We start from the raw sequence: 101,247 nt of genomic DNA on the forward strand, positions 1-101,247 counted from the left end.
CCACATGGTCCTCACTTTGTCTATGCAGAGGCCCCAAGCTTGCACTTTGTCCATGTGTCCTAGCCCTGCCTGTGATTTTGTGTGTGTGCGTGTGTATGTGTTTCTTGGTGCTGTGGCCTATGTGTCTCTGTGCCTGTGTGGCTGTGCTTTGGAGTCTGCTCCATCCATGTGTGTGTGTGGAGGTCTGTCTGTCCATCCCTCTGTTGGTGCTGTGCCTTCTGCTATCCAAGGAAGAGGGAGGACTCTCTGCAGCTCCATCAATAAACTTATGTCTAACTGCATCGGCCCCATGTGACTCCTTTGGAGGGGGGTCATTTGGGATTTGGGAACAAGCACACTCCCTCAGAGTGACCTCTCACAGCCTCTGGTCACTTCTCAGCCCTGCAGCCCTTTTCCCTCCCTCCCCTTATATAGAACCTGAGACCCCCACCTTTTTCCCTCCACCTCTTCTGTTCATTCTACAGCATCTGGGCTCAGGGAAAGGCCTCTGGTATCCAGTTTGGAAGGAAAGTGGCCAAGAAATTGTGTGGCACAATTCACACTTAGAGGAGCCAGCAGGCCAGGACTCTGCCTTGATGGTTGCAGGGAAGCTGGGTTCCCTTGGGGAAAGGAGTTGAACCACAGAGCCTATGTGGTTCTGGTACTCACACCATTCAAGATGCCCTAAGTCCAGTTGCTGCCAGCCATGCAAACTTCATGTCAAAAGCTTCTTTTGCAACTTGATCCCCTCTTGTCCTAAAAACCATAGATTTGGTCTAGCAAACCAGTCTCATAAGAAATGGTTTATTTTATTTTATTTTGAGTTAGGATTTTACTATGTGGCCCTTCAACAAGGTCTCAAATTCACTAATAACCCTGTATCTCCGTGCCTCTGCTGGTGAGTGCTGAGATTATAGGTATGAGCTGCCACACCTGGCTTGTTTCAATTGTTTAGTTATGTCTATTTATTGGGGGTCTCAACATGTTACCCAGGCTTGCGTGGAACTTCTTTTTTTTTTTTTTGCCAGTCCTGGGATTGAGCTCAGGGCCTGAGCACTATCCTTGGACTTTCTCAAGGCTAGAGCTCTACCACTTGAGCCTCAGCACCACTTCCAGCTTTTTTTTCTATGTATGTGGTACCAAGGAATCGAACCCGGGTCTTCATGCATGCTAGGCAAGCACTTTAACCACTAGGCCAAACTCCTGGCCCCGGAACTTGCTTCTTAAGTGGACCACCATCCCATATCTCTGCTAAAAGCAAATTCTGCTTTGATTTTAGGCAGTTGTTTGGATCAGCAGGAGTTTACTGGTTCTCCCTCCCTGATGTAATTCCAGCCCAAGGCTAGATTGGCATTTTCCTCAGCCTGTGTATATTTCTGTGAGGCTTTTTCCTCAATAATGGAAATGCCTTTACTATAAAATTATTTTTAATTATTACAAAAACAAAACATGCACCAGGCTCAGTGGCTCACGCCTGTAATCCTAGCTACTCAGAAGGCTGAGATCTGAGGATCACGGTTCAAAGTCAGCCCGGGCAAGAAATACCCTGAAACTCTTATCTCCAATTAACCACTAGAAAATGGGAAGTGGGGCTGTGACTCCAGAGGTAGAGTAGTAGCCTTGAGCTATAGAGCTAAGGGACAAGACCCAGGCCCAGAGACGAAGCTCCAAAACCGCCCCCCCCCCAAAAAAAATCTTAAGGTTCCAACAAAGGAAAAATGTACATGGAAGTGTTTTCTGACCTGGGCATGATGACACAGATCTGCAATCCTAGCATTTAGGAGACTGAAGCAGGAAGACCAGAACTTCCCAAATAATCTGGGCTACAAAGGCAAAAAGGGACAGAATAATGTAAGGAGGAAGGAAGGATGGAAGAAAAGGAGGAAGGAAAAGGAAAGCATTTCCCCATTTACTCCAGAGGTGCATATACCAAAATATGCGGCAACCAAAATGGTATGGTTTTATAGACTGGAATAATATAATCTGCTTTTATGACTATCATGCATCCTGGACACATCTTTCATGGTAATACACATGGATTTCATGGCATACAAACAAAAAAAGGAGGCTTTTGGACTCATTGAAAATTAGCTCCCTTACTGGTGTCCAGCTGGGAGCCAGGCCAGGCCGGGCCCTTGGTGGATGGTGCCATGGCTGTGAGTGGAGGGTTGAGGGGTCCACCCACCCACTCAGGCAGGCAGGCAGAGGCTTCCCCAGCTGCTCTCCATGCTTTGCTAGCTCCTGACACATTCTCATTTTACGTCTCATTGATTACGGGCCCCAAGCGACAGGATGGGGGAGGGGAAGGAAGGGGAGGGGAAATGGAGGAGAAGAAAAGAGGGTAGAGAAGAGGAAGACAAAATGGTCACCCTTTGAGCAGCTTTAAGCTGCTGCTGTCCTTAAAGCCTAATGCAGGGAAGGGAACTGAATGCTAAGAGCAGATACCCATGCATCTACTGTCCCACACTCAATAAGGTGAAGAAGGTGCTAAGGCTCACATAGAGGTGCTAAGGACACATAGAGGTCACTCAGGTGGGGATGAGGCAAAAGCTGTCTCCATCCCATACCCATTGAAAGCACTCGCCAAGGTAAATTTCTGCAACCTTTCTCAGTGCCCCAGCCCCCTGCTGCTCTGGTCCTCCAGTCCCAGGTTGCTGGGACTCTTCTCTTCTGATGCAGCCTTTGATGATTTCAGGCTCCCTGTGGTAAGGCAGGAATTACATGATACTGTTCACGCCAATGTGCCTTGTACATGGAAGGCATGTATACAAATATTAGCTTTAGGTGTTGGTGGCTTACTATTCGAGAGACTGAAATCTGAGGTTCCAAGTTTGAAACAAACTGGGGCAGAAATGTCCATTAAGACTCTTACCTCCAATTAACCACCATGAGGCAGAAGTGGAATATGATTCAAACGGTAAAGCCTCTAGTCTTGACTGAAAAAGCTCAGGGACAATGCCCTGGCCCTGAGTTCAAGTCCTAGGACTGGCATAAATCAACAACAACAGCAAAAGAAAAACCCAATATTAGCTTTCGGGTCAAGTCCCAGAATTCAGAGAGAGCTTTCAGGGGAACGAGATGGCTTAGCACCCTGTCTCAGCAGGGACAGAAAATCAAAAAAATCAATGTTTATGGAGCTTACACTTTTGTCCAAGGTGCTGGGAGGCACACAGCAATATTTTCACCTTACAGATGGAGAAACTGGGGCTTTACTACCATTGTCATGCCAGAGTTGAAATTTCAACTGACAGATTGTCCTTGGTCCTATTTCCTTGCCACTCTGCCTTGCACCCTTTTAGACATGCTCTGTTAGGGTGGAGGAAGGATGGGAGGACCAGGAGCATTCTCCTTCATTCACTGCTATGTCCTCACCCTCCCACAGGAGCCCAGGATATCCTTATCTCCCCAAAGCTGCCCACGCTCCTCCCATTATCCCCAACAATCCCATCCATTTGCTTATCTGGAAGTCCCTTCCCTGGTGTGCACTTCCTGAGAGATAAAATGCACAGTGAAGAGAGGCTGGAGGGAGAAAAGCTGGAGAGGGTCCATCGATCAGAGCCCTGGCAGATCCTTATACAGATGAGTGGCTGGGGAACCTGGGATCCAGGGAGGGTCATGGGAAGGTAGCAGGAACATGATTGAGGTAGAGGAGGAAAGAGCTGGGGAAGTCTTCAAAAGAGAGACAGACTGGAGATCAGGGAACCAGATGGAGCAGGCAGATTGGGAGTGTGCAGAACCTGTGCAGCGGAGACTGGACCGGGGACTGGACCGGGGCATGTAGCAGAGACGCTGTCCTCGCTGGGCTGCTCAGCAGCAGGAACCGGGCGCTGCTGCAGTGGATCTGAGAGGCAGGGGCTCCAGCCTCGGGGCCGGTGGGCTCTGGAGGAAGCCTTGAGTGGGTTAATAAGGCCATCCACACCACCTCCCCGCCCCTTCTGGGGCTTCAGTAAGACAAGTTTATAGGGGGCACTGTGGCTGCCCCAAGCCAGGCTGTCGGGAGAACAGCGCCCCTCGGAGGCCAGCGCTCTGGGCAGCAGAGGCAACTGGAATCAGGAGAGAATCTCAGATCTGGAGTCACTGAGGTACTAGCAGGTTTTCGTTAGTGGTGGTGATGTTTGAGACGCAGAGTGGAACTCGTATCTGACACTCTTGCTCATTGGCTGGCACGCTACCAATTGAGCCATACCTCCAACCCCTTGAGAGACTATTTTTTTTTTAAGCTTTGGCAGTTTTGATTTATTGAGATTTGATTTTTTGTTTGTTTGTTTAGTTTTGTGCCAGTACTGGAGCATCCACTCAGGGCCTTTAACTTTTTCACTCGGGCTACTACTTGAGCCACAGCTCCACTTCTGGCATTTTGATCATTAATTGGAGATAAGAGTCTTACAGACTTTCCTGCCCAAGCTGGCTTTTAATTGTTTTTTTTTTTATTGTAATTAGTAAAAGGGTTACATGATATTTGCCAGATAGAAGGTGCATTAATTCACATACATTGATACCCTTTCACATGTCTTGGTACCCGTTTCCCTCCCCCCCCACACCCCCCGACTATTTTGTTTTGATACTGATATTGGGGCTTGAAGTCAGGGTCTTGCACTTACTTGCTCAGCTGAAGGCCAGCTTCTCCTCCTAGCTCTGAGCCCCCTAAGCAAATACTTATGGAGGGCTGTGAGTAAAGAAATGAAGGGGTGAAAGGATGGTGACAGATGGACATGGAATCAAAGGCCCATCCCCAGGTGTCAGATCAGGAGAAAACCATCATGTCCTATTTGCCCTCAGCTCTCACCAAGGGGCCAGGAAGCCAGTTTCTTACATGCTGTCCTCCTTTCCCCTCTGCCCTCTGCCACACACATGCATTTGGTGCTTCTGTGGACTCTGCCTCCCCCAGACTCACCATGGATTTGCAAGGCCTCGCTTCCCCTTGAGCCCTGCTTGGTGACTTTACTAATATTCTGTGGATTTATCACAGCTTTTGCCAGGCAATTTCAGGATTCAGTCCCAGTACCTCTTTTGTCTTTGTCTCTTGGTATATTACCTCAGCTTCTAAACCAGGCCGTCAGTAACTCCAGACCTACTGCGCATGCCCACCACCAAGTGCTGCTGTGATGATGCCATGGTGTCTGCTTCCACTATAGGATATGATTCTGCCTTCTCCCTCACCCCTCACACTGAGATGCAGGGCCTCTCCTGAGGACCTTCTTGTGTTGTCAATCCTTTCTGTGATTCAGACTTTAGACCCTTGTTTATTTCTCCTTGTTCCCATTCTCTTGTGAACTGATACACATACAAATATATGAAAACAGCTGGGTGCCAGCGGCTCACACCCATATCCTTAGCTACTTAAGAGGCTGAGATCTGAGGACTGAGGTTCAAAGCCAGCCTAGCCAGGAAAGTCAATGAGACTCTTATCTCCAATTAATCATCAGAAAACTAGAAGTGGCACTGTGACTCAAAGTGGTAGAGCACTAGCCTTGAGTCAAAGAGTTTAGGGACAGCACCCAGGCTCAGAGTTCAAGCCTCGACTAACCTCTTCCCTCCCCAAATTAAAAAATATATATACATGCATGTGTGTATATGTGTATACATATATCTATATCTATATGAAAACTTTTCATGACCTTTATGTTGATGCACCATTCTAGGTATAGGGATACACTGGTGAATAGATTCCTGCTTTCCTAGCACAAATATTATCACACATAAAACCCATCTATTTCTTCCTTTATTTCCAGCTTTAATGCACTACATAACATGTGCAGGTAGCTGGCCGGCAGTCAGTGCCTCACCCAAGTAATCCATCTCCTGGCTTCCACATAAACATTCACTCTGGACTGTCTTCATCAGTTGTGGCCCTGACTTTGAGAATGTGTCTCCCTAGTGTTTACTTGTTGAAACTTAATGAGGTATGAAGAGAGGGAGGCCTTCATGACTGGGTCCTAGAGCTTCTATAGTTGAAACTATGCAAGTACGCTTCATGTATTTTTGCCATACGCTGCCATCTGCTATTGTGGGACTCTGCTGGCAAGAAGCTTTCAACAGACTGGAGCTTGAAAAAAACCTTTCTAAAGTCACCCAGCACCCAGTATTTTGTTACAGTAAGGAAAAATGGACCAAGACGATGTCCTGCTTTTCAAGGCCCCACCCATCATGTTCTTTCCTGGATGTACTTTATGACATCCACTGTTCTCTTAACCCAGACGCTCCCCACCCACGCATCCCATTCACAGCTTCCTCCCTGGCCTCCCGCCTAGTGCAATGGCTCCTTTCTCCACCCCATTCCTTCTCTGAGGGCTCCTTCCATCTTGGCCTCACCCTCTGCTTGCCCCAGCTCCTGTTTACCCTGGGAATTCTTGATTCTCCCCTTCCACTTTCAGCCTGCAGGCACACCAACTTGCCCATAGCCTGTTGCAGTTGGGGAATAGGATGAAGGCTGGCTGACATTTGAGGGGAGTTTCTCCTTCACAAGGGTAGAAAGCAGCTGCGGGAAATGACCTTGCAGTGATTAGACGAAGTTAGATTCTTTCAGGACTATGAGGTGGGGATGGTTAAAAGGTTCGCGCAGTATCAAATGGGATGTTTGCAATACTCATCGCAGTGCCTGACACCTCGCTGGAGTCAGCTGGTTTTGAAATAGAAACAAAACAAACCAATCTTGGTTTATGCCACCCGAGGCCAGGAAACCCATTCCTATAGCGAATGACAATCACTTGGACAGTATTTGCTTCTCAATGGGTATGAAAAAGGCTCCAACCAGAGTTTTATTAAAGAGGCATTTCTCCTCTTTACTAATGGCTTCTTTCATCTCATTTCCCAATGTGATAAGACCTAACTTTGAGTTGTGGGCAACGTGTACTCAATGTAGAGCTGTTACAATTAGGAAAGTCAAAGAAAGGAGCAGAGCAGAACACCTCCCACTACTTAGCAACTGACAGAATGAGCCTGCTGCTGGCAGCAGACACCGCTCCCACCCAGTGCCTCGAGACTCCGCTCCAAGTTCTGCTGGGTTCCGTGTGTCAGGTCCCCCACAATCTCAATGGTATGGAGCCAGGAGCTGGTGGCTCACACCTACAGGCCTAGCTACTCGGAAGGGTGAGATCCAGAGGACTGAAGCACAAAGCTCAGGCAGCAAAGCCTGTGAGGAACATCCTTCCAAGATAAACCAACAAAAAGCCTGGATAGAGGTATGATTCAGGTGAAAGAGCACCAGCCAAATAAACTTGAGACCTGAATTCAACAACAACAAAGAGTACTTGGGAAAATAGTTTTACTTGTGCATTACTTTAGCTGGGAGACTCGTGTTCAGAAAGAGAATTTATAATATCCAAACCCGTATGGTTTTCTCTATCACTCATTACTCAGAAAGCTTTATGGGGCGGGGGGGGGGGGGGAGGCATAGTACATGAGATTCTACATCCTCATGCCGGCATCTTAGCCCACCTCTGAAAACCACATGGGATACTCCAGTCTTTTCCAGCTGCTTAGATTCCTGTGGCTTCTTTCCCAATCATTTTGGTTGTCCATAAGAGCAGAAATAATCTTTCCTTCCTCCCCTACCACCACACACCGGTCCTAGGACTTAAACTCAGGGCCTGGGTGGTATTCTTGAGCTTTTTGGCTCAAGGCTATATCACTCTCACTTGAGCCACAGCTCCATTTCTGGCTTTTTGTTAGTTAATTGGAGATAGAAGTCTCAGGTTTTTTTTTTTTTTTTTTTTTGCCAGTCCTGGGACTTGAACTCAGGGACTGAGCACTGTCCCTTGAGCTTTCTCAAGGCTAGTGCTCTACCACTTGAGCCACAGCACCACTTCCAGCTTTTTCTGAGTGTAGTACTGAGGAATTGAAGCTAGGGCTTCCTGCATGCTAGGCAAACACTCTACTACTAGACCACGCTCCCAGCCAGAAGTTTGTTTTTGTGTGCGTGTGTCAGTCATGGGGCTCGAACTCAGGGCTTAGGTGCTGTCCCTGACCTTTTGCATTCCAGTTCTGGTTTTAAGGTGGTTAATTGGAGAGAAGTCTCATACTTTTCTTTCTGCCTGGGCTGGCTTTGAACTGCAATCCTCAGATCTCAGCCTCCTGAGTAGCTAGGATTATAGCTGTGAACCACCAGTGCCCAGCTTAACATTTTCTTTTTAAATAGAAAGGTGGGTTTGAGGTCAAGCAGGCTGTAGCTAATGGTTTAAGTCTCTGAACCTCTCTGCACGTCTAAAATTGGCTGGAGGTTACTTGAGATTAAATGAGACTATACCAGTGGGTGTTGGTGGGTCATGCCTGTAATCCTAGCTACTCTGGAGGCTGAGATCTGAAGACAGCGTTCAAAAAAACTTGGACAGGAAACTCCATTAAACTTATCTCCAACAAACTACTCAAAAAAGCCAGAAATGGTGCTGTGGTTAAAGTGGTGGAGCACTTACCTTGAGCAAAAGCTCAGGGACAGCACTCAGACTGAGGTCAAGCCCCCCCCCCCCAAAAAAAAATACACAAATCTTTACCTATACCGGGTTTTGTTTTTTTTTGGTGGGTCATGAGGCTTAAACTCTGGGCCTGGGTACGGTCTCTGAGCTCTTCAGCTCAAGGCTACCATTACCCCTTGAGCTTCAGCCCCACATTTTCTAGTGGTTAATTGGAGATAAGAGTCTCATGTTCTTCAATGCCTGGCTTTGAATAGTGATCCTCAGAACTCAGTCTCCTGAGTAGCTAGGATTATAGGCATGAGCCACTGTGCCCCACTCATTTTGTGTATGTGTGTGTGTGTGTGTGCGCGCGCGTGCATATCGTGGGGCTTGAACTCTGCCTGGGCGCTGTCCCTGAGCTCTTCAGTTCAAAGCTGGCACCCTACCCCTGGGCCTGGGTGTTGTCTCTGAGCTCTTCAGCTCAAGGCTACCATCCTACCCTTGAGCCAAACCCCACACCCCGTTTTCTAGAGGTTAATTGGAGATAAGAATCTCAGGTTCTTTAGTGACCAGGCTGGCTTTGAACCTTGATCCTCAGATCTCAGCCTCCTGAATAGTTAGGATTACAGGCATGAGCCACCGAGCCCGGCCTCAGTTCTTTTCTTCCCATCTCTGTAATATGCTCTCTCCCCTAAACTAGCTTTTTCCTGAATGGTGATGGGAAGTTTGGATCATTGCTATTAATTTATGGCACATTAATCTACAGAAATTTCTAGATGCTTTGTAACTCAAGGCTAAAACTAGAGGGAAAGCCCAGTGCAATTGTGCACACCTACAATTCCAGATTTGTGAAGGTGGATTGTGAATCTTGACTATATAGTGAGACTACTTCAAAAATCAAGGGTAAGAATTAACTTATTTTCCTATACTCCTATACTGCAGGTGGCGTTTGTACTGAATGGAGGATCTTTGCTGGTGCTATTGGCTTGTGCCTACAATCCTTGCTACTTAGGAGGCTGGCTGGAGGATTTCATCTTGAGGCCAATAAGAGACGTCAGTTCCAAAATACTCAGCATAAAGCAGGTTGGAGGCACAGCGGAAGTGGTAGAGTGGCAGCTGAGCAAGCCAAGTGAGTTTGAGGCCTCGGAGTTCAAGCTTTGGATACTAACAGTAAAAGAGAGCTGACTGTGACGGTTCTGAAGCCCGTGGATTGGAAGAGAGCTCCCTCAAGATGCAGGAGCTTTACCCCAGCATCTACCTTGGGGTCTCTGTCCAGGAACAGTAGGAGGAGCAACCTGCAACTGCAGGGATGAAAGCACGGAAAGGCAAGGCCTGGAGGAACCTCAGCCAGAGCCCTCAGCCTTCCTTTCCCCAGGCTGTTTTGCTCGTCCGTGGGAAGAAGGCAGTCCTGCGAGTCAGGACTCGGAGTACAACTTAACCAAGGGTGACCCGAGTAACCAGCAGTTCCCAGGAGAGTTCTGGTTGACTCGGAGCGCAACAGAAGAGGGTGTGCCAACCCCCGGGGGAGGCAAAGCAAGAGCCAGGCCTGTGGGGCTCCCTGGTCTGCTTCTGCTATGCCCGAAGGACTTATGAGGAATCAGGAACTGAGGCTGTTTGGCTATTTATTAGTCAGTAAAAAAAACAAGTAACTGTACAGATCTGAGGTGCAAGAACTAAGAAGGGGGAGGCTGTTCCCCCATGCCAGAGTGCTCCAGTTCAGAGCCTGGAGCGTGGTCCTTGTGTGTGCCTATGTCCCGGGAGCTTTGTGGACGCACGGAGTGTCTGCTAAGTGAGCTGCCCCCGTGGGGGGCACTGGGATTCTTTGCCCAACAGCTGGGCCTGAAGAGGCTGAGGAAGCCAGGCCTAGAAACGGCCTAGCACGGTGGCTAACAGAGCCATGCGGATGTACATGCCGTTCTCAGCCTGGCGGAAGTAGGCTGCTCGAGGGTCGGAGTCCACCTCCACGCTGCAGGAGAAGCAGACACGTTAGCCTGCAGTTTGCCTCCTCCACCCCTCACCAGACCTTCACGTTTCCACCACCAGTGTGACCCTGAGCTAGGGCTCTGCCTCCAGAAAGCCATTTTGGAGAGTGAGAGGAGAGCAGCCTGTCCTGGGGCGGGGCCCCTCCCACCGGCAGCAGGGCGGTCCTCCAGGGGAGGGCGTTACCTTATCTCGTTGACTCGGGGCATTGGGTGCATCACCACCATCTTTTTCTTGGCCCGGGTCATGATGTGGGGTGTGAGGATGAACTGACCGAAACACTGCAAGGCAGATGGGGTCCCCATCAGTGCTCCAGAGGAGGGGTGGCTGAGGACGTGCTCTCATCTCCCCTTTATGCCCACAGATTGCAATTATGGAAGCTGAGGAGCCTGGGGCGTGACAGCTTGGCCCCTGTGTGTGTCCCCTTCCCGCCCTCTTCTGTGGCTGCCCTACAGTGGCAAAATGGTTCTCTTCCCCCAGCCAGGCACTCACAGCCTCGTATTCCTGGGCAGAACCGAACCGTTCCTTCTGAATTCGAGTCATGTAGAGCACGTCGGTGTCGGGCAGCGCCTCCTCGATGCTCTCAAACTCCTCCTGCAGGACAGCCAGGCGTGGTCAGGGTGGCCTCCGCCCGAGCCACGCCCCTGCCAGACCAGGGCCTCTATGTCTCACCTGCTTGGTGCCACGGGAGGCCACAAAAGCCCACACACTCGGCGGCATGCGTAGGCTGGGAGGCGCCACATAGCGCAGGCTGACACGGTACTGAGTGAGCAGGCAGGCCAGGGAGTGCACAGTGCGTCCATGCTTCAGGTCCCCCACCATAGTGATCTGCAGCAAGAACCCGGTCACGAGAGGGACTCTGACAGTACCTCTCCTACCACCCCGAAGTCTAGGGCTCCAGGCAGGAAAGGCAGCCCTCTTGCCCCTCCCCAGCAGGCCGCTCACCGTCATGCCATTCACGGTGCCCAGCTCTTCCCGGATGGTGAAGATGTCCAGCAGGGCCTGCGTGGGGTGCTCACCAACGCCATCCCCGGCGTTGATCACTGGCCTCCGGCAGTGCTTGGCTGCCAACTGTGACAGCAGGAGGACAGATGGAAGATGTGACCCCTGCAGCCCCCTCCCTCGACTCCTGGGTCCCCTCATCCATCTGGCCCAAGTGAAGATGGTGTATGTGTGTGTGTGTCAGTACTAGGGCTTAACCTCAGCATTCCATTCTGCTTCTTCACTCAGGGAATGTGCTCTACCATGAGCCACACTCCACTTGAGTCTTGGGGATTTTTCCATCCAGGCTGACTTACAACCACGATCCTTAGATCTCAGTGTCCTAAGTAGCTAGGATTACCAACTAAGACTTAAGGTCACAGCACAGGCAGAAGAGACCCTGTGTGCCTGCATCCAGGCTCATCAATCCCATGTCGATCCACAGGCTGTCCTCACCTCCACGGCTCCAGGCTGGGGGTGCCGGAGCACGACGACATCAGCATAACAGCTCATGGTCTGCACTGAGTCGGTCAGGGATTCGCCCTTCTGGACGGAGGATGTGGCTTCAGAGAAGCTAAGCACGGCACCCCCGAGCCGGGCCATGGCTGCTGCAAAGGAGCTGCTGGTCCGAGTGCTCACTTCGTAGAACATGGAGGCCATGACCTTGCCCTGGGGAAAGGAAAGGTGGAATGTTGAGCTTGTTTGCTCTGGGGAGCATACAGGATATCTTCATTTCCCCACTTACAACAAGGGCTGCTAAGAGGGCTCTTCTCCATTCGAACTTGCCATGACCTGTCAGAGCCTTAACATTAAAGAGTCTCATGGATCCTTAGATCCCAGTCTCCTGAGTAGCTAGGATTACAGGCACGAACCACTGGACCTGGCTATTTAACATTTCATTTCTACCAGCAGTGTGACCTTGAACTGAAGGCTTTGCCTCTAAAAGCAGAGGAGAAAACCCCCTAGCACTGTCTACCCTTGCTCAAACTACATGATGCTGGGAGTAGGCTGAATCTAGTGCCCAGGCGCCAGATCTAGAGGGCAGGGCCTTTCAGAGAAGAGGGCTGAGTTATAGATAGTATCGCATCTGGACACACCCGTGGGACCCAATGGCACTCTGACCACTGCACAGCCCTGCCGCCAGCGGGGCCCCAGCCCTGACCTTGAGGATGTCTAGGCTCCGCTCTTTCTGCACCATCATCCGCAGGGTGTGTGCCACGTTGAACAGATGAGACATCTAAGAAAGACCCCAAGTCAGCAGGGAAGGCACGGAAGTTCTGGTCCCAGTGCTCAGAATCCTCAGCACTCTGGGGGAAGAAAATCCCCTTCTTTCCCCCCAGATACCTTACCTGATCCTTAGTAAACTGTTTCACAGACAGGATGTGTTGGCCCACTAATGAGTGCAACAGAGGTGAGGTCTGGGGGTGCAGTAGGCCAGAGGCCGCCAGGTTCTGTGGTGATGCTTGTCTGGGTACTGGTGGTGGGGGGTGGCAGGTGCTGTCAGGGGTTCCCATTAACTCTGAAGTGAGCATGGGTAGAAATGACGGGTCAGAGACTCCCCCACCCAAGCCACACTGCAGAAGACCCCTTGGTGAGCGTGGGTCAGGACGAGCTCACCTATCTCCGCTGCCTTCCGAGAGGCCTTCTCCTTTGGCTCTTCAGCTGTAAATAGGGTGGGCAGCAAGTCAGACGTTTGCTGAGGGGGTAAAGAACCCTTCTGCGTCACAGTGCTTGTTAACTATGTCACACCAGTCGCTACAGCAGGTTAGGGGGAGGGTGGGAGGAGAGCAGCGGCGCTGGGGAGGGACACAGGACCCCCCACAGGCTGGACGGTAGCAGCAGCATGCCCTCCCGGTGGCTTCCCAACTATCACAGGGATCCGAGGCAGAGGAACAGCCAGGCTCACGCAAACCAGCAACCGGGATTTACCCCTCGCTCGGCTGCCCCATGAGATCCCAACTCCTGGGCGGAGGAACATAGCTGCCCACGACAAAAGGAATGCCTGTGAGAAGACACTGTGGGCGGTGTACTTCCCATGTGACTCACTGGGGCAAAAAGTACGGTACAGTGGATTAAGAGAGGACAAAGGGATGGACAGGAGGACAAGGTAAGTGGGCTGGAGTGCTGGGAGAGCAACCCTTCCAACCCAGCTGAGGGACCTGACTTCCTGAGCCACACAAAGCCATCCTACCTGGCAGCCCAGGGTCAGATGCGCGGTGGATTCTGGGTGGCAGGTGGAAACGGCTATCAGAAAGACCTGGAATGCCCCGGCGTGACCTCTCAGGTGTCTGCAGAGGCGACAACATTTTGAAAAGTGACTTACCCAATACTCTACCACACATTCATTTCCTCAGGAAGAGTCGTGGTCCTTGTAACATGGAGACCCTCCCCGTCACCTCCTCTCCGCTCTGTCCTCTCAACATGCTGGCAGCAGGCGGAGACACACAGGCCTCTGTGTGTGCTGACCTTCTAACTAACAGGCCCCTGACAAAACCTGGGCAGGATGAACACTGAGTTGAGGCTGCCTCTTCAACTAAGAGTTAACTCTGTTCTGCAGTCGGTGCACAGCTTTCCACCCCTTGAACCACCAATAGAAACGATGGAGCTGTAAGTTGTGCCTTAGGGCATACTGCCCAGGCCCGCCTCACCAGGCCTAGCTCAGAGGTGTGTGGGCCCAGCCATGTAGTTACCGTGGTTATCTCGCTGGTGGCAGGGACGGAGGGTGGGGGCTGGGGAACAGCACCCTGAGGCCATTTCCGTACATCTTGTCCATAGCCTGGGGGTACCAGCACCTGCAGAGAGAAGGTGGAGTCAGGGCCAAGAGAGGAAAGACAGCACTCTAACTGGGCTCCTAGAGCAAGACAAAACCATGTTTCCTGGTGTACAGGATGGGGGGATGAGACTGTGGTTGTCATTGGGGAAAAAAAAAAAGGAAAATGCAAAGTCACCGCTGAGACTAGGGACTGGGGGGGGGCGGCGGCACACGTACCTGCCCATCGATATAGGCGACCTCCCCTCGTAAGACCACGCGGCGGACTGTGCCCTTCACCTTCTGCCCCTCGAATGGTGTCCAGTGGGCCTTGGAGAAGGGCATGTGGCTGGGGATTGTCCACTCATGCTCCAGATCCACCTGGCCAAAGGATTGTGAGGGGTGTGAAGGACAGGTCACATACAAACAGCCCCACTGCTCCCAACTCCTGGCCTCTGTGCCCACACCTCCACATAGGTGTCCTCCTGGGAAGGCAGGTGGAAAATCCTCCGAGGAGCGTGGTGCAGTCGCTGCAGCAGGTCATCCAGGCTGAGGCGGCCCTCACTCACGGCCGTCAGCAACAGTGGCAGCATGGTCTCCAGCCCTGGGAAGCCGGGAGGAGGCTGGGCCCCACATTTTTCTTCCAAGGTGTGGGGAGCTGGGAGAAAGACAGCCATTACTCTGGGGGTGCGACTAGTCACTTCCACCCCTAGGTGCCGGAACGAAGGGGTCATATACTCCAGAACTCCCATCAGGAACCTCTTCATTCTCACTAGCAAGCCCAATCTCATTTTCTCTGGGAGCTGGACACCAGCAAGCGGGGCAGCTGCCTTCTCTGCACACCCCAGCTCACTTGCAGTCACCTATCTGAGAGGAAGTGCTGAATAAAGGCTGAGCTTCTACACAGTTCCAGATTCTATCCTTCTGGAGTCCAGAGCCTCGGCCCAGCTGCCCCATTTTCATTCTGGGACTTCCCCCTAGCTCGAGCCTGGTGGGGCAGAGCCCTCTCACCATGGTCTGTGGCAAAGCAGTCAATGACATCCATGTTCTCCCACAAGGCTTCCACATCCTGGCGAGAGCCAAGCTTAGGTCGGACGTCCCCCTTCCCAGGCCCGAGGCGCTCCAGGTCCTCCTGGCTCAGGAACAGGTGGTGAGGGGCCACCTCACAGGTCACAGGCAGCCCTTGTGCCTTTGCAGCTTTAATGAGCAGGATCTGGGGAGGGCAGGGAGATCCAGGAGGCTGCTCTATATGCCCTGTCCCCATGGCCAGCACCCCTTCATGGGGCATTAGGGGCCAAATGTGCGAAGGGTGCTGGCCTGAACCCCTTCTCTCACCCTCTCTTGCCCCAAGAGACTCTCATGACCTTTGTCATTACTGGGGGAGTGACAGAGTCTGGTGTGTTCTCACCTCCTCTTTCCGAGCCACGTGACATATGTGTACCGAGCGCTGGGTCAGCTGAGCCACCATGAGGATGGCAGCAACAGTCTGTTTCTCGGCATGGACCACGATGGGGAGGTGGGGTGGCCATGTCTCAAAGTGCTAGGGCAGAGAGAACTGATGAGAGTGTGCAGAGCCTTTGATTCCTAGAGTCCCCAGAATCCTTGGTGTTGCAGACCCCTCATGCCAGGAGACAGCCATCTGGTAACCTTCTTCCTCAGGTATACTCCCTACCTCCATCCACTGGGCCACACTATCCAGTTGTAGCTCTGAGAAGGTCTCGTTGAGGTAGAGTTTCAGCCCTGCTGCAGATCCGGCCACAGCATTCAGGGTGCCTGCATTTTCAGATGAGGCCCCGAGGAAGAGGGCATAGTCACAGCGTGCACCAGCCTCTGCCAGCTGGGGAGAATACACATGAAGTAAGGTTTATTGGCAATTCATATCCATTCATACGCTGGTGCTGGCCTCACACCAAAGGCCTGGGCCCAAAGCAAGGGCAGAAGGAAAAGGACTGTGGGAAGCAGGGGCGCAAAGACTCACCTTCTGGGCAAGGGCCAGAGAAGGGGCATCGATGATGGGGGGCCGGGTATTAGGCATGGCACAAACCATGGTGACCCCGCCAGCCAGAGCAGCAGCAGTGCCTGAGGCAAAGTCCTCCTTGTGTGTTCCACCTGGTTCCCGAAGGTGCACATGAACGTCAATCAGTCCTGGAAAAACATGGGGACAGCAAGAATTGAGGAGATTCAGAAACAGGAAGAACACAGGAGTAATGGAAGCCCCATAGCCAAGGAACCACAGACTGAGGAACGAAGATGCCAGAGCATGATGGCTCTGGGGCCTTCCCCGTATGATCCAGGGCAGTCAGCCACAAGCCACACTGCTATGTGAGCGGCTCTCAGTGGCCCACGCAATGCACTTACCGGGTAGTCGCACAAGCTTCTGGGAAGTCATACAGTCTACATGCACCTTCAACGGAGGGGCTGGTCCGATCTGGCCCAGAGCCTTTAAAAGTGGGGAATACAGTAAGCATTAATTTCCAGGGAGACGATGCTGGGAGTTTCAGGAAGAGGCTAGGCTCTTCCCCCTCCATGCCCATCTGTCCCACTGTGGCCAAAGCTCGAATGTTAGCATGGCTGTTTTACAATGACCTCCCTCTCCCTCTCTCCCTCTCTCTCTCTTTCACCATAACAGCCATGGCTCCCTACCAGTACCCAGGTTTTTGGTACCTCCACAAAGAGTTTGGTACACTTGATGTCGATGATGAGTGGCACAGAGAAGTCAGCAGCCAGGCGCCGGGTACGATAGCCCTTGGTGACAAAAGAAGAGAGACGCCGGCCCCCGGCCCCACGCATGGACAGGTTAATCACTAGCTCAAAGTGGTTCTCAGCTAGTTGCTCCAAGATGCTTCGCTGTGGTGGGCACTCGCCATCCACGCCTTCTTCAAAGTGCCAGTCCACAGCTGTTACCTACAGCACAGAGCCAAGGTCAGGGCCAACTTGAGTCTGGCAGGGCTCAGGAAAGCCAGCCTCAACAGAGAAGAGCTTCCAGGAGTTCATGACAAGACTGAGAACAAAATGAGATGGAGACCAGGGGCTGCTTCCATTGCGACTGGCAAGGTTATACTTCGTAACAGGAAAGGTGTGTTCACAGGAAAGTTGTGGAGGAAGACAGATGACTGAGGGCCACCAAGCACAGTGAGCTCACGCGTGTGCACATGCAGACAAGATTTGGGGAGGGGAAAATATCAGAACGTGAACAGCACAGGACAGTGGGGACTTGGGAGTGCTCCTGCATATTCTAGTGCATGTGTACACAGAGCACACATTATTAACACAGCATCACAGAAGGGAGGGGGAGGCCTGAGGAGAGCAGACAATTGGCCATAGGAGCTGCACCTTGACTCCATGCTCAGTGTAGAAGTCGGCTGTGCCCAGACTGGCGTAGAGGCTGTAGCCCAGGCTCTCCAGCAGCCGCACAGTGGGGAGAAGCTCGCTTTTGTTCTGAAATCGAGCAGAAGTATGAAGAGGGTACGCGTCGCCCCCTTCCACGCCCAGGTCCAGCCCTGGCGGCCAAGGGCTTGCGGCCCCTCACCTCCCTGAGCGCCCCTCCCCCAGCCTGGTACCTTATAACTGCCAATGGTCAGCAGGATGTTCTTCTTGGGGATCTTAAAGCCAGTACTTAGCATGGCTTTGAGGTAGGCCTCACAACGGCTCTCCCCAAAGCCAGCCACCTCCCCAGTACTGGTCATCTCCACACCCAGCACCACATCAGCACCCGCCAAGCGGGAAAAGGAAAACTGAGGCACCTGAGGGAAGGAGAAGAGTGAGGTGACCTGGGTCACTGTTATCCTGCACCTCTCTCGGAAGCGGCATTTCCTGTCTTTAAATTCTTTGGTAGGGACCGGGAGTTTGGCCTAGTGGTTAAAGTGCTTGCCTAGCATGCATGAAGACCTGGGTTTGATTCTTCGGTACCACATACATAGAAAAAAGCCGGAAGTGGTGCTGAGGCTCAAGTGGTAGAGCTCTAGCTTTGAGAAAGTCCAAGGACAGTGCTCAGGGCCTGAGCTCAAGCCCAGGACTGGGAAAAAAAAAAATTCTTTGGTCACACAGGTTTAACACGGACTGTACTAAAACAAAGCTATTTGGGGACTGATTTCTCTTGCCTCTTAGTTCTAAGTTTCTAAAGAATAAAGACCACCTCTATACCACCATTAGCAATGCCTTGCTCCGGCGGGTGGATCTACCGACTGGGCTTCTTCTCTCCATTTGTCTGCTATAAGCCCACGGGTTCTCGTTCTCCTTACCTTTACCCCAACGACTCCTGAGCCAGTCATGAGCCCCACAGGTTCCACCTTCTCCCCCATGATCACCCGAGTGGCCAAGGCCACTAGGTCAACACCTAGTGTCTTGGAGACGAAGGGGAAGGAGCGGGACACACGCACGTTGCATTCAATCACTTTCAGCTGGTCATCCTGGGGCAGAGAAGTACCGGGTCAGCCCTCGGGCAGCACCCTGGGCCTGCTCACGCTGCCCTGTGGACCTGGGTTGGCCGCTGTGCCCAGAACCATTTCTATGAGTAATCAACCTGGGTGATCAGCCCGGACAACACTGAGGGCTCCACCCCATTCCTCCCAGGGGTGCTGCCTGCGTGGCTGAGCACAGGAGACCACAGGGCTTCCGTGTTTGCTTTTTTACCTTGGCTATAAGCTGTAGGTTGAAGGGTCCCATGACCTGGAGCTCCTGGCCGACAGCATGCACAATGGCTTTGATCCGCTCCAGAGTTTTGGGGGTAATGTCTTGTGGTGGAGTCACCAAGGTGGCATCTCCCGAATGCACACCTGCGTTCTCCACATGCTCAGAGATGGCAATGGCTGCCACCACACCATCACATGCCACGGCGTCCACATCAATCTCCTATGGGAGGGGGAGAGGGGACACATGCAACGTGACGCAGGGTAAGAGCCCTTTTCTCCTCCCACCGCCCTTCACCTAGGAATCTTCTTTTACACAATAGCACAACACAATCCACCTTTCCCAGCCGAATGGTGCTGAGATTGTGTGGGGACTGGGAGGAGAATGTCCTCCGCGTGTGTGGGGGGCCTCTCACCTTGGCCTCCTGGATGAACTTGGAGATGACCACAGGGTGTTCCTTGGAGACAGCTGCTGCGCTACTCAGGAAGCGCTCCAGGTCTCCATCCGTGTAGGCCACATTCATAGCAGCACCACTGAGCACATAGGAGGGACGCACCACACAGGGGTAGCCCACAGTCTTGCAGAACTGGCGGGCAGACTAAGGGAGGCAGGGAGCTTATTAGCAGGACTGGTCACACTTACTCACAACACCATCCAGCCTCCCTGGTGGTCCCAGGCTACCTCCAGGTCACTGAGCTCCCTCCACTGAGGCTGGCTGATGCCAATGGTGTCCAGGAGCCGGGAGAACTTGAACCGATTCTCCGCGGAGTCAATAGCTTCCGGGGAAGTGCCCAGCACCCGGCACTGCTGCCGGTGCAAGGCCATGGCCATGTTGTTGGGCAGCTGCCCGCCCATGGACAGGATGACGCCTTCAGGGTTCTCGAGCTCGTAGATGTCCATCACCACCTTCAGTGCAGGGAAGGAATAAATAGTGGCAACAAAAGGGGCCAGGGAGCTGAGCCTTCTTCCTGTGCACTGCTTCCCTCATCCCCACCAAGTGTCAAAGAATCTTGGATTACTGGCAGGTTACCCAGGTACTGGCAGCCCTATCTTTCTCACCTCAAAAGAAATCTCATCAAAGTAGAGTCGGTCACACATGTCATAGTCAGTGCTGACGGTCTCCGGGTTATAGTTCACCATGATCGTCTTATACCCCATCTGCCATGGAGGGGAATGCAGTAGCAATTAGAAGGAAGAACACGAAGAAAGGAAGCTCAAGTCCCCCTGCAGAGTGCGGCCACCTCAGCTTCCCATGGAATAGCTGTACAGCTCATCTGCCTTGGGGGAATGCAGGCAAAGTGCTGGGGAGGAGACTCGGATACTATGTGGGGCCCAAGAAAGGCCCAGACGCAAATGGACAGAGCCAAAAGGATAGGCACTTGCCAGAGCTGAACAGAACAGCAGAGAAACTGGTGGTGAAACTGGGAAAGATGGACTCGCAGACCTTTCGCAGCTGCTGGATGCAGCCTACAGCACACCAATCGAACTCAACGCTGGAGCCAATACGGTAGACACCAGAGCCAAGAACCAGGACATGCGGTGTTTGGAAGGTGAGGTCATGTGTGGTGCCCCTGTACGTCAGGTACAGGTAATTTGTCTGGGCGGGCCACTCAGCTGCAACTGTGTCAATCTGCTTCACTGCCGGGCAGATTCCCAGTTCCTGCCGTAGCTTGCGAACAGCCAGCTCTGTGCTGAAGGAGAAGAAAGGTAAGAAATACAGGCTCTCGGAATAGGGTGAGGAAAGTAGAGGGTGAGATCTCAGGAGTTAAGAAAGGAAAATATCTTGGGGATGAAACCTATAACTTTCCCACTAATGGCCTTTCTGGCACAAAGGCTCCCAGCCCCACACTTCTTGGCCCGAGGCCCTCACCACCATTTCTGACCTCAGAACTGCAAGGGCAATCTGCTTGTCTGAGAAGCCAAGGCACTTGGCCTGGTACAGCAGGTCAGGGGGCAGAGGCTGTCCTCGGTGTTGTTCCAGCAGCTGGGCGTGAGCCACGATGCATTTCATTCGGTGCAGGAACCAGCAGTCGATTCGGGTGAGCTCATAAAGGCGCTCAATCGAGTAACCAGCGCGTAGAGCGGCAGCTACCACAAAGATCCTTTTATCTGTTGGTGTCTCCAACTCCTAAAAGGGAAAGTGCAGATGAAAGCAGGGCTGTGGGGTGTTAGGAGAGGTCCCGCCGTGAAAAAAAACAGTCCCAGCCAGCAGGTGTCATCCAGGTACTCAGAGGCTGAGGTGGCTCACTTGAGGCTACAGTTTGGGAAATATTCCCATCCCAAATGTAGATGACAGATAAGACGACATGCAGATAGAATTCCAAACTACTGTTATATGAGCACCTCTAGAAGTGTTAAGAGTGTGACTCGGTGGCATTGTGTCAAGTAAGTAAAACTGTATACAAGGCCAGGAGTTTGGCGTAGCAGTGGAGTGCTTGCCTAGCATGCACAAAGCCCTATGTTTGATTTCTTGGTTGCCACATACACAGAAAAAGCCAGAAGTGGTGCTGTGGCTCAAGTGGTAGAGCATTAGCCTTGAGAAAGCTCAAGGACAGTATCCAGGCCCTGAATTCAAGACCACAGGACTGGGCGGGGGGAGGGAGGGAGAGAAAAGAAAAACTATACTGTGGCTCAAATTCTAACTACCAACCTGGATACTAACCCCAACTACCTCTAACTGGCTGTGGATTATCAACAGTGTCTACAATCTACTACTTGTTTTCCTCATCTGTAAAAAGTCTAAGCAGGGTATGTTAGCTCACGTCTGTAATCCTAGCTACTCAGGAGGCTGAGATCTGAGGACCACGGTTCAAAGCCAGCACAGGCACTAAAGTCCATGAGACTCTTATCTCCAATTAACCACTAGAATACTAGAAGTTGCACTGTGGCTCAAGGGGTAGGGTGGTAGCCTTAGCCTTGAGCTGAAGAGCTCAGGGACAGCACCCAGGCCTAGAATTCAAGCCCCATGAACAACAAAAATAAATAAATTAAAAAAAAAAACAACAAGTCTAATCTGGAAGGTGGCTCATGCCTGTTTTCTTAGCTACTCAGGAGGTCTCAGATCTGAGACTCTTTATCTCCATTAACAGATGGAAAGTAGAGTTGTGACTCAAGCGGTAAAGCAAAAAAAGCAAAAGGAAGCTCAAGGACGATACCTACTTAGGCTATGAGTTCAAGTCTCAGGATCCACCCATAGCCCCACCCTGCCAAAAGAAAAATAGTCTAATGGTAAATGAAATGACACCTCAAAATGCTTAGTAAAGTAAGAACTTAAGGTTATATGGCTCAAATGACAGAGCACTTGCCTAGCATTTTTTTGGGGTTTGTGTGTGTGTGTGGGGGGGGGTTATGGGGCTTGAACTTGGCCTGGGCGCTGTCCCTTAGCTCTTCAGCTCAAGGCTACCGCCCTTGAGCCAAGCCTCATTTACTTTTCTAGAGGTTAAGTGGGGATAAGAATCTCAGGTTCCTTTGTGCCCGAGCTGGCTTTGAACCTTGATCCTCAGATCGGTAGGTAGGATTACAGGCATGAATCATGGCATTGCCTAGCAATTTTTTAAGTGATATAAAGCCCAATAAAGAAAGAAACAAAAAATCTTAGTGAAATGATAACAATGCAAATATCCAATGATGACTGCTGCCAGTTTGTCAACAAGCTCATTGTCTAGGGCAGAGCAGCAGAGTTCGGTGTTAAGGGTGCTACTGGGAGGGGTGCTGCTAGGAAAGGGGGTTGCTTACCACATCGCTAACTGGCTTCACTGTGTGATCAAAGCCTACACAGTTCTCATCCACCATGCGCAGGGCCTTCTGGAAGGCCTCCTCAAATGAACGCCCGATGCCCATGACTTCACCTGGAGGAACAGGATGGAAGGGTGGAGGGTGAGGGCCTGCCTGCCCAGTCACATGTTTATGCAAGCTTCTAGGAAGCTAAGCATCAATGCAAGCCCCATGGCAATCGACTCATGGCATTTCATATCTACCCATAGTTCTTTTCCCACTTTCACAAGAGTATGCTGAGTGAATATGAAAAATTAGTATGTCTAGCCAGGCGTGGTGGCTCATGCCTGTAATCCTAGTTGCTCAGGAGGGCTAAGATCTGAGGATCATGGTTCAAAGCCAGCCCGGGCAATAAAGAACAAAGAACCCAAAACTTTTTTTTTTTTTGCCAGTCCTGGGCTTAAGCTCAGGGCCTGAGCACTGTCCTTGGATTTTTCTCAAGGCTAGCTTGAGCCTCAGCACCACTTCTGGCTTTTTCTAAGTAAGTGGTACCAAGGAATTGAACCCGGGTCTTCATGCATGCTAGGCAAGCACTCTACCACTAGGCCAAACTCCCAGCCAGAACCTGAAACTTTTATCTCCAATTAACCATTAGAAAATGGGAAGTGGGGCTGAGGGCTCAAGGGGTTGGACGGTAGCCTTGAGTTTAAGAGCTCAGGGACAGCACCCAAGCCCAGAGTTCAAGCCCCATGACTCAAAAAAAGAAAAATTAGTATGTCTAAACTGGATGTGTGGATACTGGATACTGAGACTTGTTAAGTTTATCACAGAGGCTCTAAATACTGATGGCTATCCAGTTACTTGGCTTGCTTTATTCAGACCATGATGATACCATCTGGAATCTGTTTTACCTTTTTTTTTTGGCCCAGTCTCAGGACTTGAACTCAGGGTCTGAGCACTGTCCTTGGGCTTTCTCGAGGCTAGAGCTCTACCACTTGAGTCACAACACAACTTACGGCTTTTTCTATGTATGTGGTACCGAGGAATTGAACCCAGGTCTTCGTGCATGTTAGGCAAGCACTCTACCACTAGGCCAAACTCCCGGCCCTCATCTTTTACATGGCTGAAAACTTAGGGTAAGAAGATAATCCTAGCTACTTAGGAAGCTGCAATCTAAGGATCTAAGGATCACGGTTCAAAGCCAACCCAGGCACTAAAAAAGTCCATGAGACCTTATCTCCAATTAATCACCAGAAAACCAGAAAGTGGTGCTGTGGTTCAAGGGGTTAGGGGTAGGGATTGGGTGGTAGCCTTGAACTGAAGAACTCAGGGACACCACCCAGGCCCAGAGTTCAAGTCTAACAATAAATATATAAATAAGATAATCCTACTATCTTCGAATTCATCCAGAACCAAATACTTTTTTTTGGTGTTGGTGCTGGACTTGAGCTCTTTTCTACTTAAGGATAGTGCTCTACCTCTTGAGCTACAGCACCACTTCTGGCTTTCTGGTGGTTAACTGAAGGTAAGAGTTTCAGACATTTTTTTGCTCCAAGCTGGCTTTGAACCATGATCCTCAGATTTCAACCTTCTAAGTAGCTAGGATTCTAGGCATGGGCAACTAGTACATGGCACAGCTACATTTTTTGTTGTTGTTGCTGTTTTGTCGGTCATGGGGTGGCTTAGACTTGGCCTGGGCACTTTCCCTGAGCTCTTCAGCTCAAGGTTATAGCCCTGCCCCTTGAGCCTCAGTGCCACTTCCAGTTTTCTAGTGGTTAATTAGAGATACTAGTCTCAGGGACTTTAGTGCCCAGGCTGGCTTTGAACCTTGATCCTCAGATCTCAGCCTCCTGAGTAGCTAGGATTACAGGTATGAGCCACCATGCACAGCCACAACTACTGTTTGTTTGTTTGTTTTTTGCCAGTCATGGGCTTGAGCTCAGGGCCTGAGCACTGTCCTTAGGCTTTCTCAAAGCTAGAGCTTTACCACTTGAGCCACAGCACCACTTTTGGCTTTTTCTATATATGTGGAACAGAGGAATCAAACCCAGTCTTGATGCATGCTAGGCAAGCACTCTACCACTAGGTTCCTGGCCCGCACAACTACATTTTAAACAATTTAATCCAATTAGGAATGACAAAGATTATAGGTGATTATTTCTAAACCTTTCCAGGGTTGAGTGTCAGTGACTCAAGCCTGTGATCTTAGCTATTCAAGAGGCTGAGACCTGAAGCATTGTGCAGTTCAAAGCCTGCCAGGGCAAAAAAATCTGTGAGATTCCATCTCAACTAACCACAATAAAAAAAATGCCAAACTATAGGGTTGGCTCAGTATAGTGCTAGCCATGAGCAAGAAAACCTAGACCCTAAGACTAGCACAGAAAAACAAGAAAAACAACCACCCAGAAATCCTTTTTGCTAGGGTTCACTTTTTTTTTAGATAGAGTGTCAAACTAGCTCAAGCTGACTTCAAATTTATGATCAACCTGTCTCAATCTCTTCAGGGCTGAGGTTACAGGTGTGGCCAACATGCCCAGCTCATATATTTTATGCAAGTGAAGTAAATTTTAAAATGCTATCAAAGAATATCATGTTCTAAGAATATTGGAATAGATGTAAAACATCTAAATGCCTCAGCAAGGGAACAATCTTTTGATTGACCTATTTTCAATCCACTTCTTTTAGCCATAATTTAATTATGGCTTCATTCCCATGTTTATTATAATTTTCATATAACAGAAATCCATCTCCAGAAGGAACAACTTGGCAGCCTTGAGGATTTCTAAAAATTCAGAAATAATAACTGAGCTCAAACTTATTTGTTCAAAGACCACTACTGTTCTAAATGGAGATTAAGAACACCACAAAAACTGCTCTCATCTACTAGGATGGTAGCACTTTATGGAGAACATTTACATACTCAAGTTGATAGGAATGTTTCAGGAGTCATTCTAAATCTAGTAAGGGACACCACGAAGAAGAATGTCAACTCAAGTCCAACCTGTACCACCACTGCGTGTGTAGCAGGGAACTGTTACACCCTCTGTGACCACTGACAAAGTTCTCATTAAAATAGACACTCCTGACATCTGATCTTAATGTTACATTTTAAAAAAAAAATGTTTCGGGCCAGGAGTTTGGCCCAGTGGTAGAGTGTTTGCCTAGCATGCACGAAGACCTGGGTTCAATTCCTTGGTATCACATACATAGAAAACCCCAAAGTGGTGCTGTGGCTCAAGTGGTAGAACGCTAGCCTTGAAGAAAAAGCCCAAGGACACTGCTAAGGTCCTGAGTTCAAGCCCCAGGACAGCAAAACAAAACAAACAAATGAACAAAAACATTTCATTTCGGGGCCGGGAGTTTGGCCTAGTGGTTAAAGTGCTTGCCTACCATGCACGAAGACCCAGGTTCGATTCCATGGTACCACATACATAGAAAAAAGCCGGAAGTGGTGCTGAGGCTCAAGTGGTAGAGCTCTAGCCTTGAGAAAGTCCAAAGACAGTGCTCAGGCCCTGAGCTCAAGCCCAGGACTGGCAAAAAAAAAAAAAAAAGCATTTCATTTAGTGATGGAGGCATTTTGTACCAGAGGAGTAGCTAGGCTAAGGAATGGCTGTCACCATGATGACATGGATTTAGAGGGGTTCAGAGGAAAACAACAGCAATGATTCCCCCGAAACTTAAATGGATATTTAGAAAGTGAATCAATGTTACTGATATTGAACACCTCATGATGAGGCTGCGGGTGGCTCATCAAACTGGTCTCAGAGATTATATAATGACCAAAGAGCATACCGCTAGGAACCAGGTCCAGTGTTCAGTTCCTGCCTTAGTCCATTACTTGTTTGTGAGCCTCAGTCAAGTCACTTCCTCCTGGGGGCCCCTTAGTTTACTCATGTTTTTGTTAAATAAGAGATGAAGCCAGGCCTAGGGGGCTTACACTTGTAATACTAGCTACTCAGAAGTCTGAGATCTGAGGATCACAGTTCAAAGCTGGCCCAGGCAGAGTTCAAGCCCCAGGACTGGTAAGAAAGAGGAGAGGGAGAAGGAGAGAGAGAGGGAGAAAGAGAGAGGGGGGGGGGGGGGAGGGAGGGAGAGGGAGAAGGAGGAAGAGGGGGAGAGGGAAAGAGAGTGGTGGAGATAGCCTGATGCTTGCAAATCACTTCAGATATTGTATTTCAGCAGAGTTCCAGATGACTTTGTCCCAGTCCTCATAAGGATGACTATATTAGGTGACATGTTCCTATTAGCTCTGAAAACCCTTGTTTCTAAGCCACACCAGGGAGCTATGACTGTAGACTGGGGGCCCAGGGGCTAACTTAGAGTAAGCTGCTCACCAACACTCTTCATGCAGCTCCCGATCTTGGTACTGACACGCAGGAACTTGCTGAGGTCCCAGCGAGGAATCTTTACCACACAGTAATCCAGGCTGGGTTCAAAGGCTGCTGTTCCCCCAGTAACAGAGTTTCTTGAGTTCAGAACAGGGAGGGAGACACAAACGGTGAGCTTTCAGAGAGCTCTCTGTATTCCCACAAACCCAGATCAATGTCCTTTCCCCAGTTCTGGTCCCACAATTTTTTTATTCTGTTCCCTACCCCTTTAACATTAGATTTCCCCAACTTTGTACCTGAGCTCAGGCAGGGGAATGCCCAAAGCTAGCTTGGCGGCCACATAGGCTAATGGATAGCCTGTGGCCTTACTGGCCAGGGCAGAGCTTCGAGAGAGCCTGGCATTCACTTCAATGATGTAATACTGTAAAGAGGAAGAACAGAGTCACTGGGTACCCGCCTTATAAGTTACTGTGTAGGAGAGATCTTAAAAGGAGGAAAAGGAAGAGCTTCTCATAGGAAAGAAGTGCAAAACAGCCCTCCCCAAAGCCCCATTCTACCAGGCTTCCGCTCTAGGGTCTGCAGAGCCAAAAGACCTCTTGAGGCCTGAAGATTATAGAAGGCAGAGGAGGTAACAACTGCAGTATTAGTTCTAGCATTACCTGCTCAGACTCTGGGTTCAATGCATACTGTACATTGCACTCTCCAACAATTCCCAGGTGCTGGGTCACTTTGATGGCTGTCCGGCGCAGGAGCTGGTACTCTCTGTCATTCAGTGTCTGGCTTGGAGCCACTACTATGGATTCACCAGTGTGGATACCCAGTGGGTCCAAGTTCTCCATATTACATACCTAAGAAGGGTGATCACAAAGGTCACTGCCACAGGATGTGAGGACAGGCTGCATCTCAAGGTCTTGCTCTACTGGGTCTGAGGGACACCGAATCCTCAAAGGGCTCCACCCTGGCCTCTGAATTTCTAAAACGCTCAGACTGCCTGAATCACCTATCCCCCATCACTCACCGTCACACAGTTGCCATAGGCGTCTCTCACCACCTCATACTCGATCTCCTTCCAGCCCTTCAAGGACTTGTCTATAAGCACCTGGCTGGTATGGGCAAAAGCAGGGGCCACAAGAGCCGAGAGCTCCTCCTTGGTGGAGGCAAAGCCAGAGCCTAGACCGCCCAAGGCAAAGGCTGCACGCACCAGCACAGGGTAGCCTAGTCGCTCAGCAGCGGCCTGGGCCTGCAGTTAGTAGAAGACATAAACCAACAGGTCATTTCCTCCTTCCCATAGTGTCTGGACTCATAGTAAACAACAAAGAAAGACAATGACGCCATTCTACCTCCACCCAACCACCACACAAACCTGTTCAAGAGAATTTGCTGCCTCACTGGGGGCCACATGCTCGCCAATCTCTGCCATCCTGGCAGCAAAGGCACGTCGATCTTCAGTTAGCTCGATGGTCTCCACAGGTGTGCCCAACACACGGACCCCATACCGGGCTAGCACCCCAGCCTTGGTTAACTCTACACCACAGTTCAGGGCTGTCTGGCCTCCAAAAGTCAATAGCACACCATCTGGACGTTCATTACGTATCACCTGAGGCAGGAGAGGCAGAAGAGAAAAGTCCTAAGTATTAAGATCTTCGGTGTAAAGTAGATCAGAGCAGACTAAAATTCTAGTATAGCCACGGAAATACCCTGTTCACAGAGTATACACCTCAGTCATACCTGTGTTACATAGTGAGCTGTTATAGGAAGGAAATAGACCTTGTCAGCCAAACCCTGAGAGGTCTGCACTGTGGCAATGTTGGGGTTGATCAGCAATGTCTGGATGTTCTCCTCTTTCAGGGCCTTAATTGCCTGAGAGAATAAGAATGGTCTATCAGCCTTCAGTGTGGAAGCAAGATCACGGTCTTAGGCCAACATCCCTCCTCCCTCTTTCCCAATGTTTTCTCAGCCCTTAATAACTTCTTTTTTTCACTTCCTCATCTATATCCCCAAATCGCTAGTCCATTTTCTCCCTGCACTCACTCCTTAGTCATCCTCAAGATTATCCATTTGCGGGGAGGGGAAGGCAATGAGAGAAAGAGGGAGGGTGGTGAAACGTCTAGAAAGGCAGCAAAAGCCATGCTTAACCTGAGAGCCTGAGTAGTCAAATTCTCCAGCTTGGCCAATGGAGAGACCTCCAGAGCCTAGGATCAGAACCTTTCGTGGTGGTGGAAGCCCAGAGCCAGGGGTGGGGAGCTCAGGGGGACAGAGGCGCTCAGTCAGCCGCTCTTGGACTGTGGAGGCAATGAACGACATGGAATATCAGAGCTAAGTAGGACTGAGGAGGTCATCTGGATTTGTCCAGAGAAAATCATGCAAGTAATGAATGACAGAAAGAGGATAAGAACCCTGAACTCATGACTCTGGAGTTCCTGTTGGTATAAGCAGGGTAAACTATCTGTGCTCACTCTCCCCATAACCTCCCAAACACTGGAGTTTCCAGGGCATGTCCATCTTATGACAGACCCATCTTACAGCCAGCCCCATTCTTAGGTTCATAAACCTGTTCTACTCAAGGGTTTACCTGTCTTGCCTCTAGGGTTCCCAGCTGCAGTCTCTCTCACGGTTTCCAGAAAGATATCAAAAAGCAGTTCCATATCTGAAGGTCCAGCTCGATGCTCTGGGTGAAACTGGACACTGTTGAAGACATCGGAGGACAAAACCCATCCTTGTCACTATTAGTATGCCACCAGCAGCAGAGCTGGGACTAGGATAGAAACTATCCTAATGGAATGGACTCAGGTTTACTGCTGTGCCTCACTTTCCCATCTTCAAGGCCCTGGGGTATCAAAGACACCTGAAGCATGGCCCAGGCTCACCTGAAGAAGGGTAGGCTGTCATGTACAATGCCTTCATTAGAGCCATCATTAGCATTGGTGAACAGAGGCGTCCAGCCTGCTGGCAGTGAGTCTGTTTCCACAGCAAATCCATGGTTCTGGGATGTCAGAAAGCAGCGCCCAGAGCCCACCAGCAAACAAGGCTGGTTATGGCCTCGGTTTCCGTATCTGGAGATAGAAGAAAACGGAATCATAGGCTGTTTTCATGGTCAATACCTTATCGTATCAAATCTAGGTCTTGCTCTCATTTCCACACCAACACCTTCCAACTACTGTCATCTGCTCCCTCTTCCCGCATGTCCCAAGTAGCGGCCACGTCTTCCACAAGTCTCACCTCATCTTGTAAGTCTTGGCCCCAATGGCCAAGGCCAATAGCTGGTGTCCCAGGCAGATCCCAAAGACAGGTCGGGGATTAGGCTCAGACAAGACACGGCTCAGAGCGGACACCACACTGGGATAGGATGCAGGATCACCAGGGCCATTACTTAGGAAGAGGCCATCATACTCTAGAGTGGGCAGAAGAGATGACATCAAAAACAATAAAAGATAAACCCACACCCTGACTATAAGCAGGAAGTCCTGGTTTCCACCTCATAACAACTTTTAGTAACTGGCCTAAGAAACAAATCTTGCCCCTGCGGTCTGAGGCAGGTCCCAGCTACTCACCCTGGCTGTTTAATGTGTGGTCCCAGGGCACCACAGTGACCTGAGCCCCACGCTGGCACAGACATCGGATCTGATTATACTTGAGGCCACAGTCCAAAGCAAGGATGCGAGGGGTACCCCCTGCATTGAATACCCGTGGATTCTAAGGAATAAAGGGCTAACAGTTGGCAGGTGTAAGCTATGCCCACATCACCTCCCACCTTCAAGGTACTGATTCATCCCCAAGTCTTTATCTAGTTGTCAGCAGAAAATAACTGCTGTGTTTTATTAATTGTAAAACTCTATTCTCCCTCTGTACCTTAATGGAGACTTCTGGCACCAGGGGTCGAGCATTGGGGTCCAAGAATGGCAGGGCTGAAGGTTCTGTCTCGTTCTGGACCAGCTTCCCCAGTAGAGACCCTTGTTCTCTCAACTTCTTAGTCAGCTCCCGAGTGTCCACTCCTACCAAGACAGCACAGCCTCCGTGGTCACACTCCACCAACTCAGTCATCAGTGAGGTTATATTACCGGAGTACAGTCACAGAGCCAGAGGCACTTCATTCCAGAGCCCTGTAGGCCTCATGGCTCTTGTACAAGCACTGGAATATTGGGCTGTCCAGGTGTAGGGCACCATCATCATTGCTAAAAATATTACATTTGATTTGAACCATAACTCCACATCAAACCAATCATTAAAAAAAAAAGGGGGGGGTCAGGAGAATGGCTAGTGGCAGAGTGCTTGCCTAGCATGTACAAAGACCCGAGTTTGTTTCCTTGGTACCATATACACAGAAAAAGCCAGAAATGGTGTTGTGGCTCAAGCAGTAGAATGATAGTCTTGAGGAATGCCGGAGGACAGTGCTCACAGGCCGAGTTCAGTCCAAACTCCAGGACTGGCAAAAAAAAAAAAAAAAAAAAAAAAAAAGACATGCTAAGAGGCTGCTGGGAAGGTGGCTTAGTGGTAGAGTGCTTGCCTAGCATGTGTGAAGCCCTGGGTTTAATTCCTCAGTACTACTAATTAATCACAGAAAAAGCTGGAAATGGCCCTGTGGTTCAAGTGGTTGAGTGCTAGCCTTGAGCAAAAGAAACAGAGAGACAGTGCCCAGGCCCTGAGTACAAACTCCAGAATTAGCAAAAAACATGCTAGCCAGGTGTAATCCTAGCTACTCAGGAGGCTGAGATCTGAGGATCACAGTTCAAAATCATCCTAAGTACAAAAGGACCTGAGACACTTATCTCCAAATTAACCTCTAGAAAATGGGAAGTAGGGCTTGGCTCAAGGGTAGGGCAGTAGCCTAGAGCTGAAGAGCTCAGGGACAGCCCCCAGGCCGGATTCAAGCCCCATGACCCACAAACAAAACAAAACACATGCTAACTATAACACAACCAGAAGCTGAGGAAGTTTTCAACACTGCCTGTACCTAAGGAATTAATTTTTTTCTTTAAGAAAACATTAAGTAGTTGTAGGAAGGGGTGACAACTCTGTAAGTTAGGTTATGAATACAATGCTTCTTGGTCAGTGTCATCCCTTCCTGTGTTCTCTCCTATTTTCTCCAGTCCAGTCACTACCCTCAAGTTACAAAGTTCATTTTTTACATAATGAATTAATGCTGTTGTTGTTTTTAATGTGTGTGCATATATACCAGACTAGGACTCGAACTTGGAGCAGTACAGGCTCACTTGGCTTTTTTTGTTATTGTTGTTAATCACAATTGGAGCTCTACTACTTGAGCTGTATCTCCAGTTCAGCTTTTTCCTGGTTAAGTGAGAATGGAGTCTGGGAGGTTCTTCTGCCTAGGCTGGCTTCAAACTTCCATCCTCTAGGTTTCAGCATCTTGAGTAGCTAGAATGTACAGCTGCAAGCTACCTACACCCAGCTAAGGAATTTATTTATTTATTTATTTATCTATCTAGCCAGTCCTGGGGCTTGAATTCAGAGCCTGGGCACTGTCCCTGAGCTTCTTTTGCTCAAGGCTAGCATTCCACCAGTAGAGTCACAGTGCCACTTCTTAATTTTTTTTCCTTTTTTTTTTATTGTCGGGATAATGTATAGAGGGGTTACAGTTACATTCATCAGGTAGTAGGTGCATTACTTCTCACACATTGATACCCCTTACTTCTGGCTTTTTCTGTTTATGTAGTCCTGAGGAATCGAACCCAGGGCTTCACACATGCTAGGCAGGTATTCTACCATTAAGCCATATTCCCAGCCCAGGAATTTTTTTTTTTTTTTTAAAGTTTGACAATGGGTCTGGTGCTGGTGGTTCACATAATCCTAGCTGCTCAGGAGGCTGCGATTATAGGACTATGATTGAAGCCAGCCTACAAAGGATAGTCCATATGACTCTTATCTCCGTTTAACCACCCAGGGTTCATGTGGCAGAACCATAGTTTTTGAGCAAAAAAAAAAGCTCAGGACAACATTCAGGTCCTGAGTTCAAACCCCAGAACAGACACTTGCAGACAGGCAGACAGACAGGGAGGTGGAGGCAGGCGGGCATACATGCAGGCACACACACATGCACGCACACACACGCGTGCACACACACACACACACACACACACAGTATGATTATATAATAGGAATTGGTGATGTGACTCAAGTGGTAGGCAGCATACCAGCTGTAAGGAAAAAAGTTGAGTAATACTCCCTAAGTCCAAGCCCCAGTACCAATCTTTTTTTTTTTTTTTTTGCTAGTCCTGGGCTTGAGCTCAAGACCTAAGCACTGTCCTTGGACTTTCTCAAGGCTAGAGCTCTACCACTTGAGCCTCAGCACCACTTCTGGCTTTTTTCTATGTATGTGGTACCGAGGAATCAAACCTGGGTCTTCGTACACGCTAGGCAAGCACTCTACCACTAGGCCAAACTCCCAGCCCCAGGTAACTCTTTTATACAACTACATAACAACAACTAGGCTGGAGGTATGGCTCAGTTGGTAGAGTGTCAGCCATGAACAAGCAAACACGAGATCTTAAATACAAACCTTGATTTCACATCTTCTTTCTTTCTGCCAGTCTTGGGGGTTGATTTCAGGGCCTAGTCACTATAACTGACCTTCTTTTGCTTCAGGCTAGCACTCTACCACTACAGCCATAGTGCTACTTCCAGCTTTTCTGTGTATTTGGTACCGAGGAATCGAACCCAGGACTTCATGCATGCTGGGCAAGCACTCTACCACTGAGCCACATTCCCAGCCCTGATTTAACACTTTCTATCACAAGTTAGACTCAGGTTCCAACAGATTTTAGAAACCCTTTGAACTCATTCCACCTAGGAACACTGTGCTGTCTGTCACCCAGATGCTTGTCACCATACCTTGCAGGCCAGGGATACCATGCTGCTGCAGCCACTCATGCAGGGTACATGAGGCACTCCAATGGCTGGGCGTGGGGCAGCACTCTCCCACCACCAGTCCTGCCACATGGATCCCCGAGGATTCAAACCACTACAGATAGAAGGAAGAGATTGTGAGAAGCCCAGGGCCTTTTCCCCATTGTCAGGCCATAGACTCTTTGCTTAGCCACAATGAATACACCAAGCACTTTGTACTTCTGCACATAGTTCCCTTATTAACTGTGCTCTGTGCACATCCATAGGACCTGAATAATAACTGAAAATGACTATTTGTTTTCCTTTCCTTAATCCAAAATTGAGATAGTGAATCCCCTTTTCTGCACTCTCAGAATGTCTCCTTCTAAGAGCTCATCTACATCTTATTTCCACTTCTATTTACTTTGGATTATGACTATGTATTTGTACCTGTCACAAAACTGAAATCTCCAGCCGCCAGTGGCTCACACTTGCAATCCTGCTATTTAGGAGGCTGAAATCTGAGGATCACAGTTCAAAGCCAGCCGAGGCACAAAAGTTTGTGACACTCTTAGCTCCAATTAGCCACGAGAACTGGAAGTGGTGCTGTGGCTCAATGTGGTAGAGTATTAGTTTTGAGTTGAAGAGCTCAGGGACAGTGCCCAGGCCAGAGTTCAAGCCCCACAACCAACCAAAAACAAAAAAAGAAATCCTTGAGAGAAAAGTCACTGATACATGGTGCCAGTGAACATTTATTGAATGTTTTTAGGTACAAGCACTGTAATAGATGTTGAAGAAAAGGCACTGACCAAGAAGAGGTAAGTTTCTAATGTAGGGAGCCAGAAATGAACAAGATAATAAACAAGATATTAATTGCACTATATAAAAAGAAACAGTAAGGAAAGGCACCGAACACATGACTGAAATACAGTTTGGGGTATAATGCTAGACAGTGATTACATTATTTTCCTGCTTTATATTTGGGATTATAATTTTCTTTTTTTTCTTGGCCAGTCCTGGGACTTGAACTCAGGGCCTGAGTATTGTCCTTGGGCTTTCTCAAGGGTAGAGCTCTACCCCTTGAGCCATAGCACCACTTATAGCTTTTTCTATGTATGTGGTACCGAGGAATCAAACCTGAGTCTTCATGCATGCTAGGCAAGCACTCTACCACTAGGCCACACTCCTGGGATTATAATTTTTTGGGAGAATATATATATATATATATATATTTATTTTTTGCCAGTACTGGGGTTTGAACTCAGGGTCTGGGCACTGTCCTTGGTCACTTTTTGCTGAAGACTGACACTCTTCCACTTAGGCCACAGCACTTTCTTCTGTGTATGTGGTTCTGGAGAATCAAACCCAACATCTTCGTGCATGCTACTACCAGGCCATGCTCCGGGCCCCGGGATTATAATTTTTAAGAAGGTAACAGCTGGGCACCAGTGGCTCATATCTAAAATCCTAAAGAGGAGTATGAGATCTAAAGATCTCAAGAGTTAGCCCAGGGAAGACAAAGATGAAATTCTTTATCTCCAATGAACCAGTAAAAAGCTGGAAGTTGAGGCATGGCTCAAGTGATAAGAGCACCAGCTATGAGTAAAGAAGCCCTGAGTTCAGTACTGATCAGAACAGACAACAAACTTGTTATCCAAAAGTCAAACATTAAATAAGCAAGAAGGAAAATAGGCAGTTTATGGGGAAAAGATTATTGTACTTGGCCAGGAGTTTGGCCTAGTGGTAGAGTGCTTGCCTAACATGAACAAAGACTTGGGTTCAATTATTCGGAACCACAAATAGAAAAGTTGGAAATGGTGCTGTAGTTCAAGTGGTAGAGTACTAGCCTTGAGGAAAGCCCAAGGACAGTGCTCAGGCCCTGAGTTCAAGCCCCAGCACTGGCACAAAAAAAAAGACTAATGAACTTAAATTACATTAAAAGCCGTGGCATACCAGGCCTTGGAGGCTCACATCTCCAGTCCTAGCCTATCCAGGAAGCTGAGATCTGAGGATCACAGTTTGAAGTCAGCCCAGACAGAAAAATCCAGGAGCTGAAGGGGTTAGAGATAACATCCAGGCCCAGAAATAGGCCTGGGTGATGTCCTTGAGCTCTTTAGCACAAGGCTACAGCCCTACCCCTGGGCTAGGGCATTGTCTCTGAGCTCTTTAGCTCAAGGCTACCACCCTACCCCTTGAGCCATAGCCCTACTTCTCCTTTTCTAATGATTAATTGGAGATAAGAATCTCACTCTTTAGTGCCCGCTAGGATTACAGGCTTGAGCCACAGAGCTCAGCTGGTGGAATATTATTCTTGAGCCAAAGAAGTTGAGGGACAGGCCATGAATTCAAGCCCCAGCACTAGCCTCCCCCCCCCCAAAAAAAGCCTAGACATGGCAGTTCATGTACATAACCCCAGCACTGAACTTGAGACATGACATACTGGTATTTGAGACCAGGCTGACTGCATAGACTTGGCACCAAAAAATAAAAATAAAAAGAAGTTACATTTAGTCATTCAGTTCAATGGACAAGATGAGTATCAAGAATCTGGAGGAGTTTGGCAGAACCTCCTCAGGGCAGGTGGAGTACACGTACAGCAAATGAGCTACAGAAGCACCAGGGTTGATCTAGTGGCTCTAGGGAGCCTTACTTAGTCTGCTCCTAGAGGGTCTCAAGGCAGTTTTACAAAGTAAATTCTGCCACTGACATCAGCTGACAAAGCTAAGGACTGATACCTTAATCCAACATACCAGATAAGTGAGTTATAAAGTAGAATGCTGAAAAACTGGTGATAAAGATACTTTCCAAGAAAAACAAATTAGTGTCCTTAATCCAGACATCCCTTTTCCTAGTGCCAGGGTGATAGGGAAGGCAAATGAATAACTACAGACTATAACTATGGACACCAGTGGGCCTTACCTATATTCCTAACTATATTATATTCCTAACTACTTAGGAGGCTGAGATCTGAGGATCCAGGCAGGTCAAAGCCAACCCAAGCAGGTATTGTATAAAAATCCAATTAATCGGTGGCGCATGTCTGTAATCCTAGCTACTCAGGAAGCTGAGATCTGAGGATTGTGGTTCAAAGCCAGCCTGGGCAGGAAAGTCAGTGAGACTCATCTCAAGTTAACCACCAGAAAACCAGAAGTGACACTGTGGCTCAAGTGGTAGAGGACAGCATTGAACTGAAGAGCTCAGGGACAGCACCCAGGCCCAGAGTTCAAATCCCATGACGGACCAAAAGGAAAAAAAAAAATCCAATTAACTAACAAAAAGCCATAAGCAAAGGTGTGGGTCATGTAAGACAGCTCCAGCTTTGAGTGGAAAAGATAATCAAGAACTCAAGTTCAAGCCCCAATAGCCACACACACACACACACACATACACAAAGAGAAAATAATTACAAGCTTGCTTAAGAACTAAAGTCTGATATCAGAGCAAAGCAATTTTTGAAAAATACTGAAACTGGGCGATGGTGACTTCTATTACCAACTACTGCTATATGTTGACTTTTTCACTTCAACTCTCAGAGTATCACTTAGTTCCCAAACTCCACAGAAAGATGGAGAAACTCAGTGCTGGAAAAAGCTGAGTTTTCTAATCTAGAGGGAACAACACTACTAAAGAGCAAGAAATTAGATACAACAGTATTAGGAATCTGAACGACAATAACCATTGTCACTGGTCATAGGTAAATTGGCACCTAGTTGTCAAGCAGAAGAACACTCAGGTTTGGCTTCAAGGCCCTCCATGCCCACTGAAGGTTCTTAATCTCATTACTTCTGATTTACTTCGGGCCATGGTTCCCTCAAACTTTTCAATCTTTTCTTTGCTCCAGGCCTTCTCCATGAGAGCACTCCACTGTGGCCTCGGCAGGAGCCTCTAACTACAGTCTGAGTACAGTCGTCTGAGTACTCCTGACGTGAGTATCTTACGGTCTCTCCAGGATGCCCTACACCTACCGTAGGCTACAGGTGTGAAAGGAAGGCAGAGAAAACACTGGGTGTGGCTACCTTGCTGAGCCCGAACTCGTCCACTTCATCTGGGGGGACGCCGTAGTTGCCGATCAATGGGTATGTCAGCACTAGGATCTGTGCTTTGTAGGAAGGGTCAGTGAGGGCTTCGGGGTAGCCGACCATGCCGGTCTGGAACACTGCAGAAGGAGGCAGGGCTGGGCTCGGCAAGGACACTTCAGAACCGTGCCCCACGCCGAATACACCCCAGCAGAGCCTGCCTCGGAGGTGAGGGGTGAAAGGAGCTGAGGCCGGGGTGATCACGCATGGGGAGAAGGGCTGTGCAGGTGGGGTCTGGGTAGGGTAGGGTGGGTGGAGCGGGGGTTTGAGGTGGGCAGCCCGCCCGGGCTCGCTTACCCACTTCCCCAGCAGCCGACACAGCAGCCCCGAAGGGCTTGCCTCGCAGCACCGACCCGTCCTCCAACACCAGCGTGGCCATGAGGACGGAGCTGAGGCCCAGGCGAGCACCGAGATGTGGAAGGCGCGGCGAGTCCCACTGGAACCACTCGAGAACGGCGCGCCGGAGTCGGTCCACGTGGCCGGCGGCGAGGGGCGCTGGAGAGGAGGCGGGCACAGCAGGCAGGAGTCCCGAGCGCGCACCGCGACCGCGCTATTGCGGCGGCGCGGGGAGTCGGCAGCGTGAGGGGCGTGGCCTGGCGCGTAAGGGGCGTGGTTACGGGCGGGAGCCAGCATTTCCTCCGCCGGTCAAAACCTGGGAGACCTGAAAAACCCGACCGCCCCAAAGGAGCCCCCCAAGCGAGAAAGGTGCAACAGCCTTCCTCTAAAAAAGGAAATAAGGAAGAAAAAAGAAAAAAAAAAGTTTATTGTAGTCAGTGACACAATGAGACCTAGTACTAGTCCATTCCTGACCCAAAGTGTCCAAAACACGCTACGACAGTGCAATAAAGTACAGAATCCTTCCGTGGGCAGCCTCAGCCTTGAGGAGGAGACGCTGGCCAGTGAAGCCTGTCAAGGAAACAATTCTTCCTGGCTGCCCTATGGAGTTGCAGGTTGACATCGAATCATAGGACGTCCTATGTGCTTCATGAAGTCTTGGCTTTTCGGCGTTGTGTTGTCCAAAGCAGAATAGAAATGCATAGTGTAGTGGATCCCAGAATCCCGAAGAACATAAGTGGCGGGAAAGAGCCCTGGGATTAACAGACCAGAAAAAGTCAGCATTACACAGGGAGCTGTATTTGAACACCTAATTCTTTTGTGTGTGTACGTGTGTGTGTGTGTGGGGGGGGATCATGAGGCTCGAACTCTGGGCCTGAGCCTTGTCCCTGAGCTCTTCAGCTCAAGGCTACGGCTCTACCCCTTGGGCTACAGCGCCACTTCGGTTTTCTGGTGGTTAATTGGAGATAAGTCTCACGGACTTGAGTGCCTGGGCTGTCTTTGAACCTCGATCCTCAGATCTCAGCCTCCTGAATAGCTAGGATTACAGGCGTGAGCCACCAGACCTGGCCTGAACACCTAATTCTTTCCTAGGAATTTATGCCTATATCTTAGGCAATTCATTGTGGTTTGCTCCTTCTCCTCTATGTAACTGGCATCTTCAGCTCCTGGTCTTGTGGCGCTGTCTGTCTCTCTGTGTGTGTCTCCTTTTCTGTCTCTGTCTCTCTCCCTCTCCCTTTCCCTCTCCCTCTCTGTCCCTCTCTTTCTCTCTTTTGTTTTTCTTTTTTCCTGCCAGTCCTGGGGCTTGAACTCAGGTCCTAGGCACTGTCCCTGAGTTTCTTTTGCTCAAGGCTAGCTCTTTAGCACTTGAGCCACAGCACCACTTCTGGCTTTTTCTGTTTATGTGGTGCTAAGGAATCAAACCCAGGGCTTCATGCATGCTACACAGCACTCTACCACTATTGTGGCTCTCTTTTGGGGAGGCTCTTCTGAGATCTGATTCCTCACCTGCCGCATACATTTGTATCCATGAAAGCCATCAGCACAAACACACTGCAAGAAACCAGGACCAGCAGGTGCACAAGCTCCATTTTCAGGACACATTCCTGGGAACCAACGGAAAACAGAATATCATTAGATCTCAACAAGTCTATTTCTTAAACATCTGTTTCAGCTTAAGCTTCTCTCAACAAACCTAGTACTGTCTTGGCTCATACCTGTAATCCTAACTACTCAAGAGACTGATATCTGAGGATGGAGATTTGAAGCCAGTCTAGCAGAAAAGTCTGAGAGACTCTTATCTCCAATTAACCACAACAAAGCTGGAAGTAGAGCTGTGGCTGAAGTAACAGCACATAAACCTTGAGCAAAAAGACTCAGTACCCTAGCCCTGAGTCCAAGCCTCAGAACAAGCAATAATAAATGCTATCACTTTTTTTTTCCAAAGGGGTATACCTAGGAATTCTGAACAAAAGGGACTTTTATCATTCTGATGTAAAAGTACAGAATATAAGGGAGGAAAGGAAGTTTCTAGAAGGGTGAAGGAAAGACAGTATACCTGGGTTCCCAGTGCTATTGCAAAGGTCCTTTTGCCCTTGGCAGATTTGGCTGTCTACATAGGAGATAATGTTTACCCAGGCATTAGTACCTCCAGGACAGATGACATCTTGAGGCAGTACCCTGAAGACAACACAAGTGGTCATAACATATAGTCCATGGGGCTAGGCCTGGTTTCAATCCCTACTACACATACACACACAAGCCTGCAGCCCAGATTTGCTGAGCTCAGCATGACCCTCTTAAATTCCCTTTTCCCCACCATATTACTTACAGAGTGAGCAGCTGTGTAAAGCCATGGAAGGTATTGGTCAAGTTATGTTCAAGGGGATTTGCTTGCAAGTCTCTGCAAATACAATTAGCACTCTGCTCAGGAAAGCCCTCCATGTACATTCATACACCTTTCTGGACCCAATCCTTATCTTGAGTTGTCTGAGTTTAGGTATCAATTTTCATCCACCTTTTTTATTTATTTATTTGTTTTTTTGCCAGTCCTGGGCTTGGGCTCAGGGCCTGAGCACTGTCCTTGGACTTTCTCAAGGCTTAGCACTCTACCACTTGAGCCTCAGCACCACTTCCAGCTTTTTTCAATGTATGTAGTACCGAGGAATTGAGTCCGGGTCTTTGTGCACGCTAGGCAAGCACTCTACCACTAGGCCAAACTCCCGGCTCCCCACCTTTTTTGTGTGTGTGTGGGGTCATATGTGGCTGGAACTCTGGGCTTGGGCGCTGTTACCTGAGCTCTTCAGCTCAAGGCTACTACCCTACCCATAAGCCACAGCCCTACTTCCCGTTTTCTAGTGATTAATTGGAGATAAGAGTCTCATGGTCTTTAGTGCATGGGCTGGCACCTCGATCCTCAGATCTCAGCCTCCTGAGTAGCTAGAATTACAGGTGTGAGCCACCGCCCCTAACTTTTTCATTCACCTTTTCAAGAGTCTGTTCCCAGCTGGGTCTATTCCCAGGCTCATGCCTATAATACTAGCTGCTTAGGAGTCTGAGATATGAGAATTGGAATTTGAAGCCAGCTAGGTCAGGAAAGCCCAAGACAGTCTTATCTTCAATTAACTACCAAGGGGAAGAAAAAAAAAAAGCCAGTGGAGCTGTGGCTCATGTGGTAAAATGAGAGCTTTGAGCCCAAAAGCTTAGGGATGAAGCCCAGGCTCTGAGTTCAAGCTCCAGGACTGGCATCTGTATGCACAGGAGTGCACGCACACACACTCACACGCACCCACACTCACACGCACCCACACACAGAGCTTATCCTCCAAAGACCTTCCCATCAACATTTCACTATATTCACCTTTTGGGTACTTAACCACTTACATGACAACAGCAGTACGGGCTTGAGGAAAGTTTGGACCAGGATTCTTCAGAGAACAGTTCTGGAGATCTAGCCTGAGAAAATACTTAGTGTAAGTATGTGTCTCATTTTCACCCAAAGCAAGGTTTAGACTTGATCATGCAATCCCCATTTCAGCTAATATTAAGTAAATATAACTGGGTTCACAACCATAAGTGTGGCACTGTGGTAGATATTGTAATCATGCACTATTCATTATAGCCAATACTGGCTACATGTAGCTACTTAAACTCAAAGTAACCTAACAATCTAGTGTTTCATTTGCACTAGTTACATTTCAAGTGCATATGAAATACTGTAACAATGTCAGTGCCTATTGTGTTCTTTCATCACAGAAAACGATGGACCACAGTGTTCTAATCAGTGCACCAACGCACTATGCATATATTATTAGACTCTTGCCTAGATTAGTGAATTTCATATTATGTTCTCAGATCCATGGAGATTTAAATGAAAGTGCAAGTTATAAGGTTTTGCATAAGTATGTTTTTAGACTATAAACTTCTGTACATTGCTTTTCCTCCAATATTGATTGCTTTCCATTTCTTTACAAATACTTGCTGAGTACATACAAACACACCGAAAGTATACAATATACACATATTACTCAGTAGCTCAGTCCTTTAAGAGCCTTTGTAATAGTTAAATGCCTTAAGACTAACACCAAGCCAGGCACTAGTAGCTCATGATCCTACTCAGTACGCTCGAGACTTGAAGATCTAGTTTAAAGTCAGTCTTGGCAGGAAAGTCTTATCTCCAAGTAACCGCCAAAAAGCTGGAAATGGAGCTGTGACTCAATTGGTAAAACACCAGCCTTGTGAGAAAAAGTTCAGTGCCCAGCTACGGTTTTAAAGTCTACTTGAAAAGACCAACACACTTGCATGCACATATGCATATGTGCACGTGCACACACATACACACATACACACACACACAAACACAAAGCAAAACCAAAAGTGAATGTAAACATTAAACTACAATGTGAAATAAATCACAAAACAGCAAATACATAATTTTAAGCGATATAACTTAATAAGGAATAAAAAATACTTCTCTGAACATTCACAAAAGATATTGGAACTAAAGATGAGTATGTCCTAATTTGTGGGAGGAAGGCAATTTCAGGTATGGAGAGCTGGACAGAAGAACAAAAAAGAAATTTGGCTGGAGTCGGACTCTTAGGGAGGGTTTGAGTAGACAAATCATTTAAATGGTGTTAGACTGGGCCGGGAAGTCTATGAGACTTTCCTTTCTAATAAACTATTCAGAAAAAGCTGGAAGTGGTGCTGTGGCTCAAGTGGTAAAGCGCTAGTCTTGAGCATACAGAGGCTCAGGGATAGTGTCCATAACCAACAACAACAACAAACTTAAAAACAAACGGTACAGGAAAAGTGTGGTAGAACTAGTCATAGTAGTTCATCTGTTGAACTTTAATCTGAGAGTGACAAATAGTTGTAACGTTAAAGCAAGGGGCCGGGTGCGTGGTTGTACGTTAAAACAAGGGGCCTAGTAGTAGAGTGCTCGCCTAGCATGCTCGAAGCCCTGGGTTTGATTCCTTGCTACCACATACACAGGAAAAAGCTGGAAGTGGTGCTGTGGCTCAAGTGGCAGAGCACTAGCCTTGAGCAAAAAGTATCCAAAGACAGTGCTCAGGCACTGAGTTCAAGCCCCAGGAATGGCAAAAAAAAAAATGTTAAAGCAAAAGCATAATAGTGAAAAAAAATGGTTTTCAAAAAGTCTAATATAGAGAAGTACTTAGGTAGATTAGGGAAGGAGAATGGAAGAAAGGCATGACATTTTGATTTTGAAGCAAGAGTACAATTGGGAAGAAATGTTCAATAGGTATCTGGAGGTCCCACATGCATCTAAAACTTGGAAAAGTTAAAACCTACTCAAAGAGATTTTGTTTTGAGAGACATCTGCCTGATGCTCATAGTTGAAACCATTAAAAAGATTTTTGTGGGCTACTAGTGGTTCATGCCTATAAAATACTAGCTACTCAAGAGGTTGAGATTTGCAGATAGAAGTTAGAAAGCAATTCAGGCAGAATAGTCTAAGAGACTATCCGCAAACTGGTGGGCACATGGTAGAGCACCAGCCTAGTGGATGTTTGGCCCTGAGTTCAAATTCCAGCAAAGCCAAATAAATAGGCAAAAATGCTGTATCTTCCAGTAAGAACCACAGGATTGTTTATTTAGCCAAAACGTAACAAAACAAGTGGCACAGTGGCTCAAGTGGTAGAGCACTAGCCTTGAGCATAAAGAGGTTCAGGGAAAGTACACAGGCACTTGGTTTAAGCCTCACAACTGATCAAAAGCATGAGAAGGGATATCAATGTGTGAGAAGTAATGCACCTACTACTTGGCAAATATAACTGTAACCCCTCTACACATTACCCTGACAATAAAAAAATTTTTTTTAAAGTGAAAGTTTGAGAACACTTTAGATGCATGTACTTAAGCACCAATCAGGCAAGGCTTTTGAATTAAGGAATACTTTTCCAGTATTCAAGGATGTCTTCTCCTCCCTCACCCCAAGATGGTGCCCTTTTGGTTCAGGCAGCAGCGGGCATGAAGCATTAGCTCTGATGTCTGCTTACAATACACAGCCACTTGTGACAAATTATGCACACTTCCCGGACACTGAGTGCATATCTGCAGGAGAGACAGAGAAACAATCTTTTTAGGACTATACAAAGGAAAGCAAAGATCAAGAATTAACTGCCAGTAAATCTAGTTACTGGGGTGATGGTGATGGGTTTCATGGCCAGTTGGGCAAGAAGTTATAATCAGACCCTCATCTCAATTAATAAGCTAGACATTATTCCAGATGCCACAGGTAGAAGGATTGCTGTGTCCTGGTGAGACAAAAACTCAAGGTATTACCTGGGGTGTGGGAAACAATAGTCAATTGGGGAAGGGTATTGCTAGAGTGCCACCTAAAAAGAAGGAGAGATCCTGAGTTTAAAATCCTAGCAACATCCTTCCCCCTGAAGCTAACTGTCTGTATCCTCTCCAGAACTTCTCTAACCCAGGGCAGAGAGGTGGTGTTTACAAGTCTGGATTAAAAGATGCCAATTCTTCCTCTAGGGCTCGGTGTCCAATCAGTGCCCCCGACTTTCAATACCAGTCCTCTCCCAGGGAGGGAATTCATCTTTGAAAATCATCAACGGAACGTATTATAGCCTTTTCAGAGACCTCTCACTACGACAAACCGTGTTTGGCGGTCCACAAAGAACTCATCGAGTGTCACAGAAGGTACAGGCCGGCCACCCACCACATACCGGGGTAGGGGGAGTCCAGAGGACTCCTCCACGGCAAGAACAAATTAAAGTACTCAAAGACTGAGGACGAGGAGATCAAATTTCAAAGGTCTCCGGTGTGTGTGGGGGGGACGCCCGGGGTCTGGGAGAGCAGAGCGCGGCGGGCAGGGTCCGGCAGGCACGGCAGGGGCCGGAGACCGGGCTTGTGCTGACAGGGAGAACGGGGACAGCCACCGGCCAGCGCGGCCAGCAATCTTGCTTCATCCCGACCTCAGACTTGCTTTCTGTACCTCGGGTAGCGCCACAGCCCTTTCCACGCCCAGAGCCAGGAGGAAGGTCGTGGCCCAGGGCCACAGGCTGCCAGGAGTGCCGAGCACGGGAGACGCCATTTCCCACCGCTTTCGACCTTCTTGACAGCTCGCGAGAGCAAGGCGAAGCCCCGCCCCGTCCCGCCACGCCTGCGCGAAGAGGCGTGGCCTACGCGGCCTGACCCAGCCTTGTGGGCGTGGCCTGGCCGGTCCCCGTCGCCCCGCTCGTCTGGGGGATGCTGGTGCTGTGCGAAGTCGGCGCTCGTGTCTGCGCGCTCCCGTTCTCTTTCCAGATGGACAGAGCCACCTCTTTCTCATCCCTGTCTTTATCTCAAGCCTCTCCCGTCGCCGCTCATCTCCTTTGAGCGAACTGGAGGCTCTCTCGGTCCCGTGTTCCGTGCCCCCCGGGACGCCTCGGCTACGCTCCGGCCGTGGCTCGGGCCGCTCCGTTTGCCCTCAGTAAACATGGCGGCGCGGCGTCCGGGGCGGGCAAGGGGCGGGGCGCTGTCACCCCACCGGGAGCGCTGCCGGCCGGCTACCCACGTGTGGAGACCAGGCAGGTGGGTTGGGCGGTGTGGGCAGCCGAGGGTTTGTGTCGGCGTAGGGGCGGGCCGGGCCAGGCGGGGCGAGCTGCCCGCGGCGTGCAGACCGGGAAGGACCGAAGCGCGAGCGCAAGGTGATGAGCTCGCTCGCCTCCTGCGGAGGGTCGGAAAAAACTGGAAAGAAAGAGGGGAAGGGAGATGAAGGAGCGGAGGGCGAAGGGCAAATTCCAGCCGGAGGACACGACCTGGGAACGCCCCGGGCGCCAGGTCCTCTTCACCTCAGTCCCCGGACTCCTCCGCTTTCGGAACCTGCCGAAGAGGTAGGAGCGGGAGTGGCGCTTCCCTAACTTACTTCCTTTGCCTAAGCAGAAAAATGGAGCGATGCTGATTTTGGGGAAGAAAGAAGGGATTCTCCCAGCCCCGACTGAACCACGGAGGTAAGGCGAGGCAGTGCTACCCCCCGAGTGGCCAGATCCTGACTGACGGGCGCGAGGTGGCCGGGGGGGGCGGGGGGGGGGCTCGAATCGAGCCTTAGCTTAGCGTCCCCCCTCCACCCTCGCCTCCCGTCCTGTTCATTCTAGCCAACAAGAGCTCACATTGAGTGCCTGGCCCGGACTTCTCTTCCACGTGTTCCTTCCTAGACCTCTGCCTGGAAATCCTGAATTTACATTTTCCTTTAGGTGACTGGGAAGTCTTTGTTTTAATAAAAAGTTTACAAACCTTTCAGACTGTGAGCAATTTTAGGTACAAGACAAATTGTTATTGTTTTCCCAGCTTGCTCAGCTAGTGCTTGCTTGCTCATGGCTGGCATTCTACTACTTGAACCACACTTCTGGCCTGGCATCTTGCTGGTTCTTGGAGTTGGAGTATCCTGGACTTTTGTGCCCTTGCTGGCCTTACACCATAGTCCTCCATACTTTAGCCTCTTGAGTAGTTAGGGTTATAAGCTTAAGCCACTAAGTGTCTGGATTTCGAGGGAACCTTTTAGTGACTGAGAGTGACCTCTCTTTAGAGTTGGGAGGATAGTTCATTGGTAGAGTGCTGACCTAGCTGGGTTTAATACTCTGCCCTGCAAATACATTCCCCTACAGAAAATATAGCTTTATGGAGATTGATCCAGTGCAGTGAGTGAGCACAGTGACCACTTTTTAAAAGAGGGTATTCTACCATTTGTGCCTATGTTATAGTTTTAGTGAAGCAACTGGACCCTTTCTTTTGGCTCCTACTCTCAGGCAAGTCCATCAGATTTGGATCGTTGTAGACTCTTTAGAAAGTTACTGTCCAAAAAAAAAAAAAAAAGAAAGTTACTGTCATATTCCTAGAATTTATTCTCGTTAGTTGAAGTCATTGTTAACTGGATTGAGTTTTTCCTGTGTTGCTTGGCTCTCCAGCCATGTGGCAGAGTTCTTTGCACCTCATACAAATAAAATTTATCAGGAAACTTCATCAATACAGGAACCCAGTACTGGACTTTACTTCTACCACATGTTGATCAACTAACCCATTAGTGCTGTATGCTTTTTGCATGCAGAAAAAGACCCCTTTCCCTTTCCTCCCTTCATCCCTCCCTACTATATTTTTCTTTTCTTTTCTTTTCTTTCCTCCTCCTCCTCCTCCTCCTCCTCCTCCTCCTCCTCCTCCTCCTCCTCCTCCTTCTTCTTCTTTTGTCAGTCCTAGGGCTTGTACTTAAGGCCTTAGCACTGTCCTTGGCTTTCTCAAGGCTAGAGCTCTACCACTTGAGCCACAGCACCACTTCCAGCTTTTTCTATATATGTAGTATGGAGGAATTGAATCCTGGTCTTCCTGCATGCTGGACAAGCACTCTACCACTAGGCCAAACTCCCTGGCCCTCCTGCTGGTTTTTTTTTTTTTTTTTTTTTTTTGCGGTTGTGGGACTTGAACTCTGGGCCTGGGTACTATCCCTGAGCTCTTCAGCTCAAGGCTCAAGTCCTTACCACTGAGCCACACCACCACTAACCATTTTCTAGTGATTAATTGGAGATAAGAGTCTCACAGACTTTTTAGTGTCCAGGCTGGCTTGGAACCAATCCTGAGATCTTAGTTTCCTGAGTAGCTAGGATTACAGGCGTGAGCCACTATGCCTGGCCCTGCTACTGTACTTTTGTGTTGGAGATTGAATTTACTGCCTTGTACCTGCTAGGTAAACAGGGTCTTGTTATGTATTGCAGGATTATCTTGGACTCATCATCTACCTGCTTCTGCTTACTGAATGCTGGAATTACAAGTATGTGCTGCTATGTCTAGTGGCAATCTTTTGTATTTTTAGTAGTTCTCATTTCTGTTGTAACATTCAAAACTTGGCAAATAGGATTAAAAAAAAACTTCATTATGTGAAGATCAAGGCTATCTTTATATTGATCTAATGGCCTTTTTGGATTTTTTTTTCAGAGACTAGCATTTGTGACCCTGGCAGCTCAGAATTCAAGTTTAGGCAGGTATGAGGTGATACTTTGCCTGCCAAGCTATAGTTGTGAGGGTGAGAGAAGACAGCCTGATCTTTCTCCTAGTGGGCAAGAGCAGAAGACAGTTTATTAATCTGTCTCTAGTTGAAATCTAAACTATGTTACATGAGTGACTGACTACATTGTTCCTGCCCTGGTTCTTAAAGTGTTGGGACAGGGCCTCTGGTGAATCACGTGTCATAGCTACAGCAACATTATTTCTTTTCTTTTCGCCAGTGCTGGGGACTGAACTCAGGGCCTGAGCACTGTCCTTGGGCTTTCCTCAAGGCTACCACTTGAGCCACAGCACCACTTCTAGTCTTTTCTATATTTGTGGTAACGAGGAATCAAACCCAGGTCTTTGTGTCTGCTATGCAAGCACTCTACCACTAGGCCAAACTCCCAGCCCCTTTTTTATTTTTTTTATCATGATACATAACCTTAAGCAGGTTTGTTTGTTTCCGTTTTTTGTTTTGTGGGTCATGGGGCTTAAACTTGGCCTGGGCACTGTCCCTGAGCTCTTCAGCTCAAGGCTACCACCCTACCCCTTGAGCCACAGCCCACTCCTCATTTTCTAGTGATTAATTGGAGGTGAGTCTTACATTCTTTAGTGCCCAGGCTGGCTTTGAACATCGATCCTCAGATCTTATCCTCCTGAGTAGCTAGAATTATAGGTGTGAGCCACCGTGGCGGGTTTATTTCTTTAGCTCAGTTACCTTGTGAACACTTGGGAGTATTCCTGTCTTAACCTAAGGGATGGTATTTTATATAGTATATCTAATGTTTATAAAGTACTTGTCACTCTGTTGGCTACATATCAAGTGTTTAGAAAATGGCAACTGTTATCATTTTAAGCTATCTAAATATATGGTATTCTATATTTTTTGTAATATGCATAAGTACTGGTACATACTGAGCCTTGAACTTAGGCCTGTTGTGCTGTTTTTTAGCTTCTTTGCTCAAGGCTGGTGATTTTCCACTAAGCTATACCTCCACTTCCATCCTTTTTTTTTCTGACTAATTGAAAGTAAGAATCTCAGACTTTTGTCCTAGCTTTGTATCTCTGTCCTCAGTTCACAGGCTCCTAAGTGCTTCAGATTATAGGAATAAACTACTGGCGCTGTTTTTTGTTTGTGTTTTCCTTTCATGTCTAGTAAGAGATTACTCCTGAAGATAAAAATAATAGATATGGAAAACAGAATTGATAGGGAATCACTAGACCTGTGTTCTGATCTGGCTTCTGACAGTGCTTTGCTATGTTTTTATGTTACTTGACCCACCTAGACCTTAGTGTGATCCTTTGTAAAATGGAAGGGTTATAAGAGTTATCTAAGATTTATTTAAGGGTTGGATAATATCCCTTTCTTGTTCTTTAGTGTATTCTAGTCTGTTTTTGGATGATTAGTAATTTTTGTGTATAGTAAATTATGAAAGCAACGTTCTAGTTTTCTCAGCTTCTTTCCAATTCTCTGCAGCTCACAGGTTGCCAAGAGTGACTTATATTGAAAGTTAATCCTGCTAAGAATGTTGTTGGATGTGAGCTCCCAGCTCCCTATTCTGAAACTTCTAGGGCCAAGTTAGGAGCCCTAGGGTAATAGGGACATTTGGATCACTGCAATTGGTTCTCTGGAGCCTGAACAAATAGATACTGAGCTTTTCTCCACCCCCAATAGCTGATCTCTCTCCAGCCACTTAAAAGCCAGACCCTCAGCCTCTGTTCAGCTCCAGACAGCTCTGCCCCAGAACAGGAATTATCCAGGTAGGTGTCTGCCCACAGCAAAGTGGAACCTTTTTCTGTAGCTGTTCCCCTTCCCACCAGTTCTGTGACTGGTTTGCTTCTTTGTATTGTGGTCCTGGAATATTAATTTTGCATGTCTCATGTTTGAATCTTACCACTGCTTTCAGATCCACTATTAACTTTGATATAGCAAACAGAGGGACTGAGACATGGGTGGGCAGAGTTTTGCCAGTTATATTGGGGAGAATGGTAAGGGGCACAGGACAGATGGCCTGCTAATGCCCACAATAGGATTTGGGGCTGCTCATTGGTGACCAAAGCTGAGAAGAAATGCTATTAGGTACGTGTCACTGGGGATACGGAATGGGGATGAGGCTGGAGGGAAACTATCACTAGTCTCTCTTCCCTGCTGGGCTGTGGCTCCAGGCTGAGCTCTGCTGGCTCAATACATTGTAGTGACTGGATCAGTGCCTGAAAGTGGAAGAAAGTTAAGCTATAGTTGACTTTTCTTAGGGCTAATTGGGTGGAGAACCTAAAATGTTCTTAAATTTTACAGCTCTGCACATCCAAAGGTTCTAGCCAAGTTTTTTTCTTGTGGCATCTCATTCTGCTTCCTCCCTTTCCTTTGTTGCCTACTTATCTCGAATTTCCAGGGCAGTCACTACCACACTGACTTACCTTTCTGATAGGCCTGGTGTATCTGGAGCTTGTAGGTGTGCAGCTATGAGAGGGGAGGTAGTCTTGACTATTTGGTAACTCCTTGCAGCAGCCCCTGGACCAGGCCACTGTGTGGAAGAGGAAGAGTTCTGTGAGACCTTGGCTACGAGCCAGCTGAGAGCAACTTGCCTGCATCTGCCCAACTGAGTGGCAGTCCAGAGCCCAGGAGCAGCAAATAGTTGCAGAGTGCAGATGCAGTGAAGATGAGCATAGAGGGGAGTGCCTCGCCTTCCCCCCTCCCAACCATGGACACAAATGTGGTCACCTCCACATTCTCTGTTGTAGACTATGTAGTGTTCATCCTGCTGCTGTTGCTCTCCCTGGCTATTGGACTTTACCATGCTTGTCGTGGTTGGGGTCGCCATACTGTTGGCGAGCTACTGCTGGCAGATCGAAAAATGGGCTGCCTTCCTGTAGCACTGTCACTGCTGGCCACCTTCCAGTCCGCTGTGGCCATCCTGGGTGTGCCATCAGAGATTTACCGATTTGGGACCCAGTATTGGTTCCTGGGTTGCTCCTACTTCTTGGGCCTGCTAATCCCTGCTCACATCTTCATCCCTGTCTTCTACCGCCTGCATCTTACCAGCGCCTATGAGGTGAGCAGGGAAGGACTTCCAGGGGTGGGGTGGAGAAGAGGAATGCGGTAGTTGGAATCCCCTGATCATTTCCACCTGGAGAAAGTAACAAAGAGCTCCCCTAGGTTTCTTAGTTCTTTCTGTGTAGCTCAGAGCCTGGTAGAGAGGTGGAAGGAGTCAGGGGTGTACTATGCCTAGAGAAGCCAGAGTAGAGATGCACTGATTTATTCCTTCATGTTCCCAGGCCTCTTTTGTGTGTGTCTCAGTCATGGGGCTTGAACTCGGGACCTGGGTGTTGTCCCTGACCTCTTCAGCTCTAGGCAACTACCCTGCCCCTGGAGCCACAGCCCCACTTCCCATTTTCTAGAGATTAAATGGAGATAAGAGTTTCGTGGACTTGGTGCCCAATTCTGGACTTTAGTGTCCGGGCTGGCTTTGAACCTTGATCCTCAGATCTCAGTCTACTGAGTAGTCAGGAGTACAAGGGTGAGCCAGCACACCCAACTCTTCCTAGGCCTCTCGAGGGAAGAGGTGTGTATTATGTGGGGAGTAAAGGTAGAAAGTCAGAAGCAATAGTGCATCTTTTTTTCTGTGCTCTTCCTACCTAGTACCTGGAGCTACGATTCAATAAAGCAGTGAGAATTTGTGGAACTGTGACCTTCATCTTTCAGATGGTAAGTAGAAGATGATAGGGATGAAGTCTAGACTTGGTAAAGGGAACAGAACTCAGGCATACTGGGGCATGAGCCTTGCCATATAGGGGTGGAACTTTGCCTTCTCTCTATTCCTATAAGGAGTCTACCAGCCTCCAGCTGCCAGCTGCCCATTCCATTCAATGCCACCACGGATAGGGCATATTAATGAATCTAGGCGAAGGGAAGCCTTTCCACCCACATCGCCTTTCTCCCTCACATTCTTTCCTACATCAAACAGGTGATCTACATGGGGGTTGTGCTCTATGCTCCGTCGTTGGCCCTCAATGCAGGTGAGAAGTCAGCCCTGGCTTCCAGCCATGGTTAACTGGGAAAACACCTTTGGGAGGGGCATAGAGAGTGAGCAGTGCTACAAAAAGAACCTGACCTTGGAGAGAGGGTCCTTGGATTGTTTTGTTTGTTAGTTTTGTTTTTAACACTGTTAGAAAGCAGGCTTCTATCACTTTACCTTAAAAGCTGATCCAGGGCCAGGAGTTTAGCCTAGTGGTAGAGTGCTTGCCTAGCATGCACAGAGACCAGGTTCAATCCCTCGGTACCACACATATAGAAAAAGCTGGAAGTGGTGCTACAGCTCAAGTGGTAGAGCTCTTAACCTTGAGAACGCCAAGGGCTTATGTCCTGAGTTCAAGCTCCAGGACTTGGGGGGCAGAGCTGATCAACATTACCATCTGCCACAACTGAATTTGTTAATCAATACCTTTTAGTGGAGCTCTGCAAACATTTTTTCCCATTTTGGCAAATGATTTATCTTAATGACTAATTGTCTTACCTCTTGACATAGCTGCTCCCATTGAGCTTCTCTCATTTCCCTCCTGAATAACCTCCCAGAGTTAAAGTTAACTATTACTTGTTTTCAGTAACTGGCTTTGATCTGTGGCTGTCTGTGCTGGCCCTAGGCATTGTCTGTACTGTCTACACTGCCTTGGTAAGTAGACCCTATGGGATGGATAGAGGGAGATGCTTAAAGAAGAAAAAAGATGAGATAAGAGTATATATAGGCCACGTGAACATGTATTACATGCCTGTAATCCTACCTACTCAGAAGGCTGAGATCTGAGGATTGTGGTTCAAAGCCAGTCTGGGCAGGAAAAAAATCTGTGTGACTCTATCTCCAGTCAACTACCAGAACCATAAGGGGCATGTGGTTCACAATGGTCCTAAAACACTAGTGGTAGAGCAAAAAAGCTTAGGGACAGTGCCTAGGCCCTGAGTTCAATCCGAGGGGTGGGGGGCATGGAGGATAGGTGGATGAACTTCTGGGGTGAGGTGGAATAGGGTAAGGTGGGATATAGAACTGGATGGCCTATGGATGATAATGAGGCCAATAAGGTCTAAGCAGTATAATGGGTTCTTGCTAGAGATCTGGTATCCTTCCTTGGATAGGTATGCTGTCTTTTCCCTGCAGGGTGGGCTGAAGGCCGTCATCTGGACAGATGTCTTCCAGACACTGGTCATGTTCCTAGGGCAGTTGACGGTTATCATCGTGGGGTCTGCCAAAGTGGGCGGCTTGGGACATGTATGGAGTGTGGCTTCCCAATATGATCTTATCTCTGGGATTGAGTAAGTATACACTTTCCCCTGCTAGGGTCTGCACCGGAGCTGAGGCCATCCTAAAGCTCACAGGGCTATAGTAAACACAAGGCAAGCTGGGAAGCCTCTAGTTGACATAACCAATGAGAGAGGTACTGAGCTGGTGCTTATGGAAGGCTAAGATGTGACCTACATGAGTACCTGAGATGAGCCTGGAGTTGAAAAGATAGAGCTGTTTCTCTAGCTCTCTTTTTCTCCCTTCCCTCTGCTTTCTTTACTTCCTTCCTCTCCTCTCCCCTTTCCTCTCTTCCCTCTTGCTTTCTCTTAGTGGTACTAAGGTTTAAACCCAATGGGTCAAGCTTGCTGGGAAGTGCTCTACCTGAGCATGAGGTGATTCTACTTGAGCCATGCCCTGTGACTTCAGCCATTGCCTTCGGTCTCTCCATTGGCCAAGCAGTGGTATTTCTTTTCTCCACTGATTTCCCTTTCTGGAAGGACAGGAAGAAACCTTTTCCTTGTCTGCCTCTGTAGCAGAGTGGCTAAGTAGCTTCTATTGCAGGCTGGATCCCGATCCTTTTGTGAGGCATACTTTCTGGACGTTGGCATTTGGAGGTGTCTTCATGATGCTTTCTTTATATGGAGTGAACCAGGCTCAGGTTCAGCGCTACCTCAGTTCCCGCACAGAGAAGGCTGCTGTGCTGTAAGTTTGGGGACAAGAAGCAGCCAAAGGTTCTCTAGAGGCTGTAGGGTGGTGGGACAGGATCCAAGGAACACTAACCACTCTTAACCCCACTGTACTTTTGTGGGGTCAGGACTTGGGCCTCCTTTCTGGTGGCTTGGGAGGGCATGTCTGAGATTGTCTTAATCTCATCTCTCCTCTTGGTGATGGATTTTTTTGCAGTTCCTGCTATGCTGTGTTCCCTTGTCAGCAGATTGTCCTCGGCATGAGCTGCCTCATTGGTCTGGTCATGTTTGCCTATTACAAGGAGTATGACATGAGTGTCCAACAGGCTCAGGCAGCCCCTGACCAGGTAAGAGCTCTGGCTCCATGAGATGCCAGTCTGGGCCCCTAAGTGAAGTGGCCAAGTGACAACTCCCACTCAGTCCCAGCAGTCTTCCATGTTATATCCAAGCCTCTGGCTTCGTGTACAGTGTTCTCCCACCTGCCAAGGGAAAACCCTACCTTTACCTACTCCCTACCATATACCTCCTGCTCTGCTGTATCAAGCCTGGTCTCATCTGAGCCTCCCAACAGCCTAAGCAGGTCTGAAGAGGTAAACAGCGTGCTGATGTCACTGTGCTTGATGTCAGAGTCAGATCTAGGTGGGCTGGTTTGTTTTCCCCAGAGCCTGTTTTCTCCTTACTTGGGTATAATAACTTGGACAACAGATGCCTGTATGTCTGGTCCCCCTTTTTAATGCACTCAGGCTTTATGGAATGGCACCTGAGGAAGGCATCCCACTGAGGAGAGCTCATACTCTGCTCTGCTTTACAGTTTGTTCTGTACTTTGTGATGGATCTCCTCAAAGGCCTGCCGGGCCTGCCTGGGCTCTTTGTTGCTTGTCTCTTCAGTGGCTCCCTCAGGTACCCACGTCAACCAGTCCTCCCACCCAGGGTGCACCTACCCCTGCTCCTTACATGGGACAAGTTGGGGAGGGATTCACTAAGTTTCTTTGTGTACCCATCCTTTGTGGATGACAAGGACAATCAGAAGATTGTTTAGGACACCGCACAGTCTTTATGCCCCTGTTTTCTTTAAGGTTCTTCTTCCATGGAACAAAGCATCCATGTACTTGAACAAACCTGTACTTGTGAGGAAAGGACAGTGTCCTTGCCTTTTTGACCTCGGAGCTAGCCTGGGCTCCAACTGTGTGGATGGTTTCTTGTCAGTGTAGCACACTTCTCCCAACCTGTTCCCACTATAGAAACCCTGTTAAGTTCTCACTCAGCTCCAAAGCTCAACAAAATCATTCTCTCCTTCCCAGTACTATATCCTCAGCATTTAACTCACTGGCGACTGTAACAATGGAAGACCTGATCCAACCTTGGTTCCCCGAGTTCTCTGAAGCCCGTGCCATCCTGCTTTCCCGGAGCCTTGGTAGGATTATACTTTCACGTGACTTGTTCTTACTGAGATACGCCCGACCACTGTTAACAGTCTTCTGTTTTATCCCAGGCTCTGCTTGTATCTGAAGAAGCACGCAGCTTTCATTCGCCTTCATTCTTGATTATGTTTTGGGGGGCATTGCCTGGGGAATTTTTGAGCCAGAGCTAAGAGAGGAGTGGAGGGACCTGGAGCTGGGAAATGTAATACTAGGCCTCTGCAGTTTAGTGGCTCATACTTATAATCCTAACTGCTTGGGTGGTTAAGATGGGGAGGGTTGTAGTTGGAGACAGTGGAAAGTTAGTAAGACCCTTTCTCAACTAAGAGCCAGGCCCGCTAGCGCACCTGTCATAGCTACTATGGGAAGCGGAAAATAGGCAGGTCACTCAGGCATTAAGTGAAACTGTATCTCAAAAATAATGAGCTCATAGAAAGGGTAGAAGATACCAGGTGTTGGTGGCTTACCCTGTAATCCTAACTCCTTAAGAGGCTGAGAACTGGGGAGCTAGGTTCAAAGCCACTCCTGGCAGGAATGTCTATGAGGTTCTTCTCTCCAGTTACCACTAAAAAAACCAGAAGTGAAACTATGGCTCAATTGGAGGAGCACCAGCTGAGAGTGAAAAATTGCTAAGTGCCAGGCTTTGAGTTCAAGCTCAGTGCTGACTGGTACAAAAACAAAACAAAAAGTGCTTGAAGCTGTAAGAGTGCCTGCCTAACAAGTACAGTGCCCTGAGTTCAACTCCACTAATGAGAGGAGAAAAAAGGTGGCTTGGTTAAGGTAAGGTTGCTTACATTTAGCCTACTTCTTGTGTTTACTAACATCTGATTGTTTCCTTTCTTCTGTTTCTCTCCAGCCTTTGGCTATGGACTACTTTGCTTGGGAATGGCTTTTATTTCCTCCCAGATGGGACCAGTGCTACAGGTAAGTCTGAAGGAGGGGAGAAAGGAGAAAGCAGTTCTTAAGGGAGCAAAGGAATTGATTCAGACAGGAAACTGAGGAATCCAGCAGCTTTCAAAGGAATGGTTTAAGGGGGCACATGTCAGATTCCCCTGTGATTGGTCACCTTTAGCTGTGAACAAACTCTCAAGTGGCCGAAAGCCACTTCTAGGGTATTGTCAATTTAGAGGTTCCTAGGAATCAGCGTCGGGAGAGCCTGAGTCACATACCTACAACCATTCTTGCCCGCTGGAATCCTAGGTAGAAGAGGAAGATGGCTAATGTGGAACCCTGAGGCTGGTGGCTCAAGGGTCTGTATTCTTTTCCCCTTTTTCTCACCCCTGCCCTATACAGGCAGCAATCAGCATCTTTGGCATGGTCGGGGGGCCGCTGCTGGGACTCTTCTGCCTTGGGATATTCTTTCCTTGTGCCAACCCAGCAGTGAGTAACATCTCTGGCTTCCAAGTTATGCCTGTGGGACTGGGTTGATAGGGCTGTCAGCAGATGTGCTGGGGGCTGGTATGAAGGGTTGGGAGGGAGTGGTCTGTGACAGAAGCGTTGGCCATGTCTCTGGGCAGGGTGCCATTGTGGGCCTGCTGGCTGGACTCATCATGGCCTTCTGGATCGGCATTGGAAGCATAGTGACCAGCATGGGCTCTGGCGTTCCACACCCTTCCTTTAATGGGTCCAGCGTCTCCCTGCCCAGCAACCTGACCAGCACCACTGTGACCACCCTGATGCCCTCCATCACCTTCTCCAAGTGAGGCAGGCTTGCTGTCTTTCTCCTTAAGAACAATAACTTCACTTTGAGGGGCCTTGCTAAGGGATGGGCCCTCCTAGGCCTGTGGGAAAAGTTGCTTTGGGTCTTAGGACCCATGCATTTGGGTGGAGCCAGGTGCCTGAGGAGTCCCCTGCCAAAGCATAGCTCCGTCCTCGTCCTCTGCTCTCTCCAGGCCCATAGGACTGCAGCGGTTTTACTCCTTGTCCTATATGTGGTACAGCGCTCACAACTCCACCACAGTCATTGTGGTGGGCCTGATTGTCAGTCTGCTCACTGGTGAGAGTGCTGGGTCACAGAAGAGAGAATGAGGGTGGGGGCTCTTGTGGACTGTGTAGTCTGGGGGATTGGGGAATCTGCCCTAGTGTCCTTGGGTGTGACTTTTTTGCTGATGTCTAGGAAGTGGGCACAGGAGACCTCTAGCTAGAAAAGGCAATAAGAGACTCACAAATGCCTCTTTTCAGGAGGAATGCGGGGCCGGCACCTAAATCCCCGGACCATTTACCCTGTGCTGCCAAGACTCCTTGCCCTCCTACCCTTGTCCTGTCAGAAGCGGCTTTGCTGCAGAAGCTGCAGCCAGGTAGGACCATCTTTCCCTCTCCTGCAGATGCCACCAGATGTCCAGCTCCCCCCCTCCCCACATCACATCTCTCTCCCCTTCCCTTAGCATACCTCTGATTACTTGCCTAAGTATGGAGTGTTTCCCATCACAGCCCAGCCTCCACCAACAGCCACCCTAATTTGAAGAACAAAAGAATCTCTGGGGCCGGGAGTTTGGCCTAGTGGTTAAAGTGCTTGCCTAGCATGCATGAAGACCCGGGTTCGATTCCACGGTACCACATACATAGAAAAAAGCCGGAAGTGGTGCTGAGGCTCAAGTGGTAGAGCTCTAGCCTTGAGAAAGTCCAAGGACAGTGCTCAGGCCCTGAGCTCAAGCCCAGGACTGGCAAAAAAAAAAAAAAAAAGAATCTCTGGCCCACAGTGTAGCTCACCTAAGCTGTTAAGCTATCCTCCCCACTCCTCTTGTACTGTGTTCCCTTCTATCAGGGACCCAGCAGGATCGTACCTTTTCTGCCTGAGTCCCTTTACTTCCCTTTGACCACATTTACCAGCTCCACCACCTTTGCTCTGTGCTCCCCAGGATCTCCCAATGGACACAAACCTGTTTCCAGAGCAGATGAAGAATGGGGTGCTGAAAGATAGCAGGATCAAGGAGGCAATGACTGAGGATGGCTCAGTCCACCAGGGGTGCAGCCCAACCTTCATTGTTCAGGAGACCTCCCTGTGACCAGGACTCAGGCCCTCCTCCTCTGTTCTTGCTGTCAGGCAAACAGCCAGAAGCCACCCTGTAGTGTAGAGGATGGGTCAGGATGACCTAGCCCACACTAAAGGACTTTGTTCCTAAAGAAAACCTGCTGCATTTGGGGGTGGGAGAGTAGCACAGCATTTTTCCTTGTCTTGACATTCTTTGCTCTTTGGATTACAAACAGTGGGAATGAAGCTGGGTGTTAGTGGCTCATGCCTGTGATTCCAGCTACTCAGGCTGAGATCTAGAGGATCAATTCAAAGCTACCCTTAATACTCTATTTCCAGTTTACCATCAAGAAGCCAGGCTAGGGGTGTGGCTTTATGGTAGAGTGCCAGCCTTGGCGCTCACACACATATAGAGTTGTGTCAAAAATGAGGGTAGAAGTGAACCTCTGGGAAAAAGATATGGGTTCTGTTAACATAGCCACGGTCCTTTGGAGTGATTAGAAACATCGCTTCTTGTATAGCTGCCCAGGGCCTAATTTGTAAGATTGACCAATTCCATCCTAGAGTTGAGAGGCTACTTGGCCAAATGCTTCTCTTGAGGCTCCTGTCCCAGCACCCATTGTGTCTGCCAAAGTGGGCCCTGTGATTATTTTCAGGTTATCTGTAACACTCAAGCCCCTCTCATTCTTTGTGTACCTCCATTCTTGAGATTTTTTGGTGTTCCCAGGCCTCTCAGCATAGATAGATGGGATCATCTAGGTATAGAATAGGCAAGTTTTCTGTGTTACTGACCCTACTCTTCACCACTGAGGTCAGTGCTCTGGTGCAGAAGAAAGGTGGATCCAAAGAGCTGGTGCTGTTCGCAGTTCCTCTGAAGTGTGCTGTCCTCTCGGCTCCTCTGCCAGGCCACCCTGGTGTCATCTGTAATCCATACTCCTATTTCTTTTTGGAGTTTCTCCCTCAAATATCTTTGTTCCTAGGGAATAAAACACCTGTTAGACCAAGAATCTAGGCTCTTTTTCTGTCTGCCAACTGTCCCTCCAGATCCTGTCCCTCCTAATGAAGATGGGGCCCCTTCTATATAGAAGTGTCTGCTGAGGAAGAGGCAGGAGTAGGTGCCATGTCTGTGGGTTCCTTGTTGGGCTTGAGGGGACGATGCTTTCTTCCCATAGAGGCTAATTGTCCTTCACCAAAGCAACTTCTCAGATTTTCTCTTTTGCTAGAGGAAGAATTCACAAACAACATTCTGCCTAGGCTTCTGATTTTTGTTGTTGTTGGTTGCTGGTCCTGGGATTTGACTCCATGAGGTTTTTTTGTTTGTTTGCTTTGTTTTGTTTTTGCTTAAGACTAATGTGCCACCACAAAAAAGAGTCTTCAGGACTTTTCTGCCTGGGCTGGCTTCAAACTGTGATTCATAGATCTCAGCCTCCTAAGTAGCTAGAATTATAGGTGTGAGTCACTGATTTGTTTTATTAGTCCAAGGCCTCAAGTTTGCTAATACGCAGCTGCTTTTGCCACTTGAACCATGCCTCAGCCTTGACTTTTTTTTTAAACCCAGCCGGGCAGGGAACTGGTGGCTCTTACACCTATAATCCTAGCTACTCAGGAGCCTGAGATCTCAAGTTCACAGTTCAAAGCCAGCCCAGGCAGAAAAGTTCCTGTGAGACTTTTTTAACTCTAAATAAGCACTCAAAAGCCAGAAGTAACACTGACTCAATTGGTAGAGCACTTGCATTGAGCACCAAGAGGCTCAGGCCTTGAGTTCAAGCCTCCCAATTGACCCCCCCCCCCAGCAAAAAAAACCAAAAAAACAAAAACAGGAGCCCAGCACTGGCAGCTCATGCTTCGAATCACAGCTTTTCAAGAAGCTGAGATCTGAAGATGGCAGTTGAGTGCCAGCCAAGGCAGGAAAGTCCATGAGCAAGTGGTGCTGTAACTCAAGTAGTAGTGACCTATCCTTGGGCACCCAACAATAACAAAATAGATTCAACTTGTACCCTTCCACACCTGGTCTCTGCCCCTACTTGGGCCTGTCTGGCTACCCAGTACAACTTTTCACAAGTCTCTAAGGTCCCTCAGCTGCAGTGTGGTCTCCTGTTGTCTTCCTTCTATGGTCCCAAATCTGCTCCTCCACAACCCATATACTTCCAGCTGGATACTCAGTATGTCCTTGCCTACCTCTATCCTGCTTCATCTGTTTTAAGAGGGTCTCTGTGCTGCCAAGGCAGACCCTGAACTTGTGGGCTCAAGATCTAACCTCAGCATGCCAAGTCACTGACGCTGCAGTATAAACCATTACATCTAACTATACACCCCAGCTTTCCTTACCCTTACCTTGGCCAGTTCTATGGAGGAACAAGACTTATGCCCAACCCCAGACTTCACTCCCACCTGCCCAGACCCAATGAGGGCTTTTAATGGACCTTGAGTTGGCTAGACATTTTTTTTCATTAAAAGATTTTATTAACACTGATTTTTCATATCATATTTCAAGTGCCATGTAGCTATACATTTTTGTCCCCTGTACACAGTTCACAAAGATTTGGAATTGAAGATAAAAATTCCTACAAAGAGCTGGGCACGGTGACTCATGCTAGCTACTCAGGAGGCTGAGGTCTGAGGATTGCCATTCAAAGCCAGCCAGGGGCACTAAAGTCTGAGAGACTTATCTCCAGTTAACCTCTAGAAAACAGGAAATGGGGCTGTGGCTCAAGGGGTAGAGTGGTACCCTTGAGCTGAAGAGCTCAGGGCCATCACCCAGGCCCAGAGTTCAAGCCCCATGACCCCCCCCCCAAATCCTACTAAGAAGCCAGATACGTCAGTATACTTGTAATAATAGCATTATGGAGGCTAAAACAGTAAGATCACAAGTTCCACGCTAGCCTGGCCTATACAGAGATAGAAATTTAAATTATTGGGCTGGGAATGTGGCTTGGTGGTATAGTGCTTGCTTAAACATTCATGAAACCCTGGGTTCAATTCTTCAGTGCTATGTAAACAGAAAAGGCCAGATGTGATGCTGTGGCTCAAGTGGCACAGTGCTAGCCTTGAGCAAAAAAAGCTCAGAGATAGCACCCAGGCCCTGAATTCAAGCCCCAGGAGCCAAAAAATAGTATTTTTGTGTGTACATGTATGCATACACATCAGTTCTGGGGCTTGAACTCTGGCCTTGGATGCTGTCCTGCAGCTTTTTCACTCAGGCCTGGTGCTCTACCACTTGAACCATAGGCTTTTTGTTGGTTAATTGGAGCTATGTCTGAAAGACTTTCTTGCTCCATTTGCTATTAAACTGATGCTCAGATGTCAGCCTCCTGCGTAGCTAGGATTACAGGTGTGAGCCACTGGTGCCCAGCTTGCTCAGGTTCTTTTGAACTCAAACTTTGTTTCCTGGTTCCAATGCCTGGCTAGAACTGCCTCAAGGCAAGGCCCTCTCACCTCAATATTCAGGATAACTGCCAACCTGAAGTGGGAGACACAAAGTTCAAGCCACAGGCCATCATTTAAATTATTTGGGTCCTACCTCTCTTCCTGTTCAACTCAGGAGCTTCAGGAAAGTCAAAAACAGAACATATGCCCAACCCTGGGACATTGGCATAGAGAGCAGGTCAGGTTTGCAAAGAATTTCCTTCCCTTACAGCAAATTAAACTATACAAGATTATTTTGTCAGAAGTGGGGCTTGAACTCTGGGTCTGCGTGCTGTCCCTGAGCTCTTCAGCTCAAGGATAGCACTACATCTTGAGCCACAGCGCCACTTCTGGTTTTCTGGTGGTTCACTGTTGATAAAAGTCTCACAGACTTTGGTGCCTGGGTTGGCTTTGAACTTCAAACCTCAAATCTTAGCCTCCTGAGTAGCTAGAATTATGGCTGTTTTTGTTTTTTTTGGTTTTTTTCCCCCTCAAAGCTAGTGCTCTGTCACCTGAGCCACAGCATCACTTGTGGCTTTTTCTGTGTATGTAGTACTGAGGTATCGAACCCAGGGCTTTGTGCATGCAAGGCAAGCACTCTATCACTAGGCTGTGCTCTCAGCCCTGGATTATAGCTGTTCTGTCTCTTCCCTTCCACTTGAGGAGGGAGAAACTCGAAGACATGTGGGATATCAGAACTCAAGTAAAAGGGAGGATAGCTTTGCATAGAAGTCACAGCCTGAGAAGGGAGAAGGGTGGACCCTTGGTGGACAGACTGCCCTAAGTGTCCATGTGGGTTGGGAGCCTGGAATGAGTGGGAACTGAGGACATCTTCATAGAAGAGTGGGGTGAGGGGGTGAGCATACACTGGGGTGGCCGAGGAGGAAGCGCACACGGAGGATGTGAGAGCCTGAGTATCTTCAGCATCTGTGTCCTGGAGAACACAACCTAAGAAGACCGAACCGGGCCCTACCCGACTTGGCTGCTGGAGCCTGAATCCAATAAGGACAAGCTGTTTTGTGGTGGAAGGCCAAGAGGGATGAGGAGGTCACAAGCAGGGATGCAGGCTGAAGTATGTGTCAGGCTGAGATGGGTGAGGGGGACCCTTAACCACACTGCCAGCCCAGGGCACTCTGACAGAGATCAAGTAGAGTGTCTGTACAAGACACTCTAATGGCCAGACACGGTGGCTCACACCAGTAATCCTAGCTTCTCAAGAGGCTGAGATCGGAGAATCTTGGTTCAAAGCCAGTCCAGGCACTAAAGACTGAGAGAGTCTTATCTCTAATTAACCACTGGAATACCAGAAATGCCACTGTGGCTCAAGGGGTAGGGAGTAGTAGTAGCCTTGAGCTGAAGAGCTCAGGCACAGCACCCAGGCCCAGAGTTTAAACCTCATGACCCCCCCTCCCCTCCCCACGAAGACACTGTAATGGGGACTTGGCTGCAGAGATGAGTCCCTCGAGTCTATTGAGAATAACAAGCCATGCTTTTTACACTTGGAGGAGAGTGTTAGTGTTAATAGGAAGAAAACTAGAATGAACCTTGGTGGTGGTGAATTGGAACAGAAAATGTTAACAGGTATGCATGTTTTTCACTGTACCCATGTAAATGTGGGTACATATGGCTGTAGCTCTAGACAGATGGCCTGAGAGCAAATACTTTATGCCTCAGCCTTGGCTTCTAAATACCATTGTCCATGAAAGAAACAGAGGGCTAGTTGACAAAATAGGTGACTGGCCAGCTGAAGCTAAAGTTCAAGATGTGCCTGGAACATTTTGCATAAGAAAGTAAAATGCTTCTCCAGGATTGATACGATCATGTCAAAGGACATGGAAGCCAATCGGCCAAATCCAAGTGAACTTGAACATCCAAATGATAGTATTAGATTAAAACACTGAATTAAATAAATGGACATTGTGAGTTCCTGCTGATAAAAATTAATGAATCAAAAGTTAGATTAGGAATGTTATACTGACATCATTTCAGGTACCTTCCTCACTTATTATTACTCATTGTACGTATTACACAATGGCAAAAGATTAACTTTGGAATAAAGAAGCCTGACAGGTACCACCCTAATTTAGTGTTTAGAATGAACTTTCTTTGTAGTTGGACAAATTAAAGCCATGTACCATGTGGTAAGATACAATAGGAAAAACACAGAATCCTTCAGTGATGTAATATCCTGCTAGCCTCACCACCAAATTCTGCTTCTGTAAAATTGCTTACCTTGGTCCACTACCTGCATGTGGTTTTTACCTTTAAAAATTCAGTCTCATTGAAGCTCAGGGCTGTTCTCCACTCTCCTGATGGTGAGAGATAAGACGCTGAGCAGCTAATAAAAGATTCTTAGCCCAGTTGATTGTTGGTGTCTCTTTTGGAATTTTGGGATACTTTAATATTCATGTCAAAGATGCATAACCTGGGGCTGGGAGTTTAGCCTAGTGGTAGAGTTCTTGCCAAGCATGCACAAAGACCCGGGTTCAATTCCTCAGTACCACATATATAGAAAAAAGCCAGAAATGGTGCTGTGGCTCAAGTGGTAGAGCTCTAACCTTGAGAAAGCCCAAGGACAGTGGTCAGGCCTTGAGCTCAGAGCCCAGAACTGGCAAAAAAAAAAAAAAAGAAAGAAAGAAAGAAAGAAAGAAAGAAAGAAAGAAAAGAAAGAAATATGCATAACCTAAATCTGATCTTCAGATTTGAAAACATCAGATAAAGCCAAATTGAGAGACAGTCTGTAAGCTAACTGGCTTGTAACCCTGAAAAACTACAAAAGTCATGAGAGCTGAAGCCAGCAAAAACTTAAGAAATAGTTTACTGTTAAAAGGACTAATGAGCTGGCGCCAGTGGCTCGTGCCTATAATCCTAGCTACTCAGGAAGCTAAGATCTGAGGATAGAGGTTCAAAGCCAGCCAGGGCAGGAAAGTCCAAGAGATTCTTATCTCTAATTAACCTCTAAAACACTGCAAGTGGCACTATGTCTCAAGGGGTGGTAGGTAGCCTTGAGCTGAAGAGCTCAGGATAGCTCCCTGGCCCAGAGTTCAAGCCCCACAACCACCACCACCAACAACAAAAGGACTAATGCAATATGTGATTCTGAATTGTATCCATTTGCTACAAAGGACATTATTGGGGGCTGGGAATGTGGCCTTCGATTCCTCAGTATCACATACACAGGAAAAGCCAGAAGTGACACTCTGGCTTAAGTGGCAGAGTGCTATCCTTGAGCAAAAAGTGTCCAAGGACAGTGCCCAGGCTCTCAGTTTCAATTTTTTTTTTTGCCCCATGACTCGCAAAAATTTTTTTAAAGATATTATTGGAACAGTAAGTAAAATTAAATGGACTCTGAGGACTAAAAGGAAGTACCATTAATTTCCTTCTTTTTTCTTTTCTTTCTTTTTTGGTTGTTGTTTACTTGGTTTTGGCTTTTCTGTGACAGAATCTCACAACCCAGGCTGGCCTGGAACTTCCAGGCAGGCCAGGATGGCCTTGAGCTCACATTCCTCCGGCTCCAGCCTCCCAGGTAGTAGGATTGTCGGCTTAGGCCACCACATCTAGAAGTTTGTCTTTTGGAGACAGGGTCTTGCTGTGTCATCCATATTGTCCTCAAATGCAAGGTTTTCAACTTTCCAAGTGCTAGGACCACAGGCATGGGTGTCTGTCCAGCAGCATCTTGATTTGATGGCTCTGGTGTGGTTTGGTAGGGCAATGCTCCTGGAGGTAGGAAGTATACACCTGTATTGATTTCATGTGGTGCCTTGTTGGGTTGCAACCATGGTGCTCACCATCCTTCTTAGCTTTCACATATGGACTCTAGTCTCATTTCCCACCGATTCGGGTTCCACAATTCTCCATGGATTTTCTATTTTCCAAAAGTGGCCACACCTTGTGAACAGCGGGTTTAGTCTGTTTGCCTTCCTCTGGGAAGCAAAGGCTCAATGACCTGTAGTCCCAGCAGGTAGCCTTGGCTCCCTCTGTTTGATAAGTGTGAAACAGCTGATTCATGCCAGAGAGGTAAAGTACGGGTCTCCAGTCCATCTGACCATTTTTGCTGTTTAGAGAGAAATCTTTCCTACCATTTTAATGTGTCACTAAGCCATTGGCAGAAGCTCTAGCTCCCAAGCTGTTGCAACCCGAGGCATGCCTCTTAACCTGTCATGACAGGGACCTGTAGCCTTCTGCCAGCTTCAGATTCCAAGGTTTGGTATTGGTTACAGATAGAGAAGTATGTGCAGAAAGTAAGGTATAAACATCCAAGAGTGACAATATTTTTGTATACTAGAGGTAAATGATTTCCTTATCTTGAGAATGGGGAGCTAAACAGTAAACAGCTCACAATTTGCATAAACCTTAGTTTACCTCAGGCTCTCCAGCAGTTTAAGGCAGAGTTAGCACACACCCAGGATAGAAATCTGAATTCCCTTGTAGCCCAAAGGACTGACCTTTCCAGGAAATTCTCAGTGTTCTGAGAGTATGTTGGAAGAAGGCCCTTCCAAACTCCTGATCCTTTTGTGTCTCACAGCTTGGATTTTCTGGCTGTCACACCAAGCACTATTTAGATTCATTCCCTGAGAGAAAATTCTCAACCTAAAAATGTATACTTAATCAAAATATCCAAATATGACTATAAAATAAAAACATTTTCAGGGCTAGGAAGGTGACTTAATGGGAGAGAGCTTGCCTAACATGCATGAAGCCCTGGGTCTGGGTTTGATTCCTCAGTGCCACATAAACAGAAAAAGCTGGAAGTAGCACTGTGGCTCAAGTGATAGAGTGCTAGCCTTGACGGGGGAGGACCCCTCAGGAACAAATGCCCAGGCCCTGAGTTCAAGCCCCAGGACGGGCAAAAAAGAAATTAGATACTCAAGGAGTCCAAGTTACTCAATTTCAGATATCCTTTGAAAGGAGATAGTTCTGAGAAAGAAAGCAGAAGTGAACTGTGGAAGTTGGGTGTGGCTGGTATAAGCCCAGTACCCTAGAAGCTGGATCAATGGTTCAAGACCAGCTTAGCCTACAAAGCAAGACTAGGTTTTGGGGGGCCAGGAGCGTGACCTAACATGCATAAAGCCCTGAGTTCTATTTCTCAGTAACACATACACAGAAAAAGCAGAAGTAGTGCTTTGGCTCAAGTGAAGAGCTCAGGGACAGCACCTGGGCCCAGAGTTCAAGCCCCATGACTGACACAAAAAGAAAAGAAAAGAGGACCAGGAGCGTAGCCTAGTGGTAGAGTGCTTGCCTAGCATGCATGAAGCCCTGGGTTTGATTCTTTGGTACTACATACTCAGAAAAAGCGGGAAGTGGCACGGTGGCCCAGGTGGTAGCGCTTGCCTTGAGCAAAACTGGTCAAAAGACAGTGTCCATGCCCCGAATTCAAGCCCTAGGATTGACAAAAAAGAAAAAAAAAAGAGTATAGAATTAGAAAATGAACCAAACAGTAATAAACTTAAAAACCAGAAGAAGACGGGGAGAAAGAGGAAGAAGGAAAGTTGTTTTGAACATTTATACCAGATAAATAACATATGAAGTCAAGAGCTAATAATCAAGTCAGATTTAGTAGTGCATGCCTATATATTCCAGCACTTGAGAGGCTAAGGCAGAAAAATCTGAGTTTGAGGCCAGCCTTGCTTCAAACATACATCATGAAACCAAGTTTCCACAAAACAAAAACCAAACACACACACACACAGGAAAAAAGCAAAGAGAAAGTTTTAATTTGAATAGTTTCCTGCTCAGGATTCAGGGACCCCTCCTTAGTTCATGAACTACTACATTTTAATAACTACTGTCTTAAACCAGGAGGTAGGCAAAAATGTTCATAGTCATATAATAAATCTCAAACTAGAGATGACCCAACGTTCCATAAAAACTACTGTTTTGTCCTTACAAGAGTTCTTCTGTGCAGCCACAAGGAAACATTAACATAGCAACAAGACAAAGCGTGAAGAACAAACAAATCACAGAAGAAAACTTTGGTCTACCATTTGAAGTTCGACAGCGAAAAAGCAATATTCCACCCTCTCCTCCCTGACCTCACACAAAAATAGCAACAGCATATAGAAAAGCCAGGGAATCATTAACCCCCGAGTCAGGAGAGGGGGCACTTCATGGAAGAGGTTGGGTGAGGTGAGCAGGGAGAGGTTTGGAAGCTATCTGCCATTTCTTGTTCTTACCAAGGTGGTTCCACTTGAAGTATTATAAATATTGTTCTATGCTCCTTACACATCTGTTAACCTTCCAAATATGCTGGTTATTGACATGGCTTTCATTTCCAATATTTGATTAGGAAGATAAAGCAAGTTGGGCGCAATGGCTCACACCAATAACCCTAGCTACTCAGGAGGCTGAGATCTGAGGATCACCATTCAAAGCCTGGCACCAAAAAGTCTGTGAGACTCTTTTTTTCTTTTTTTTTTTTTTTTTTGCCAGTCCTGGGCTTGAGCTCAGGGACTGAGCACTGTCCTTGGACTTTCTCAAGGCTAGAGCTCTACCACTTGGGCCTCAGTGCCACTTCCGGTTTTCTGGAGATAAGAGTCTCACTCAAGTTCTTTTGGGGGGGGCGGGGGAGGTCTTAGGACTTGAATTCTGGGCCTGGGCACTGTCCTGGAGCTCTTCAGCTCAAGGCTACCACCCTACCCTGAGCCACAGCCCCACTTCCTCTTTTCTAGAGGTTAATTGGAGATAAGAATCTCAGATCCTTTTGTGCCTGGGCTGGCTTTGAACCTTGATCCTCAGATCTCAGCCTCCTGAGTAGCTAAGATTACAGGTATGAGCCACTGCGCCTGGCACCAGAATTTTTTTTTGCCAGTCCTGGGGTTTGAACTCAGGGCCTGAGAACTGTCCTTTAGATTTCCCAAGGTTAGAGCTCTGCCATTTGAACCACAGCACCAGTTGGTGGCTTTTTTCTATATATGTGGTACCAAGGAATCAAATCTAGGTCTTTGTGCATGCTAGGCAAGCACTCTACCACTAGTCAAATTCTCAACCCTGAAGGCAAGTGTTTGACTATCTTGAGGTTAACCTGGGCTACATAAGCAGACACTGTTTGAGAGCAAAGAAGAGGAGAAGGAAGAGGAAGAATAAGGAGGAGGGGAATAAAGAGGAAGAAGGGCCAGTGCAGTCAAAGCCAGCCCAGGCAGGAAACTCCATGAGACTCTTATCTCCAATTAACCACTAAAAAACCAGAAGTGGCGCTGTGGGTCAAGGGGTAGGTGAAGAGCTCAGCTCCAGGACCAAACGGGGGAGGGGTGGGGAAAGAGAAGAAAGAAATCAAGGGCTAGGAATCTAAGTGGTAGAACACATACTTAGCATGTATAAGGCCTTGGATTTAATCCCCAGTACTGCAAATACTAAATAAAATCCCTACACCTCTGAATATAATCTTCATTTGAGAAAAATCATACTAGGAAATATAAGCCTCTTAGAAACAAAGTGTACAGGCCAGGAACATGATATAGTGGTAGAGTGCTTGCCTAGAATGCACAAAGTCCTGGGTTCAATTCCTTGGTACCATATACACAGAAAAGGTTGGAAGTGGTGCTGTGGCTCAAGTGGTAGAGAGCTAGCCCTGAGAAAGCTCAAGGACAGTATCCTAGGACTGGCAGAAAAAGGAAAGAAAGAAAGAAAAGAAAAGAAAGAAGGAAGGAAGGGGGAGAGAGAGAGAGAGAGAGAGAGAGAGAGAGAGAGAGAGAGAGAGAGAGGGAGAGGGAGAGGGAGAGGGAGAGGGAGAGGGAGAGGGAGAGGGAGAGGGAGAGGGAGAGGGAGAGGGAGGGAGGGAGGGAAGGAAGGACGGACTGGCCGGGAGTTTGGCCTAGTGGTAGAGTGCTTGCCTAGCATGCACAAAGACCTGGGTTCAAGTCCTCTGTACCACAAACACAGAAAAGCCGGAAGTGGTGCTGTGGCTCAAGTGGCAGATGACTAGCTTTGAGAAAGTGCTCAGGACTGAGTTCAAGCCACAGGACTGGCAAAAAAAAAACGGGGAGGGAGGAAGGAAGGAAGGAGGGAGGGAGGGCAGGAAGGAAGGAAGAGAAAGTAAAGAAAAGAAAAAGTGGAGTTTAACCCAGGCTCTAGTGGCATTACAGGCATGAGCCTGTAATCCTAGCTACTCTGAGGACGGCTGTGCAAAACCAGCTTGGGTGGAAAGTCTGTGAGACTCTCATCTCCAAATTAACCAGGACAAATCAACCAAAAGTGGAGCTGTGGCTCAAAGGGTAGAGCATCAGCTGTGAATGAAAGACTGTGCAAGAGCAAAAAGCTGAGTTTAAGCCCCAGTACCAGCGTGACCCAAACGAAACCTAAAAGCACGGTCCTGTGTTCACATTCATGCAAATTACACGAAGGGTGCCTTTGAGCCATCAAGGGAAAGGATGCCATCCGCAAAGCAACACTAGCAATATCCCCACCGCAAAACTGGAGGAGGCTGTAGTGACCCGGCATGCTGCAGGGTCCTTGTACAAACAAGGAGAAGACGCTTGCCAAGAGAGCCAATGTGTGTATTGAGCCTATCACACATTGAAGAGCTGAGATAGCTTCCCAAAATGTGCATTGAAAATGACCAGATAGAAGGAAGCCAAGAGAGGGGTTTCTGGGTTCAAATGAAGCGCCAGCATTGCCTGCCCAGAGAAATCGTCCTTGGTGAAAAGAAGCAGAGGAGTGCGAGGAGGAAGAACCTACTTCCTGTGTGCTCATGGCATAAACTCAGCCCTCAGGCCTGTTAAGAAAAGCCTGCCTGAATTCTGTGTGTATTCTGGACGTGCCTTTGATGCAGCAATTCTTCTCCTCCCTTTCCCCTTTTCCCTTTTCTGTTTTTGATTATGCAATTTCTTTTCACAGCCTTTTTTTTTTTTTGGTCGGTCATGGGGTCATGTTGTCTTTGAACTTGAAATCCTCTTGCCTTAGCCTCCCAAATGTTGAGATTATAGGAGTGAACCACCATGCCATGTCTCACTCACCAATTCTTTCTTCAGATTTTTAAAAAATTCTTTTTATCATTTTATTTTTTTTCTAAAATTTTGCCCATTCTGGGGCTTGAACTCAGGGTCTGGGCACTGTCCTTGCAGTATTTTCTGTGTATGTGGTAACAAAGAACTGAACCCAGGGCTTCATGCATGGTAAGTAAGCACTCTACCACTAGGTCAAACTCCCCTCCCTTTCTTCAAATTTTTTAGGAGGGATCTGATTATCAAAAATTTTTTTAGTAGTGTGTATTGAACCAGGGTCTTGAACCTACTAAGCTTGTGCTCTACCAGTGAACTCTACTTGTCTTTGACAATCTTCTTGAAATCAGAATTCTCAAATTCCAACTTAAGAGTTCCATAAGGATCTAATTAGGTTTGAGTTCAAGTATCAATTTGATTATCTCAGGCAACAATAGACTAGAAAAGACTTTTCCAGAATGGGATGAGCAGCAGGCACCCAATCTCCTTTGGATTATTTGCTATGTGATTGTGACAATGTGAAAAAGCGTTTGCTCTGTATGAATTGTCCACAAGGGGTCCCCAATTCCTAAAGCACGGAGATTGTTTACTCCAAGCTCCCCTTGTTCTTTATGTAAGAATCTCTAGAGCAAGTGGGCTTAGATGCAAAAGGCTTAACTTACACTACTGACATGCAGAAAGACGTGTCCAGCTTGGCAACTGTGTTCTTTCCTATAATCCTAGCTGCTCCATTAGCTGAGATCTGAGGATTGCAGTTGGAAGCCAGCCCAGTTAGGAAACTCCATGAGACTTATCTCCAATTAACCACTAACAGGCCAGAAGTAGAAGAGCTGTGGCTCAAGTGGTAGAGCACTAGCCTCCAGCAAAAAAGCCCAGGGACAGAGCCCAGACTCTGAGTTCAAACTCCAGGACTGGATAAAGAAAGGACCATGTGTCTCAAATGGCTAACGGCATGCATGGGGCCCTGTTGACATCTTGTCACCAGCGCAATGGTGGCAACATGACCCAGCACGAAGTGCAGTTTCCACATGTGACCTCCAAGGGCACCAGACACTTTGGCACATGATCTCCACCTGGCAATTCTGGTACACAGGACACGTGGGGAAGGGGACAACATATGCACAGGGGAAGGGGATGTATGTGCCCTTGTCTGTGTACTCAGCGCCTGGGGCATGTACCCATCCCCCACACACACATCCAGCATATTTGGCGATAAGCCAGCACGTGCACAGGGCGATTGGAGCGCATGTACAAGTCACTTCGAGCATGTGACCACCACATGCACTCCCCACTTTTGGCAGGTGACCCCATATGGACAACATTTGACCATGTGATCTTCATGTGGACAGGGCACATTGGCCACATAATCCCCGTGTGGACATGGTGCTTTGATCATGTGACCACCACACAAACACAGTACTTTAGTCATGCGATCATCCTGTGGATATAATACCTTGGTCACTTTATCAACACCTGGACAAGGCACCCGATCACATGATCACCATGCAGGCACAGCATTTTGGTCTCATGATCACCAGTTCAGCAAGGCCTTTAGGTCATGTGATCACCACATGAACATGGAATTGTGGACCCACCACTGCCACATGGATATAGAATGTTGGTCTTGTGTTCACCACATGGACATGGCATTTTGGCCATATGACTTTCATGTGCCCATGGCACTTTCACATGCCACCTCCACGTGCGTTCCGTCCCTCTGGATCCTGACCACCGCGTGCATCGGGCACATTTGGGTGATGGTCACACGCGGACCTGGCATTTTTGGCACACGAGCACCATGTGCACACTGCAGTTTGGCTGTGTGACTCTCATGCACACGCTCAGCCCCTGGGACATGTGATTTGCTCTTGCAACTGGTAGTTTTAACACATGACTTCTCTGTGTAGAAGGCACTTAAGGACATGTCAGCCCCTCACGCACCTTGCACTTTACATGTGTGACCACCATATGTGCAGAGAAGTGACTTGTGACCCCCACGTGCTCTCAGCCCCTGGGGGACATGACCGTCATGTGCACAGGGTAGTTGGGATACGTGTCCCCACGTGAACTCCTTCCCTGGAGTATGACTGGTTTTGAACCATCATCCCAGATCTCAGCCTTCTGAGTAGCTTATATGGCAGGCAGGAGCCACTGCACCTGGTCTACTAGACTTTCTAGCTCTATTCCATAGCCTGGGCTTTCATAAGAGCATCACGCTGGACAGTGTGCGCGCACGCGTGTGTGTGGGGGGTGTGGGTGTGGGTGTGCAGTCCAAGATCACAGCTTTATATTACAGAATAAAACCAAAATTCTCAGGGTCAGCTGGCTAACTAAGATAAACAGTGACAGATTTTTGAACACTAAGATGTGTATAGGGCACGTTACAATCTGCAGTTTCTATTTATGTGACTCGTAGTTTAAATTTCGCCACCCAGTGCTCTTCAGCACTTATCAAGGAGTCAATCAGAGACCCTGTGGTCTTTTCTCCATGGAATACTTTGCTGAGTATTTCTGCCTCTTAGAGGACACTTGGGAGTGAAGATCAAAGTGGTAAAGAAATGATGAGGGTGAAAGGGCCACGGTCCATTTCAATGCTATTTTTATACTTTTTCCCTAAGGGAGTTATTACGCTGTACTAATGAGAAGGCTTTTGGGGTATGATTATACGTGTGATCACTGGAATACCATCCATGGACAGACACAAAGTTATAGCTCCTTCGCCAAGCCACCAGCCTACCACTGTTAGTGAGCTACTCCCACTCCCACAGAATCCCTTCGGGGGATGAGCTGCTTGCTGGCTGCACACCCCATAAACTCTGGCCCATTGCCCAGGCAGCTCTGGAAACCATGGTTTGCCAGACTGCAAACCATGTGACAACTCTGCAGAGAGAAAACTATCGTGCCAAACACCTATATTTTCTGAGAAGTTGGCCTTAGAAATAAACTTTTTATAATCTATTCATGAGAACAGAACATCTTTTTTCTAGATTTGTATTACAGACTTGATTAAAGAGGAGCTCGTGTAAGTCAATCTGAAAGATGCAGTATGTATTATTATTATCATTTTTATTATTACTATTATTATTATTATTATTGTAGGTCATGGGGCTTGAATTCTGGGCCTGGGCACTGTCCCTGAGCTCTTCAGCTCAAGGCTACCGACCAACCCCTTGAGCCACAGCCCCCCTTGCCGTTTTTCTGGTGGTTAATTGTAGATAAGAGTCTCACATGCGGGCCGGGAGTTTGGCCTAGTGGTTAAAGTGCTTGCCTGAAGCATGCATGAAGACCCGGGTTCGATTCCTCGGTACCACATATATAGAAAAAAGCTAGAAGTGGTGCTGAGGCTCAAGTGGTAGAGCTCTAGCCTTGAGAAAGTCCAAGGACAGTGCTCAGGCCCTGAGCTCAAGCCCAGGACTGGCAAAAAAAAAAAAAAAGAGTCTCACATGCTTTAGTGCCCAGGCTGGTTTTGAACCACAATCCTCAGATCTTAGCGTTCTGAGCAGCTAGGATTACAGGATGTATTTATTGATTTCAATCCAGATCTCCACTGTAATAACAGTAAAGAAATAAAAGACCACAATAAACTCATAAAGTTAAAGAGAAGGGAGAAATAATGACAGGTCTTTACTTTGTGGGGAGAGCGAGCTGGGCCCTGTGGGTGGGGGCGGGGCCGGGGAGAGGCTCAGCCCTTGGGAGCTGTGGACAAGGTGGGTAGATACAGTAGGAGAGAAACATCAATGAATCCATGTTGATTGGTGGAGCTGACCACAGGAAAGGATCAGGAACGGAAGATGCACTGTTATCTCTGGTAAAACAGATGTATTCTGTGATTCTTTTCCTTTTTTCTTTTCTTTTGTCAATCCTGGGGCTTGAGCTAAGGGCCTGTATGGGTCCATGGCTTCTTTTGTTCAAGGCTACTGCTCTACCACTTGAGCCACAACTCCACTTCTGATTTTTTTTTTTACTTGCTAATGATCATTTATTGAACAATTTGTCATTTTCTATGAATAAAAGAGGACAATATTCTTAACCTCTAGATTCAGTACGTAGTAAAACTCACTTTCTCAAACTACAGTTCTACAGCAAGAGAAACCCTTTGTTACTGAGTTAGGATAGGGAAAACTATAACAAATTTCTTAAAGCACATGAGACCATTTCACAGTTCTAGAAGGCACACATATTTCCTATCAAAGTAACACATTTAAGTAGTTCATATTTTAAAAATGCAAAGCTGTACAGAATAGAAAAAATGTTCATTTTATCAATTAAACACATTTACAACTTTTATAATTAGATACAGTAGAACCTACTTAATATTCACATCTAAAGAATTATCACCCAGTTTAATGAAATGAACAAATAACTGCTCATTTATTTCACAAGGTTAATAAAAAGTTAAATAATTCACAGTAGAACAGTTAGTATTGGAGCTAATATTGTAAAATAAAAGGTATCGCTCACTGCTTAATAAATCCTTCAAAGGTGAAGAATTTTGAGTAAAAGTATTGGCTATAAGGAATCAAACCCCATAAATGTTGTTCATTTTCAGAATCATTTCAAAATTAAGCAATCTTAATTAAAATCAGTCTAACCCCAAAGTACAATTCAAATTTTTAGAGCTGGAAAACATTTCGGAGGAGCACTTACAAGATTTTTCAAAATATATCCTACATTAGACAAAGAACCAATGGAGGAGAGACTCAGGGATATGAAAGCTATTAAAAATTGGGGGCTTTATATGACAAAAATTCAAATAAATAGCATATTTCTCTTGCATTATTATGCTTCCATTGGTTGACTTAATATTTTGTCATTGTGTACATAAATGTTACAGAATGAAATTTATGTTAATAAAATATGATTTTGTGGGGGGGGAAGGGTATATATACATGAGTACATGGGTTCTAAAAATTACCTTGCAAAAAAAAAAGGTTACATTGCTGAAATACTATGAAAACTACTTCCAAAGTAGGAATCTATCAAGTACAGAATCACCTAGTACATTGCAAGGCTGACAGAACAGAGCCCAAATACTCAGCCTGCATAAATACCCTATGAAAAGTATTCAGTTATTTGGTGACTTTAATGTCTCCTCATGAATGTCATTATCTCTTTTATCCTTGAAATGGTTTTTATCTTACTTGCTAACCATTAAAATCTTAGTATCCCCCAGTTTTTGTCACCAATAAACAGCAATTTAAATTTATGTACCTTGGTTAGGAAAATAGTGTTTTCAATTTACTGATAATAGGCTAAAAAGATGCATGTGTTAAAATATTTTTAAAGGAGACATCATGCCCTAATTTAATTATATTATGAAATGTTAATGTTAAAACTTGTACTTCATAAGCAAAATCTAAAAAATATGGTTGAGTGTTGCAGAAGATCATGATTATATTTTTTAGAGACTTGCGCAGGGAGTACAGCGGAGCAGTAGAAGCCAAATCATCATGTGCTTGAAAAACTTCACTCTCCTTTTTTTTAATCTAATAAATCTGAAGAATGTGAAACCTTCATAATCATCAAGTAACTCATCATGATCTGCAAACATATAATTAATATATGGAAAGAAAATTTTCCTCCTGAAAAATCCAAGCTGAGCAAGCCTTCAAAACCCAATCAAAACAGCTAGAGGAGGGCCGGGAGTTTGGCCTAGTGGTTAAAGTGCCTGCCTAGCATGCATGAAGACCCGGGCTCGATTCCTCGGTACCACATACATAGAAAAAAGCCGGAAGTGGTGCTGAGGCTCAAGTGGTAGAGCTCTAGCCTTGAGAAAGTCCAAGGACAGTGCTTAGACCCTGAGCTCAAGCCCAGGACTGGCAAAAAAAAAAAAAAAAAAAAAAAAAAACAGCTAGAGGAATGCATTTCCGTAACTGCCAGAGACTATCCAGTAGAAATTCATTTATAGAGCAAAGTCTGAATTTATACTCTTTATCCAAATTATACATTATAGGAAACTAGTGTTTTAGAACATATGGATGAAGTTAAATAAAGGTAGGAAAGCACTGAATCTTTAAGTAAAAACTACTAAAGGAGCAATAATTAACCACAAGGGGGCATAATGCATACCTAAGTCTCCAGCAGAAAAGGCTGGCTTTTAACTAAGTTTGCACTTTGATGTAGCTTACCCTTTTAGTCATTCAAAATTTTCTCGCAGATGGCTACAACTTGTTAGCATTCAAAATTTACTTTAAATCTATCTAAAAAAGTATCAGAATACTTCCCTGAAAAACAGTAGTGAGTCAAAAGCCTCTGGAAATATTGCTATTTTCAGTTACCAAAGGATTCAAGAGCAATTTGTTCTAATACACTTTAGAACAGATAAATAATAGGAAAATATGGTTTGAAACAGTGGCAAATCTTGGCTTACCATAAATGGAAGACCTAGGAAGCTTATTTTTTAAAAATTGGGGCATATTTTCAGTATAGCAAAAATAGGAGGGTGGGAAAGTAAGATTTTGTGAATCAGTGCCACAGTGTCCCACTGTTGCCAATATATTCATAGTCTACAATAACCAGAGAGACTCATCCTCTAAAGTCACGGCCTATGGGGCTGGCCTGCCTCATCAGCCATATTAAGAATATAGTTAGCCATATCATCTTCAGTGGGTGCATCTGACACCACCCAAGACTCATTTGCTCCAGTCATTTGTAGTCGACAAATGGGGCAATTCCTGTGCGGGTCACTCCATTTATCAATACACTTCTGACAAAAGCTGTGAGCACAAGGCAGGATGAGATCAGCTCGACCATCCATGCAGATGCAGCATTCCTCTTCATCAGTCAGCTGCTTCACCCTTAGTACAGACCACCGCACAACCACTTTCCAAAAGGCAGAGGCATCAGACCCAGGTTGCACCTCAAAGAGAAGATGTTTTTCTTGGCCAGCGGCTACCTTGGCGGTTCTTTGGCTCAAGGCATTGTGCTCGGGCCGCCGGTGGGATCCGCGGGCGACCACTGGCAGCACACTTCTGATTTTTTTAATAGTTTATTGAGAATAAGAGTCTCTTGGGGCTGGGAATATGGCCTAGTGGTAGAGTGCTTGCCTAGCATGCCTGAAGCCCTGGGTTCGATTCCTCAGTACTGTATATACAGAAAAGGCCAGCAGTGGCACTGTGGCTCAAGTGGTAGAGTGCTAACCTTGAGCAAAAGAAGCTCAAAGATAATGCCCAGGCCCTGAGTTCAAGCCCCAGGACTAGCAAAAAAAAAAAAATCTCTCAGACTGACCTATGTGGCTTCATGGCTTGGAACCTGATCTCAGCCTCCTGAGGTGCTAAGATTGCAGGCATGAGCCACTAGTGCCCAGATCTTTGTTTATTTAATTTTTTCCTTTCCAGGTCAAGTATGAATGCTACAGTCTGTTTCTGTCACTTAGGGAAATGCATTTGGAAGTAATTTCTGTACAATAGGTTTTCCTTTTAATGGCTGGTTAATATTCCAATTTTGTACTACACTATGTTGGGTTGTTTCCACGATTTAGTTATTACAAACAAAGCTACTATAATAAAAATGTGTGCAGTCCTTTTTTTTTTTTTTTTTTTTTGCCAGTCCTGGGCTTGAGCTCAGGGTCTGAGCACTGGCCTTGGACTTTCTCAAGGCCAGAGCTCTACCACTTGAGCCTCAGCACCACTTCCGGCTTTTTTCTATGTATGTGGTACCGAGGAATCGAACCCGGGTCTTCATGCATGCTAGGCAAGCACTTTAACCACTAGGCCAAACTCCCGGCCCCGCAGTCCTTTTTCTGTAAACTTATTTGTATTTGATTTTGAACCCAAGACCTTGCATTTGCTAGGCAAGAGCTCTATCATTTGATTCCCATCTGCAGTCCTTGCTTCAGTTATTTCTCAGGTATGCTCTTGTGTTTTGGCTTAGGCAGGCCAAGACAGCAATTCTCCTATTTATCCTCCTACATAGCTGGGGTTACAGATGTACAGCACATGTTCAGGCTATTTGTTGATATGGAGAATTTTTTTTTTGTGTGTGTGTGTATGGTCATGGGGCTTGAACATGGCCTGGGCGCTGTCCCTGAGCTCTTCAGCTCAAGGCTACCATCCTACCCTTGAGCCAAGTCCCACTTGCCATTTTCTAGAAGTTAATTAGAGATAAGAGTCTCAGGTCCTTCTGTGCCAGAGTTGGCTTTGAACCTTGATCCTCAGATCTCAGCCTCCTGAGTAGCTAGGATTACAGGCATGTGCCACTGTGCCAGGCTCCAAATGTATTTTTATCTTAAATTTGCTTGCTGCTGCTGCTTCTTTTGTCAAAGAGCTATCAATGCATTCATTTATATAGCATATTGGTTATCTTAAAATGATTTAATAAGCCATGCAATAGTGGCTCCCACATATAATTCTAATAACGCAGGCGGCTGAGAACTGAGGATTATGGTTTGAAGCCATCTGAGCAGGAAAGTCTGTGAGACTCTTATCTTCCAGAAAACTGAAAGTAGCCCTGTGGCTCAAAGTGGTAGAATGTTAACCGTGAACAAAAGAGCTCAGGGACAGCGAGGAGGTCCCAAGTTCAAGCCTTATGACCATAAATAAATAAACAAATAAAATGATAATGCAATTTAAAGGTAGAGTGTCTACTCAGCAGATACAAGGTCTCTTGGATTTGCCACAGACAACTAATACTAACAATGATAGTAATTTAGTAATTACTGTTGTTAATAAAAATAACCATCATTTGTAATAATAATTTAACAATAAATAAAAATGTATTAAGAGGTTTCATTTCATTTCTGTTCTAATACAAAGAGGTACATAGGAAGAAGCACCACCTTTTTAAGGCCAAGTCTGAATTCTTTCTTGCTTTATTTTTTTGGTGCCAGTCCTGGGGCTTGAACTCAGGTCCTTGGGGTTTCTCAAGACTAGTGCTCTGCCACTTGAGCCACAACACCACTTTCGGCTTTCCTTTTTTTTTTTTTTGCCAGTCCTGGGCCATGAACTCGAGGCTTGAGAACTGTCCTTGGGCTTTCTCAAGGTTAGAGTTGCACCACTGGAACTATAACACGATTTCCAGGGATGGTACCATTTCCAGGTACCAAGGAATTGAACCTGGGTCTTCTTGTGTGCTAGGCAAGCACTCTGCCACTAGGCCAAACTCCCAGCCCCTGGTCTTATGCTTTTTTTTTTTTTTTTGCCAGCTCTGGGGCTTGAACTCAGGTCCTGGGCACTGTCCTTGGGCTTTTCCTTCAAGGCTATCACTCTGCCACTTGAGCCACAGCACCATTGCTGGCTTTTTTTATGTATGTGGTACCAAGGAATGGAACCCAGGTCTCTATGCATGCTAGATATGCACTCTACCACTAGGTCAGGCTCCCAGCCCCACAATTTGTTCTTTGAGATGAGGTCTCATTAACTTTTCTTTCGCTTGGACTAGCTTTGAACTGTTATCTTCCTATCTTTGCCTTACAAGGAATACTTCTGCTTTTTTTGTATGTGTGTCAGTGCTGTGGTTTGAACTCAGCCCGGGCACTGTTCTTGGGCGTTCTCAAGGCTAGAGCCCTACCACTTCAGCCACAGCACCACTTTGGGCTTTTATTGTGCATGTGGTACCAAGAACTCCAACCCAGGGCTTTGTGTATGCCAGGCAAGCACTCTACCACAAGGCCACACTCCTGGCTAACGAGGAATCCGTTCTTCATTGACATGAACAAAGTCATGCCTTTATTGAGTGTCTGCAATAGCCGCAGCCATCCTGAAATCCCCAAGGTAAAGAAACATCACCAATGTTACAACAACAAGATAGAAAGGTGGTGGTAGATATGTGATGTTCCAAGCTCTGAGTCAGCCTTGGACCAGTGAGGAACTGGAGGACATTTTGCCGTTTTCCCCATGTGTGGTCCTCCATGTCAATTTGTAAATGATGAGAGGTAGATTCAGGAAGGAATGAACATAAAAGTCTATTTAAGTTTATAGGCAAATTAAATGGCACTGTAGTCTGGAGTTCCAAGGAACTGTAATAGCATCCGAGAGGGAAAAATATGTTTTTCAGTAAAAGCCCAGGATTTTTGAGTTCTAGTATCTTTCTTGGCCTACTACTGACACCAGCCTTAGATGGCACTCTTCTCTCTACAAAGGCTTCCTCCCTCCTCCCTGGGGCTAGGAGAGGGGCTTGGCAGTCTTGCAGGTGGCAGAGTGGCTTTAGAGGAGAGTTTGATTGGCTGAAAGAGTGTTAATCTTCAAATCCACAATATGGAGGAAGGAGAAAAGCAAGCTGACTCACAAGCTGATTTAATGATTGGACTAAAATGACAGCTGTGAGTTTCTTGTAGGCATCCTTTCCTGCTACAACAGGAAACTCAAAAATATTTGTTTCAACTGACAAATTTGATGTTTCTTTTTACATTTAGAAGGTTTTGATCTTGGGTACAAGGTTAGAGATTGGTTAACTGAAGATATTGGCCAACTGCTTTGGGTCAGGCTATTTCACCATACTGTTATCTTTCATTTGTGTGAATTCAACTGACAAGACTAGAGTTAGTAAATTCTTAGCATTTCTTGTTTGTTTGCTTGTTTTGTCTGTCCTTGTACACTTTTGCTCAAGGCTAGCACTCAGCCACTTGAGCCACAGCACCACTTCTGGCTTTTTCTATGTATGTGGTTCCAGGGAATCGAACCCAGGGCTTAGTGCATGCTAGGTGAGCATGTTACCACTAGGCCACACTCACAGTCCCCTTAAGTCTCTTATCTCCAATTAACCACCAGAAAACTGGAGTGGCACTGTGGCTCCAGTGGTAGAGCACTAGTCTTGAGCTGAAGAGCTCAGGGACAGCGCCCAGGTCCCGAATCAAGCCCCACAACCTACAAAATGAACAAGCAAATAACACCTTCAAAAAGATTCAAAACAGGGGGCCAGGAGTTTAGCCTAGTGGTAGAGTGCTTGCCTAGCATGCACGAAGACCTGGGTTCAATTCCTTGGTACCACATACATAGAAAAAAAGCCGGAAGTGGTGCTGAGGCTCAAGTGGTAGAGCTCTAGCCTTGAGAAAGTCCAAGGACAGGGTTCATGCCCTGAGCTCAAGCCCAGGACTGGCAAAAAAAAAAAAAGATTCAAAACAAAATGGTCAATTGTATCCCTTTCCTGACTTCCCTTTATATATTTTTTTCCATTTTCCTACTGAGCTCTAGAAGATGCTCTCGTATGAAGGAGATTATCCCTACGATCATGAGTAGAGCTCCCATACTGTTGAGTGGTTGTCATCGATCCTTTGATTTTGCTTATAGTGATTTTACTTCATTTGTTTTCTCCATGCTCTCTTCACCCCTGGGTATGGTTCAGTGGTAGAGTGCCTGTCTTGAAAAGAACAAAGGAGAAACAGGAGGAGGAGGGGGAATCAGGGGAATAATTCAGAAGACAATGCTTAGGGCAGATTTTTTTTGTTGTTTTCAGAAAGGCCAGTCTGTCTCAACCTCTCGATCAATGTCATTTTAGAGGTCAGGCTGAGTTGGGCACTTGGTTGGAATAAGTTTACAGGGATAAGGCACAGGAGACAGCAACGGCAGAGAGTTCTAGGGGATTGGGAGGGTAGTGCAGTGCTAGAGCATGTTCAAGGCTCTGGGTTGAAGCCACACACACACACACACACACACACACACACACACACACACACACACACACGGGGGAAGAAAATAATTCTTGAAGTGAGGAATGAGGAATGGATAAGCTAAGAAACCCTCTCTAGGCCCACCTTGTTCTGGGAAGTGAAGACTTTAGGGTCCAGTGGTTATAGTAAACATCTATTCCAGGAACACAATTAATGTACATAAATTCCAGTAACTGGCCTGTTTCCAGGGTCCAGTGGTCACCAGGACCCAACAGTTAGTCACCTACACCCAAAACAATCAGAAATACACTCATGAATCAAACTAAATGTCAAACTAAATGTTATCCGATCACGATCCTGTAGCTGTAACTTGTTTGTACATGATTATAAAAGCTGTAAAATCTTTGCTCAGTACCTCTCAGCATCACTGGCAATGAGTGCGTGGAGGTCCGGGTTCGAACTCGTAATAAACGACCCTTGCCCCTTTGCTTTGGCCTCGGCCTCTGGTGGTTCTTTCAGGGTCCCAGGAGTTCAGGTACAACAGAAGCTTTTCTACATGGGTGGCTAGTTGGTAAAATAGAACCAAGGAGTTTGTTTGAAGCAGGATCTGGCATTCCAGAGAGTGTTTGCATGCTGATATAAATCAGAGAATGACCCAGGGAAGAGAGAAAAGCTAGCATGTTAGGAATGAGGACAATGAGGGTGAGATCCTGGCCCCCACCAGGGACAGGCTTCTAAAGGAGAAGTTACTTCATGGTGAGAGCCGCCATACAAGCTAGAAGCCCATTGGGGCAGTAATTAGTATGAAGATGGAAACCCCTGCCTGCGTCTTGTTTTGTTCATGAAGAATGAGTGGAAGGCAAGCTGGGAGGTTGTAAGGAGAAAAAAATAGAAAATGGGAAATAAATATTTTAGAATGGAGAAAAGAAACACAGAGAAGATTGCCCCAGAGTGATAAAGGCCTTCCAGAGATTTCTGGTGAGAATTTCAAGGGAGGCAATGAACACAGTTGTGTGTTTACTGTAGCCATGTTTTGGCAAGATGTGGAACGGACATTTTGTGGAGCAAAAACAATAGAGAAGGGGCAGGGAATGTGATGCAGTGGTAGAGTGCTTGTCTAGCATGCATGAAGCCCTGGGTTCAATTCTTCAGTAGCAGATATATAGAAAAAGCTAGAAGTGGTGCTGTGACTCAAGTGGTAGAGCGTTAGCCTGAGGAAAGCGCAAGGGCAGTGCCCAGGTCCTGAGTTCAAGCCCCAGGACTGACAACAAAGATGAACAAACAAAATAGATGAACAGCAGAGAAGGAGAATTGAAGCAGCTACTACAATAGTGGGCCAGAGCTGGATAGAGAAAACAAGGACATGAGGGTAAAGTAAAATGAATAGAAGGTAGAATGAATTGGTGATTGGAATAAGATTGAAGAGATACTGTTGAACTATAAACAGTGCCCTGGGTGAGACTGGAGAATGGGGAAGAGCTCAACATATCAAACCAGAATATGTGAAATAGAGATTCTGGAAATGGTTTGGTTATTGATGGTGATAAGGTTAAGGGCATAACCACACGGTATAGGGAGGCAATTGGAAACTGGGATCTAGATGTTGGCTAAATCATCCATGTGGATATTGAAAGGTGACAAGAATAGGGAGCTACCAGCTGGGTGCTGGTGGCTCACACTTGTAATTCTAGCTACTCAGGAGTCTAAGATCACAGCTTGCAGCCAGTCCAGGCAGGAAAGCCCATGAAACTTTTATCTTCACTTATGCATCCCCAAACCCCATTCTCAGCTCCCATTCCTCTGCCAGAAATGGAGCTGTGGCTCAAGCAGTAGAGCTCTAGTCTTGAATAACAAACAAACAAACAAAAAAGCTCAGGGACAGCACCCAGACCCTGAGTTCACGCCCAAGACCAGCACACATGTGTGCTAGGGTGCCAGTCTTTCTGTGAAGTCTTCAGGGTCTCACAAGGACTTTTCTGCCTAGTCTGACTTTGATTTGGAGCCCTCAGATCTCAGTCTCCTGAATAGCTAGGATTATAGACCTGAGCCACTAATGCCTAGCTAAATAGGATTTCTAAAGGCCTTAATGGAGCTGAATGGATCCCATTTTTTTTTAAACTAAATACTGGTTCAGGGAATGTCTCAAGTGGTAGAATACTTGCCTGGCAAGCACAAGGCCCTGAGTTCAAACTCCAATACTGAATAAAAGACTGGCTCACAGAATACATCTGTAGCATGAAACATGTCATCTATAGGATGTTGGAAGAAATGTCTGTCTTTGCTCCATCTAGTGCCCCTGACAGACCTAAAACCTTGGCACAATCTACAATTTATACTTTAAAAAAAGTTTAAGAAACCAGCAAAGTGCATATAAAAATAGATTTTAAAATAAGCAGTTTCTTTTCTGCTTTATTTAAGCAGAGATTTAAGGGATGGGAAGTATGGAGATACATAGCTGGGTTAGGATAATTATACATTATGAATCATTAGAAACCTAGCCCACCCTCTCCCTCATTCCTCAAAAAAAAACAAACCCACAAAAAACTTCTTGGTATAAGGGTTTCCTGCAAGCTGCAAATATTTTCACTGGCAAATTGCACAACCTTCTTGTTAGTTCACTGGGACAATCTCTATGAATGTGTTTACAATCTGGTTAAAGAATTAGCCTTTTCAATGAGGATATTAACACACAGAGATAACGGTCAGCTCAGTAAGTACAACACACCTCACCGTTCTCAATTCAGTGCGATGGTGACTCAAGCCAGTGAGGGCAAACACTCAGGAGGGTTGTGAACCCTTTCCTACAGATGCCATTCTCTAGGCCTCTTCATCAGAGAGGCAAACGCCCAGCCAGATAGTGCTCACAAAGATGGGCTTTATCCCAGCTATGACAGGCAGTCATCTCCACACTTGCTCACTCTGAGCCTGAGCTCTTCAGCTCAAGGCTAGAACTCTACCTCTTTGAGTCACAGTGCCATTTCTGGTTTTCTGGTGGCTAATTGGAAAATCTCATGGACTTTCATGTCTGGGCTGGCTTTGAACCTCCTGAGGAGCTAGGATTACAAATGTGAGCCACCTGCACCTGGCCAACAAAATTTCTTGTAGTTCTTCAGTGTCGCTATGTAAAAGGGGAGTCATGTTCAATGTATTCCTGGTCAGGAGGTAAGCCAGACACCCACAGAATCTTAGCTTTACTGTTTTGTTGTTGCTGTTGTTTGTGTTTTGTTCAGTCCCGGGGCTTTAACTCAAGGTCTGAGCACTGTCCTTCGGCTTTCTCAAGGCTAGAGCTCTACCACTTGAACCTCAGCACCATTTCCAGCTTTTTCTTTTTTTTTCCCATATATAATATATGTATGTATTTTTTTTTTTGGCCAGTCCTGGGCTTGAGCTCAGGGCCTGAGCACTGTCCTTGGACTTTTCTCAAGGCTAGAAGAGATCTACCACTTGAGCCTCAGCACCACTTCCAGCTTTTTTCTATGTATGTGGTACCAAGGAATCGAACCTGGGTCTTTGTGCATGTTAGGCAAGCACTCTACCACTAGGCCAAACTCCCGGCCCCTCCATATATTTTTTATTATAATTAATAGAGGGTTACATTATATTCACCAGATAGAAGGTGCATTACTTCACAAACATGTCATGGATTTCCCGCTTTTTCTATGTATGTGGTACTGTGGAATCAAACCCGGGTCTTTGTGCATGTTAGGCAAGCACTCCACCACTAGGCTAAACTCCCAGCCCCTAGATTTACTGTGTTGTTGGGGTTTTTCGGTGGTCATGGGGCTTGAACTCTGCCTGTGTACTGTCCTTGAGCTCTTCAGCTCAAGGCTACTGCCCTACCCTTGAGCCAAGCCCATTTCCCATCTTCTAGAGATTAATTGGAGATAAGAGTCTTAGGTTCTTTTGTGCCCTGGCTGGCTATGAACCTTGATCCTCAGATCTCAGACTCCTGAGCCACCACACCTGGCTAGCTTTACTGTTTTATTAATAAATACAAGAGAAAAAACCCCATTCTATCATGTTATTTATTTATTTATGTGTCATAGTACAGCGGCATAAACTCAGGGCCTGGGTTCTGTCCCTGACCTTTTTTGTTCAAGGCTAGCACTCTGCCATTTGAACTATATTCCCACTTCTGGATATTTCTGTGGTTAACTGGAGATACGAGTCATGTATCAGACTTTCCTGCCTGAGTTGGCTTCAAACCATGATCTTCAGATCTCGGCCTCCTAAGTAGCTAGTATTATAGGTATAAGCTAACGGCACCCAACTTTTTCTGGTGGTTAATTGGAGGTAATAGTCTCACGGACTCTGTAGTGCCTGGGCTGGCTTTGAAGTTTGATGCTCAGATCTCAGCCCCCTGAGTAGCTAGGATTACAGGCATGAGCCACTGGCATGTGGCTCTCTTTATTTCTTTTTCTTTTTCTTTTCCTTTCCTTGCTCAAGGCTGATGTTCTCTCTACCACTTGAGCGTCACTTCTGGTTTTCTGCTGGTTAACTGGACATCAATTTGTTTCTGCAATTTGTCTGCCTGGGCTGGCTTCAAATCATGATCCTCAGATCTCAGCCTACAGAGTAGCTAAGATTATAGGCAGTGCCTAACTTGGTTTCCTTTTTCTTCTGATAGGGTCACTATGCAGCCACAGGCTAACCTCTGGCCTACCAATGGATCCTCCAGCCTCAACCTCCTTTTTTTTTTTTTTTTTTTGCCAGTCCTGGGCTTGAGCTCAGGGCCTGAGCACTGTCCTTGGACTTTCTCAAGGTTAGAGCTCTACCACTTGAGCCTCAGCACCACTTCTGGCTTTTTTCTATGTATGTGGTACCAAGGAATTGAACCCGGGCCTTCGTGCATGCTAGGCAAGCACTTTAACCACTAGGCCAAACTCCCGGCCCTCAACCTTCTTATTACTAGTTTACAAGCATATGCTACCATGCCCTGCCCACACCGCAATCTTCTAACAGACACAATAAAGTCTTGTTCTAAGAGAGACGAAAAAGCTGGAAACCTGAGTGAAGTGTAGCTGCCAGAATAAAGACCTGTCACCACCCTCGTACCTGACACTGAAAAGGAACAGCAAAAAACAAGTCTTACCTTGCTCCTCCCGTCTTGTGGATTTCCCCTAGCATCCTCTATTGGTGAAGAGGCTCAAAGTATATTTCATATATATAGTAATATCTGTTAATATAATTATAGAGGATGCTATACAAATATAGGTATCATGATAAAAACCCATGTTTTGAACAGGAAGAGAAGAGGGAAAGAAGGGAATATGATAAAAGAGGTGAACTTGCCCAAAGAATACTACACATCTATGAAATTTGCACAGTAATATTCCCTTGTATTATTTTTTTAAAAAAGAGAAAAATTTGATAAACTTTCCAACCCATTTACTTTTTTTCTGTTTTGGTACTGGAACTAAAATTCTTGGCCTGGGATGCTTCTGTTTTCAAATTACAGTGGGTTTCCATCTGGATGTAACCTCATTTTAAATGCAGCTACACTTTAGGGAGTACAGCTCAACTTTACTTCATCTACTCTTTTCCTCATTGCATTAAAGATCTTGATAGGTTTCCTATTCCTCTATTTTGAGTGCCTCCACTGCAGTGACTCCCTCCTAAGCCCTAGTCAAAGGGAGAAGCATTGGAGAGAGTGGACCCCAGAGCTCCAGCAGCTCAGCCAGACATCGTCAAGCAGCCATGGTTCTTGGCCTGGATGACATGGAATCTTCTCCTTCAACCTGGACCCGATACAGAGGTTCTGAACCCCTGAAGTCTCCATGCAACTGTCAAGTTGTTTGTTAGGCCAGACTGCTATGTTTAACCTGGTCTTTCTTTTTCTGCCATTTTATTTGCATTTTGCTTTCTGGTTCATAAGTTTGGGTACTTTTTCTGAGGTTAACTACCTCAGTTGTCTGTAGGGACTCATGTCTATAATCCTAGCTATTCAGGAGGCTGAAATCTGAGGATCATGGTTCAAAGCCAGCCAGGACAGGAAAAGTTCTGTGACACTCTCATATCCAATTAGCTACTTTCAAAAACTCCTGGAGTTGTGGCTCAAGTGGTGGAAGGCTAGTGTTGACAAAACAAAACACCTCAGTTGTCTTTGCTGAAACTTCTTGACATATTTTAATTTAATGACACTGGCTCTGAGTTCCCACTTTTTCTTGCCCAGAAAATCTATCTAGAGGTGAACATTTCTGGTCTCAGGACTCCTTTACATTCTTCAAGGAAAAAACAAAAATAAAAACAGAACACTGGGTTGTGGGTGCAGCTCAGTGGTAGAGTACTTGCTAAGCATGCACAAAGCCAAACCCTGAATAACTTTTGCTTATATGGACTGTATCTGTTGGTTAACCACAATAGAAGTTAAAATAGAGCATTTAAAGATATTATTCTCAGATAAACTTAACCTATTCTATGTCAATATGACATTTTTGTTAAAAAATACTTTGCATATGAGAAACTATTTAGTGAGAAGGGTATTATTTTACTTTTTTTTTTTTTTGCCAGTCCTGGGTCTTGCACTCAAGGCTTGAGCACTGTCCTTGGGCTTTCTCAAGGCTAGAGGTCTACCACTTGAGCCACAACACTACTTCTGGCTTTTTCTGTGTATCTGCTACTGAGGAATTGAACCCAGGGCTTTGTGCACAAAGCTAGGCAAGCACTCTACCACTAGGCCATGTCCCCAGCCCATTATTTTACATTTTTGTAAATACTTTTCATGTCTATTCTCCTATCTGATTCTGCATTCCATCTATTACAACAACACATATCATGTGGCTTCTAGAAAATTCTACATTTGTAATACAACAGAATGAGTAAGAAAGGCAAATGGCTGCAGACAGGGGTACACACTAGTGGTTCTGTAGCTGTGTAACTATGTAACCCTGCAGAGGAAACAAAAGGATCACAAAGCCAGGTAAACAAACAAGCAAGCAACAAATAATATCTGTATTACAAAAATAATTTTGGTCACTTAAAACACCTCAGTATTTCCAGATTACATTTTGAAGGCAGCTAGTACCTTTAACAACCCGATAAAGCAAAGGTCAGAATCACTTTTTCTTTTCCTCTGTCTTTTATTGTTACAGTAAAACTATTTACATTGATAGATGGGAGCTAGATTTGGTCCTCTGGCCCTGGTTTGCTCAGCCTTGATCTAGAATAGAAAAGGCTTTCAGGGTTTGTGCCACAACAGGGAGAGGCTTTCTAGCTCACCCTAGCTAGGCTCATACCAGAGGAAAGAGGAGCAAGTTCTTTTTTTGAGGAAGACTTGATCCGTTTCTACTACTCCCATTTCCACTTTGGTGAACTTTACAGTCAGCATCGTAGCTATCACTGGACCACCTCTCTCTGTCTCTCTCCACAGCCTCCTTTCAGCCTCCACCCTTGCCTGTACCCCACTTCCAGCCCAGAAGGTGGTACAAGAAAACTGGGTGGACTGGCTCCACTAGGGCATAGATACCTCTCTGGCTACTAAGCCAGGCCACGTTCATGTCATGAATCTCCCACATTCCTGTTAACTTTTGGAGCCGTTGTTGGAGCCAGAGCTCAGCTGTTTTGCTGCCCCCAACTGCTCTTACCCACTGGCGCCTCCTAGTGTTGGTGGGGAGGAACTAGTCTCCCTAGCAAGCAGTGTCTTCCTCTGCTCAAAGACAAAGGAAGTCACTTTTGGTTCTGGCTGGCACATGGATGCCAGGGCCCAAGGTAACATTTCTCAAGAGCAGTATCATGCGTATCAGAGAAGGTGAAGCCCGACCCTTCCTCTGCTATTCCCAGGCATCACCTGAGTCCCTGGAAGGATTTAGAGTTCAAGGCCCATCTGAGTCACATAGTGTGATCTTGTCTCAAAAATAAATATTTGTGTGCGTGCCCATTTCCGGATGTTCATTTTGATAAATAGCATTTTAAATCATCACATGCACATTGGCACTGTGCTTCTGTATCCTTCTCCTGAGCGGGAGGGGGGAACTATCATTCTAAAGAGCATATTCTGATGGGATTTGTCTTCGGTAGTCCTCCCTTTGTTTCTCTACCAGGATAATGTGGTTGCCCTCAGGGCCTCAAAGGTGTTATGGGATGAGGTGAAGAACAGAATACGACAAGGTGAGGCCAGGCAAGCTCCAAAGCAAAGGCCACTCAGGAGAAGCTCCAGGCTGTCAGGAAGACCTCCAGTATACACCCCAAAGCTTACCCCTTCCTGCCCAGAAAAAGACGACCTGCCACCAAGCAGGAAGAAATCCATTTGTGCCTCTCCTTACCACCCTCCAGCTCAACCTGAGAAGTTGCTAGTAAAAATAGAACATTCAGGCTGGACTTTTATGGTCTTGAGAAGAACACTGCTCATGCCCTCCCACACCTGGTCTCTGCCCCTGCCTGGCCCTGCCCAGCTGCTGGGGAGCAGCTCAGCACAAGCTCTCCAGGGTCCCTCTGCAGCAATGTGGTTCCAGGCAGATTTATGAGCTTAGCCTTGGCTGAGGTCTTCTCTCATGGCTCCCAGCCACAGCCCAGCTGCTCTCCCACATCCCATGCACCTCGGGCTGGGACGTTCTGTGTCTCCTACCTCCGCCCCAGCTTGCTGACTCACCCTCTCCCTGCCCCCAGCCCCTTTCCCCTGCTGCCCCAGCCGGTCCTGTGGGGGAACAGACCCCGGCATCTCCCAGCCAGCCCAGACCTTCTCTACACTCAAGACGACAATGTGGCTGTGCTAAAAGGTGAACAATAACAACAACAAAAAGGGCTTCCTTCCCTACCTGGACATCAGGTGACAGCTTTGCAACTACTATCTGACCTGGAAAATTCATCCGAGAGTGCACAGACTCTGTGATCAGTCCTCAAAAGATTTCTTCAGAGCCATCTTCATATTTCTGACCCTCATGGCAGGACTTAGGGGAGAGCCTGGGAAGATTGTGCATGTGGAGAGAGACTGGCCCACTGGCTCAGGCGGCTCATTTCCAGACCAGTGGTAGAAATCACTCCAGAGCCGGTGAAGCTCTAGGCAACAATGATACCAGGAACTAGTGGGCAATCCCTTCTCCCCCAATCTGTCTTGCTTTTTAAAGGAAAGATGATGGATCGTCATGAAGACACACATTCTTGTGCAAAGCTTGGTCCTTCTTGGATACAAGTCTATCAAAGTACTTCTAGAGTGTAGTACATCAATACCCTTCATATGCAGGACCATAACTGGTTTGGTGGGTTCGTGAAGGTCAAATTGTCTCTGGGATAAAATCTTCTCACACTGGACAACAGCTCAGGGATATCTGAGTGTCTCTGGAAGTGGGAATGTAAGCAATGTGAGTTTAACCTGCAGATATAACTTCTGCCAAGAAGAGAGTGGAAGGGTGCAGGGCCCCGCGAGGGAGAACACATGTTGTGATGAGGGGCAGCTGTGAAGACCCTGATCCAGACACAAAACTCCTAAATTCCTCGCTGCCTCTCTGACACTGAGGATACATCTGGGGGAACGATGGAAAAGCCTAGTCTTTTCTTCAGTTTTCCTTCTGGCTCTGTGACCCTCTACCAAGAGCTGTTCACACAGCTACTAAGAACCTCTCTAGCCCCGCCCTCTCCTCCCATCAGCGCCTGGGGCTGCAGTTACTCTGACCCCTCCTCCACATCTGCTCAGCAGTTACTGTCTTCTGGCTATGTGCAGAGGGTTGGTAGGAACCTGAGAGGGAAAAGGGAGGGGTGGTGCCCATACTTGACTTTGAACCTAATGCAACCTCTTCCATTCCCCTTCCCTGTAGCTGCCACAGAAGAGCCACGGTAGACCACCTTCCGGTGGCAAGGGTGAGGATAGCACCCTGTGCTCCCCAGGACTCTCCAGCATGCTTCATTTGTCCCTCCTGCTGGACCTTGGGCATGAAGCCTGAGTTGGGGCCAATGGCTGAGAGCCTGAGGGGAGACAGCAAGTAGAACTGGTAGAAAATCCAGGTCTGTTAGTGAGAGTCACAGTCCAGGAGAACAGGATGGGTGTGAGGGTCATTTGTCACCGAGAGCTGACACGAGTGACTTGGCGGCAAGGAGGACATCTGGCTCTCCAGAGACGTGGGCCTCCGCCTCAGCATCCCTCGTTCTTTGATCTGGAGCAATGACTGTGGCAGGGTCAAGGCTGGAGCACTCCAGTCCTCCCGCATACAGACGGGACCGCATAGGCCACTTCTGCAAGGCAAGGGATGGGAACTGGGTTATGTGCTGTCGGGCCACCTCTGTAATCCAGAATCCTGGATAAGGAATCTCCTGGCCATTGTACCCAGATAACAGAGGCTTCCCCACTACCATGGCATCCTGAGCCTGACTGGAAAACCTAGGAAGAACTGGCTAAGAGGGCCCTAAAAGGAGCAAGACACAATTGACAGGTAACTGGACAAGCACCCTGAGCAGAGCTGGGGCGGTCAGAGGCTGGGCAGTGGCAGGCAGGGGAGGATTGTGTGGTCCTCTATGGATCGTTCTTTCTTCCAGCAGGAGCAAAAGTAACCACAGAAAATGCCAGGAGATCTGGGCACCAGTGGCTCGTGCCTATAATCCTATCTACTTGAGAAATGAGTTAAAGCTAGCCTGGGGAATACACATGAGATTCCTTCCCAGCTAACGAGTACATTTCTTTCTGCACAATGTCACCCCATTCTTGTTTTTTCTTTTTGCCAGTACTGGGGCTTAAACTCAGGGCCTGGACATAGACATTTTTTGCTCAAGATTAGCGCCCTGCCACTTGAGTCACAAGGCCACCTTTGGCTTTTTCTATATATGTGGTACTGAGGAATCAAACCCAGGTAATCGTGCATGCTATGCAAGCACTCTACCACTAGGCCAAACTCCTGGCCCAAATATTTATTTATTTTACCGGTCTGGGTCTTGAACTCAGGGCCTGAGCACTGTCCTTGGGCTTTCTCAAGGCTAGAGCTCTACCACTTGAGCCTCAGCACCACTTCCGGCTTTTTCTGTGTATGTGGTCTTCATGGATGCTAGCCAAGCACCCTGCCACTAGGCCAACCTCCCAGCCCCTATGTCACCCCATTCTTCATCACTTTTTTTTTTGGTCAGTCGTGGGACTTGAACTCTGGGCCTGGGCATTGTCCCTGAGCTCTTCAGCTCAGTGAGCCATAATGCCACTTCCGGTTTTCTGGTGATTAATTGGAGATAAAAGTCCCACAGACTTTTTAGTGCCCGGGCTGGCTTTGAACCACAATCCTCTGATCTCAGGCTCCTGAGTAGCTAGGATTACAGGTGTGAACCAGGTACGAGCCATTTTCTAACAAATGACCATGCTGTGTTGCTGCCCCAGGACCCTGCACAGGTTTTTGTTTGTTTTTGCCAGTCCGGGGCTTGAACTGCGGGCCTGAGCACAATCGTTGGGCTTTCTCAAGGCTAGAGCTCTACCACTTGAGCCACAACACCACTTCTGGCTTTTTCTATGTATATGGTACCAAAGAATCAAACCCAGGTCTTTGTGCATGCTAGGCAAGCACTCTACCACTAGGCCAAACTCCCAGCCCCTTGCACAGATTTTGCCTGTGATATATTAATGTGCCCCATTTAATCTAAGAAATTTGCATTTTAACTATGTTTTCAAGAAAGAAAAAGAATGCAACTCCTAAGACATTTCAGAGCTATGATATTCAGAGGAGACAGCTGATGAAAGTATCCTCCAAACCAGAGGAGTTGATACCTTCAGAAGGTAAAGGTGTCCCTACCTTTGTAATAGTGCACTCCTTTTTTTCTTCTTTCTTTCTTTCTTTCTTTCTTCCTTCCTTCCTTCCTTCCTTTTTTCTAGTACTAGGGTTTGAACTCAGGGTCTTACTCTTGAATTGTTTTCTTGCTCATGTCTTGTACTCTACCGCTTGAGCTACACCTCCAGTCTAGCTTTCTGCTGGTAAATCTGGAGGTCAAGTCTCACCAACTTTTCTTTCTGGGCTATTTTCAAATTGTGATCCTCTATATCTTAGTCTCCTGAGTATCTAGGATTACAGATGGAATCCTCAGTGGCAAACTTAAAACAATGAACTCTTTCGTATGTGTATGGATGTGTGTGTGAGTGGGTGGTATCAGTATTGAGATTTGAACTCAGGGCCTGGGAGCTGTTCCTTAGCTTTTTTTGTTCCAGGCTAGTGCTCTAGCACTTGAGCCACAGTTCCACTTCTGGCTTTTTGGTGATTCCTTGGAGATAAAGTCTCATGGAGTTTCCTCCCCGGGCTGGCTTTGAACTCCAACACTCAGAGCTCAGCTTCCTAAGTAGCTAGGATTACAGATGTGAGCTACCAGCACCTGGATAACAAGACACCTTTTTTTTTGCCAGTCCTGAGGCTTGAATTCAGGGCCTGGGCACTGTCCCTGAGCTTATTTGGCTCAAGACTAGTGCTCTAGCACTTGAGCCACAGTGGATGTGGTACCAAGGAATTGAACCCAAGGCTTCATGCATGCTAGCTGAGCAGTCTACCACTAGGTCACAGGCACTCTTTTGTTGTGTGTGTGTGGGGGGGAGGTCATAAGGCTTGAACTCTACCTGGGTACTGCCCCTGAGCTCTTCAACTCAAGGCTACAGCCCTACCCTTGAGCCAAGGCATTCTTCCCATTTTCTAGAGTTTAATTAGAGATAAGAGTCTCAGGTCTTTTTGTATCCTGGTTGGCTTTGAACCTTGATCCTCAGATCTCAGCCTCCAGAGTAGCTAGGATTGCAGGTGTGAGCCACCGTGCCTGGCCTAACAAGGCACCCTTTACCCAGCTCCTTACTAAACACCTTGGAAGCAAGTTGTGAACAAAACACCCTGGGCCTAGGTGTTGTGCAGCTACCTGGCCTCCTTGCACTCCTCTTCATCCTCCATCTTCCTTCGGTGCTCTCAGGGAGGAAGAGATTACACTTTGAGTACTTAGCCAGCCCCTGGTTTCTCTTTACCATCTTCCTCGTGATGGCTGTTATTGCAGTGGTAACTGTACTTCTCTTTTATTTTGTACTCTAGCAGAGAAGGTGGGCCATTTCTTATACATAATAAAACGGAGGATGGGGAAAGCTAGGAGCAGTCTGGCATCTGGGGGCTGCTGGAAGCCCCCAGCCCCACATTGCTGTACCCCAGCTCAGCTGCTTCTAGAGCACTGCTGTCTTAGACCATGGAGGGCAGGTGTTCGTGACTGGAGTCTAGAGGACATCAAGGCAGGAGGGGGGAGGTGCTGCTTGGTGATTGAAGATTTCTCTGCATTTCATTTTTATTGCCCAAGTCCCAGCCCTAGAGCCTTCTCTTCTCTCAATCTTCCCCAGAATCTTTCCTTCCTTTCGGAGAAACTGCACCCCATGCAAATGGTCCATCACCGCTGTATCCTAAGAGCTAGACTCTTGGAGAAGCGAAGGAAACTGGCCCCAGTGTCAGCCCTGCACAGGGGAGCAGCTTGTGTCCTCATTCCCATGCTCTTCCCCAAAGCCCGGGATGTTTAACCCCTGCCCCCAGTCCTTGAACCCAGGAGCTACCTTGAGAGGGTGCAAGTAGCGGAGTCCACGCAGGAAGGGTGGCCAGGCAGGTCCAGGCAACTCATGGCCAAGTGTGCGGGTGAGGTGGGCTATGTAGCTGGTAGCCAGTACCAGCACATCCAACTTGGAGAGCTTGGTGTCTGGTGGCACAGCGGGCAGCGCCGCCTGCAGTGCCAGAAATGCCTGGCGCAAGGTCCTCACCCGGCTTCGCTCCCGTGCTGCGTTCTCAGGACTAGCTTCACTCTGCACAGAGAGCCCAGATGAGAGTAGACTACCCTATCACCCCAACTGCACCTCATTTCTAGCAGCATTCTAGGGCCCCATCTCCTGCTGGAGAAGACGTTTGAAAGTAGGCACTGCCAAGCCTCCCTGCTTCTTAGTCTAACTGTTTTATAACTGGGTGAGATGACACCAGGGATGGTAAAGCTTGGCTCAGAATCAAGTCCTGCTCCACTAATAGTAATCCCTCTTCTGAGTCAGGACCCTGCCTTACGCTTGGGGTCACAGGAATCACAGAGCCAAACCTGGCTCACTAGGGCTGAACTTTGATCATCCAGCCAGGTCCTCAGAGGAAAAGGCTGCTAGGTCTCCTCCTGCTGCCTGCTGCTTGAGCACCCTCCTCCAGGCCTCAGTTTCCTCAAGAGGAATGGGTTGTGCCAGCTCTCTGTGCTCTCCTGGTAAGACTATTGAATACATCCCAGCCAATCTGCACAGAACCATGAGCTTTCAGAGTGGCTGGCAGTCTTGCTATTTTGTGAGCTGGAATGGTGACCCTGTGTAGGGCTCTGCCCTCGAAGGAAGGAGGCACTCATTGCCCTTAAACTTCTGCTTCCCCACCTCCCTCCTCAGCTCCAGGGTTTCCTTACCCTGTTATGAGCCAGCCCCTTAGCCCTGCTCCCTCGAGGGCTAGGGGCAGCTCGGCTCCATCTTTGGTCACTCCAGCTGGTCTCTTCCCATAGGTCCTGCCTTGTCCTGCTGAGACGGCTCTTCTTTCTGTCAGTGTCTGGCAGCAATTGTGCTTTGGCCTTAGTCCGGCCATGGCCCATTCCTGGCATTGCTGGTGCCCCTCGGGCCTCCCTCTGTGACATGCCACTCCCCCGGGGCATGGGGCTGCAGCCCCCAGAGCAGGAACACAGTGCCTGGGAGAGCCTCGGGTTCAAGCTAGCTGGGACAGGCTGACCATCCAGCCAGCAATGTCCACATCTGAGGAAGCTGGCGCCAACTCAGTCCTGCTTTGCTCCTTGCTCTGGGAAAACTGCCCACCCAGCACAGCCCCCGCAAAAAGCCTCCGCCTGCCTCCCATCCCGGCTGAGGGGTGGGGGCACAGGATGCGGGGAGTGGCCGGGCCCTGGGATGTGGCCATGCAGAAGAAGGCAGAGGAAGGGTGGGAAGAGAGTGCCCTTTGGAACATGGCTGACCCCAACAGCAGTTCTGAGATAGATCTGCAGCTTCAGCTACGGTGCTCAAGTTCACAGCAGCGTCCTGAACTTCTGCCCTTTGTGCCAGCCCTCTGCCCTCATGTATCCAGAAAAGGCCTCTCCCGCCTCTAGCCAATGTCCAGGGACCTTTCCGCTTCAGCTCACTACTCTATACCTCCAAACATGCCTCCCGCGTGGACCCACTGCTTTTACTTCTATCTTTGCATGCTATCCGATGCCTCCCTGAAGCTCTGCCAGGAGAATATTGCCATCCTTTGGACTCCGCCCTTCATTGATGAAGACTTTAAACCCACAGAGCTAGTGTCCCTTACCTGGTTAGTTTGCTAACGGCTCCATGGTATAGGACATATGGACAGGCTCTGTGCTCAGTGCTTTATACCTGTCGTCTATTTCCCAGAGCATGACTAGAAGGAAGGAAGGTTTCTTTAGAAATAGGCAAATAGGGAAGGTTTTTAGAAATAGGGAAACTGAACTAGAGAAACCGAGATATTGGGAGATGAAATAACGTTCCCAGTGTCAAGTCCAGTAAGTAAGGGGCCAGGCGTGACAGCACAGCCGTGACTGGACTTGCATTGCCCTTCACTCTCTGCTGTTTTGCCACTGAGAATCCTGGCATGCAAATTACTCTGACAGACACAGTTCTGGGAGGGGCCGACACGGGGCTGGAGGCGTGACTCAGTAGCAGAGTGCCTGCCTAGCAAGCGTGAGACCCTGAGTTCAAATGCCAGTACTAGGGGAAGGGACAGGAGATACAAAACATCTGCAGAGTTCTGTACAAAGGAAATATCCCTTCTAACAGGTACTTGTCCAGTGCAGGACAAGGTTTGCTATTAAAATTCAGGGAGCAAAGTTGTCTATGAAGCCCAGAATCCCTTTAGTGGTAGACATTATTCTGACCTTGAGAGAGCAGCCCACTATAGGTCAGCACCCAGGCCTTGAGTTCAAGACCCAGTACCAATACATACACACACACACACACACACACACACACACACACACACACACACACACAGCAATGTGAGGAGCTTTTGTGGATGAGTTTAAATAATGTTTCTGAATTTCAAAAGCAACTCATTGCAATCAGAGCACAAGTATGCAAATTTCAATTCCCATAGAGCAAGTCTCCCAAGTAGCTTACAAGATTGTCAGTTCATTTTAAAAGAGTAAGGAAAAAAAGAGTCAGAGACGCAAATTTGATAAGATCAGTGCCAGTCGTATTAGGGTGGCTCTTTGTCCAATAAACTTTGTGCATTACTATTGAAACAAATCCATTGTTTCATTAGGCAATAGATGGATGTATTCACTGCATCAAGCATCTGTCTCCCCATCAGCATTGTCTCCATGGCTTGAGAATGCTGGGCTTTGAAAGCAGAAAGCAGGTCCTGCCAACTATGATTTCACATGGTAAATCAAAAGTGATGAAGCATCTCCAGAGCCTCCATGATGGTGTTAAAAAGCCAGGGCCCATGGGCCAGGAGTTTGGCCTAGTGGTAGAGTGCTTGCCTAGCATGCACGAAGGTCCGGGTTCGATTCCTTGGTACCACATACTTAGAAAAAGCCAGAAGTGGTGCTGAGGCTCAAGTGGTAGAGTTTCTATCCTTGAGAAAAACCCAAGGACAGTGCTCAGGCCCTGAGCTTAAGCCCAAGACTGGCAAAAAACAAACTAATTCTAAAAAGTAAAAGGTTAGATACCACTACTGCTGTAGTTTGAATGTTAGGAACTTTTCTTTCTTCTTTAAGTTGTTATTATAAAGATGATATTCAGAGGGGTTACAGTTACATATGTCAGGTAATAAGTATTTTCTTTTCTTTTTACCAGTCCTGGGGCTTGAGCTCAGGGCCTGAGCACTGTCCTTGGGCTTTCTCAAGGCTAGAGCTCTACCACTTGAGTCACAGCACTACTTCTGGCTTTTGCTTTTCCTCCTCTGGCTTTTTTTTCTATGTATGTGATACCGAGGAGGAATTCAATCTGGGTCTTTGTGAATGCTAGGCAAACACACTACCACTAGGCCAAACTCCCAGCCCCATGAGTATATTTGTTTTTGGACAGCACACCTTCCTTGGCTCTCTCCCAGTTTTCCCCTCCCATCCCCACCCAAGGTGGGGCTTTTAAACGGTAATTAATCACCAGAGTCTTCATAGATAAATTCAAGGCTATTATTGTTGAAATAGGTTTATTTTTTTTCCATTGAAGCAAGTTCAGCCCATCTTATTCTGTTCTTCCTCTTCCTCATCCTCCATGTGAATGTACTCAGTGCCTTTCACCCTGCCTTTGCCAGATGAGAATCCCTTCACACTGAATCTCACAGAACTATAAGAAATAATTCTCTATTCTTTATAAATCACTAAGTTGCAAGTATTCTGCTATAGCAACTGGGATGACTATCTTTGTCTGATGAAACAGTCTGCAAACCACTTCAGATGGCTGTGTGTTCTGTATGAATAGGTATACTTAAATCCACTCTGTGATGCTCATTGTTTCCTATGAGTTCGCCAATTGTTTAATAAACCAGTTGACAATCAGAACTGTATCTATGTTTCCTTTGTTGTTTTTGCTGCTGGGTGGCTTTGTTTTGTTTTGTTTTGTTTGAGACAGGGTTTCTCAATAGAGTCCAAAGTGGCTTTGGGCACTCTAGGCCCAAGCTGGCTTTGAACTTGTGATCCCCTGTTTCCATCTTGCTCTTTGTTTTTGTATCGTCAGTTGTCTGGCATTTCTCTTAGGATCATGATTTCTCCCAGAATACTCAGGGTAGTTCTTGAGGTAGCTTCTTCCTTCCCTTCCCTATCACATTTATCACGTACAAGTTAAACAGAAAAGAAATGGGGAGAAAAAGAAGAGTGGCAAAAGTTAAATTCTCCTTGACTGCTTTCAAATAATCTATCCACTATCCACACATCTCTAAAACAAATATTTGAAGCTTTCTGAATAGAGTGTGCTATAGTGCATTTGAGAAAAATGGAACGCAATGTTCTTAAGCCTTGGGTTGGATCGGGAGGTGGGAAGACTGTGTGGCAGATAACATCTCTAACAGGAAATGACCAGCAACTAAAACAACTGCACCACAAGCTCACATTTACAACTTGGATGCCAAATGAAGAGAACTCCCATTTATTTGGTCAACAAAAGTTTTTCTAAACATAGAGTAAATAATATAAGACAGGGAGTGGTCAGGGTGAATTGTTGTTACCCTAAACATAACAATGAGAGGTTTTATTCCTTGTGACATTTTTGTGCATCAATGTTGGGTATTTTCTGATACAACGTTTCCAGTTTTCTACACAACAATCTGATGTCCAACAAAAATCTGACACCATGCACCTGGCATTTACATCAAGCCCATAAATTAAGTCCTACAAGACTACCTCCATGTAAGATGCTAGTTTGAGATTCTAGAAACACCTGTACTTCTAATCTGATTATGAACAGGGGTTCCTGTGATCTCGGTGTTCTTGGTAACTTGCTAGAGCAGCAAAATTCAGGCTATCATAACGAATACAACTCAAGAATACCTATGGGGGCGGGCGCTAATGGTTCATGCCTGCAATCCTAGCTACTCAGGAGGCTGAGATTGGAGGATGATGGTTCAAAGCCAGCCATGACATGAAAGTCTGTGACTCTTAGCTCCAATTAACCACCAGAAAACTGGAAATGGCACTGTGGTTCAAGTGGTAGAATGTTAGCCTTGAGCTGAGGAGCTCAGGGACAGCACCCCGGCTCAGAATTTAAGCCCCATGACTGCAGCAAGGAGTACACAGCTTCCTTGTCCTCTTCTAGGCATTCCATCCTCCTGGCACTTTGATGTGTTTACCAAGTTATCTGAATCCCATTGCTTTTATTACACAAGCCAAAACCATTACCTATTCCTAATTTTATTATTTGTTTGTTCATTTTTGTCTTGAGCACAAAGGCTAGAGGATGGTGCCCAGGCCCTGAGTTCAAGCACCAGGAACAGAAAAAAATATATTAAAGAATGAGCCTGCCTGGCACGGTGGCTCATGCCTGTAATCCTAACTACTCAGGAGGCTGAAATCTAAGGATTGCAGTTTAAAGCCACCCCAGGCATTAAAGACTAAAGATGGGAGACTCTTATTTCCAATTAATCACTAACAACATGGGAAG

General features: G+C 47.2%; 4 protein-coding genes and 1 pseudogene across 10 annotated transcripts; 1 reads left to right on the plus strand and 4 right to left on the minus strand.

Annotated features, from left to right (window-relative positions):
- Nucleotides 1–9,974: 9,974 nt before the first annotated feature.
- On the minus strand, nucleotides 9,975–38,153 carry Cad (carbamoyl-phosphate synthetase 2, aspartate transcarbamylase, and dihydroorotase). Of its 3 annotated transcripts, XM_090337286.1 has the most exons (45): nucleotides 37,964–38,153; nucleotides 37,607–37,746; nucleotides 33,597–33,726; nucleotides 30,600–30,742; nucleotides 30,302–30,443; nucleotides 29,970–30,141; nucleotides 29,618–29,803; nucleotides 29,323–29,435; nucleotides 28,887–29,032; nucleotides 28,479–28,610; nucleotides 28,114–28,347; nucleotides 27,769–27,990; nucleotides 27,410–27,598; nucleotides 27,047–27,171; nucleotides 26,757–26,887; nucleotides 22,444–22,556; nucleotides 20,592–20,836; nucleotides 20,153–20,399; nucleotides 19,768–19,866; nucleotides 19,390–19,614; nucleotides 19,124–19,306; nucleotides 18,712–18,930; nucleotides 18,321–18,488; nucleotides 17,640–17,822; nucleotides 17,413–17,517; nucleotides 16,744–16,983; nucleotides 16,438–16,519; nucleotides 16,058–16,224; nucleotides 15,752–15,916; nucleotides 15,488–15,619; nucleotides 15,091–15,292; nucleotides 14,547–14,737; nucleotides 14,320–14,460; nucleotides 14,021–14,122; nucleotides 13,522–13,618; nucleotides 13,260–13,310; nucleotides 12,948–12,992; nucleotides 12,680–12,849; nucleotides 12,493–12,567; nucleotides 11,787–11,999; nucleotides 11,295–11,420; nucleotides 11,022–11,177; nucleotides 10,842–10,943; nucleotides 10,536–10,630; nucleotides 9,975–10,335 (listed from the first exon to the last, which is right to left on the minus strand). In XM_090337286.1, exons 1-45 carry the CDS (start codon nucleotides 38,043–38,045, stop codon nucleotides 10,233–10,235), a joined length of 6,729 nt encoding a protein of 2,242 aa, XP_090193412.1. In that variant the 5' UTR covers nucleotides 38,046–38,153; the 3' UTR covers nucleotides 9,975–10,232. The 3 variants fall into 3 exon arrangements, with proteins under 3 accessions (XP_090193412.1, XP_090193413.1, XP_090193414.1); XM_090337287.1 differs by lacking the exon at nucleotides 13,260–13,310; XM_090337288.1 differs by lacking the exon at nucleotides 13,260–13,310 and having other exon boundaries at nucleotides 20,153–20,431; nucleotides 20,582–20,836.
- Nucleotides 38,154–38,409: 256 nt separating this feature from the next.
- Nucleotides 38,410–45,308, minus strand: Atraid (all-trans retinoic acid induced differentiation factor). Its single transcript, XM_090337294.1, has 7 exons — nucleotides 44,973–45,308; nucleotides 43,953–44,074; nucleotides 41,384–41,455; nucleotides 40,332–40,403; nucleotides 40,059–40,180; nucleotides 39,509–39,606; nucleotides 38,410–38,754 (listed from the first exon to the last, which is right to left on the minus strand). Exons 1-7 carry the CDS (start codon nucleotides 45,306–45,308, stop codon nucleotides 38,650–38,652), a joined length of 927 nt encoding a protein of 308 aa, XP_090193420.1. The 3' UTR covers nucleotides 38,410–38,649.
- A 124-nt stretch (nucleotides 45,309–45,432) lies between these two features.
- On the plus strand, nucleotides 45,433–59,347 carry Slc5a6 (solute carrier family 5 member 6). 5 transcript variants are annotated; one of them, XM_090337290.1, is made up of 19 exons: nucleotides 45,433–45,550; nucleotides 45,902–45,969; nucleotides 47,722–47,777; nucleotides 49,668–49,753; nucleotides 50,499–51,045; nucleotides 51,633–51,698; nucleotides 51,958–52,009; nucleotides 52,595–52,662; nucleotides 53,143–53,297; nucleotides 53,827–53,967; nucleotides 54,169–54,298; nucleotides 54,763–54,851; nucleotides 55,253–55,365; nucleotides 56,226–56,293; nucleotides 56,663–56,749; nucleotides 56,887–57,068; nucleotides 57,262–57,365; nucleotides 57,551–57,666; nucleotides 58,228–59,347. In XM_090337290.1, exons 5-19 carry the CDS (start codon nucleotides 50,653–50,655, stop codon nucleotides 58,372–58,374), a joined length of 1,911 nt encoding a protein of 636 aa, XP_090193416.1. In that variant the 5' UTR covers nucleotides 45,433–45,550; nucleotides 45,902–45,969; nucleotides 47,722–47,777; nucleotides 49,668–49,753; nucleotides 50,499–50,652; the 3' UTR covers nucleotides 58,375–59,347. The 5 variants fall into 5 exon arrangements, with proteins under 5 accessions (XP_090193416.1, XP_090193415.1, XP_090193419.1 ...); XM_090337289.1 differs by lacking the exon at nucleotides 45,433–45,550 and adding an exon at nucleotides 45,580–45,666; XM_090337291.1 differs by lacking the exon at nucleotides 45,433–45,550 and adding an exon at nucleotides 45,676–45,799.
- Nucleotides 59,348–77,200: 17,853 nt separating this feature from the next.
- On the minus strand, nucleotides 77,201–90,882 carry LOC150060977 (RING finger protein 141 pseudogene; annotated as a pseudogene).
- Nucleotides 90,883–91,929: 1,047 nt separating this feature from the next.
- Nucleotides 91,930–96,776, minus strand: Tcf23 (transcription factor 23). The gene is made up of 3 exons (XM_090336191.1): nucleotides 96,555–96,776; nucleotides 95,689–95,931; nucleotides 91,930–92,390 (listed from the first exon to the last, which is right to left on the minus strand). Exons 1-3 carry the CDS (start codon nucleotides 96,774–96,776, stop codon nucleotides 92,211–92,213), a joined length of 645 nt encoding a protein of 214 aa, XP_090192317.1. The 3' UTR covers nucleotides 91,930–92,210.
- Between the last annotated feature and the right edge of the window lie 4,471 nt (nucleotides 96,777–101,247).

The sequence above is a fragment of the Megascapheus bottae genome, chromosome 7 (genome assembly GCF_031878675.1).
Source record: "Megascapheus bottae isolate mThoBot1 chromosome 7, mThoBot2.hap1, whole genome shotgun sequence".
In the NCBI taxonomy this organism is placed as follows: Eukaryota; Metazoa; Chordata; class Mammalia; order Rodentia; family Geomyidae; genus Megascapheus; species Megascapheus bottae.

What these genes read in the sequence shown, in the direction of transcription:
- Cad (XM_090337286.1), bottom strand. Translation starts at nt 38,045, where the DNA reads ATGGCCACGCTGGTGTTGGAGGACGGGTCGGTGCTGCGAGGCAAGCCC. An exon ending in CAGCAAATTCTCTTGAACAG is followed by an intron (nt 27,991 to 28,113) that starts GTTTGTGTGGTG and finishes TACTAACTGCAG; the next exon opens with GCCCAGGCCGCTGCTGAGCG. An exon ending in CCACCAGCGAGATAACCACG is followed by an intron (nt 13,619 to 14,020) that starts GTAACTACATGG and finishes TCGCCTCTGCAG; the next exon opens with ACACCTGAGAGGTCACGCCG.
- Atraid (XM_090337294.1), bottom strand. Translation starts at nt 45,308, where the DNA reads ATGAGAAAGAGGTGGCTCTGTCCATCTGGAAAGAGAACGGGAGCGCGC. An exon ending in GGGCTGTGGCGCTACCCGAG is followed by an intron (nt 44,075 to 44,972) that starts GTACAGAAAGCA and finishes TCTCTCCTGCAG; the next exon opens with ATATGCACTCAGTGTCCGGG. An exon ending in CAAAAGGGCACCATCTTGGG is followed by an intron (nt 41,456 to 43,952) that starts GTGAGGGAGGAG and finishes GTATTTTCTCAG; the next exon opens with GCTAGATCTCCAGAACTGTT.
- Slc5a6 (XM_090337290.1), top strand. Translation starts at nt 50,653, where the DNA reads ATGAGCATAGAGGGGAGTGCCTCGCCTTCCCCCCTCCCAACCATGGAC. An exon ending in AGATGGGACCAGTGCTACAG is followed by an intron (nt 56,294 to 56,662) that starts GTAAGTCTGAAG and finishes TGCCCTATACAG; the next exon opens with GCAGCAATCAGCATCTTTGG. An exon ending in GCTGCAGAAGCTGCAGCCAG is followed by an intron (nt 57,667 to 58,227) that starts GTAGGACCATCT and finishes TGTGCTCCCCAG; the next exon opens with GATCTCCCAATGGACACAAA.
- Tcf23 (XM_090336191.1), bottom strand. Translation starts at nt 96,776, where the DNA reads ATGTCACAGAGGGAGGCCCGAGGGGCACCAGCAATGCCAGGAATGGGC. An exon ending in AGGGGCTGGCTCATAACAGG is followed by an intron (nt 95,932 to 96,554) that starts GTAAGGAAACCC and finishes CTCTCTGTGCAG; the next exon opens with AGTGAAGCTAGTCCTGAGAA. An exon ending in GCTACTTGCACCCTCTCAAG is followed by an intron (nt 92,391 to 95,688) that starts GTAGCTCCTGGG and finishes CTTGCCTTGCAG; the next exon opens with AAGTGGCCTATGCGGTCCCG.